General features: G+C 37.7%; 8 protein-coding genes and 2 non-coding genes across 11 annotated transcripts; 1 reads left to right on the top strand and 9 right to left on the bottom strand.

Annotated features, from left to right (window-relative positions):
* The first annotated feature begins 9,163 nt into the window (after window positions 1–9,163).
* LOC107815425 (putative WRKY transcription factor 53) lies at window positions 9,164–11,327 on the top strand. Its single transcript, XM_016641002.2, has 3 exons — window positions 9,164–9,671; window positions 9,773–9,901; window positions 10,505–11,327. Exons 1-3 carry the CDS (start codon window positions 9,316–9,318, stop codon window positions 11,112–11,114), a joined length of 1,095 nt encoding a protein of 364 aa, XP_016496488.1. The 5' UTR covers window positions 9,164–9,315; the 3' UTR covers window positions 11,115–11,327.
* A 1,548-nt stretch (window positions 11,328–12,875) lies between these two features.
* On the bottom strand, window positions 12,876–19,876 carry LOC107815426 (protein SEH1). The gene is made up of 8 exons (XM_016641003.2): window positions 19,471–19,876; window positions 18,152–18,263; window positions 17,483–17,583; window positions 15,273–15,350; window positions 14,583–14,738; window positions 14,133–14,245; window positions 13,529–13,655; window positions 12,876–13,348 (listed from the first exon to the last, which is right to left on the bottom strand). Exons 1-8 carry the CDS (start codon window positions 19,627–19,629, stop codon window positions 13,217–13,219), a joined length of 978 nt encoding a protein of 325 aa, XP_016496489.1. The 5' UTR covers window positions 19,630–19,876; the 3' UTR covers window positions 12,876–13,216.
* LOC142177876 (small nucleolar RNA snoR104) lies at window positions 16,666–16,783 on the bottom strand. The gene has a single exon (XR_012706418.1). It is a non-coding gene; the product is annotated as a small nucleolar RNA snoR104 (small nucleolar RNA).
* Window positions 19,877–28,539: 8,663 nt separating the features above from the next.
* LOC107815422 (uncharacterized) lies at window positions 28,540–29,256 on the bottom strand. Its single transcript, XM_016640999.2, has one exon. The coding sequence runs from the start codon at window positions 29,214–29,216 to the stop codon at window positions 28,719–28,721; it is 498 nt and encodes a 165-aa protein (XP_016496485.1). The 5' UTR covers window positions 29,217–29,256; the 3' UTR covers window positions 28,540–28,718.
* A 36,759-nt stretch (window positions 29,257–66,015) lies between these two features.
* LOC142177855 (small nucleolar RNA R71) lies at window positions 66,016–66,120 on the bottom strand. Its single transcript, XR_012706400.1, has one exon. It is a non-coding gene; the product is annotated as a small nucleolar RNA R71 (small nucleolar RNA).
* Window positions 66,121–76,655: 10,535 nt separating this feature from the next.
* Window positions 76,656–83,243, bottom strand: LOC107782566 (putative GABA transporter 2). The gene is made up of 7 exons (XM_016603448.2): window positions 82,917–83,243; window positions 81,392–81,622; window positions 79,746–79,843; window positions 78,533–78,719; window positions 77,977–78,107; window positions 77,598–77,834; window positions 76,656–77,139 (listed from the first exon to the last, which is right to left on the bottom strand). The coding sequence occupies exons 1-7, from the start codon at window positions 83,002–83,004 to the stop codon at window positions 76,750–76,752; spliced, it is 1,362 nt and encodes a 453-aa protein (XP_016458934.1). The 5' UTR covers window positions 83,005–83,243; the 3' UTR covers window positions 76,656–76,749.
* A 27,207-nt stretch (window positions 83,244–110,450) lies between these two features.
* On the bottom strand, window positions 110,451–113,441 carry LOC107782564 (high mobility group B protein 13). 2 transcript variants are annotated; one of them, XM_016603446.2, is made up of 8 exons: window positions 112,885–113,441; window positions 112,259–112,381; window positions 111,895–112,169; window positions 111,700–111,805; window positions 111,513–111,578; window positions 111,263–111,433; window positions 110,972–111,157; window positions 110,451–110,742 (listed from the first exon to the last, which is right to left on the bottom strand). In XM_016603446.2, exons 1-8 carry the CDS (start codon window positions 113,350–113,352, stop codon window positions 110,623–110,625), a joined length of 1,515 nt encoding a protein of 504 aa, XP_016458932.1. In that variant the 5' UTR covers window positions 113,353–113,441; the 3' UTR covers window positions 110,451–110,622. The 2 variants fall into 2 exon arrangements, with proteins under 2 accessions (XP_016458932.1, XP_016458933.1); XM_016603447.2 differs by having other exon boundaries at window positions 110,972–111,154.
* A 1,981-nt stretch (window positions 113,442–115,422) lies between these two features.
* On the bottom strand, window positions 115,423–119,562 carry LOC107782563 (protein trichome birefringence-like 23). Its single transcript, XM_016603445.2, has 3 exons — window positions 119,017–119,562; window positions 117,913–118,199; window positions 115,423–116,560 (listed from the first exon to the last, which is right to left on the bottom strand). The coding sequence occupies exons 1-3, from the start codon at window positions 119,255–119,257 to the stop codon at window positions 115,787–115,789; spliced, it is 1,302 nt and encodes a 433-aa protein (XP_016458931.1). The 5' UTR covers window positions 119,258–119,562; the 3' UTR covers window positions 115,423–115,786.
* Window positions 119,563–120,810: 1,248 nt separating this feature from the next.
* Window positions 120,811–121,930, bottom strand: LOC107782560 (plant UBX domain-containing protein 7-like). Its single transcript, XM_016603443.2, has one exon. It carries the CDS (start codon window positions 121,928–121,930, stop codon window positions 120,827–120,829), a length of 1,104 nt encoding a protein of 367 aa, XP_016458929.1. The 3' UTR covers window positions 120,811–120,826.
* A 936-nt stretch (window positions 121,931–122,866) lies between these two features.
* LOC107782562 (uncharacterized) lies at window positions 122,867–128,412 on the bottom strand. Its single transcript, XM_016603444.2, has 5 exons — window positions 127,682–128,412; window positions 124,861–127,222; window positions 124,550–124,610; window positions 124,234–124,457; window positions 122,867–123,224 (listed from the first exon to the last, which is right to left on the bottom strand). Exons 1-5 carry the CDS (start codon window positions 127,797–127,799, stop codon window positions 123,155–123,157), a joined length of 2,835 nt encoding a protein of 944 aa, XP_016458930.2. The 5' UTR covers window positions 127,800–128,412; the 3' UTR covers window positions 122,867–123,154.
* Between the last annotated feature and the right edge of the window lie 15,767 nt (window positions 128,413–144,179).

The following is a 144,179-nucleotide window of genomic DNA, read 5'->3' as shown; positions in this document are numbered from 1 at the left end:
CACCCAAACAAGCCCTTAGTTTTTTCAGATAGTGATTGGAGAGTAAGAATAATTCAACTGGACAACAGTCGGTCAAAAAGGCAACTAAACTCCGAACTCATAACACTAAGGTCAAATTTTAGTCTCGTGGAAGCCATCTCGTTGGAGATATTACACTATCTAAATTGGGGAAAAAGGAAAAAAGTTTGACTCTCTGAGCAAAATGGGCAACCAAATGCAACTATTAGAGTAGTTTGGTTAGGATGGAATAGACAAAGATAGCTCACGGGATTAGTTATTCCATTTTTTATATAGGATAGTTAATTTTATTATTTTAATACAAAATGATTTACGAGACTAACTAATACTCATAACGAAACGCGGAATTATCCCTTATTTCATTGACCAAATTCTTGGTCAGCGCCAACTTCAACCAGTGATGGAGCCAAAATTTTGGTTAAGAGGTGTTAAAATATATAAAAGTAAATATATCAGAAAATTAAGGGAATATATATATATATATATATATATATATATATATATATATATTTTTTTTTTTTTTTTTTTTAGCGAAATAAAGTATTTTTTTCCGCCAAAAAATATTATTTGGCATCACTTCCTATAAGGTGGCTCCGCCACTTACTTCAACAGAGTTGAAAGAGGAAATCATAGTACTAGCACTTAAGGTTAATAACATCTAGAAGTTCTTGTCTAGTAGTCTTTGAATTTTCATCCCTTTTTGTCAGTGAGCAATAAACCAAAAAAAATAAAAACTGCATATATAAGAGAAATTATGTGGCACTCATCTCATCTACTGATCTACCCAATAGACAGAAAGGACGCGGAATGAGAGGTTTGAATATATATTCTTGTAATTTTTGTTTGTCTCCCAAAAAATCACATATTTCAAATTTTCAATGTCTGACTTAAAAGACAATTACTTTTATAATTGTGGTAGTCAAATTAGCTCGTGTACACCTCGATCAATTTTACTTCACATCAATATAAATATTAGATAACTTTATCTACTCAGGTTTCGATAAATAAGAAGAAATCACAGTATTTTTACTTGCGCTAATATTTGAGCCCGAGACTGTATGATTATTAACCTACGTTATAACTATTAGACCAAGTCATTGGGTGCACAGTTTTTTTATTATCGAAAACTCAATCATTAACGTCAAAATGGCCAAATCATCTAGAGATAGAAATGGACCCCATTTTTGTGGTTTTGAATTGGTCAGACAATGGACTTTTTTTAAAAAATTTCTAGAATTACAGCGATAAGCAAACAATGCCTCGTGCAAATGTGATGTATGAGAGAGAAATAGAGAATTGAGTCAGATTCCAAAAATAAACGCATTAATTTCTTAATGTTTGCACTGTTATAGATTCAACTCGTTTGGTCAACATAAGTAACATGATTGTAATAGAATTAGAGTTTTTTTCTTGGTAATTAATAGAATTAGAGTTGTTAATGATTGAGGACCTGAACTATTCAATAGTAAAGGGTGGCCTTTGAATAGTGTATTACAGGATTTTTGTTCTCACTGAAAAGCATAGACCTAGGGCTAAAAAAACATCAATTTGGAAACGCAATACATAATATAATTAATAAATAAAATAAGTATGCAAGCAGAGATGTTCTCCAATTATTCGTACCGTTAAAAACTCATTTCGTGGTTTATATTAAACCAAAAAATTTATTCAAGAAATTAAAAATTAAAGTCAAATACATGTTAATTAACAACGTATTAAATGTTAAATATGTAAAAGACATATATCTTTTATTCATTTATTTAGTGTAAACATCGAATATAAGTAAAATTTTACGGATTGTTTTCATTTTGGGATTTTCTCGGACTATATGTCGCCATTGCTACTCAACCTCCTTGCTAGTTCGTACATCTCTATATAATCCTATGTGGATTAGATTGATCGATCGATATCTATTTATTCTATATTATTATAAAAATATGAATACAATATCGGTTTACAAAAATAATCTTATAATATTAAATATAATAACTCTTAATAAAAGGATATAGCCGAAATTCTAGATATTCGCCTTATAATCCAATTAGTTTTAGGACATAATACTACACGTTAGAAATCCTACATGATTACCTTTAAAAATCTTATTAATATAATTACTTTCGGGCATAGACATATAATACTACATATTAGCGTGTATACCTAATACCTTTAGGAACACGTTATGCTTTCTTTTAATATAATTACTTTCGGGATAGACACATATTTTTAGTCATGTAATCCTATTACTTCTAGAATATACTTCTTAAAAAATTTTATTACTTATTTAATTTGAAAACGTATTATAATGTCCTATTACTAATTTAATTTGAGAATGTATAATATTGTCCAAATCGATTTAGAAAAAGGAGATCCTATACTATTATAAAAGCACAAATTCAATATTAATATATCAAAGTAGCCCTAAAATATTAAATGGAAGAACTCACAAGGAAAGGACATAACTGCAATAACCTTTTTTGGACTGCAATAACCTTTTATGCTAATTTTTAATATTTAAAATATTATCTATTAAATTCTTATTAAAATATGTATGAAGGTTTAATAAAATCAATTTCATAAGAATCGTCCGTATTGGCAATACATTACCACTCCATAAAATCAATTTTATCAAGAAAAAATAAAAGTAATATTAAATAGTATGCAAATTGAGGGAAAACAATTCCATAATATATTTTTATATTATATTTAAATTGTTTTCCTACTCAAACAATATAATTTTTTAATCAATTTTTCATGTAATACTGAAAAATACCCAATTATTAAACAACAACTAGGAAAATATTTAAGAATATAAATGTGTGAGAAAGAGAAAAAAATAGTTGGTAAGAGTCAATACCACTAATGATTCTACAAACATAAAGATCTAAAAGTGAAATGTCATATCCATATTTTACTTTTTGAAAATAAAATTTATGGTGGATAAAATTATAATTAAGATTAAATATTCAAAACAAGAGATGAACTAATATTAACATCTGAATCAACATAGAATAAATTATTTTTTATGTTAAAATCAAATAATTATATCTTTTAATTAATTATTTAACAAGAGAATCCAATTTAATTATTTTTTAAATTCATCATATGAGTAAAATTCTTATTCAAGTTTAAAAACAAATCTTAGGATACACAAATTTATTCCATAAAAAGAGTGTTAGAGATTTAAAAGATTAGAACACAAAGTAAAAGGGTTACTATATTATTAAGTATCAAAATGCTATACAAGTGTATGAGGAAGCACAATCAAAGCTAAATCCTTAACAAGAACAAGCTTTCAAGACTATATTATAAAGAGTCGACTCTGGTATAGCAGGATTATTCTTTGTAGATGCCTCCATCGGAATCAAAATAATATTTCTATGTCATGCATTATTTTCAAATATCATATCAAGAGGCATGATATTGTTAGCAATAATAGCAAGTGATGTACCAACAACGATTTTATTTTGAGGCCACCCACTTTAGATTTGATATACCTCTTCAAACAACTTAAATAACTATCAAAGCAGAGCAATGATGCTAAATTTATAAAGAAAGCAAAATTGATAATATGGGATGAAACACTTATGGCTAAGTGTCAAACGATCGAAATAATTGCCCGAAGTTCTAGAGCTATACTGGATATTAATGAACCGTTTGATAAAAAAATTAATGGTTTGGGAGGTGAAATCTGTCAAGTACTACCAGTAGTTCCAAACTAGACAAAACCGGAGACTATAAAAGCTAGCTTGCCAAGGTTATACTTCTGGCCTCAAATGAAAAAGATTCAATTGACAAGAAATATAAAATAAGAACATATCCAGTATTCAGTATCTTCTTGCTTCGTCTTAGAAACGAAGAAGATCATCCAATAAAAGATGATTTGGTTCTTCCTGAATACATGGTTATCAACCCCAATGATAATAGTAGTGCATTTAATAAGAGAAATATTTCTATCATTAGATTAAAACGCAATTTGTGCATATCACATGATAGTATTAAAAAACAATCTTAACTAGCAGAAATAAATATGTTGATCAACTAAATAAAAGGTTGATTGCAAAATTTTATAGTGACAACAAAATATTTTTCAGTTTTTGACTCAGCAGAAAATGATACCGATAATTACTACCAAGAAAAATACTTAAATACTTTAATACCAAATGGCCTTCTACCATATATGTTTGTTGTCAAGTTTATTATTTCTTATGTATGTTAGTGTCACCGTATATATAATAGACTAAGTTAAAATTCATATCCATTATATATAGGTTGATTTTGAAGAAACAAAAATGCATGTCATGCTACTGAAAAAGTTAAATACGCCGAATAGCTTTTGTAATAGCACATAGATGGTATATAGAAGTTTTGACAATAACGTCATACATGCAAAAAATATGATACCAGTCAATGTGCTTCTAAGTATATTCTTATCCCTAAATTCAACTTGGTCTTCCGAAACTAAGGAATATCCTTTTAAATTTGTGTGAAAATAATTTTTAGTATGTTTATATTTTGCAAATATAATAAATAAAGTACAAAGACAAACATCCTAAATATTGAACTATATTTACCGCAATATGTTTTCTTGCATGAACAATTATATGTTGCACTTTCAAGAGGGATATCAAGATCGACAACCAGAGTTCTGGTTAAGGCAGAACAATCAAATCATTAGGAGGAAACATACACACAAAAAAAATATCGTCCATAAAGAAGTGTTCAGTAAGATACCATCACATTAAATACTTTTAAACTATACTTCCTCCGGTCCACTTTAAGGTTAATATGGTTAATTACATTGTTAGTTAATGCTAAAAGGTGAATTCCTTAATATGTGTGAAAGCAACTAAAAAATTACTTAAAGCGGACCAGAGAAAGTAATACATAATTATCTAACTAACATGACAAAATTGATCATTTGTGCAAGTTTTGATGATACCGTTTTATTTTAAATTCATGTATTATGCTAATGCAATAATATTTTTCAGCATTTAGAATATTTTTGTATTATTATACATAAAATTTCTCTAATTAAATAAATTGTATTATCCCTTCATATAAATAAAATTTTAAATCATCACGTGTCATTATTAACGTGCAACTCACGCTCATAGAAACTAGTATTATTAAAAAAGCACGAATACTTTATGCTAAATATTGAACGACTAAAATATTTCGGAAATATTAATTGACTTTTATATCCTTAAATATTTGTATTATTTAAGAATGTAATTGTAAATTATCCAAGGCTGGAATTCTTTTCCAATCTAAACTAAAATTGTAACATCAAAAACCTCACTGCAATGTAAATTTGCGTTGAATTCTTATACCAATCACGCATCCTACTTCCATACAAGTCCCACCTGAATAAGAATACCTGGAACCACCCCTTACTATTATAAAAAGGGGTTTTACTACTTGAAAAAAGGCCTTTTTGTCGTAGATATTATCACAAGTGTATAGCCGGATGGACCTTGTAACGATCCGATCAGTCGTTTTGAGCTATAGTATTTCACTCGGCGGTTTGAAGCCTTGAGTAGCTTCACTTCATGTTTATGACTTGTACGCGTAGTCGGAATCGAATTTCGGGAAGTTCAGAGTTGATTCAGATGGAAAATTCTAATTTCGGAAGTTTTAAATTGGGAGAATTGACTAAGGTTTGACTTTTAAGTAAATGGCCTCGAAATCGGGATTTGAAGGTTTCAATAGGTTCGTATGATGACTTCGAACTTGGGCGTGTGTTCGGGTTGAGTATCGGGTGGCTCGGGAGCATTTCAGCGCTTATTATGGAAAGTTGGCATTTTAAAGGTTTTAGAATTTCATAAGTTTGGTTTGAAGTGGATTTTAATGTTATCGATATCCGTTTGAGGTTACGAGACTTGGAATAAATTCGTATCATAATTTGTGACTTGCACACAAAGTTTGTCGTCATTCCGGAATGTTTAAGTATGAATCGAACGCGTTCGTCGAAGTTTGAATGTTTGAAAGTTTAAAGAAGGTTTCGATCGTCGATTCATGTTTTGATGTTGTTTGGTGTGATTTGAGGCCTTGAGTAAATTCGTGTTATGTTTTGGGACTGTGATTGGACGGGGCCTCGGGTGTGTTTCGGATGTGTTTGGATGGTGTCGCGCTCTTATTTGATGTTTCGAGGTCATTTCTTTGGGCATAAAGGGCACTATATTGAGCAAACGACCTTTGATTTGTGATTAGATTAAACCATTAGACTCGTATCGTAATTACGGAGCCATAACAACAAGAATCGTCGAATTCCTCCCTAGCCGAGTAAGTTCCAAACGGACGGGTACATTATATAATAACTTCATGGCTTTCATATATATTATCATGTATTTATAGTTTGTAGTTGTTTATAAGCATGTCAAAAGCTTTTTTTATTTTATTTTATATTTGCAAACCAAAGATAATTTTCCTAACATGTTGAAATCTTTTAGTTTTATGTGATGTGGAGTAAGTTTTGGAAAAGGATAATATTTGTTTATAGAATATTTCTCATGTCTACCGATGGATAAAAAATGACTAAAATATCCCAGAAACATTGATCGATTTTTATGCCCTTAAGTATTTATATATATAATTTAAGGATGTCGTTGTAAATTATCCAAGGCTGAAATTCTTTTCCAATCTAAACTACACATACATCGCTCTACAAGATATTGCGTATAATTCTTGGGCTACACTTGATATTTGGTTCTCCGGTTTGTATGGTAATTGTTCCACATTATTGATCATAATAAAAAATTTTGATGCAGATATTTCAAAGTGTAAAGCTACATAAGCCTCTTTGTTTACCCGAAAAATAGATAAAGTTCAATTTGTACGTAGTTCTAAGGATACGTAGTATAACTTGGTACAAATCGAAAAAATAAGTAAAGATATATCGAAATTAACTATAAAAAGAATGAATACAAACCCAAATTGAATAGCGAGCGATTGATAAGAGAACAAGATGAATCAATGTCAAAACCCAAAAAGGATAATATTTGCTGGATGTTATGTAAATCTCAGTAAATCTGAATGTGTGAATGAATCAATGTCCCCCTTGTACAAATGATAACCACTCTTAATATAGTGGGGGAATCCTACTTTAGATACAATTAAAAATACATAGTGGGGATCCCATGATAGATTAATTAATTAGATTTTCCTTAATTTAAGCCGTGATTTCCGCCGAGATTCTACCCACAATTGCGGTTATAACGGCTTTTCTGTCTTTTGGCTCGATCTCGATCCCGGCCGCTCTCGATCGTGATCGATCTCTATTCGCTCGACCTCTATCTAGGCTCGATCTCGATCTTGGCCGCTCCCGATCTTGATCGGTCTCTATTTGCTTGCCCTTTATTTTGACCGATCTCTGGGATTCGAACTCAATCCTGGCTAATCTCGATCTTGATCGGTGTTTGGGGCTCGTACTTGACAACCCAACTTCACATCACAGTTTGATATTATAATGACGAACCCCGATCTATCATGCTCCAATCTTGATTAGTCACACGAAGGACAAACTCGATTTTGATCGTATACATTCTCGCCGAGTAAGTTCCAAACCAACAAAAAGTTTAAACTTTCAGACTAACAAGTAGTTTACATCCTTGTTACTACTATATTTGCAGTTTGTAATTGGCTATAATTAAGCATGTAAAAAGCTTTGCCTTTTTTGTTTCTTTTGGCTCTTCCATAACGTCTTTATATGCTAATGAAAGAATCTAACATGGTTCTATTTTGCTTTCTTTTTATTTCTTTATTTCTTAATGCTAAAATCTTTAGTTTATGGGGTTTGGCTATTGGATATAATTGTGATATTGTTGTAGAACGAAGCAAAGTTCTCCAAAGGAATTATTAGTTCTTTTTTTCTTTTTTCTTTTTCGAAATTGAGTAATGATTTGGTTTAGGACTAGGGATGTTCATTTGGATCGGATATCCGAAATCCGAACCGATTCGCTCAATTTTGGATTTCAAATTTCGGATTTCGGATATTTGTATCGGATTTTGGATTGTGTTTACTAAAATTTCGGATATTCGGATTGGTATAATTGTAATCGGATCCGATCCGAAATACGAAATTATTAGGGTATGTATAAATATTAAACTTTAATTTCTGATAGTTAGTACTTCCTTTACATCTTCCTCCAAGTTATTACCTTTACAATTGATTTAGCTATATTGGCACCATAGTACTCTCATAATTGCATAAACATGAATTTTTCTTACTGTATTGCCTCTTTTGCAAAGAAAATATACATATGAGTTTGCAACTTTGAGACAATAATCTGATCCGAAATCCGAAAATCCGATCTGATCCAAACTTTAAAATCCAATCTGATCCGATATTAATTCGGATCGGATTCGAATTACATTTTGTAAAATCCGAATCCGAAATGTGGTAAATTCGATACGATCCGATCCATGCACAACCCTATTTAGGACCATATATATGAATTTGACGGCAATAGCTATTTTTGTCCTATTCTCAATTATAGTGCTTTGATTTAGGGTCATATGTAGGTCGTGTTTTAAATATTCTTTTACTGATAACGCTTACCGTTCAATAAATAATAATTCTTTCTTCAGAAAAGAATTAGACCTTCAGCAATTACATGAGAATTCACAATTATTACACACCAATATAGCATGAGGTAACATAATTCAACTCCTAATTCGTTTAACTCTTATTAGTAATTCAACTTATAATAATGTACTGTCTCATAAAATATCAACATGACAACATTTTCCCTACTTAGAAGTTGAAGATAATAACTCATCTATTTTATGTGGACGTGGAGATTTATGAAAAGAAAGAGAAAAAAAATAAAAGATTGGAGAAAGTGATTTATTTGTTGTTAGTGGATTTTTTGTGGGTGTGTGGGGGTGGGGTGGGGGTGGGGGGGTTATTGGAAGTTTGAATTGGTCAGCATTTGGACCTTGTTCACTAACATTTTTTTCACTTAAAAAAGGATTATGACCAAAGACTGGTCTACTAAGAAAAACTCGTTTTCCACAGTCAACTTTCAAACTATCTTCCATTTCACCATTCCCTTTTTGAGTATATTTTTCCACATTGCCTTTTTCTCACCTTCCCTTTTATATATAAGCTGCTTCTACTCTCTAATTTCATCATCATTTTCCAAAATTTCATGCACCCAACTTCACAAATATTTTCAGAAACTTCTCTTTTCCTTCTTCAGAAACTTCTATATTCACTTCATTTATTTATGTAACTATAAGCACCTGAAATATAACTAGCCATTTATTTCCCCAGCATTATTTCAAGAAAACAAGAAAATGGATTGTGGTTTCAATTGGGAATACAATTCATTGATCAATGAATTAACACAAGGGATGGGACATGCTAAGCAACTAAGAGCATATTTCAGCTCTGCAGCTTCTTCTTGTTCTTCTAATAAAATTCAAGAATTGCATTTGCATATGCAAATGATTCTTTCTTCTTTTGAGAATTCTCTGTCAATTCTCAAATGGACTGGTTCAATAACACAAACCCCACAACTTGTAGTAGCACCACCTATATCAAATGTTGCACTTGAATCTTCTTTTTCTGTTGATGAAAGTCCTAAAACTGTTGACTTGAATGGAAATTTCAAAGAGAATGATCAGGACCTAAGATATGTTTCAAAGAAGAGGTTAGACTTGGATTATATTGTCTTAGAATTTAGTTACAAAATGTGATGATTAGTTCATTTTTTTAAAAGCTAAATTGACTTGGTTTTTATGGTTTTTGCAGAAAACAGTTGCCAACATGGACAGAACAAGTCAGAGTTAGTGCAGAGAATGGATTTGAAGGGCCTACTGATGATGGATATAGTTGGAGAAAGTATGGACAAAAAGACATTCTTGGTGCTAAATATCCCAGGTGATAAGTCAGTTTCTTTATCCAAAGTCATAAAACTCAAAAAAATTACTAAAAAGGGGTACCAACTTTTTTAACATTATAGATTAAAAAATGAAAAATTTAACTCAAAATGTCAAAATTTCTTGTCTTTTAGTAATTCTCTCTTGTTGAGCTGTCAAAACGGACTCGTCCAACTCAACCAACCCACGTGGGTTATGGGATTAAATCTCGGGCCGGCCCTTTACTTAAAAGGGCATTTAAAATGCCAACTCAGCTCAGCCCAGCCTAAAGGGTCGGCGAGCTGACATGGGTCGGTCCTATTAGTCTCATATTTATATGAGTTCCAACTCTACTCAAGTAACGAGTTGAGTTGTCTAGCATGATGGGCCAAAATCATTTTGATGGCTCCAGTCTATTAATAGTGTAAAAATGACATCAAGTAGCCACTCTAAAGTGCTGCTATTTAAGAATTAGTCAGTGCATTCTGAATTTCAGTTTTTCAGTTCAAATTTTCGGGACAAAAATATCCGAAATTGTCATGAAGTTAAGAATTTTAGTTTAAAGTTTCAGAATTTAAGAGAAATAGTGCTCCTTTGTACTAATGACAAGTTTTTATATTTGCAGGAGTTACTACAGATGCACATATCGACTAATGCAAAATTGTTGGGCAACAAAGCAAGTGCAAAGATCTGATGATGACCCTACACTATTTGAAATCACATACAAAGGTTCACATACTTGTAACCAAGCTTTTAACTCTGCACATACAACATCATCAGAGAAACATGAATTCAAGAAACAAGCCAACAATCCAAAAATAGTACAATCGAACCAGATGCTCGCCAACTTACAAGCAAATTTAAGAGTGAATACTAATGACTTGGACAAGAAGGAGACAACATGTTCTTTCCCATTTTCACCTACATTCTCTGGTTTCGTAGACGAAAATCTGCATTTTCAAGTGTCACAAGTTGATGACAATTTGGTAGGAGGTTATTCGCCGTCATTTATCTCTCCCACAACCCCAGAATCAAGCTACTTCTCATTACGAAGCTGCCAAATGAATGGTTCGCAACGAATCCACAGCTTACATAATTCAGAATCAGATCTTCCTGATTTATTCTCTGCCAACACTTCATCAACAAGCTCTCCAATTGTAGGCTTGGAGTTTCCACTTGAACATGTGGAGTTAGATCCAAATTTCCCATTTGATAACTCAGAATTTTTCAGATAAACTCAAACTAGTACTGTCAAAAAGGAATAATAAAGAGGAATAGCTGTGTTTTTCATCACTAAATCAACTCATTAAAGTTGATGATTTCTTCCTTTAGGAAGTAGTAGTATAGAAGTTTTTGTATAAATTAACAAGAAAGCTGGCCAAGGGTAGTAACAAGCTATAGTATTTGTATCAATATAGCTTAGTATTTTTGAACTTCTAGTCATCTAACATCAAGCTACTGAGTGAAACTCAATTACATTCTTGCTGAAGACACTTGAACATTCATCAATTTAATCAAGCTTGGTTTTTTTAACCTTATATTTGCATATAAGAATTGAGTTTGACACCAAGTAGAATAAAATTGTTTAAAGCAACAAGGATAACGAAAGATTTAAAACAGAATGTTTAGATGAGTTTCGTGCAAGATATGAACCCAAAATTTAATAGTACAATGAGTTTAGTGCAAGATTGAACCTATTAATTTAAATTCTGGATCCGCCTCTACAGAAAATGGGTGAAATTCAAAAATAGCCAGATTTACAAATGGTAATTGAAAAATAGTTACAGTTTCAAAAGTAATCGAAATTTAGCCAATTTTCATGTAAAGATAAATCTGAAATTCTAGCATAATATACTGGAATTCCACTGTAATATACTGGAGTTCCAGCATAATATATTGGTCCAGCATAATATGCTTGAAGTTCATACACATGTGCTCCAATCTCCAGTATTATGCTGGAACTTTCCGTGTGTTGAAGTTCCAGCATAATATGCTGGAAGTTCATACACATATGCACCAATCTCCAGTATATTATGCCGGAACTTTCCGTGTTGCAGCAAAATAGTGGCTATTTTGTCAATGACTTTGCAAACGCTGGTTATTTTTCAACTACCAGTCCGAAAACTGGCTAGCCCGTGCTATTTTCACACAGAAAATACATGGCACTTCAGATGGGCAACTACCCAACTTCTGAAGCCCACCAACATTAATTCTTCTCCCTCCCGTTAACAGGCAAATGACCACTCCTTCGTATTCAAAGACAACAGTAAACTAATCGGTCTAAGATTAAAGTCTAGTTGATCAATCAATTGATTAACTAACTGCATATAGCTTTAATTAAGTATCTATTGAGGGAAACTAACAGTTTTGCAGTTGCAGTTGCACTTTGGTGCTCTCTTCTTTCTTGCTTCTTTTCTTTTCTTCTGTCTCTGATTATTTTTTTGGGGGTTAGTTCCGCTTTCATTCACTGTTTTGCATCAATTTTTGGAGATTTCAGAAAAATGGAAACTAAGTATATAGATTGCATAGTGCAGACTGCAGAGTAGCTTAATTTCAACTTGGACATCATTCAGGTGCGACCAGACAAACAAGTAAAAATAGCACGGGCTTTTCAGACTGGTAATTCAAAAATAGTCACCGTTTGTAAAGTCATTGAAAAATAACTACTATTTTGCTGCAACACAGACCGGTCCAGCATAATATACTGGAGATTGGTACACCCGCGTATGAACTTCCAGCATATTATGCTGGAACTCCAACACGTGAAAAGTTTATAATATACTAAAGATTGGAGCACCTGTGTATAAACTTCCAGCATATTATACTGAACCGGTATATTATACTGATACTCCAGTATATTATGCTGGAATATTTTCCGGATTTTGAACAGTGTTTTCGTTCAGATTTATCTTTACATGAAAAGTGACTAAATTTCAATTACTTTTGAAATTGTGGTTATTTTTCAATTACCACTTGTAAATCTGACTATTTTTGAATTTCTCTCGACAAACAAGGCCTATGCTGCCTGCCCAAAAAAGTCAAATTGGATATGAATAATAATAGTAAATCAAAACCTGTATCCCAATTTTCCACACTAAAACAATGGGATAACAAGTTCATGATGTCAGATGAACATAAATTATATTGGGAATTTCCAATATTCCCACTTGCCACAAACCACTTTATAATGCAAGAGTTGAAGCCACAGAATGATATGCTTTACAAAATGATATGCCTGATGGCAAACTGGTAACGTGGATAACCACCAGAGAAACTTTGTGTTTTGCTGGGTTGTTGCCTCTTTGACAAGCTTGAATGTGAAAATCACATAAGCAACCTAGCTAGTGGGCTCTAATACCGCTTGTTCATGCCAAACCCCATTCAAGTCGGACTGCCACAAGCGAACTACATCATCGCTCCCAGTAGTAGCAAGTGTCATCCCGCTCATGTCCCATTCCATCTGCCATACCTGCATGACAAAAAAATCAAATATGGGGTAATAAAATGTGTGAATTAGTCGCTTGCTAGTCAAAGTTTACCCTAGCAAAAAACTCAGAATAGATAACAACAAGTGACTCTACTAAATTGAGGCTAAGACATAATTGATTTACAAGGGAACAGCTAAACTAAAGAGTGTGGCACTAGGTACCTCGCTGTCATGAGTAGAGAGCGTGGCAACCTTCTCCACCGAGAGCCTTCCATTGGGGTCAGGATTTGATCCAACATGCCATATTGCAATTTCCTTGGAAGTAGAAACCGCTATTAACTCGTACGGCCTGAAAAAGGAAGCTTTTAAGTTAGAAAGCGCATCCAACAAACTGAGCAGATAAATTTTTCTTTGCTTTGCAGGACTTTGGAAACCACCCGTGAATTCTAGCACTGAGCAATTTTAAGCCTCAGTCAGCTGTCGAGTTGAGTGTATAGTATTTGCATTTTTTATAACGAACAAAAAGAAGCAGACACTGCACACTCAACTAAACAGTTCTAAGGAAGTCATAATATTCAATTATTACGATACAGTATCTGCATCATATATGCCTTAAATGTGCAGAGACATCTGTCCATGGGTTAAGTACAGTATGTACAATGGAAATCCCTTACTCACCCAGATTAATAGTGGATCGTTCAGGCTAGAAATCTCCTTGGCCAAAAAGGAAAGACTACAGAAACATCTTTTGTAAACTCCCTAATACCACTGCTGACATTCATATATGCTCTATAAATGATTAAAGAGGATGTTTCCAAGAGCGAACCTTCCAATATTTGGTGCCCATGCAACTGTAGAGACTGGATCACCTTTATCTGCAGGTAAAGCTAATTCCGCAACTGGAAGCCATCTCTGATGATCCTGATCGAATTCCCAAACCTGTAGAAATCTATGATATGATAACATTACATATGTCCCACCAGAGACCAAGTACACTAGCAGCTTTTTAAGACCATACTGCATGATAGCAGCTTAAGATTTCAAGAATTGCCTCTTCCGACTTTATGAATGCCCAATAAATACATATAAGTTGCATAACTAGCTTTACTCTTCATAAAAAAAAATAGCTTTACCTTAACTCATAATCAACAAGAATCTGAATGCAATAAATGCACTGCCAAGTTTTAGCTAATGAAGAAAGACTTTGTAAATAGAACCAAATAAGGATTTTAGAACGCAACCCTTAAAGTAACATAAAGAAAGGAACTCATCATACCTTGGAGGAGTTCATGTGTGGCATGTCAGAATTAAAACCCAAAACAAAGCTTGATTGCTGAATTTCTCCTTTTAAAGGATTCCAAGCAATAGAAGCAGATCGGCATGAGACGTTTCCAAATTTAGATACAGATTCAATGACATTCTGAAATTCAGCCTACAGAAAAGAGGACTAAAAGTTAGCCTCTGCAATTTTCAGTAACATACATAATGTGTCATCTACAAGATGTAGTCAAAAGAGCTTAAAAATGCTACCTATATAGGATAACCAGCTCAAGAAGGTAACAGAAATTAAGAATTAAGAAAGTACACCATGAAGAAAAGAGCAAAGACATGGGGAGCTTGCAGAGGATATTATTATAATACACATTACTGTAATGGTTGGTGACCAGCAAACCACACAACGATAGGGCACACCAAGCTTTGGTGCCAAAGAACCACCAGTAGAATTTGGAATTTGTACAATTGCCAAAAATAAGCAGAATAACACTATTCCTCTGATTCGGTTGGAGCTCTCAATCCAAAATTTAACAAAGATCATTTGTTTGAGAGCATGATCAAAACCATGACTCGGAAGAGAATGCTGATATGTGACCAAATAACAACATGAAAGGTGATTGCCGTATTTTTCAGAGTTTGGTTAGAACAAGTTCTTTTCTGGAAAGGAAAGCAGACATAGATGATAATATACCTGTAGCTGCCAGTTCTTCAATTCAAATGGATCTAGGAGCTCAAACACTTTTACTTGGCCATCTGAATATGCGGCAACCTATGGGAAATAAAATAATGATGTGTCACCAAAATGACTCTGTGTATTCATACTCACTAAATGCTATTGACAGAAAACCAAGAGTCACTGGATCAAGCAGATTGATCTCAACATTGCCTATCCAGTGAAATTGAAGAAAAAATGAGAAACATAACATCAGATAAAGGCCCCATAAATGTTTTGCGACTAAAATAAAGCAAGACTACAATGTACATTTATACATTGACCACTCTGCTGTATCACCTTCCTCAATGAGGATCCCTACCTAACACATTTAAGTGGCTTTTATAACACTTTGGCATCTCATATTGTCAATTATAAAAGCAAGCAAACCAAAGAAATTCACTTGTAGCTAAAACGAGTGACAGCAGTTGTACACCAATAGAGCTTTGGTGCACCAGCCAACTGTTTTTCCTCTCCTCTATCATGTATCCAAGCAATATAAGCTTCTTTCTTCAGCTTGTACTTTAGATCTGTGCAAAACCCTTTCTACCTAATACTGAAACTTCAATAAACAGTAGAGTGGGGCTGATCCCTCCCTATAACTGACCTTCAGATTGCTTCTGAATTGTCAAAAGTTGCTATTAGTCACATTCACCTCAGGTATACATGTCATTGAGGTGCATAACTCGTAAAACCATAAGATTACACATAAAACAATTATCAAGTCTAAAAGTAACTATGTTAGACAATTATCCAAAAATAAAAACCAAAAGAGCAAGAGAGAGGGAGAGGAAGTTACAGGCAACCCCCCCTCTCCTCTCTCAGACTGAGGAATGCAAAAGAATTTTAAAAGGAAGCCAGATTTTCTGAAGAATAACATGGAAGACCAGACTCTTTCCTATCGCTCCAAAATAAGTACCTAAGAAGAGCAACAACAACAACATACCCAGTATAATCTCACATAGTGGGGAAGTACCTAAGAAGAGCGCAAGCCAAATTTGCAAATTAGACACAACTTACTTCTTGAAAAACCAGGTTTAATGGAACATATAAAAAGGAAGATATTTGTAATGCTTGAATCTAAACATATGATGAGTTAATCCATGAATTATAGAGTAGAATCCAAAATGCTGATAAATATTAAAACACCAAATGCTTCTCTCACCGAGAAAGAGGAATGCTGGAGTAGTCTTAGAGATCTTTCCTTGGAACATCAAAAAGGAAAGAGAAAAAAACTTGGGAATACTTTTAACTTAGTACCAAGTGATCTTGTTCAAGAGAGCAATTCTTTTTCTTTTTATAAGTATTCTAGACAGTTCTTAGAGCCAAATAACAAAATCCAGTGATGAATTAGTATTAACCTATAGTTGCGTCATGTGCCTCCTGATCAATAGCTTGAAGAACTCTCTCAAGTAACTCAAGCAGATTATGACAGAGTTTTACTGTGGGAAGATTGTATCGGGCAACATCTTACCTCATAGATGCTCCCCTTCTTTCCTTCCAGATGAATTTATTAACTAACACAATCAACTTCACAAGGACTTAGGCACGAAGTAAATTAAAAGACTAATTCACCCTCACACTACCAAAAAAAGTTTCAGTTTTGCGACAAGTAAAATAGATAACAGCAATAATTAACAAATAAAGAAGCAACCTTGGCATTGTAAGTTGTATTATACGGTTAACAGATTAGTAGAGGTGATATCATTTCAAACAACTTAATAAACAAAATTAAGTACCAGTTATGTTGAACAAATTATAGATGCGATATAAGCTTTCTAAGCAATAAAAGAACATTATCATAGCAGATCGCTCTAGGAAGTAACAAGAAATCAACCCCAAACGGAAACTATGAAGCAGCAAAAATCCAGAAGAGAAAAAAAAGAAGACGGAGGAAGTCATCTCAGTCGAGGGCAAGCAAAAAGAACTTTTTAATGTTTTTTCAGAGATACATTAAAGAATAGATTGTTCATGACTATCGCGTAATCTCATCATAAAGCCTCTAAAGCACTATAGACATGAAGGAGAAAGAAGAAGAAATCCATTAAGCAAGTCATACACAACATAGATACCTCCTTTGCTCTAATCATTTGCCCCCCCCCCCAAGCCTTACCCCGCAATTCAAACAGCTACAATCACATTATAATGTCAAATCATAGACATTTACAACCAATCTATTTCCGACTCACCAATTTCAGACTTGTCTTGGAGACTCCAAACTGAACATCCAGAACTTGAGATGAGATTCTGTCAAAGCATTTGCACAGCTTCCACTGAAGTAGCTCTGAATCTAAAGAATAGATACTCATTGTAAGGCTCTGATCAAGTTTTAATAAAACAAAAGCAAAAGCAGGAGAAACTATTGTCAGAAGAAAATTTTGAGAAGTATATTACAGGTAAAACTAGAAATAAAAGATTAAAAAAGAACACAAAAGCGAATCCAGGGTAAGATCAAGATTATAGTTTTACTGCTAGTAGGGGACAAAGATTATTAACAAGAATTTAAGGTAAAGATTTTTCTTCACATTTACTCTTGCAAAAAACAATAGAAAAGAAAGAATAAATACCACAAAGAACCAAAATGATCTGCAATTCGAAATCAAGTTTTATTTTTAGATTTTTTTCTCAATATTTCATAAACATTCGTGGAAGAACAGAGAATAAGTTTTCCTTTGATCCATTTTCCTGTCTCTGGAGATTCACACAAATGAAACCAAAGATTTCACATTGACTATCTCCTTTCATCAGCAAAACATCCCCATGCAAAAAGAGGAGAGGGACAAATAACATAATAGTGTTTACAACTTAGCTTCATGACAATCATTTCATCATCAAGCATAGAAGAAAAATGTGTTTACCTTCAACCACCTCCTCCCACAACAACAAACTTCCATCAGCACAAATGCATGCAACTGCATCTCCATATTCTGGTGGAGCCCAAATAATTTTTACAATGCTGGATTCATGCACCTAAATCAAGATGTAAAAGGTGGAAATGCAAAACCATAGACTTCAGTTCAAGAATTTAAGGCTACTTTATAATCACAATTATTTTTTTGATAGGTAAGCAAAAGAAATTTTTTCTAAGCTTACTGCTCGGTACTACGTCATTGCTGGAGTTGGACAAAACAAAAAGGACTAAGCCAGTTACAGTTCCTCTTCCTTCTGAAGATAGTTTATATAATTCATCGCATTTTCAATTTCATACTCATTCTTTTAAATTACATCAGCGCAAAAGAGTTCTCAATAAAGCTGCCCGACTGAAAAAAGGAATTAACTTTTCACTGATCTGGAATAGTTATTTCTTCCTCTACCTAGTTATCCTCGAAAATTCAACATTTTGCAAAACAGACCACTAACACCCCAACTTGCCGCTTTCTGGCCATAGTTCGATAATACTACTTGTGCAGTTTTTTCTATGTAAACTTCTTAACAAGATTATGGTACTTGATGCCTCCACAAGAAGCACGAGGATGACATGAATCCTCTCTTACTACATTATCACTTCCCTGCAGAGCAGTGGTACTTAATATATCAGTTTTCAACATTCAATTGGTGATCTCCTATACAGTTGCAGATACGATAGCAAGTTGGAGGATTACCCAATCAGAGGCAAGGAAAAAAGAAGTTTTGAATGTCTGCCCCCTTTTGCATTTTACTGGCAACTTAAGAAATAGGAAAAAATTGAAACGAAGTCAAAAGTCCTTTTTTGGTTATAAGAATCCTTATTATCCCATATAGCCGATCCCAATTATCTTGAATTGATGCATAGTTGTTATTGTTCTATTTTTATGCAAAAGTGCAAATTCCTATATGAATCCTCACTATCCCATATAGCCGAATCCAACTAGATTGGAATTGATGCATAGTTGTTATATTATTTTTGTTCAATGTGCAAATTCCTACATGTATAAACAGTTGATTAGATTCTTTTGTGAGGCTTGATGTACATTGCTACAACATTATTTGTAAAGTTAACACCATCATTTTTTTCTTTTCCCAAAAGGGGGTTCAATCTATGTCCAAAGACTTTTCCAAAAAACTTCAAATATGTACTAAGAAAAATCGTCCAAAGAACACAAACATTACGACACAGACACATATGACTGTAAAATGTGAGTAAAAGGACAGATAAACAAATTCATAGGAAAAATGCAGAGTATTTAGATTTTCGAACCTTAAATTTAGAAGAGCAAGTGAAAACAGAAGAAGCAGGGTCAGTAGAATCAAAGATGGACAAATTGCCGTCAGTAGAACCAGCTGCTAATCTCTGACCCGAAAAATTCCAAGCAGTACATGTTGTACCTTTGTCCAGATTTATAATAGGTTTATCCATTATTGCTTCTACAAAAATCTCAAGCTAATCTCAAAGTCTGCAGCTTTGCTGCTTCTAAAACCCTTTTCTGTCTAGGGCTTTTGCTCTGGATCTGTTCCTTCTTTTTGTTATTTGAGACAATTATATAAATCTCCCCTATAGTTTCAAATATTACATAATTTCACTTCATGGTTATGTTTTCTAACAAAACTAATCAAAGTACACTCCGATGTCCCAATTCCCATTTTTTGTGGCATTGGCATACTTCAGATTATTCAAACAAGAATAACATATTTTTATATTTAAAAATACTATAAAGTTAAATTTTTTTATTTTATTTTTAATAAAATAATTTATAATCACACAAATATGTATAATTTACTTTAGATCATAAATTTTAAAAACTAATTAAATTTTAAACTTCGAGTTCAATCAAGCACGGCCACGTTAAATTGGATCAAAAAAGTAATATAAAAAAAGATAAATTTAAAATCCAAATTTGCCCCTCTATGGTTGGAATTGTGTTAAAGTCAGTAGTGGTTGTACTTTCAGTTTGTTGATATCTTTACTGTTATCAAATTGTCTAGTATTTATCATTCACTCTAATGGAGCTTTAGTGTGGACTATGAAATTTTGAATACGGTGGTTAAAATTACAACAACAACAACTCAGTAATAATCTCACTAGTGAGTTCGGGAAGGGTAATAATCTCATTAGTGAGTCCGGGGAGGGTAGAGTGTACACAAACCATACCCCTACCCTGAAAGGGTAGAGAGGCTGTTTCCGGGAGACCCTCGACTCAGAGACAAAAGATATGTAACAACAACAGAAATCAGACAAATAATATCAGTATTGTAAGAAACAACAAATAAGTGAAAGGACAATAATTATGATAATACTAAAATTGAAAATAAAAATAGTGTGATGAAACAAAAACCGTTAGTAGTCCTAGACAAAACACTATCAGACTAGTCGGAACAACGAGGAAAAAACGCTCAATTACCCCCTAACATACAATCCTAATGCTCGACCTCCACACCTCCTTATCCAGGGCCATGTCCTTGGAAATATGAAGTTTGCGTCATGTCGTGCCTGATCACCTCGCCCCAATACTTCTTAGGCCGCCCTCTACCTCTCCTCGTACCTGTCAAAGTCAGCCGTTCACACCTCCTAACCGGGACATCTAGGCTCCTCCTCCGCACGTGCTCGAACCATCTAAGTCTCGCTTCATGCATTTTGTCGTCTATGGGAGCCACGCTCACCCTCTCCTGAATATCTTCATTCCTAATCTTATCCAGCCTAATGTGCCTGCACATCCATCGCAACATCCTCATTTCGGCTACTTTCATTTTCTAGATATGAGAATTCTTGACTCGCCAACACTCAGTCCCATACAACATGGTCGGTCTAACCACCGCTCTATAGAATTTACCTTTAAGTTTCAGTGACACCTTCTTCTCACACAGGACTCCAGACGCTAACCTCCATTTCATCCATCCCACCCCGATACGGTGCGTGACATCCCCGTTGATCTCCCCATCTCCCTGGATAATGGACCTAGGTACTTGAACTCTTTCTCTTAGGGATAACTTGCGAGTCAAGCCTCACATCCACGTCCGCTTCCCCAGACACATCGCTGAACTTACACTTTAAATATTCGAACACGGTGGTTGAAATTCACATGTGAAAATACTTTGGAAAATATCCAAATCTACTCTTTCACTTTGAATATGTTTTAAAATTACCGTACACTCACTCTCGACAAGGTATTAACAGTTATATTATTGAAACACTAAGGAACGATTCGTAGAAAAAATAATAATAAATGGCCTTTTTTTTTTTTTAAAACGTCAAATATTTTATAATAAACTTAATTTGTCAAAATGACTACAAAATTGTGTCTGAAGGGAGTAACATTCTTTTTGTTATTTCGATTTGCTTCATTAAAAGAAAAACACAAGGAATATCCAAATCAATAAACAGGAAATCAGCCACAAATTACGGCATTCATGGCAAAATTCCATATTAAAAAAATAGAATAAAAAAGCAAGGTTTCATCGCCTTAAATTAAAGGAGATTTCTCATGTAGTAGTACACAATAAAGAAGGAAAGTGTCATTGATTTGTACCGATTGAATTAAGGCAACTACCTTATTAAATCATCTTAGTATCATCTCATTATCTATCATTTTAAAAGATGATAATGAGAAAATGAAATTGGCAAACCTAACCGCCATATTTTCCCTCGCAAATGGGGTGTCTTAAAGATAAGTGGATAACCTACCTCTTCACGTCGACAATCACAACCACAGGTTTAATTTGTACACGATATATATTATTAAAGGAATAGAATCTCTCCACTTAACTATAGATTTTGGGTTCTAATCTAATTATAGAAAATTAGTGGAAGAGAGCGTTTTCTTCTTTAATGCTTTTTTTTTACCTTTTCAACTAATATAATGTTAATTAAGTGAGACATTTAAGAAGAAATAATAGGTTATTTTATAGATACTCTTATTCAAAACAAAAAAAATGTGAGCTAACTCGAAGACCTGAGATCTTAGCTTAGTAAGATGGAAGGAAGCTCTTCGAGCTCTCTTGTCACGATCCGAAATTTTCCACCGACGGGATCATGATGACGCATAACATTTCACTTGCTAGACAAGCCAACGTAAAAAAAATCGTTAAACCAATTCTTTATTCCATTCAGTAAATAACAATAATTAACTAAGATGAAATATAATAAGTGCGGAAAATCATAAAACTGTATTAATTACTATCACCCGGATCTGGAGTCACAATTCACGAGCATTCTAGAACTTACTACAAGTAATAGTCTGAAAGAAATACAATTGTTTGAATAAAAGAAAACAGTAGGACATAAAAGATAGACAGGGACTTCAAGGTCTGTGAACGCCGACAGATCTACCTTGAGTCTCCGGACAGCGGACCAGTAGCAAATCTCGATCAACCTGAGCCGGTATCAAAATCTGCATAAAAAGTGCAGAGTGTAGCATCAGTACAACCGACCCCATGTACTGGTAAGTGTCGAGCCTAACATCGGCGAAGTAGTGACGAGGCTAGGACAAGACATCCACATATAACCTGAGCAATATAATCATGCTAGTGGCAACAACGGTAAATAAAAAAATAATGCAGAAATAATATGAAGGGGACATACAATGGGGAATACAACATAAAGAGTGGAATAATGAAAACGCATAATTAAACAGAAAATCTGTAAACGAATTGAGCAATTAAAATAGCAAAGGAAAACTGCACGGCATCACCCTTCGTGCTTTTACTCTCAATCTCGCCAAATAAATAAATAAAACGACATGGCATCACCCTTCGTGCTTTTACTCTCAACCTCACCCAAATAAATAAATAGAACGGCACGACATCACCCTTCGTGCTTTTAAACCTCTCATAATATACACGGCATCACCCTTCGTGCTTTACACTCTTCCTCACAATATAAATAATGCATGCACGGCATCACCCTTCGTGCTTTACACTCCTCCTCACAAATCACAGAATCAATAACAACGGATAGATAAGAGTATCACAAAGAAACCAGTATTTTTCCCATACACAATAGTACAATGTAATCTCAACCTCGAATCAATATTTGAAAGTTACCAAATCTCAGTAAAACCAAATATGAGTCACCCAACATTTCAAATAACCCGCTAAGCATGTGTAGTAGAATTTAAGACTACAAAATAGATAAGAATAGAATTTCACTCGCATGCTATGGCTCGACAACGACGCATAGATGCTCGTCACCTCACATATACATCGTATTTAACAACCAAACACGTAGCAAATGAACACATAATACATATTCCCTCAAGCCAAAGTTAGACACGGCACTTACCTCGCTCCGAAAGCCACTTAATTCCCAATCATAACTTTTTCTTTGGAATTCACCTCTAAACCACTCGTATATATTCAAAAATGACTCAATAATATCAAACATTGCTAAAGGAATCAATTATATTTCACAAATTAAATTTTTAAAATTTCCTCCAAAAAGTCAAAAAAATTGACCCCGGACCCGTTTGGTCAAAATCCGAGGTTCGGATTAAAATTCTTTTACTCATTCACCCCCAAGCCCGAATATGTAATTAGTTTTGGAATCCGACCTCAAATCGAGGTCTAAATCTTCAAATTCTTGAAATTCTTAGTTTCTACTCTAATCCCTAATTCTACTATGAAAATTCCAGATTTTAGGTTGAGTTCTATTAGAATGAAGTAAAAGATCGAAGGAAACGAGTTAAGGAACACTTACCTATGATTTGGGGAAGAAAATATCTTTGAAAAATCGCCCTAGGCCTCCTACTCTTTGGAAAACGAGAAGAAAAATGGTTGGAGTCCGAATTAAATGAACTCACTGCCCAGCGACCTTCGCACCTGCGCATCCGCACGTGCGGATAGGATGTGCGCTTCTGCGGAAAAGGGCTGGGCCAACTGGGGCCGCACCTGCGGACAGAGTTCCGCTTCTGCGGTCCCGCTCCTTCGGAGAAAAGTCCGTATCTGCGAAAACATGAAGTTCAGGCCTGGGTCGCACCTGCGGGGCTATCGCTCGCACCTGCGAGCTCGCACTTGCGACTAAAAGGCTCGCAGGTGCGGGCACACCAGATTTGGTGTACCAGCAGCCTTGTTGAGGTTTGAACTCAACTCGCGTATCGCCTGAATGGCACCCGAGCCCTCGGGGTTCCAAGCCAAACATGCACGCAAGTCTAAAAATATCATATGGACTTACTCTTGCGATCAAATCGCTAAAATAACACCTAAAACTACGAATTTAGCACCAAATCAAATGAAATTCTCAAGAACACTTTAAAATTTCTATCTTCTCAACTGGACGTACGAATCACGTCAAATCAACTCCGTTTCTTACTAAATTTCACAGACAAGTCTTAAATATCATAATAAACCTGAACCGGGCTCTGAAATCAAAAATACGGACCCGATACTAACAATGCCAAATATCAATTAATTCTTAAAAACAAATAATTTTTAAACTTTTAATTTTCATCAAAAAATCATAACTCAAGTTAGGGACCTCCGAATTCGATTCCGGGCATATACCCATGTCCCATAATTCGATACGGACCTACCGGGACCGTCAAAGTACGGATCTGGACCCGTTTACCAAAAATATTGTCCGAAGTCAATTAAAATCAATATTTAAGGCAAAAATTCTTATTTTCATTAGTTTTCAACATAAAAGCTTTTTCGAAAATCTGTCCGAACTATGCACGTAAATCGAGAAGGGTAAAGTGAGATTTTTAAGGCTTAAGAGCACAAATTCTAGTTCTTAAATATAAGATGACCTTTTGGGTCATCACATCTCTTTGCCAACGACTTATGTATTAGTCACATTATATATAAAGCTCGCTAAGCTTCACTCCCCTCTTCCTTTCGCCTATTAGGTGAAAAATATAATTGGTTCAATGAAACGTTGTTTTTCTTGTAGTTAGCCCTTAATGCCTCGTGGAAAGTGCTCCAGTTCTGATATGGTAAAGTAAACCTAAACCACTCGAAATTACTTAGTAAACAACAACAACAACATTAGCGGCGGAGCCACATGCATCGAAGAGGTGTCGACCGACACCCGTTCGTCAGAAAATTACACTGTATAGCTCGATAATTTTTTAAAAAAATATGTATATATACTATATAATGACACCTCTTGACTTCTTGGTGAGTTTGTTTCTTTATATTTTGACTCTCCTTAATAAAAATTTTGGCTCCGCCATTACTCGCTTCATTGTGAGGGACTTTTCTCTTTAATTTTTTCCGCTAATTTTTCTCCTATTTGATCCTTTTTCACGCAAGTTCGTTCTTACATATAAGAAACGGTCACAAGGGTGGTCAACTGACCACCCTTCGTCGAAAAATTGCATTGTGTATATAGGTAAAATATTATGTTTTAGAGGTATGTAACACATATTGAACACCCTTTGTCGGGATTTATTTTTTCACTTCTTTCAAATTTGAATACCCTTGAAAAAAATCCTAGCTTCGCCACTAATAAGAAACACATAATTAGCATATTTTATGGAGGAATTTTCGAAGTTAAAAATCAATGAGATTATAGTTTGCTTAATTACTATTTATAACTACTATTTAATTATTATTAGCTTGTATCACTTGTATTCGGATGTGCAACGAATACAACATGTGTCAAACCGTAGTGTATTTGTTCGTGCAACGAACACAACCAAGGCAAAATACAGAAATACAGAAAAATAGAATGATCTCATTGAGATTTGATGAATTCAAGACTTCCACCTACTAAGCGAATGTTCTAACCAACTGAGCTATAAGAGCTGTTATTTTTTTATTTCAGTTCAAATAATTGATCTCTTGTTTCAGTACTACATGTGAATTTGTATAAAATTCAAATGTAGCTATAAATGATAATTTTTTGAAAGTATAGCTACGAATAATAAATACATTGTATGTGTTTGCTATGTTACGTAAATCATCCTATATCAAAAGCGGTGTGAACTTCCGTAACCAATGGCGGATCTAGAGTGTTGTTACTGGGTTTCTCGGAACCCAATAACTTTTGCATAGACCCTATAGTTCTATTAAGAAATCCTCTAAATATTTATAAATATATAATTGTGAACCCAGTTATTATTGTATATTAATTTGAAATTACGGTAGAAATTCATAAATTTCAAATCCTAAATTCGCCTCCGCCGGCGACTCACACAAAAATTAATGCACAAACTCACTTAAAAACATGCACTTTTCATATTTATCAGATTGCCACATATTATATTTTTGAAGTATGTACAAAACTTTAAAAGTTGTGCGTATATGACCTTTAAAAGTTGAAAACAGCACCACGTCGAAACATTTCAAAAATTGAATCTGGGCCACGCATGCATAGACAGCCTGCATTAAATTCATTGATCAATCCTTTTTAATCTTTACTACTAAAGACTGACATGAAGTTTGAAAAATAAAACTCTGAACTTTCTAGTCTCAGTCCTTCTCATTTGGCCAATCAAAAGCTTCCCTCTTCAGTAAATGCTGCCACCAACCTCACGAGAACTATGGTATCTTCTTCCTAATTAAACCGTTCATTAATTCACGTTCTATCCGTGAATATCTTTTAATTTTTATAGCTATTTTTGTGTAATTATATTATTTACTGACACTTAATCATTTATGTTACCCGAACTCTTTAAAAATAAAACCGTGTGTGTATTAGATCTTCTAAAAATAATGTATTTTGAAAAATTAGATGTGCTATAATATTTTAGAAGAGTTTGAGCGACATAGCTGGTTGCTAAGTTTGATCCATAGCCACGATTTGAAATTAATGACTAATTTTTTGGACTTAGATCCGGACCCAACTAATTATAGATAGTGGCTAAGTCATAAACTCAAAGAAAAAGAAGAGTAAGAATGAACACACTTGGAATTTGAATGAGATTGTTTTTTTCCCCCCTTAAGAACAAGACAATATAGGTAAATAAGGTACATACTATTAATTCATAAGTTCTAAAACAAAAAACATGGATGAGAATTGAGGATGTCATTAATATTCTCTTTCGTAGTTTTTTAGCTGACGCCACAAATATAGACAATACCTCGAGTTTATTGCTTCTTGTTTTCTTCTATTCCACCCACCACAAGATGCCATTAACTTCTTTGTGGTAGCTTAGCATCTTCTACATTTGTTTGATGCATAGTTCTATGGTACTGCAACTTAATTATTCCCAAAACTACAGTTCTAAAGAAAACAATTCTTTAGTCATTTTTTGGTATTTGATTATCAAGAAAACAATTCCAGCGAAAGTTATTTTCCTTCTAAATCACTTCATTTTTACATGTAAATGGTAATAAAACTACCTCGTATAGTGCTTGGTTAGTGTCAAATTTTGGTCACTTACAAATGTTAGAATATTTCCTGTCAATTTTACTTAAATACTGCACGTCTCCACCTCTAACGTAGATAGTTGGAGTCAACTTATATGTACCGTCATCAGTGATGTAAAAGATATCAATCACTTCGAATTTAAGCTAGAATTAAACACCTTTTCCCCAAAACAATCGCGTCGACAAATTTACAAAAATTATCATCTCAAATCGAGATCGCAATCCTCTTTGATTGATTTCATACTATTTATACTACATAATTTTTTTAGTAAGATATATATCACAAATTTTTTTTTTAAAATGTATTATCATCTAGCCCGTAGCCTGAAGACTGAAGACGGCATGTTCGAATCATGTATGCCTAATCAGTTGAGGTGTACTTTTTGCATATGCGTCAGGGATTGAAGTTTGTGGGTTCGAGATTCTAGTTCGTTTATATGTAGGTTCCAAATTAATAATTTATACATATTTAATGAACTTTTTAAGACAAATACATGGTTTAGACTAGAATTACTGGGTTCAGCTAAACCCGCAAATCCTATGCTAGCTCCGCCCCTGACTTTTTGTAATTTTATACAAACCTTACCCTTGGCTCACAATATAGCTTGGAGTCAACAACAACAACATACCCAGTATAATCCCACATAGTGAGGTCATGGGAGGTTAGTGTGTACGCAAATCTTACTCATACTTTGTGGAGATAGAGAAGTGATTTCCAATAGACCCTCGACAATATAGCTTGGAGTCATATATGATAAATATAAAATACTGGCAATGGATGCATGGCAACCCGGTGCACAAGGCACCCAAATTAAAGAAGTATGACGTAGATAGCTAACCTAATGCAAACATTAGTGGGTAGACACCGGAATGCAAACATTGGTTAATATGCAAAAAGGCACCAACACATGTTTGATATGAAACTAAAAATAAATTACTAATTCACAATCTTCAATTGAAGAAAAATGGTGCTAATATGTAAGTCGTACCAAAATGATCAACCAATATTCTTGGAATCATGATGTCACATAGAAGTACTACATTGTATACGCCATTGAAACTTCAAAATTGAGTTTTAAAACTAGCAACAACAATATTCCAAAAGCAGAAACGTATTATTGCACTGCTGAACTTAATTAACCACCCTATACATATTAGTCATTAGTTTCTAACTACTACAATTAATTAATACTAATATCTATATTAAGCACATGAAATACCAATAGAAGCCGCCGTAAATCGTTCAGAACCCGTTCTTCTAACCAACGACTTAATTTCTGGCGAAAGATTATCATATTCAGGACCTTCGGGAATCGTCGTAAGTGCACCAGATTTATCATAAACAACGTAAAATCCATCTCCAATTGACTGTTTATGTCCCGAAAAAAGCGGACTATTGTTCTGCTTTTGTCTGAACAAGGATTTCAGAAGTTTTTGGAAAGATCTAGAGATTTTTGAACTCTTTTTGGAAATGGATTGAGTTTGTTGTTGTTGTTGTTGCGAGTTAGAAGATGGAATAAGAATATGACGATCGGGTAAATGAGGCATAGAGAGACTTCTAGAAGCTATGGCTGAATCGAGTTGGCGTTCGAATGATTTTAATTCGAATGAGTCGTAGAGTGAACTTCCACAATCCCATATGTGAGTTTTGTTTGATGCTGCCATTTTTTGGGGTGAGTTTTTTTCTGGAGTTTTTGCCATTAGTTGGAGTTATTATTATGGAGAGAATAGAGGAAAGATTTTGAGATTTATATATATGGGAAATTGTGTTGAGGGACTTAGGAGGAAATTTCGGTTTTTATGTTGTGGCGAGTAAGATTTTAACGTGTTGGCTTTGACTAAAACGAGTATGGGGTGGGGTGACTTGGGTTGGTTTTGGGGGGGGGGGGGTGTAAAAGAAAATTAGAGGGTCTCATATAGTTGAAGGAGCATTAAATAAGATTGAATGAACGATTTGGGCATTTAAGAAAAAGAAGTCAGATTTCACGGGGTCGGATGAAGATAATAAACATAGGGAAGATCAAGGATTTTAGAAGTTAAAATGAGTTAGATCTATTTAATATGATAAAAATATATTTTAAAATATTAGTCAAAGTTCACATAATTTACGAAAATAATTTATATCGAATATAAATACTATTAGGAAAAGTGGTCAAAATTCCCTATGCTATACGAGATATTCTTATTTTATCCATTGTTTTACTTGAGTTTATTCATATCTTTATCCCTAGCAAAATATCTTGTATTTGCTTGCATTGACGTCCAAATTAGAGTACCGTTAGATGAACAGAAAATAAGAGACAATTTACTAATGTCAAAAGTATGAAATATGAATGAATTCAAATATAAGATATGATAAAATTAAGAAGGTATAGTCGAGAGTCGAATTTGGATTTTTTTTTCTTATTTACTATTAAAAATTTACTATATATATATATATATATATTATAAAATAACAATTACTATAATATTCAAGTTTTTTTAAAACTATTTTTTCATGCGATGTTCTAATATATATTTTATATAATAGCACTTCACTATAATAATCAAAAAAAATCCGGAACAAATAAGATTGTTACCGTAAAGATCTAAATGTACAATGAGTGCAAGAGTTTCTCTTAGGAAAAATTATGTATTTAGAAGAGAGAAAAAGAAGGAAAGAAAAAGGTAAGGCGATTTTTTCCTTACACAGCCAGGACTTTATTTCTTATAAAGAAAGTAGCACTCTAAAAACATGCATGCCTTTTCTTTTTCCCTAGATCTTGAAGCTATTGGATTTTATGTAGCTTTTCTTTTATAATTCACCTTCAAGTAAAAGGAAACTATATACTAATAGTATTTTGAATGCATTATATAGCACATTTATATACATCTATTGAAGTATGGACATTTTGACTCGAACCTATTACTTTGTCAAATATCATTTCTAATATGAATAGCAATTGGACTCCTTTTTTTTTTCTTTCCATTTGACTAGTGCTAAAGAAATATTGTTATTCCTTTCCCCTATATATTTTTTCCACGGTTTCGTTGATCTTAAGCTTATCTCACACGTCGAAGGAAACGAAATTATAAAAATAATAGTGTTGAACTTTGATACAAAGGAAAAGATTAATTTAATGTCAAGATAGCCTAATTATTTGATGACGATTGAGACTAAAGGTAATTAACGTGGCACAAGTGCTTGATTTTAAAAAGGCATTACGAAAGACTAATACTACCAAATCTTCATACAACAATAAATTTATCATTTATGTTTACTACACCCCCCCCCCCCCGTAATATATCTACGAGTAGCGATTCCTCCGATCCTTTTTACTGTCATTTAATATTTTGATACTCTCATTAAAAAAGTACTTAATAATTTTGATCGTAAGAGATATTTTACTAAATTATACACATGTAATACATAAATTATGCATATATTATACATTCACCGGCTATTTAGTTTAAGTGATAGGGTGAGAGGCTATTTGGGTTAATTCTTCATTATATTACTCCTTCCGTTCAGATATCAAGAATAATTAACTTCTTTTTTAAAAAAATTGCCCTTCGAGTAAAGAGTCTCGGAATGTCTATTATATTTCTAATTAACAAATTAATGAGATAGTAAATGTTAATATGGATCTTCATTGTTAATTAATGTTAAAAGGTAGATTCCTTAATAATTAATATATATAAAAATAACCAAAAATTAATTAAAGTGGACCGAAGAGAGTAATAATTAATTATTAAATATCTTTTTGGAATACTAATAAGGGTGGAATTTGAAAGAAAAATTAATGTCTCCTTGATTTCTTAAAGTGTAATTTTGGAAGCAATTTTTTTTTTGGTGATAGATAAAGAAGAGTAGAAAGAATAAGTTTTCAAGGAAAAGTCAAATAGACAAATAGAAAACCACGTTTGGTTTGTATTAATTCGACTTGTGGCATCTTAGCAGTTATTTTTGTCTCGAAGTTAAATTAAGTGATTTGAACACTTGTAATTATAGCACTGTATACGGTCAAAATCGACTCTTGGCTTCGTATGACTAATCGAGATGAGAACATGATGGTCCAAGGATCATCATTATAATATCGAGCCATGACACGAAGTTAGGTTGTCGAGCTCGAGCCCCAGAGACCGATCGAGATCGAGTCAAGGTCGAGCTCGAGACCCAGAGACCGATCAATACCGAGACCGGCCAAGATCGAAATCGAGTCAAGGTCGACCTCGAGACCCAGAGACCGGTCAAAATTGAGATCGGCCAAGAAACAAAAAAGCCGTTATAGCCGTATTTGGGGAGAGAATCTCGGCGAAAATCACGGCTTTAATCAAGGAAAAGCTAATTAATTAATTTATCATGAGATCCTCACTATGTATTTTTAATTATATCCAAAATGGGATTCCCCCACTATATTAAGAGTGGTTATCATTTGTAATAGGGGACATTGATTGATACACACATTCATTCTAAGATATAGAGAAAAGAGAGAAAATACTATCCTTTTTGGCTTTTTATATTTAATCATACTGCTTCTTTCTACTAATCGTACTTCACTCAATTTGGAGGTGATAAAACTTGAAGGCTTAGGCCAACTAGTTCATTCGGTTTGCATCCATTTCTTTTATAACTAATTTCGATAATTATTTACATATCTTTCCCAATTTGTATCAATTTATATCACGTATCCTTAGAACTACGTATAAATTCAACTCTATCTGTTTTTCGGGTAAACAGTTTGGCGCCCACTGTGGGGCTAAGGATAATAGTGGTTATTTGGTAAGAATCTACGTAAAACGTACTATTTTACATTTGCTCTTGGAAGTATCTTTGATTTCAGGTTAAAAATAACGAACTATCAATTAATGGCCCTGCCTATCGACAACGAAGCTGGCCATCAAGATGAGAATAACAACCTGATGCTCGGGGATGAAAGGCCACTCGTTGACCCCGTTGGGACTCGGGCCGTAGATCCAATTGACATTAATTCATATGTGGCCATTAAGGCGAACCAACATTCCGACCCCGAAAATAACATTCATGGCAGAACTCGATCTGCAGTTCGAAAAACCCAAAATGTTGGAGAAGACGGTATCAGCCTGCGCATGATTTTCAAAATGTTGCAAGCTCAACAGGTAGCGATAGCTCAATTGCAGAGCCAAACCCAGGCACCGAGCAGGCCCGAGCCCGGTCCACCCCAAGAAGTCACCCACAGAACGAGGCCAGTTATAGTAAGGTCAAATAAATAAGAATCGGGGACTAACCCCGAAATTATAAAGATGTTCGAGGAACTGACAAAACAGATAGAGTTAGGAGAAAAGAGGATTGAAGTAAATGATAAAAAAGTAGAAACTTATAAATCCAGGGTTGATCAAATCCCTGGGGCACCACCAATATTAAAGGGTTTGGATTCCAAAAAGTTCTTACAAAAGCCCTTCCCCCCGAGCGCAGCTCCCAAACAGATCTCCAAGAAGTTCCGCATGCCCGAAATTTCTAAATATAATAGAATGACTAACCCCAACGAACATGTCACCTCTTACACATGTGCCATTAAAGGGAACGATCTAGAGGACGACGAGATCGAATCCGTATTATTAAAGAAATTCGGGGAAATCCTGTCAAAGGGAGCAATGATATGGTATGATAATTTACCGCCTAACTCTATCAATTCTTTTGCCATGTTGTAGATTCTTTTGTAAAAGTATGCGCCAGAGCCATAAAGGTCGAGACAAGGAAGTCAGACCTTTTCAAGGTAAGGCAAAAAGATAATGAGATGCTAAGAAAGTTCGTATCTCGTTTTCAAATAAAACGAACGGATCTACCATCGGTCACAGATGATTGGATCGTTCAAGCTTTCACCCAAGGACTGAACGAACGAAGCTCAATGGCATCACGGCAGCTGAAGCAGAACTTGATTGAGTATCCGGCTGTTACCTGGGCCGATGTACACAATCGATATCAATCGAAGATTAGAGTCGAGGACGACCAGTTAGGTTATGGGTCCGTTATTAAAAGGGACATTGACCGAGAACCAAGATCGAACAGGGACCGTTATCGCCCGTATAGCGGAGATCGTAGGGGTAGCGTACTAGGACGCAACTCCATACGAGGCGAAAGGAGAAGTGATCGAGGCCAAGGGTCTCTAGGGTTGATGAACAAGAATGGTTTCGACAGGCATACCGGACCTAAGGAAGCACCGCGGTTATCAGAGTATAACTTCAACATTGATGCATCTGCCATCGTGTCGGCTATCAGACACATCAAAGATACTAAATGGCCTCGACCTCTGTAGTTCGATCTAGCCCAGAGAAATTCCAATCAAATGTGCAAGTATCATGGCACCCATGGCCACAGAACGGAAGATTGCATGCAGTTGAGAGAGGAGGTAGCCTGGTTATTCAATGAAGGGCACCTTCGAGACTTTTTAAGTGACTGGGCCAAGAATCATTTCAAAAACAGAGAGTTCAACAGATAAAACGAACAAGAAGAGCCACAACATATTATCCACATGATCATCGAAGGGATCGATGTCCCCCAGGGGCTAGTGCCTAAATGCACTAAGATATCGATTGTAAGAGAGAAGCAATCTCGAGCTCAGGATTACGTACCTAAAGGAACCTTGTTCTTTAATGATAAAGACGCAGAAGGAATCATACAGCCCCATAACGATACACTGGTAATATCTGTACTTATGAATAAAACTCAAGCAAAACATGTGTTAATTGATCCAGGTAGTTTGGCCAACATCATTCGATCGAGGGTCGTAGAGCAACTCGGTCTAGAGGACCAGGTCGTGCCCGTAACCCTGGTACTAAACGGATTCAATATGGCATGTGAAACTACTAGGGGCAAGATAGTTCTGCCAGTAAACGTGGTCGGGACCATCCAAGAAATGAAGTTCCACGTGATCGAGGGCGACATGAGGTATAACGCCCTATTCGGAAGGCCGTGGATCCACAATATGAGAGCAGTACCCTCGACCCTTCACCAGGTTCTAAAATTCCCAATACCATAGGGAATCAAAACAATCTACGGAGAGCAATCTGCCACAAAGGAAATGTTTGCCGTCGATGAAGTAATTCCGATATCAACAAAGGGATCAAATTCGAAGGAAAAATGGGATACCAAATAACAATCACAAACGTCGGCCCCGACCCAACTAGGGAAGCAGAAGACTGACGAAGATGATGATTATGGGATCCTACGATCCTTCGTGGTCCCCAATGATTCCGACGCTACCAAATCAACGGTCGAAGAACTGGAGCAAATCACACTAATCGAATGTCTGCCCGAACGAAAGATATACTTGGGCACGGGGTTAAGTCCCGAGCTCAAGAAAAAGCTTATTCAATTTCTTATAGCTAACATGGATTGTTTCGCTTGGTCCCATCTTGACATGACAGGGATCCCACTGGAAATTACCACTCATAAACTAAGCTTGGATCCGAAATTTCACCCGATGAAGCAAAAAAGAAGGCCCAGTCCGAGGTCAAACATGCCTTCATCAAGGACGAGGTAACCAAACTTCTCAAAATAGGATCCATTCGAGAAGTAAAGTACCCAAAATGGTTAGAAAACGTGGTGGTAGTCCCTAAGAAGGGAAACAAACTTAGAATGTATATAGATCATAAAGACCTAAATAAATCATGCCCCAAGGATTCTTTTCCTTTGCTTAATATCGATCGTATGATCGATGCCACGGCTGACCACGAGATTCTATGTTTTCTCGATGCCTACTCTGGGTACAACCAGATACAAATGAACCCGGAGGATTAAGAAAAGACCTCGTTTATCATTAAGTACGGTACCTACTGTTATAACATAATGCCATTTGGTATAAAAAATGCTGGTGCAACTTATCAACGCCTAGTAAACCGATGTTCGAAGATCAAATAGGAAAATCAATGGAAGTTTATATTGATGACATGTTAGTTAAGTCCCTGCGAGCAGAGGACCATTTAAATCATTTGCAGGAAACTTTCGATATACTGAAGGAATACAATATGAATCTCAACCCCAAAAAGTGTGCATTCGGGGTTGACTCGGGCAAGTTTCTTGGTTTTGATGGTGTCCAATCGAGGGATCGAGATCAACCCCGATAAAATCAAAGCTATAGAGGATATCACGGTAGTGGATAATGTAAAGGCCGTGCAGAGGCTAACGGGACAGATAGCCTCCCTAGGGCGATTCATTTCGAGATCCTCAGATAGGAGCCACTGATTTTTCTCACTACTTAAGAAGAAGAGCAACTTTGCATGGACTCCGGAATGCCAACAAGCCTTGAAGGAACTAAAACAGTATTTATCAAGCCTGTTGGTGCTTCATACCCCGAAAGTGGACGAACAACTTTACCTGTACTTAGCTGTCTCGGAGATAGCGGTAAGTAGAGTCTTGTTTCGAGAAGAATAAGGTACGTAATTCTCTATTTATTATGTCAGTCGGACCTTAGGCGAGGCTGAAACTAGATATCCACACTTAGAAAAATTAGCGCTTGCTTTAATAAGCGCCTCTAGGAAACTAAAATAATATTTCCAATGTCATCCGATATGTGTTGTAATAACTTATCCTCTTCGAATTATTTTACAAAAACCCGAGCTTTTGGGTCGATTGGCCAAATATGCCACAAAAAGCAGTGGGTACGATATTGAGTATCGACCCCGAACAGCCATCAAATCTCAAATCCTGGCGGACTTTGTGGCTGATTTTACGCTAACCTTCGTACCCGATATTGAACAAGAACTGCTGATAAAATCTAGTACATCCTCCGGAGTCTGGACCCTCTTTACGGACGGTGCTTCGAACGCGAAGGGGTCCGGACTAGGCATCGTACTAAAATCACCCACATGTAATGTAGTTAGACAGTCTATCAAAACTACAAAGTTAACTAATAATGAGGTCGAGTATGGGTCCATGATTGTAGGTCTCGAACTAGCTAGAAGCTTGGGAGCGGAGGTCATAGAGGCTAAGAGTGATTCCCTCCTCGTGGTAAACCAAGTTAGCGGGACTTTTAAAATCCGAGAAGACTGAATGCAGAGGTACTTGGATAAACTACAGGTGACCCTACATCGATTTAAGGAATGGACCTTGCAACGTGTACCTCGAGAACAGAACAACGAGGCCGACGCTCTTGCAAATTTAGGTTCATCAGTCGAAGACGACAAACTCAACTCGGGGACTATCGTACAACTCATGAAATCAGTAATCGAAAAAGGTCATGCCGAGATAAACTCCACAAGTTTAACCTGGGATTGGAGAAACAAATACATAGAATACTTAAAGAACGGAAAGCTTCCATCAGATCCTAAGGAATCGAGAGCTCTGCGCACAAAGGCAGCACAATTCACCTTGTTCGAAGACGGAACGCTGTTTAGAAGGACGTTCGATGGACCATTGGCAATATTTTTGGGATCGGGAGATACCGACTACATCCTACGGGAAATTCACGAGGGCACTTGTGAAAATAATTCTAGTGTCGCTTCACTGGTCCTCTAAGTAATCAGAACATGGTATTATTGGACCGATATGGGCAAGGATACAAGGGAGTTCATTCGAAAATGTGACAAATGCCAAAGGTATGCCAAAAGGGAACTACTCCACTCGGTCCTATCCCTATGGCCTTCATGAATTGGGGAATGGACATCGTTGCCCCCCTCCTATCAGCCACATGTAAGGCTCAGTTTATTTTGTTTATGACTGATCATTTCGCTAAATGGGTTAAAGCACAGACTTTCGAGAAAGTCATAGACTTCATTTGGGACCACATCATATATCGATTCGGGATGCCATCCGAGATTGTATGTGACAATGGAAAATAATTCATCGGCATCAAAGTAAGTTAATTCCTCGAGGATCACAAGATCAAAAGGATCCTATCAACACATTATCATCCCAGCGGGAACGGACAAGCCGAATCGACCAACAAAACCATCATCTAAAATCTTAAGAAGAGATTGACCGACGCCAAAGGAAAATGTAGAGAAATACTACTCGAGGTCCTATGGGCATATCGCACAACATCAAAATTCAGTACCGGAGCAACACCGTTCTCGTTGGTTTATGGCGCCGAAACTCTGATCCCGATCGAGGTCGAAAAACCTAGCATCAGATTTCGATATGCAACAGAGGAGTCGAATTACAAGACCATGAATACAATCCTAGAATTGTTGGACGAAAGACGAGAAGTCATTCTCGTCCGATTGGTCGCCCAAAAACAGCGGATCGAAAGGTACTACAATCGAAGAACCAATCTTCGACATTTTAACATCAAGGACTTGGTGCTGAGAAAAGTCACCCTCAACACCCAAAATTCGAATGAAGGGAAACTGGGTCCGAACTGGGAAGGACCGTATCAGGTTCTCGAAATCATCGGAAAAGGATCCTACAAGTTCGGCATGATAAACGGCAAACAACTACCGAGCAACTGGAATGTATCGCACCTAAAACGATACTACTGTTAAGGTACGATTCCTCCCATTTTCATTTATATTTCAAAACTAACCCTTGTAGGTGTTCGACCAGGAGCATCGATGGATTCTTTAACACAAAGCCTTTAGGTCTGAAAGCACGCGTTGCACTCTTTTTTCCTTAGACCAATTTTGTCCTAATAGATTTTCTGGCGAGGTTTTTAATGAGTCAACTATTGATCGTGCTAAACTTAGAACAATTCAACAGTATCTGAGGCCTATTTACAATCAACCTCGAATACTAGGGGGCATTACCCTCGAATATCAAGTTTGATGCGAGGAAGTTACTTCATGGCAGCAGTGTCTAGATAGGAAAAATTTATAAGGGCCAAATGGTCAAACGAACCATGCCCGCGTAGTTTGCTCGAGCCCTGGCACAAAATATGTACGCATGTATAATGATTTATAAAGAGAAGTATTCTTCTTTACCGAACTAAAGAGGGATTTTTATAGGCCATAGCCACCCCACTCGGGGACTGACACTTTGGGCAAGCTCGAAGTAAAATGGGAAAAAAGCCCAAGAGGAAAATCCTAAACTAAAGAGGTTACGGTCGAATTAACACGGATCGAAGACGTCTGAATTCTGTAATAAAATAGGCCTTCGAAATCTTTCATAAACTGGTTAAAAAGGCTACCCCGGTAAAATCATAAAAGGCTTCGATAAATACCGAAGCCTCAATAACTCTAATGAGTACAAAATTATTCGAACCCTCGAACAATTCCTTATTTCATGCCAAGGCATTACATGTTTCGCAAATACAAATGATAAGAAACTCTTTCAAGCCGAAAAGAGGACAAAGCCTTAACCAATCTTTTTACAAAAGCCTAAGGGCTGTATTTTGTCTCGAGTTCGAGATACCATCCTCACTCAGATAAAAAACCTAAGGGTTACCTTACTTCGAGTTCGAGCAAGCACTCACTCAACCGTAAAATCTAAGGGCTATACTAATTCAGTTCCAATCAAATTGTTTAAACCTCGGATCTTAGAATACAACTTCATAATTTTATAAGGCGGAAAGGAAGAAAGTTTTATATACATGTGTCAAAAATTATTTACAAGGGCAGTATTGCCCGATCATGTTTTTCTACAAAAGACCAAAACGGTCTTAAAAGAAACACAAAAATATAAAGGACTTAGTCCTCTCCGGGAGCAGCATCTTCCTTCTCGAGGCCTCTTTCGCCTTCAGATCCGCTCATACTCCCGGTATCGTCACCATCAAAAAAGGCCAACACTCTGGCTTCGGTTTCAAGCTCCTTAGCATTCTCGATCTTGGCTGTAAGATCGAAGCCACGAGCATGGATCTCCTCGATAGTCTCCCTACGACACTGGCATTTAGCATGCTCGGCAACCCAGTTTACTCGAGCTTGAGCAGCCTCGACAGCTTCCTTTGGTCGAACCTGAGTAGCTTCAGCATCGGACCAGTAGATGGCCACCATTGCATCAGTATTAGCCGTGGCTATTTCGACCTCCGATTTGGCCTCTGCAAGTTCTATGGCCAGTCTCTCTCTATCAGAAGTTGCTAAGCCTAACCGAGACTGGAACTCCTTGATTTTCTTGGCTTGCACCAAGGTTTTCTCTTTCAAGATTCAGAGTTGGGTCTCAGCCGAGGCCAGTTGAGCCCGGGCGGCCTCCTTTTCTGAGGCAAGGCGGTCCATATTCTTTTTCCACTCCTCGGCCTCCACTTTCAGTGCGTCCACTTCAACACGAAGCTGCCTGATCACATCGAGCTTTTGCTGGACCTGTGGGACAGAACTATTAGCCATCACACCCGAGTCATTGTCATTAACTTCAAAAATTCTTTTTACCTGCTCGGACAAATCGACTTGTTATTTTTGAGTTGCTTCTAGCTTAGCCCGAAGTCCTTCTGCTTCTCCTTATCTCTGCTCACTGAGAAGCTTCAAGGCATCTCTCTCCTCAGTAAGCCCTCGGATTTCGGCTTCGTACCGGCTTAGCTCCCCTCGGGATCGGAGAAACACCTCGTGATGAAGCACAAAGGCCTACAAAAATAGAAAGAAGGAATTATACAAGGAAAGAAAAATACAAGTATGAAAATTGACAAAGAGAAAATGAACTTACCCGATTCAGGGCCTGTTGAGCTTTGTTGAAAAGACAAGAAACTCCCACCTTGCCCGAGCTCTTCTTCGGAGCCTCCAAGTCACTCAGATCGGTGACATCTTCTACCCCGACAAAATAACCATGGAAAGAAACTTCCTCTCCGTGGGCCCCCTCCCCGTGGCAAGTCTCCACGACTTGAGCATCACGTATCATCGACTGGGAAAATGAAAGAAACGAGGGGGAATCCCCGATCTCTATTACCCAAGTAGGTCTTATGGGGCACCGCCTCCCTCTCGACAAGCTTCAAGCCTGGTTTCTGCATCGGCATCCACTGCCTCTTTAATGGTCCCTTCACCCCGAGGTAAAGTATCTTCGGTTCCCCTCAGCTCGGGAACTTGGGCCGGAGTCTCCTCTTCGACCACATAGAGCCTAGACGGAGCAGTATCGACTCCCACCGGTTCTGAAGTCTTCTAGATATCGGTGCTAGCTCGTGCACGAGCCACCAGCCCAGAATCACCTTCTTCTTCTTCTTCTTCTTCTTCTTCTTCTTCTTCTTCGTCCCTTAGTTTTTGGACCGACTCCATAGTTAGTGGGATTGTGTTCCCCTTGGGTTTACGGCCCGCTATTTTCTTGGGTTTTTGACCTTTAGAGTCTGAGACCCTTTTTCTCTTAATCACTTTCATCGGTTTCGAGATAGGCGGTAAAACTTCTTCATCACCGGAAGAGGGTCTCATAGCCGCATCCTTTCCGAGACCTACAAAAAGAGAAAGTAAGTAAACTCATGCCTGAGAAAATGCTTGAAATATAGGCAAATCGGTAAGCCAATAAGAAGGCCTACCATGAGTACGAGCCTCCCTCCAGCCCTTTGATAAATCGCGCCACGCGCGCTCGGCGTATTTTGACGTCGAAACCAGACTCCTCACCCAGTTCTCGAGGTGGGGAACCACACCCGGCATCCAAGCAACGGCTGTATTGAGAAAAATACGGATAAGAAAGGATGAAGAAGTAAAAACAGCAAACGGAAATTAAAGATGGGATCATACTTACGTTTCATATTCCATTTCTCAAAAAATGGCATGCTCTCGGCCGTGATTAGGTTCGAGGTCTTCACACCGAACGAACCGGCCCATCCAGTCCCGATCTTTGTCTTCATCTATACTCGAGGTGAATGCCTTGGTGGCCTGGCATTGAAGCTTTATCAACCCACCTCGATAGATTCGAGGGTTGTATAATCTTACGAGGTGGTCGAGGGTGAAATAGAGCTCATCGATTTTACTCATGAAGAAACAGAGGAGTATCACGATCCTCCATAAAGAAGGGTGAATTTGGCCGAGGGTCGCCTTGGTATTTCTTGCAGAAATCGACGAAGACTGGATCGAGGGGACCCAACATGAAAGGATAAGTGTAAACACTCAGGTACCCTTCCACGTGGGTAGTGATCGCTTCCTCCGGTGCCGGTATCATAGCCTCTTTATCTTTCCAATTGCAATCTTTTTTCACCAGATCAAGAAGGCTTTGGGATATCGAGCATATATATCTCGATACTGGATTGCATCGACCAGCACCGATGAGGGTTTCTCGACCTTAAAGTCGGAATCAATAACGCACCCTCCCGGAATAAGTTCCTCAAGGCGTGGCTCCACCACTGGTTTCTCGCCGGCCGGTTGAGATGACGAAGCAATCTCTTTCTGCGGAACGATTTTAGATGTTTTTGCCATTTAGTTTTTGTGAACAAAGGAGAATGGAGATTGAAGTATTTTGTGTTTTAAAATGAACAAGCAAAGAAATTTCAAAACTTGGAAATAGGGAGCTCTGGAGAAGGCAAAAAACTATGAAGATAGGAATGAAAAAGATTTGAAAGTAAAAGTTTGGAATGATGAAGAAATGAGCTATTTATTGGTTTCACAACGACGGTTCAAAATTGGTAGTGGCCGACCATCGACTGACGTGCATTTAATGCCTTGGTAACTGGACCGACGAAACGTTTGTCGCATACGTCACAATGAGGCTCGTCGCTGACATCATCATCCAACAAGTCGAAGTTCGAAAATTCATATCGTTTCTCATCATCTTCTTTCCGAGAAATGAGGGGACTATCTGTATACGATCAAAATCGAGTCTGCCCTCCGTATGACTAATCGAGATGGGATAATAATGGTCCAAGGATCATCATTGTAATATCGAGCCATGACACAAAGTTAGGTTGTTGAGCTCGAGCCCTAGAGACCGATCAATATTGAGATCGAGTCAAGGTCGAGCTCGAGACCCAGAGACCGATCAATACCGAGACTGGCCAAGATCGAGATCGAGTCAAGGTCGAGCTCGAGACCCAGAGACCGGTCAAGATTGAGATTGGCCAAGATCGAGATCGAGCCAAGAAACAAAAAGCCGTTATAGCCACATTTGGGGAGAGAATCTTGGCGAAATTTACGGTTTTAATCAAGGAAAAGCTAATTAATTAATCTATCATGGGATCCTTACTATGTATTTTTAATTATATCCAAAATGGGACTCCCCCACTATATTAAGAGTGGTTATCATTTGTAATATGGGACATTGATTGATACACACATTCATTCTGAGATATAGAGAAAAAAGAGCAAATACTATCCTTTTTGACTTTTGATATTTAATCATAGTGCTTCTTTCTACTAATCGTACTTCACTCAATTTGGAGGTGATAAAACTTGAAGGCTTTAGGCCAACTAGTTTATTCGGTTTGCATCCATTTCTTTTATAACTAATTTCTATAATTATTTACATATCTTTCCCAATTTGTATCAATTTATATCACGTATCATTAGAACTACGTATAAATTCAACTCTATCCGTTTTTTTGGATAAACAAGCACATTGCAAGTTTTTTTTTTTGATTTAATGATAGTTAAGTAAAAACTGTTGAGTCACAATTTTGTCTCTTTCTAAATTAATTATGTGGTCCAATAATTAATCCTAAGAAATCCAATGAAAAAGATATAGTCCATGCATGCAAGTCACAAATATTCTAATCATTATCCTTTCAAATTATTAAAACCAGCGTATACCTAATTCAATGATTTAATTTCAACAATTCAATGAATTGATAAATTCCCAACTTTTCTTGTTCTTTTCTCTTTAATGAAATAACATATCTAAGAGAAAGAATAAAATGATGAAGACATGGAATTTGTCTAATATCTGTTAGGGTCAGTTAGGCATATAAAATCAAAAGTAAATCCAATATTTTGTGAAGCTGAGGAAAGTCGGTGTCTATCTCTTAAACATTTGGCAATTAAATTGTATTTCCTTTTACAAATAGGTTATACACTATGATATAAAAGAGGGGAAATGGTAGAGGTAGAGCAGAGAGGTAAAATATTATCCGCACCAAATACGAACAGTGATCCAAAATTCCAAATTAAGTCAAATTTGTGATACTGTGAGGGTCGTTTGGTGGAAATAAGTTATGTAATGATTAATTATTTCGGGATTAGTTATTTCGAAATTAATATTCCGCCCTCCTATGGGGATAAAAAAATACTACGATTCCAGGATAACTAATCCCGAGATTAGTTATACCACATTTATCTCAACCAAACATGAAATAAACTCATCTCAAATTTAATTTCCCTTATCCCTCGTACCAAAGGACCCCTAAAAGATTATATTCTTTTTATTCTTTTGGATCTGTGTGTGGGTTTATAATCATAAACTCTAGATTGCGAATATCTTGATTTTCTATTTAGTCGAGGGTCTATCGGAAACAACTTCTCTATCTTCTCGATGGAGGGGTAAGGTCTGCATATACGTTATCCTCCCCATATCCCACATTATAGAATATACATTGGGTACGTTGTTGTTTTTATTTTTGTTGCATATGGCTAAAAAATCTCTTTCCAATATTAGGAAGTTTCTCTTCTTCATTCATCTATTACAACTACAAACCCACTGAAATCTCACAAAGTGGAGTCTGGTCTTCATCCACTGATTGTATGAAAATATATATTCTAAATGATTTAATAAATCTATGATTTGTCTAATAAAACAAATCGTTGATAAACTAAGCTTGTAGCAAATTTCACATTAAAATACGTAGAATAATAGCAATGATCTGATAAGTAGATGTGACTTTAAAAATAAAATAATGCACGACGTGAGCATAAAACTGGATTTTATTACCAAACTATCTTGCAAAACTTGGGGAACAGACCAATTTTCTTTGCTAGCTGTGGAAGTTGGAAACTCTATGCAATTCTTTGACTGGTTAAAAAACAATTCTAAAACATCGTGACAATATTTATTTAATTAATTAAAACTTTGTTTTTTTTTGAGGTGGTCCTCGTTAATAATACATATTTGTCTCTCATTAATCAATTTAAATACCAGGCCAAATGGGCACATCTCCATTTTTTTAAAGGATAATAATGGTGTTCGAATCAATTTTTGCACTATTTCATTTGATATTTGCTATCTCTTGCTGCCAAACCAACTATCGAATAACTCCATCACCCTTTGTTTTCATTCCCTCGTTTTTTTTTTTTTAATTTTATTTTTCTTTTGAAGACAAATATAAGAATCATCAAATAACAAAGACATGCTCTCCACCACTTTCCTACAGAAGCAAATTATTAGATACAAATGCTAAAGTGGGAGAATATTTCAGGTGAAACTAGAAAACATATGTAATGTTCTACAATTGGAAAAATATATTTTCAAGTCCTTCTCTAATCTATTTGTAAAAACTAATCAGGGTAAATGATAATTAAATCTATATAATTTAAGAATATAATTGTAAATCACCTACGGCTAGAATTCTGTTCCGATTTAAATTATACATATATATATTATTATAAAAGCACGAATGTTTTACGCTAAATGTTGAACGACAAAAATACCCTCAATAAATTGATCGACTTTTATGTCCTTCAAAACATAATTCTATGTTGGATAAAATTGTAACTTAAAACTTGGACTAATATTAATTTGCATCAAATTCTAATCATAATCAAATTTAATCGGACTTAGAAGTAAAGTTTAAAAGGATAGTACGATTTGGAGTTGAGATAAAGTTTAAGAATCATAGAAGAAGATTAATTCTATCAAAATTAATTATTTAATTTTTATAGACCAATTGTAGGTCTTGTTGAAGAGAAAAATATGGGATATCGGTTGTCTGTCGTTCTCTCAAAGTCACAGATAATATCCTTTTTGTTTGTAAGATTTTATAAATATTTTATCTATTATGATGGCAGGCAAGAAAACATTAATTACAGGCGATAAAAATATTACATGAAGTAAGAAACACACATTTATCTCTGCCATTCTAATTATTTGTCTGACTTTGTTTTCCTTTACTTCCATTCAAGTTTATGGAAGATTTTGTACTTCTGATTTAATGTTTTTATTTTGTATGATTTAATTAAAATTGCTATCCGGTAGGCTGTTGCCTAGCTCCTTGATATGTGTACTTTTGATCACGGTCTTATTTTCGCAGTGAAGGAAACAAAGTCAATTCGATCTCGATATTATATTGTTCATGACTCAAAAGATAGAGTAGGTAATTAATTACTTTGTCATCATAAAGGATTTGTAAGGTTTTTCTTTTTGTTCAACATTTTTGGACAAAACTTAGTTTGTGATGCAACATGGCGTATATTGCACTAATCAGTAGTAAACTTTTTAAGAAGTGAAGCTCTTATCTTGTCCAAGCCAATCAAGCAAAAGACAAGGAAAGAATAAAATATTTTGATGCATTGATATCTTAAAGTATGCTAATTATGTGGGAAATAAATCGGTAAATTTCTTTTCTTTGAATCAAAAATAACTGTCATGCTTAACTAATAATATATATTGCTTACGAATCCAGTACTCGGTATTAGTAGCCATCTAATATTCATCAACATTTAGTATATATATGTTGCATGTCAATACAATTTTGATTTCAATGGAAGACTTTTATCGTACGACCTTAAGCGTTGACTAGAATTCATGTGATAGATTCAAAGTGTCATCTTTAAATTTAATAATTAATTATGTGTTCTAAGATCTCGAAAAATACTATTTATCATTCATCAACTTGTGTGCGCAGTCCGTATAATTTTTCAGAAAGTTTTTATGTAAAAAATGGATTAAAATGTGAAATAGAGCTTTAAAACTCAATTGAGTTGACCTTGGTCAATATTTTAAGCAAACAGACTCGGATTAATATTTTGATAGTTTCGGTAGGTCCGTATTGTGATTTGGGACTTGGGCGTATGCCCGGAATCGAATTCCGAGGTCCCTAGCCCGAGATATGAAATTTTGATGAAAAATTAAAAGTTTAAAAGCTTAATGATTTTCAAGAATTTACTAATGTTGAATTTATTGACACCGGGTCCGTATTTGGTTTCGGAGCCCGGTATAGGTCGACTATAATATTTATGACTTGTCTGCCGAATTTGGTGAGAAACAGAGTTGATTTGACGTGATTCAGACGTCTGGTTGTGAAAATATAAGTTTTAAAGTTTCCTTAAAAATTTCATTCGATTTGGGGTTCAATTCGTAGTTCTAGGTGTTATTTTGGCGATTTGATCGCGCGAGCAAGTTCATAGGATATTTTAGGACTTGTGTGCATGTTTGGTTTGGAGTCCCGAGGGCTCGGGTGAGTTTCGGATGCTCAACTGACCATTTTGGACTTAAGGAAGATGGCTGATTTCTAGTGTTTTGTTGCAAAATTTTTACTCATCGCGATCGCGTGAGGTCGTTCGCGATCGCGTAAGTCTGTGAGTTAAAGCATCGCGTTCGCGTGGTGTTTTACGCGTTCGCGTAGAGTAAATTTCTGGGGCAGCAAAGTAGAGCTTCGCGATCACGAGGCTATTCACGCGACCGCGATTAAGAAAAACTGGGCAACCAAAAATGTGCTTCGTGATCGCATAAGGTAAAATTTGGGCAAACATAACTTAAGTTCTGGAAAATGGGATTCGTCCCATTTTTAACCATTTTCCATTTTTGAGCTCGGGTAAGGTGATTCTTTGGCGATTTTTATGAAAAAATATTGGGTTAATTATTTCTTATCCTATATTGATTATAGTTCATGATTCCATACTCATTTATATCATGAATCCGTGAAATTTTGGGAGAAAAATCAGATTTTTATAAAACTTCCAAAAACGAAAATTTAAGATTTGAAGGTCCATTTGATATCGGAATTTTATAATTTTTGTATGATTGGACTCGTCTCGGAATGGGTGTTCGAATTTCATAAATATTTCCGAGATTTGAGATATGGGCCCCACTATCGAATTTTAAAATGAATTTCATATTTTTATCCGAAAAATTAGTAAATTCATATGGAATTAATTCCTATGATTCGTATTGAGTATATCGGATTATTTGTGAATAGATTTGACGCTTTTGGAAATAAATTCAAAAGGAAAAGTTGTGGTCGAATAATTTATTGAAATTTGCAAAGTGAGGTAAGTGTCGTGGTTAACCTTGACTTGAGGGAATAGAACCCTTAAACTATTTGTTATGTGAAATGCATGTGAACGACGTATAGGCGAGGTGACGAGTGTCTATACGTCGTCAAATTAATTGTTTGCATAATTTTTTGAAAAATCATAAATCGTTTTAAATCATGAATTAATTGTTATAATAATTATTTCTCTCCTATTCTTTGTCAAATATTAATTCTTGAATTCCTGCAATAATTGTTACATGTTATTTGGTTTATGTGGCTTAACTGTTATTTGACATTTAGCATATTAAATATTAACTGCCAATTTTCTCCACGATTTTTCATAATTTATTGATAATTGCCATTGTTTGCTCATAGATAAATTTTAATCATTGTATGCCTTGATGCTTAATAGTTTCTCATTGTACGTGGTATTTATTGGAGTAATTTTTATTACATTTATGAGTTGTTTAAAGTTATATTGGGGGAACGGGTTGTACGCCGCAACAGAAATGAAAGTAAATGTATATATATTGGGGGATCGGATCGGGTTGCACGCCGTAACAGACTTATTAAAAAGTCCATATTGGGAGATCGGATTGCACGTCGTAACAGACTTATTAAAAAGTTCATATTGGGGGATCGGATTGCACGCCGCAACAGACTTATTTTAAAAGTCTAATCAGACTTATTAAAAAGTTCATATTGGAGGATCTGATTGCACGCCGCAACAGACTTATTAAAAAGTCCATATTGGGGGATCGGATTGCACGCCGCAATAGACTTATTAAAAAGTCCATATTGGGGGATCGGATTACACGTCACAACAAACTTATTTTAAAAGTCTAAACAGACTTATTTTAAAAGTCTAAACAGACTTATTTAAAAGTCTATATATACTTGATTAAAATAAATATATGGGAGGATTGAAAATGAATATGTTGTGTGAGCGGGTTGCACGCTGCAACGAAAATTGATGAAAATATTAATTGGTTATGACTGCTAAATTGGCTTCAGCTGTTAAAAATGAGTTACCTGATTTATTTATATTATTGTTGTTATTACTATTATTTCGTATAAGTTATTGTAAGTGACCTGCCTTAGCGTCGTCACTATTTCGTCAAGATTAGGCTCAGCACTTATCAGTACATGGGGTCGGTTGTAATGATACTACACTCTGCACTTCTTGTGCAGATTTCGGAGTTGGTCCCAGCGGCGTACCATAGATTTGCTCGGATTTCAGCTACCAGAGGAGACTTGACGTATAGCTACACGACGTCCGCAGTTCTGAAGTCCCCGTCTACTTTACTTTAGCTGTGTGTTTGTTTTCAGACAACTTTATTTTATTCAGACCTTTATTTGTATTATTATAGAAGCTCGTGCACTTGTGACACCAATTCTGGACTATTCAGACGCCGTTATTTTTATGAATTATTCACTACATTTCAGATCATACTTCCGCATTTGTTTCTTTGTTATTAATAAATTTAAAAATTATTTTAAAATAGATAATATTATTCTAACGTTGGCTTGCCTAGCAAGTGAAATGTTAGGCGCCATCACGATCCCGAAGGTGAGAATTTCGGGTCGTGACAGTTGGTATCAGAGCACTAGGTTACATAGGTCTCACGAGTCACGAGCAAACTTAGTAGAGTCTGAAGGATCGGTACGGAGACATTTGTACTTATCTCTCAGAGGCTATGAAGTTTAGGAACAATATCACTTCTTTCTTATTCTGTCGTGCAATTTTATTCTATCATCGATGATTGAATCATTCTACTCTTATTCTCTCGCAGATGGTGAGAACACGTAATACAGCTACCGATGGACAGGGATCAGAACCCCAGTGGCAATTATGGCCAGGGGTAGAGGTCGAGGCCGAGGTCGTGCTAGAGGCCGAGGCAGAGGTAGAGCTCAGTCTAGAGCTCGAGCAGCAGGTCCTGTTGTAGAACCTCAGGTGGACCTTCTGGAGGAGGTTCTAGTTCAGAATGTACCGGTTGGACCAGTTCAAGTCCCGGAAGGATTCATAGCTACTTCAGTGCTTCAGGACGCTTTAGTCCGTTTGGTGAGTCTTATGGAGGGCGTGGCCCAGAATGGTACATTTCTAGTGGCACCAGCCGTCTCACAGGCTGGGGGAGGAGCACAAACTCCCACTACTCCCGCTTCGGAGCAGATGGCTCCCCAGAATCAGTCTCTAGCAGCCTCGCCAGTTGGGGTAGTTCAGCCAGTTGTTGCGGCACAGATCGGTGAAAGTCCCGCTATGTCTTTTGAGGCCTTATTGAGACTGGATAAGTTTACTAAGCTCTTTCCAGTTCACTTCAGTGGTACACCTCCTGAGGACCCACATGATTATCTTGACCGCTGTCATGAGGTGTTGCGGAACATGGGTATAGGTGAGACCAATGGGGTGGATTTTTCTGTATTTCAGATGATGGGTTCCGCCAAGAGGTGGTGGAGAGATTATACCTTAACCAGACCAGTCGGATCGCCTGCACTTACCTGAGAGCAGTTCTCTCAGCTATTTCTGGAGAAGTTCCTTCCTATCACACTGAGAGAGGATTTCTGCAAGCAATTTGAGTGTCTACAGCAGGGCAGTATGACTGTTACTCAGTATAAGTCACGTTTTGTGAATTTGGCCTGTCATGCTCTCCCTTTACTACCTACTGAGGGAGAGAGAGTGAGGAGGTTTATTGAAGGACTCACTCACCCTATCAGGTTTCAGATGGCTAAGGAGACCGGAAGTGAGATTTTGTTTCAGGCGGCTGTTAATGTCACGAGGAGGATCAAGATGGTTCTTGTAGAGGAGATAGGGCAGAGGTCTGATAAGAGGCTTCGTCAGTTTAGTGGTTTCAGTGGTGCCTCGTCTGGAGGTATGGGTAATTTTGGTAGGGGTCATCCTCCCAGACCATTTCATTTAGCACTTCATGCATCTCACGGTGCTTCAGGGAGTCACGGTCCTATTATGCCTTACTTTGGGCAACCAACATTTAGTGTACATTCAGCTCCTATCAGTGCACCACCACTCCAGAGTTACTATAGTGGTTATCCGGCCCATTCGGGTCAACTTCAGCTTCAGCAGCCACGGCGTCAGGATGGGTGTTATTAGTGTAGGAACGTTGGTCACATCAGGAGGTATTGCCCTAGGTTGGCGAGTAACAGATCTCGGCAGGATTCTCGTGCTATCATACCGGCACCGGTTACTTCACCGCCTGCTCAGCCAGCTAGAGGTAGGGGTTAGGCAGCTAGAGGTGGAGGTTAGGCCATTAGAGGTGGAAGTCAGACCGTTAGAGGTGGAGGCCAGCTAATTAGAGGTCGTCCCAGAGATGCAGTTCAGAGTGGTGGGGCCGAGCCTCGATTTTATGCTTTTCCAGCTAGGCCCGAGGCCGAGTCATCTGATGCTGTGATCACACGTATTATTCCAGTTTGCCATAGAGATGCTTCCATTCTATTTGATCCAGGATCTACTTATTCCTATATGTCCTCCTATTTTGCTTCATATTTGGTTGTGCCTTGTGATTCTCTGAGTGCTTCTATGTGTGTATCTGCACTGGTGGGAGACTCTATTCTAGTAGATCATGTCTATCGTTCATGTGTGGTTACTATTGATAGTCTTGAGACTAGTGTGGATATTCTACTTCTTAATATGGTAGCTTTTGACGTCATCTTGGGTATGGATTGGCTGTCACCTTATCATGCTATATTGGATTATCATGCCAAGACAGTGACCCTATCTATGCCGGGGTTACCTTAGTTAGAGTGAAAAGGAACTCTTGGTCATTCTTCCAGCAGGGTTATTTCTTATATGAAAGCTCGGCGTATGGTAGAGAAAGGGTGTCTAGCCTATTTGGCTTATGTTCGCGATCCCATTGCGGATGTTCCTTCTATGGACTCAGTACCTGTTGTTCGTGAATTTCCAGAAGTATTTCCTGCAGATTTGTCGGGGATGCCACCCGACAGAGATATTCACTTCTGTATTGATTTAGCTCCGAGCACTCAGCCCATTTCTATCCCACCATACTGTATGGCCCGGCCAGAGTTGAAAGAATTGAAGGAGTAGTTACAAGACTTGCTTGATCAGGGGTTCATTAGACCCAATATCTCGCCTTGGGGTGCACCAGTATTATTTGTAAAGAAGAAAAATGGTTCTACGCGGATGTGTAACGACCCAGACGGTCGTTTTGGGTATTTTAACCCAGTTTCCCCATTTACTGCTTAATTTATGCTTTATAGTTGTTTTATGACTTACCGGGTTAGTGGGTTCGGGTCCGAAAGGAATTCGGAGTGAAATGAGACACTTAGTCTCATAATTGAAAATTTAACTTAGAAAAGTGGATCGGATATGGACCTATGTGTAAACGGCCTCGGATTTTAATTTTGATGATTCCAATAGCTCCGTATGGTGATTTTGGACTTAGGAGTGTGTCCGGGGGGTTGACTCTTTGATATCGGGGTCGGAATCCGATTCTGAAAAATTTTAATAGGCCCGCTATGTCATTTATGACTTGTGTACAAAATTTGAGGTCAATCGGACGTGATTTGACAGGTTCCAGAGTCATTTGTAGAAATTAGAAATTTCAAAGTTCAATAGGCTTGAATTGGGGTGTAATTCATGGTTTTAGCATTGTTTGAGGTGATTTGAGGATTCAACTAAGTTCGTATGATATTTTAGGACTTGTTGATATATTTGGTTGAGGTCCCGAGGGCCTCAGGTGAGTTTCGGATGGTTAACGGATCAAAAAGTGGACTAAAATAGTTGTTGCAATTTCCTTCTACTGCAAATTCCATCTCCCAGAATCGAGCCCAGATGCGAGCCCAGATCGAGCCCAAGGTCGAGGGCCACAATCGAAGCCATGATCGAGCCCAGGGTCGAGGGCCACGATCGAAGGCACGGTCGAAGACCAGGGCTGAAAACATGATCGAAGGCCAGGGTCGAGGGCCATGATCGAGGTTCAGGATCGAAGCCACTATCGAGGCCCAGGATCGAGGGATAGGATCAAGGACCAGGATCGAGGCCCAGGATCGAGGACCTAGATCGAAGTCCAAGATTGAAGGCCAAGATCAAGGCAGACCCGAGGCTGTCTGGGCAGAATTATAAAAACAGGGACTTCGTCCCATTCGCCATTTTTGACAAATTGGAGCTTGAGGAGAGGCGATTTCTGATAGATTTTCAAGGAAAACTTGAGGTAAGTCCCTTGTAATCATTTCTACTCCATAATATTGTATTATCATCGAATAATCCGACTAGATTACATGATTTTGAGGTGTAAATCGGAGATTGAAACTTAGAAATTTGGAAATAAGATTTGTAGATTTGAGGGTCGAGTTGAGGTCGGATTTTTGTAAAATTAGTATGGGTAGACTCGTGGTTGAATGGGCTTTCATATTTTGTAGCTTTTGTTAGGTTCCGAGACATGGGCCCCACGAGCGATTTTTGAGCTAAAATTCGAATTTTTACGGAAAATTAGTATTTTCTTATGGAATTAATTCCAATAAATTTTATTGACCGAAATGAATTATTTGTGACTAGATTCGAGGCATTCAGAGGCCGAATTGTGAGGCAAAGGCATAGCAGAGTAAAGAATTTTACGTTTTGAGGTAAGTAACCGTTTTAAATCTGGTCCTGAGGGTATGAAACCCCAGATTTTGTGTCATGTGATTATTTTGGAGGTGACGCACATGCTAGGTGACGGGCGTGTGGGCGTGCACCGAGGGGATTGTGACTCGGTCCATCCCGTGGAAACTGTATAGTTAAATAATTTATTGTTAGCTATATGCTCTCTATGTGTTGAAGAAATTTGACTGTAAATCATGTTAGAAATCATGTTTAGGCTACGTTATAGTACTGTTGGGACCTGCTGAGGTCGCGTACTTGTTGAATTATTTGCTAATTGTTGTTTTGTACTCAGCCATGATTTTTCTTGCGTATTATACCTCAGTCTTTCTGGATATTTATTGATACATTATGTTATCTTTGTTTGGGTTGATCTTTGTGATTTCTGAGAGCCCTAGAGACTAGAGAGGTTGAGGACTGAGTAAGGCCGATGGCATGTCGGTGAGGTAAGGATATTATGGCACGTGAGTTGTCCGTGCGGGATATTATATCACGTGAGTTGTCCGTGCAACACGTGAGTTGTCCGTGCAGATTATGGCGCTTGGGCTGTAGGAGCCCCTTCGAAGTCTGTACACACCCCCAGTGAGTGTGGGTACCCATTGAGTGTGAGTGATGAGGGATGAGAGCCGGGTGGTTGAGCTGTTGTGACAAGTTGAGTGATTGTTGCCCTGAGAGGCTGTACTTGCTTTTCATTTGTTGTTGCACTTAGTTGCTATATGTCATTATTGTGAAATACTCTGAAAGATTTTATATCCGGATTACACGAACTTGAACTGTATAAAATTGATTTGACTTAAACTGTTGGATTTGAAAGCATGTCTATTCTTTGCTGGAATTACAGAAAGTGAACTATAACTGTGTAGCTCGTCATTATCTTCAGTTCCTTATTTGATATCTGGGTCGGAATCTAATTCTGAAAATTTTAATAGGTCCGTTATGTCATTTATGACTTATGTGCAAAATTTGAGGTCAATCAGACGTGATTTGACAGGTTCCAGAGTCACTTGTAGAAATTAGAAATTTCTAAGTTCAATAGGCTTAAATTGGGGTATAATTTATGATTTTAGCATTGTTTAAGGTTATTTAAGGATTCAACTAAGTTTGTATGATGTTTTAGGACTTGTTGGTATATTTGGTTGAGGTCCCGAGGGCTTCGGGTGTGTTTCAGATGGTTAACGGATCAAAAAGTGGACTAAAATAGCTACTGCAATTTCCTTATGCTGCAAATTCCATCTCCTAGAATCGAGCCCAGATGCGATCCCAGATCGAGCCCAGGGTCGAGGGCCACGATCGAAGCCATGATCGAGCCCAGGGTCGAGGGCCACGATCGAAGGCAGGGTCGAATACATGATCGAAGGCCAGGGTCGAGGGCCATGATCGAGGATCAGGATCGAAGTCAGGATCGAGGCAGAACCGAGGCTGTCTGGGCAAAATTATAAAAATAGGGACTTCGTCCCATTCACCATTTTTGACAAATTGAAGATTGAAGAGAGGCGAGTTTTGATAGATTTTCAAGGAAAACTTGAGGTAAGTCCCTTGTAATTATTTTTACTCCATAATATTGTATTATTATCGAATAATCCGACTAGATTACATGATTTTGAGATGTAAATCGGAGATTGGAACTTAGAAATTTGAAAATAGGATTTGTAAATTTGAGGGTCGAGTTGAGGTTAGATTTTTATAAAATTGGTATGGGCAGACTCGTGGTTGAATGGGCTTTCAGATTTTGTAACTTTTGTTGGGTTCCGAGATGTGGGCCCCACGGGCGATATTTGAGCTAAAATTTGGATTTTTATGAAAAATTAGTATTTTCTTATGGAATTAATTCCAATAAATTTTATTGACTGAAACGAATTATTTGTGACTAGATTCGAGGCATTCATAGGACAAATTGCGAGGTAAAGGCATAGCAGAGTAACGAATTTTACGTTTTGAGGTAAGTAACAGTTTTAAATCTGGTCCTGAGGGTATGAAACCCCAGATTTTATGTCATGTGATTATTTTGGAGGTGACGCACATGCTAGGTGATGGTCGTGTGGGCGTACACCGAGGGGATTGTGACTCGGTCTGTCCCGTGGAAACTGTATAGTTGAATAATTTATTGTTAGCTATACGCTCTCTATGTGTTGAAGAAATTTGACTATAAATCATGTTAGAAATCATGTTTAGGCTAGGCTATAGTACTGTTGGGATCCGCTGAGGTCGCGTACTTGTTGAATTATTTGCTAATTGTTGTTTTGTACTCAGTCATGGTTTTTCTTGCGTATTATACCTCAGTCTTTCTGGATATTTGTTGATATATTATGTTATCTTTGTTTGGGTTGATCTTTGTGATTTCTGAGAGCCCGAGAGACTAGAGAGGTTGAGGACTGAGTAAGGACGAGGTCTGGTCGGTGAGGTAAGGATATTATGGCACGTGAGTTGTCCATGCAGCACGTGAGTTATCCGTGTAGATTGTGGCGCTTGGGGTGTAGGAGCCCCTCCGGAGTCTGTACACACCCCAAATGAGTGCGGGTACCCATTGAGTGTGAGTGCTGAGGGTTGAGAGCCGAGTGGTTGAGCTGTTGTGACGAATTGAGTGATTGTTGCCATGAGAGGCTATACTTGCTTTTCATTTGTTGTTGCACTTAGTTGTTATCTGTCATTGTTGTGAAATACTTTGAAAGATTTTATATCCGGATTACACGAACTTGAACTGTATAAAACTAATTTGACTTAAGCTGTTGGATTTGAAAGCATGTCTATTCTTTGCTGGAATTACTGAAAGTGAACTATAACTGTGTAGCTTGTCATTATATTCAGTTACTATTGTTACTTGCTGAGTTGGTTATACTCATACTACATCCTGCAATTCATATGTAGATCCAGGTGTTCCCGGACATAACGAGTGTTGATCATTTCACGCAGTTGAGTTTCAGGAGATTTTGAGGTAGCTGCCGTGTTCCGCAGACCTTATCTCTCCTTCTCTATCTCCTTGTTTACTGTATTTGATCTCAGACTTGTATTCATAATTAGATGCTCATGTACTCAATGACACCGAGTTTTGGGAGTGTTGAATTGGAATTTGCTAGATTTTTGGTATTGTATTAAACATTATGTTTTCAAACTTAAAGGAAATTGTGGGTTATTGATGTTGTCATCCTGCCTAGTACTGAGATAGGCGCCATCACAACATGTTAGGATTTTGGGTCGTGAGAGGATGTGTATATATTATCGGCAGTTGAATAAGGCCATATCAAAAACAAATATCCACTGCCAAGAATTGATGACTTATTTGATCAGCTTCAGGGTGTCAAGGTATTTTCGAAGTTTGATTTGAGGTCTGGTTACCATCAATTGAAAATTAGGGCATCAGATGTCCCTAAAACAGCTTTTCGAGCTCGGTATGGACATTACGAATTCCCAGTGATGTCATTTGGGTTGATAAATGCCCTAGCAGCATTTATGGATTTGATGAATCGGGTGTTCAAGCCCTATTTGGATTCTTTTGTGGTTGTATTTATTGATGATATCTTGATTTACTCCAGCAGTCGAGAGGAGCATGAGCAACATATTCAGAGTGTGCTTCATGCTTTGAAGAATAATCAGTTATATGCTAAATTTTCAAAATATGAGTTTTGGCTAGACTCATTTGCCTTTTTGGGGCATGTTGTATCGGCAGAAGGCATAATGGTGGATCCTAAGAAGGTAAAGGCTATTCAGAATTAGCCTAGACCTACTTCAATTACAGAAATCCAGAGTTTCCTGGGTTTGGCAGATTATTATCGTCGGTTCCTGGAAGGGTTTTCATCTATAGCAAGCCCATTGACCAGACTGACCCAGAAAGGTATCCCATTCAGATGGTCAGACGAGTGTGAGTTGAGCTTTCAGAAGCTCAAGACTGCTTTGACTACGACGCTAGTGTTGGTATTACCCACAGGTTCAGGATTATATACGATATATTGTGACGCATATCACATTAGGTTAGGTGCATCATTAATGCATGATGGCATGGTGATTGCATATGCGTCGCGGCAGTTAAAAGTTCAAGAGAAGAATTATCAAGTTCATGACTTAGAATTGGCAGCCATTGTTCATGCGCTGAAGATTTGGAGGCATTATCTCTACGGTGTCTCGTGTGAGGTATTTATTGATCATCGTAGCCTTCAGTATCTGTTCAAACAAAAAGATCTTAATTTGAGGCAGAGTAGATGGTTGGAGTTGTTGAAAGACTATGATATCACTATTTTGTATCACCCCAGAAAGGCCAATGTGGTGGCCGCTGCTTTGAGTAGAAAGACTGTGAGTATGGGCAGTTTTGCGTATATTCCAGTTGGTTAGAGGCCATTAGCTGTAGATGTTCAGACTTTGGGCTAATCAGTTCATGAGGTTAGATGTTTCAGAACCCATTCGGGTTCTAGCTTGCACAGTCGCTCGGTCTTGTTTATATGAGCGCATCAGAGAGAGGCAGTATGATGATCCTCATTTACTTGTCCTTAAGGACACGGTGCGACATGCTGATGCCAGGCAAGTTGCTGTGGGGGAAGATGGAGTTCTACGAATACAGGATCGTATTTGTGTGCCTAATGTTGACGGACTTCGTGAATTAATTCTTGAAGAGGCACACAGTTCCAAGTATTCTATTCATCCAGGTACTGCCAAAATGTATCAAGATTTGTGGCAACATTATTGGTGGAGGAGAATGAAAAAAGATATAGTTGCATATGTAGCTCGGACCTGGTGGTTTGCTTCAGAAGTTAGAAATTCCTGAGTTGAAGTGGGAGCGTATCACTCTGGATTTTGTTATTGGACTCCCACAGACTCAAAGAAAAATTGACGCAGTTTGGGTCATTGTGGACAGGTCGACCAAGTCAGCACATTTCATTCCAGTGGCAGTTACCTATTCTTCAGAAAGGTTAGCTGAAATTTACATTCATGAGATTGTCCGCCTTCACGGTGTGCCCATGTCTATTATTTCAGATCAAGGTACGCAGTTTACCTCACACTTCTGGAGGGTTGTACCGCATGAGTTAGGCACACGGGTTGAGTTGAGTACAACATTTCATCCACAGACAGACGAACAGTCAAAGCGCACCATTCATATATTGGAAGATATGCTTCGCGCTTGTGTTATAGACTTTGGAGGTTCTTGGGATCAGTTCTTGCCACTTGCGGAGTTTACTTATAATAATAGCTACCAATAGAGCATTCAAATGACTCCATATGAGGCATTATACAGAAGACGATGTCATTCTCCAGTTGGCTGGTTTGAACCGGGAGAGGCTCGGTTCTTGGGTACCGACTTGGTACAGTATGCCTTGGATAAGGTCAAGGTTATTCAGGATCGACTTCGCACAGCTCAGTCTAGGCAAAAGAGTTATGCCGACCGTAAAGTTTGTGATATTGCATTCATGGTTGGAGAAAGAATATTACTCCGGGTTTCACCTATGAAAGGTGTAATGAGGTTCGCAAAGAAGGGCAAGTTGAGCCCTAGGTATATTGAACCCTTTAGAATTCTTGAAAGGGTGGGTGAAGTAGCCTACATGCTTGCATTACCACCTAGTTTTCAACGGTTCATCCGGTATTTCATGTGTCTATGCTCCGGAAATATCATGGTGATCCGTCCCATGTATTAAATTTCAGCTCATTCCAATTGGAAAAAGATTTGACTTACGAGGAGGAGCCGGTGGCTATTCTAGCCCGGCAGGTCCGACAGTTAAGGTCTAAAAATTATCCTTCAGTTCAAGTGCAATGGATTGGTCAGCCGGTAGAGGAATCTACCAGGGAGTCTGAGTCGGATATGCGAAGTAAATATTCACAGCTTTTCTCAAGATCACGTACTTTTTCTAACTCCGTTCGAGGACGAACGTTTGTTTTAGAGGTGGAGAATGTGATGACCCAAAGTGTCATCTTTAAATTTAATAATTAATTATGTGTTCTAAGATCTCAAAAAGTATTATTTATCATTCCTCGACCTGTGTGCGCAATTCGTATAATTATCCGAAAACTTTTTATGTGAAAAATGGATTAAAATGTGAAATAGAGCTTTAAAACTCAACTAAGTTTACCTTGGTCAACATTTTGAGCAAACAAACTTGGATCAGTGTTTTGACAGTTCTGGTAGGTCCGTATCATGATTTGAGACTTGGGTGTATGCCCGTAATCGAATTCTGAGGTCCCTAACCCGAGATATGGAATTTTGATAAAAAAAATTAAAAGTTTGAAAGCTTAATGATTTTTAAGAATTTACTGATGTTGGATTTATTGACACCGGCTCCGTATTTTGGTTCTGGAGCCCGGTATAGGTCCACTATAATATTTATGACTTGTCTGCCGAATTTGGTGAGAAACAGAGTTGATATGACGTGATTCGGACGCCCGGTTGTGAAAATATAAGTTTTAAAGCTTCCTTGAATATTTTATTCGATTTGGGGTTCAATTCGTTGTTCTAGGTATTATTTTGGCGATTTGATCGCGCGAGCAATTTCGTATGATGTTTTAGGACTTGTGTGCATGTTTGGTTTGGAGCCCCGAGGGCTCGGGTGAGTTTCGGATGCTCAACGGGCCATTTTGGACTTAAGGAAGATAACCGATTTCTAGTGTTTTATTGCAGAATTTTTACTCATCGCGATCGCGTGAGGTCGTTCGTGATCGCATAAGTCTGTGAGTCAAAGCATCGCGTTCGCGTAGAGTAAATTTCTGGGGCAGCAAAGTAGAGCTTCGCGATCGCGAGGCTATTCACGCGATCGCGATTAAGAAAAATTGGGCAACCAAAAATGTGCTTCGCGATCGCGAAGTATTGTACGCGATCGCATAAGGTAAAATTTGGGCAAACAGAACTTAAGTTCTAGAAAATGGGATTCGTCCCATTTTCAACCATTTTCCATTTTTGAGCTCGGGTAAGGCGATTCTTGAGTGAATTTTACGGAAAAATATTGGGGTAAGTGTTCCTTATCCTATATTGATTATATTTCATGATTCCATACTCATTTATATCATGAATCCGTGAAATTTTGGGAGAAAAATCAGATTTTTATAAAAATTTCCAAAAACGAAAATTTAAGATTTAAGGGTCCATTTGACATCGGAATTTGATAATTTTTGTATGGTTGGACTCGTCTCGGAATGGGTGTTCGGATTTCATAAATGTTTCCGAGATTTGAGATGTGGGCCCCACTGTCGAGTTTTAAAATAAATTTTGGTATTTTTATCCGAAATATTAGTAAATTCATATGGAATTAATTTCTATGATTCGTATTGAGTATATCGAATTGTTTGTGAATAGATTTGACGCTTTTGGAGACAAATTCAAATGGAAAATCTGTGGTCGGATAATTTATTAGAATTTGCGAAGCGAGGTAAGTGTCGTGGTTAACCTTGACTTGAGGGAATAGAACCCTTAAACTATTTGTTATGTGAAATTCATGTGAACGACGTATAGGCGAGGTGACGAGTGTCTATACGTCGTCAAATTAATTATTTGCATAATTTTAAAAAAAATCATAAATCGTTTTAAATCATGAATTAATTGTTATAATAATTGTTTCTCGCCTATTCTTTGTCAAATATTAATTCTTGAATTCCTGCAATAATTGTTATATGCTATTTGATTTATGTGTCTTAATTGTTATTTGACATTTAGCATACTAAATATTAACTGCTTATTTTCTCCACGATTTTTCATAATTAATTAATAATTGTCATTGTTTGCTCATAGATAAATTTTAATTATTGTGTGCCTTGATGCTTAATAGTTTCTCATTGGACGTGGTATTTATTGAAGTAATTTTTATTACATTTATGAGTTGTTTAAAGTTATATTGGGGGAACGGGTTGTACGCCACAACGAAAATGAAAAGGAATATATATATATTGGGGGATCGGGTTGCACGCCGCAACAGACTTATTAAAAAGTTCATATTGGGGATCGGATTGCACACCGCAACAGACTTATTAAAAAGTTCATATTGGGGGATTGTATTGCATGCCGCAACAGACTTATTAAAAAGTCCATATTGGGGGATCGGATTGCACGCCGCAACAGACTTATTAAAAAGTCCATATTAGAGGATCGGATTGCACGCCGCAACACACTTATTAAAAAGTCCAAATTGGGGGATCAGATTGCACGTCACAACAGACTTATTTTAAAAGTCTAAACAGACTTATTTAAAAGTCTATATATACATGATTAAAATAAATATATAGGAGGATTGAAAATGAATATATTTTGTGAGCGGGTTGCACGGTGCAACGGAAATTGATGGAAATAATAATTGGTTATGACTGCTGAATTGGGTTCAACTGTTAAAAATGAGTTTCCTGATTTATTTCTTTTATTGTTGTTATTACTATTATTGCGTACAGGTTATTGTAAGTGACAAGCCTTAGCCTCGTCACTACTTCATCGAGGTTAGGCTCAACACTTACTAGTATATGATGTCGGTTGTACTGATACTACACTTTGCACTTCTTGTGGAGATTTCAGAGTTGGTCCCAGCGACGTACCATAGACTTGCTCGGATTTCAGCTACCAAAGGAGACTTAAGGTATAGCTGCATGACGTCCGTAGTTCTGAAGTCCCTGTCTATTTTACTTTAGCTATGTGTTTGTTTCCAGATAATTTTATTTTATTCAGACCTTTATTTGTATTATTCTAGAAGCTCGTGCACTTGTGACACCAATTCTGAGATGGTATTTAGACACAATTATTTTTATGGATTATTCACTACATTTCAGACCTTACTTCCGTATTTGTTTCTTTGTTATTAATAAATTTAAAAATTATTTTGAAATGGATAATATTATTCTAACGTTGGCTAGCCTAGCAAGTGAAATGTTAGGCGCCATCACGGTCCCGAAGGTAGAAATTTCGGGTCGTGACAATTCAGGAAAAATTTTAACGTTTGATTAAAGTATATTTTGCTTATATTAATTATTGATTGAATATTTACGTGCAATTATTAAATAGACTGAATATCTTCGTGCAATTATTAACGTGCAACGCAGTTCATAGATACTAATCTTAGGGTACGTACGTTGCGCATGTGCCCTACTATCAGTGAGTACAAAACTTTAAAAATTACATAAATATTATTAAATAATATATTTTAGCTACTAAATATAAATTATAATATAGTATAAGTTCCTGAAATAATGTATGTCGATTCTATTTAGTTAACTCGATAAAAGAAGAAATTACGCCATATTTAAATCACCAAATATCATATTTATAACTTTTTCATATGTGCTGAATAAACCGCTAGAGATAAGCACAAGGTGTTGATGTATATTCTATGTTATTCACAATAATATTTCAACTCTTATATAACCTTTACGCTTCTCTAAGAAAATAATTTTGAAAAGGCAAGCTCGAATATTGCAAGCATATAAGAGAAATTATTGAGTTTGAGGACAATTCAAGCCTATCAAACCCATGATGGTTATGAAAAAGCCCTAATTGAAGTAGGGTTCGATTAAAAGTTTGATTAATATTCATTTTTTTTCCTTGTATGGTTTTACTTTAGCATGAAGATGGAGAGTAGTAGAAAGCCGAGTGCCAGAGAATTCAATTCCTTGTAATTTTTGGATTTGCTTCCAACTTACCACAGTTCTGCAATTATTTATTTTCTTAGATTAATTAGCAGAATATATTTGAGGTAAAGAAATTAATTTATAGAAGATTGTAACAATAATCTCTTCTTCTACTCTAAAATTAGGTACTCGAACTTGATATATTACGTTATGTTTCTTATCATAAGAAATTTTAACATATGATATTTAATTAATGAGTATGGTTATGCTGAAAAATTGGAGAAATTATACCTAATAATATCTATTAGAATGAGATTATATTTTTCACACATAATATTATATGATTGAAGAGTAAAAAGGTCGTGTGACTTTAAATTGGCATTTTGAGCTATTATTATTATTTTTTTTTGGTTTTTTTTTTTGTTTTGGTAAATGCATTGAGAAAGAAGCATGGAAATTTTCCTTAAAATACAAAATTTCTCAAATAATATGATGGTGTATTTTTCTTCAAAATCAATATGTTCTACAAAAACTATTTGATTCTACCTTAACCCTTTTATTTTTATTTTTATAAATAATATTTTTTATGTAATAAATTCTTTATTTTTTCTTCTCTGTGGTCATGATTAATATATTAGTTTTTTTGTCTAAATATATTCATATATATATATTTATTATTATTATCAATGTTGGTGACTTACCTCAGTAAAGCCTTCGCTGCCTTCAACTTACTAATAATCTAGTGTGGCAATATAAATAAATGCCATATCTATTTTTCGTTTCTTAGTTTTTCTTTATGTCCTCTTTGACAACTCTTGAAACCAATAGTCAAATAAAAATTAATTTTATTTTTTTTTAATTGATATTTCTCTGTTTGCTTTATATATATATATATATATATATATATATATATATATATATATATATATATATATATATATATATATATATATATATATATATATTAAAAACATGAAAGTCCTTAGCGAAATGTCATTCGCCTTTTTTACCCTTAGAAATTTTATTTCAAATTGGACAAACTTGTAACTTAAATCATTTTTCTATAATTTAGAATTTTAAAATCAACAAACTTTTTATTATTAAATATTTCCTTATTTGAACTATGTACAAACTCCTAATATTTAGGTTTTATGAATTTGTTCCTTATTTGACTTCTATCCTATATATAGTAGTTAAAGTATACACGCGTAATTGAAGTTTACTTTACTAGCACATTAGGACGAGTAAGAATAAGTCTTTAAATAAGTTTATAAACGATATGCTTACGTTCGAAAATAACAATAAATTATAGTCATAATAAATATATACTATTACGTAGCTTAAGTTTATATTTAAATGTTACAATATATACTTATAGAAAATCATAAACCCAATTATAAAATTCGATAAGGAAACATAGATAAGATATTCAAATTTATTGAGATTAATAGCATTAAGTCGTGCTTTAATTTACAAGAAATTTAAGATAGTTTTAAGTATAACTTCCTGCATATTTCTTTAAAATCCTTTTTTATTTGAACAATATCGGAAGTCCTTATATTCAGGATTTTAAAATTACTTGTAATTTTATTTTGTATATTTTATTTATTTATTTGAGTTATTGATATTTAGCTTAAAGTATATATATTCATATGTATATCGCCTCATGTTTTACTCGTCTTTCGTGAATTTCACATATAAAATATATTGATTTATATTAATTCGTGGTGTTTTATGTGTAGGAATCATCCTGAAGCAATTGGAGGAGAAAGATGCGAGATTAGAGTCAAAACGGAGGGAAAATGGGAAATGTTGAATTCCAGCACCATAGGCAGCGCCCCACACCACCTGTGGCGTCGTGGACAGAATGTTCAATTTGCCAGCGCCCCACGCTGCCCTGGACGCTGGTGACGTGAATTTATCTCACTTTGCCCGGGACAAGGTTATTACGGCCCTAGACCTACCCAACACATATAAAAGCAAGACTAAGCCTATTTTTGGAGGAGAGACTTCACTTTGAAGGAAAAGTACACACGAGATACATCGGGGAGCGAGGAAATCTCAGTTTTCTTCATCTTTTCTTAGTATTTTCAATTATCCAACACTTATGAAATTGATTGATATTATCATGAGTGGCTAAAACCCATAGTTCTGGGGTTGTGATTTAGCCATAAATATTGTTGTTTAACGTTGACTTAACCTTAATTATAATTCACCAATATATGGTCGTTTCTTCAATTTTGTGATTAATTGCTTAATTGTCTGGCCAGCAGTTATGCTTGGGAAAGCCATGTTTAGATTAGAGAAGAATTGAAGAGAGCACGATCTTAACTCTGGGGGCGGGGGCGAATTTGTGGTTAGGATAGGAATATACCTAGTCACCGTACTTAATTACATATCGTAATCTTAATGCGTTCTTAATAGATTTATTTTATAGGAATATAGGCGTTAATCTATTTTGAATAGGCGAGTAGTACTTCGGGAGAAGGTTATGAGAGTAATTGTTCGATTAATTAGCAACCATGAGTGAATTGTATGGAAGGGAGAGTTAACTAAAATACAATAGGATTGGCGAATCGATCACAACCCTGGAATATTTATCTCAATTGAATACACAACAACCATTTTGCTGCTTGATAATTTAGTTACTAGTTAGAATTATTATTTAGTATAATCACACTTTTGAACTCGGATTGGCTTGACTAGATAACAATCTTGGTGAATTTAGTGGGTAGTTAATACAAGTCTCTGTGGGTTCGACACTCGACTTATTATCTTATTACTTATACGACCACGTCTATTTGCGTGTGCGTTTTGGAGCAACAAATTTTTGGCGCCGTTACCGGGGACTTTAAAATTGACTACTTTCTAATTTTAGCTTTAATTGTTTATTTCGTCAAGTCTAACGTTACTTAATTGTTGCTCTGCTCTCAAGGACCTTGATTGAATGTGAAGGGTTAGAAGCCAAGACAGACTTCAAGGCTTTGACCCTAAACCTAAGAGAACATTTAATAGGAGGTTGAGGGAAGCAAGGGACACAAATAATCTTTAGGCACTTGTTCAATTTCCTGTGAACATGGCAGAGGAGCAATATATGGCTGTTCAGGAGGTGGCGATATCCAGCATTGCTAATGTTACCTCCAGCATTTTGAAGCCCAGAAACACTGGGCACTTTGAGCTGAAATAGAGCATGATCCAGCTACTACATGCGAATGGACATTTTATGGGTCTTCCACACGAGGATTCACAACAACACATCCTGAATTTCTTGGAGATTAGTGATACTTATATCACTAACGGAGTCACTCTAGACTATGCAAGGCTCACACTTTTCCCGTTCTCTCTATTGGGCGAAGCAAAGCGATGTTTGAAGGCGGAACCAACTAATTTTATTACATCATGGAATAATCTGGCGAGGAAATTTTTGGCAAGGTTCTTCCCTTTAGGTAAAACTGCAAAGATCAAAAGTGAGATAGTCACCTTCAAACAGAAATAGGGGGAGTCTTTATACTCAGCTTGGGAGAGATTCAAGGGGTTGCTGAGAGACTGTCCTCATCACAATCAGACAAATGAAGTGTTAGCTCACACCTTCATAGAAGGGCTATATCCTGAGACAAATATTGTGGTAGATGCTGCAGCTTGAGGTCAAGTGTTGGAGAAAAGCTTCGATGAGATATATGCGTTATTGAATAAATTCTCCAAAAGCAATCCTGATTGGCAAGGAGAAATGGGCAGACACACAGTGCAAAAATCTGCAGGGGTTCTCGAGTTAGATGTCATCTCTGCATTATCAGCACAGATATCCACATTGACCAACCAAGTCAATCAGATGACCTTGGTTATTAACAAGCAACAAGCCCAGCCAGTGCAACAGGTTCAATTATTTTATAAAGTATGTGGAGAAGGTCACACGAGCGACTTATGCCCAATTAATCCAGAGTCTGTATGTGTATGTGGGTAATGCAAATAGGGGACAGACAAACCAGTATGGGAACACTTACAATCCTAGCTGGAGGAACCACCCAAACTTCTCTTGGGGTGGAAACCAAGGTGCTCAGAATCAACACATGCCACAAGCACCTCAACAACAATATAGACCACCTCAGGCTGAACAACATACAAACTCGACGAGTCACCTTGAGGAAATGATGAAGAAATTAATGGCTGACCAGCAGTCCCAAGCAACAGAGATGATGAAGAAATTAATGGTTGACCAGCAGGCCCAAGAAACAACAATGAGAAATTTGGAGCGACAAATGGGACAACTTGCCAATTCCCAAAATACTCGACTAGTTAGGGATTTTCCTAGTGATACCGAACCTAATCCTAAACCTTAAGTCAATGGGGCTACCTTGAGAAATAGAGGAATGTTAGGAGAAGTTCCAAAGAAAAATAAGTATACGGCTAGTCCTAAAGGAGAATTAGTTCCCAAGCCAGTTGAGGAGAATGAGAAAGAGAACAAAGAAACAGATCTAGTAATTATGACAAGGCCACCACCTCCGTTTCCACAATGACTTAGAAGCAAAAAGATGATGCTAAGTACAAGAAATTCTTAGATATTTTGAGCCAAATGCGTGTGAATTTGCCTTTGGTGAAAATTTTGTAGGAAGTGCCTATGTATGCAAGGTATCTCAGAGATATTGTGGCAAACAAGTGGAAACATAGAGAGTTTGAAATAGTTGCACTTACTGAAGAGTGCAGTGCTAGAGTTAAGAGTAAACTTCCTCCTAAGTTGAAGGATCCTTGGAGTTTCACAATTCCTTTGTCTCTTGAAAAATAAGAAGTTGGTAGAGCCTTGTGTGATTTAGGGGCTACTATAAATTTGATGTCATCCTCTTTGTTCAAGCAACTCAGATTGGGGGTGCTTAGACCTACTACAATTACTTTATAGTTAGTAGATATGTCACTAGTTATGCCAAAAGGAATTATTGAGGATGTGTTAGTTCGAGTGGGAAAGTTTATTCTTCCTGCTGATTTTATTTTTCTTGATTACGAGGCAGATGAGAAAGTGCCCATTATTTTGGGGCGACCATTCTTAGCTACTGGTGGAGCGATTATTTATATGAGGGAAGGTAAGTTAAAGATGAGAGTTGGTGATGAGGAAGTCACTTTTAATGTGTACAAGGCACTTAAGCTCCCTAAGCATTATGAAGACTTGTGCATAATTACTATTGTCAAATTGAAGGGGATAAAGCAGAGTTCTTATGTGAATTGTAGTGATCCAGATGGAACAACTGACTTAGAGGAGGTGGTGTTGCAAGCTGAGTGTGTAAAGATGATTGAGCAAAGAGCCAGAAATTAAAGAGGAGATCTTCTGAGAGCGTGAAAAAAGGCTAAACTTCATGGGAGAAAGAAGAAGAGAAAGCACCCAGTCTGAGCAGAGTAGTAGAGTCGTGCCACGACTATAAATAAGGCTCTTGTTGGGAGGCAACTATAACAACCCGGCCGGTCGTTTTGAGAATTAAAGTCCCGTTCGGCGGCATAAGGCCATGAGCAGCTTTATATTATGTGTATTAACTTGCGTGCATGGTTGAATTCAGTTATCGGATGATTCGGAGTGATTCGGGACACTTAGTCCCTAAAACGGAAGCTTAAGTCTTAGAATTTTGACCGTAGTTGAAACTGTGTGAAGACGACTCCAGAATGGAGTTCCAACGGTTCCGTTAGCTCCGTTGGGTGATTTCAGACTTAGGAGCATGTTCGGGCGGTGAATTTGAGGTCTGTAGCTGATTTAGGCTTGAAATGGCGAAAGTCAAATTTTCTGAGATTTTGCCGGAAATGGACTTTTTGATATCGGGGTCGAAATGCGATTCCAAGAGTTGGAATAGCTCAGTTATGTTATTTTGTACTTGCCTGCAAATTTTGACGTCATTCCGGATTGATTTAATAGGTTCCGGCACGGGTTTTAGAAGTTGGAAGATTTGGAAGTTCATAAGTTCGATTCATGGTGCGATTCATAGTTGCGACGTTGTTTGATGTGATTTGAGACCTCGAGCGAGTTCGTGTTAGGTTATGGAACTTATTTGTGTGTTTAGACGGGGTCCCGGAGGCCTCGGGTATATTTCGGATGGGCCACAGGTCATTTCCTCCTATTTTGAACTGCTATTTTCTGTCATCTGATGTTGTTCTTCGCGATCGCGAAGTGCCTTTCGCGTTTGCGTAGTGTTCTGTTGACCCGCCTAATATTTCCTATTCGCGTTCGCGTTCAAACTCTCGCATTTGCGAAGGTATGCCTTTTTCCTTCTTCGCGTTCGCATCCTTCCTTCCGTGTTCGCGTAGTAGAAACCAGGCCCTGAGCGCTGGTGATCATTTACCCTTCGAGTTCACGTGTCCTTTTCGCGTTCACGTAGGTTCTTGTCCCTTGTGCTTCGTGTTCACGTCCCTTTGCTCGCATTTGCAAAGGGGCTTCTGGCAGCCTTCACTTTTCTTCTTCGCGAACACGATCACCCTTCCGCGTTCGCGATGCTTTAAGACTTGGGCAGAATAAATAGTACTCTATTCCGAGGGTTTGCTATTTTCACCATATTTGGAGGTCTAGAGCTCGGTTTTGAGCGATTTTTTGTGAGTTTTTCAAGAAAATCGATTGGGTAAGTGTTCTTCACCTAGAATTTATTATATTACATGATTTCATCTTTATTTTTATCATTTAATTTATGTTTTGAGATGAGGAAAATGGGGATTTTTGAAGAAAACTTTCAAAATGAAAAAAAATCATGATTTGAGGGACGAAATGATATCGGAATTTGATAAATATAGTATGGTTGAACTCGTATTGGAATGAGTATTCGGGTTTTATGAAATTTGTCGGGTTCCGAGGTGCGGGCCCGGGAGTCGACTTTTGGGTAGATTTTTAGATTTTGATAAAGATTGAAGTGTTATGATCCGGAATAGTTTCTTATGAGTTTTATTTTTGCTTTGAAGTTATTGTGATTAGATTTGTGCCATTCGGAGGCCATTTCACTGAGAAGTTCATTTTTGAGTATCGGTCTGTCTTCTTTGAGGTAAGTATCTTACCTAACCTTGTGTGGGGGAACTATCCCTTAGGATTTGAGTCTTCTATGCTAATTGTAGTCCGTGTACGCGAGGTGAAGAGTACGTACTCAGACCTATTTGTGAAAAATTGGCCTTTTAGGGTTCTTAGGCCCTTGTATTCACTGAATATGCAGTGGTTCTTGTTATGATTATGCTTCTTAATTACTAGTTTCACCTCTACCTGCTTAATTAGAATTAATTGCTTCATGATTCACTCTTATTGCTTATTTGATTCATATGTGCCTTAACTGAAATTGTTACCTTTCTATTGCCATGTTATCCTTTCCCTAACTGCTTATCTTTATTTGAAATTATTACTATCTCTTATGTAATTGTTTAGCCTTAATTGAGGTTATGGTTATCTTTCCGCTGCTTCTTCTTAGCTGAATTTGTGGTATCTCTTTCCCAATTTTCCAACCTTAAAAGAAGTTAGATATCCTATATTTTAGTTGACTTGTCCTTATTTGGAATTATTCGACTTGTGTTAGCTCCCTCGTTGTCGAATTGTATATTGTGGACCGTTGTTACATAGTATTTCCTTTCCTGTTAAGCTATTCTTATTATGACTAGCATTCCCGATTGTGGCTACTCCTTGTGAATTAGTTCCTCCGTTTCTTTGAGTTCTGGAATCTCTGAGTTGACTTATTTGTCGTACCATTGTATTATTGTCATTGTTGATGTTGTAGTTGTTATTGTGATGCACGAGGTTTCTGCCGTGTGAGTGTTATTGGGTTGCACGAGGTTTCTGTCGTGCTATTGTTACTATTGATATTTGCACATGCGGCGTGACAAGGCGGGATATATATATATATATATATATATATATATATATATATATATATATATATATATATATATATATATATATATATATATATGTGGGTTGCGCATGTGGCGAGACAAGGTGGGAACATTGTTATGCATGTGTGGCGAGACAAGGTGGGTACTTACTATATTATTGCACACGTGGCGAGACAAGGTGGGCTGTGTCAGGGATTGATCTGTGATGACTTGTGATGGCCTGGGGGCATTCTCGTTGTTGATGTTTGTGTAGTGGTACACTTACCTGTGTGAGTTTTATCTTGTGAAAAGTTGTGAGAAAATATTCTACGTGCTATCCATTTCCTTTCCTATACTTATTAGCTGGCATGAACCATGTTAGGACACTTGCACAAGTATACACGTAGTTGAGTACTCTTATCGGTTAAGAGGTTTTCTGGATATTGCTGAGTATAGATGCACACCCTTGTTACTTGCCTTCTATGTGAGAATGGCTCTATTTGGAACGTGAGTCGTCAGTGCGGTTATGAAGTGTAATGAGGGAACATGATGCCTAGTGTTAGGGTTCAGGTATTGGGACATGTGAGTTGTGAATAGTATGAGGTTCGGTACCTCGTGGAGTTTATTGACTAAAACCTGGTGTGAAAGTGATTGTTTTCATCTAGCTGCTACCTGCCCTTCTTTTAATTATGTTCATCGGATTTAGGCTGCATTTCCGTTCGTTCTTCTGTGTCATTACTATGGTGTTCCGTTGATAGTTGCTGTTTTCCTTTCTTACTGAAATTATCGTATTATTTGCCATTTCGCGCAGTCTTTATGTAGAACTATACTCTATTATTCCTATACTTATACTTGTTTCAGGTTATTTAGTCCAGTAGGTGTCTTGACTGTTTTTCGTCACTACTCCACTGAGGTTAGTCTTGATACTTGCTGGGTACCGCCGTGGTGTACTCATAGTACACTTCTGCACATTTTGTGCAGATCCAGGTATTTCGAAGTCAGTTGATCATTAGCTAGCTGTGCGTACTATTGTTGTGGAGACTCAAGGTAAACCTGCTGCTGCATTCGCAGGTTTCGGAGTCACCTTCTGATTTGTATTCATGTTGTTACTTTATTTCAAACAGTTGTATTTAGAAAATTGTAGCAAACTCTGTAGAGCTTATGACTTGTACTACCGGTTTTGGGAATTGTAAATTTTATAGAGATTTCCATTTCAAATTGTTAGATGTTATTTAATTATTGTTGTTATTTAGTAAATATTAGGATTACCTAGTCCCTAAGACTAGGTGCCATCACGATACCCAACGGAGGAAAAATTAGATCGTGTTTATTTATTTATTTATTATAGTATCAAGTTTTGTGTTGTTTTTGTTTTGCAGAGTAGGGGAAGTCCGAGTACCCGAAGTTGAAGCTGAGGAGCATGTTTGAGCTTAAGTGTGGGGTCGTGCCGATCCTTAATATTGAGGATCATGTCCGAGCTAGGACCGAGAGGGTCTCAGGGAGTATTTCTCATTCTTGTTTTAATATTTTCATGCATCGAGGACTATGCATAAAATAAGTGTGGGGTGGGGAGACTACTTTTTGAAGTGTAATTGTATAAAACTATTTTTTATTAGTTTTTCTTTTAGAAATCATAGTAGACATAGTCTAGGTTCTAAAAAACAAAAAATAGAAAAACGAATCAGAAAAAGCTCGGACTTTTTCCGACGATGGATCTTTTGGATAATTTTCTTGAGGGAATAAATTCCGATTAAAAATACCAAATTTGTTTTTTAGGATAGTTAGGTAGTATCCCTTTATTTTTCTTTGGGCGCCGGTTCTTTTCCAAGGGTGTAGCTCGAGCCAGGTACTTTATTTTTTTTTATTAGGAGTAGGTTAGGAAGAAAATGAGTTGCTCTGAGATACCTAGTGACATGTTTGGTGCTGGCATCTTAGACTATGACATGCGATCTATCTTCTCGTGCATTTAGTTTGAATTGTGATGCCTAAGTAAAGTAAATAACCTATTTTGTGACGCCTTTTCTCAGTTGTTCGACTTGTATGCCTAATAGTGCATTATTGCTTAAATTTTTCAATTATATATGCTTGCTTGACTTGAGAGTTGAACATAACCGTCTTGATTGAGTCATGTGTATTGTATGTATGAGCAATTGTGATTCTCTGTGCTATCCTGTGTAGTTTAGAACTTGCCCCGTGTGTTAATCGAAGCGAATTTTTTAAGTTAGGAGATGCCGTAGGCGTTTCTTGCTTGATCATAGATATGCTTGTCACTTGAAGATAAAAAAATTTCGTTGCTAGACCCTTTGAGCCTATATACCATTTCTTTGGCACCCACATTACAAGTCGTATCCCTATTTTGTTCTTAATTTGAGGTTGTTGAACCTGTACCTCCTAAGGTACTTAGGCGCTAAAAGAAGTAAGGTGAGAGATTGGGGAGTAGCTTTCAAGTGGAACCAGGGAAGGGCCCTTAAGGTGCACTAAAATTGTGAAAACAAGGTCACTATCCGATGAACCCTAATGTATGGAGGGTGTGTAGAAAAGAAAGAAAAAAAGAGAAAAAGAAAAAATTGCAAGAGAAAAAAAAATGATAGTCAAATAATGTAGAAAAACACACATCTCCTAATCATACTAATTCGTACTAGTGGAAATATAAAGGTGCTTAATTGAAAAGAGGGCCATGTTATATATGGTGTATGGCGAGCGAATTGGTTGAGAAGAAGAAGTGCTCGATTTTTTAGTATAGTGTATTAAAGTGCTTAGGAGGGTTAGTCACTATTCCTAAATGTATCCTACCCGTCCCTTAGCCTACATTACAACTTTAAAGTCCTAATTGATCCTAGATTTGGCTAGCTTAGATTAGTAGAGATGTACATTATGGGCAAGCTTATAGTACGACCATGGGATGCACATGAATTCTTTATGAGAGTGTGTGAATTTTGTTCAATTGCGTGATGTCCTGAAATTATGTTCAAAGACATACTTGAATGTGTGGACTATTCTATATTCACTCTTTTGTTTGTTGGTGAGGGCACATGATCTCAAGAAGGATTGGTAATGTTGTAAACTTCTCTTGTTAGGTGAGTGCGCGAGTGAGGGTGCTTAGTGGTAACGAGTCGGCCTTTAAGGTATGGTGGTTATAGATAGGGTGTTTGAATTGATTGAATTGAAATGGATATATTAGGGCATGTTGAAAATGGGAAGAATATGAATTTTGTATATTTATGCTTGATTGTCGGTATCGATCATAGTCAAGGGTAGAGTGTATGGTCAAAAAATTAAAGTATTCCTCTCTAGTTAAGATTTATAAGTAGTTGGGATATAGTTGATAGTCCCATTGCTCGAGGACAAGCAGGAGTCTAAGTGTGAGGTGTTGATATTTAGCTTAAAGTATATATATATATATATCGCCTTATGTTTTACTTGTATTTCGTGGATTTCGGATGTAAAATATATTGATTTATATTAATTCCTGGTATTTTTATGTGTAGGAATCATCTGGAAGCAATTGGAGGCGAAAGGTGCGAGATTAGAGCCAAAACGGAGGAAAAATAGGAAATGTTGAATTTTAGTGCCACGGGCAGTGCCCCACGACACATGTGGCGTCGTGGACAGAATGTTCAATTTGCCAGCGCCAGGACCAGTGCCCCACGCTGCCCTGGATGCTGGTGACGTGAATTTCTCCCACTTTGCACGGGACAAGGTTATTTCGGTCCTAAGCCTACCCAACACATATAAAAGCAAGACTAAGCCTATTTTTGGAGGAGAGATGCCACTTTGAAAGAAAAATACACACGAGATACGTCGGGGAGCGAGGATATCTCAGTTTTCTTCATCTTTTTTTCTTAGTATTTTTAATTATCCAACACTTATGAAATTGATTGATACTATCATGAGTGGCTAAAATCCATAGTTCTGGGGTTGTGATTTAGCCATGAATATTGTTGTTTAACGTTGACTTAACCTTACTTATAATTCACCAATATATTGTTGTTTCTCCAATTCTGTGATTAATTGCTTAATTATCTGGCCAGCAATTAGGTTCTATTTACTATCTATGTTATGCTTAGGAAAGCCATGTTTAGATTAGAGAAGAATTGAAGAGAGCACGATCATATCTCTGGGGCGAGGGCGAATTTGTGGTTAGGATAGGAATATACCTAGTCATCGTGCTTAATTAAATATCGTAATCTTAATGCGTTCTTAATAGATTGATTTCATAAGAATATAAACGTTAATCTATTTTGAATAGGCGAGTAGTACTTCGGGAGAAGGCTACGAGAGCAATTGTTCGATTAATTAGCAACCATGAGTGAATTGTATGGAAGGGAGAGTTAACTAGAACACAACAGGATTGACGAATTGATCACAACCCTGGAATATTTGTCTCTATTGAATACACAACAACCATTTTGCTGCTTGATAATTTAGTTACTAGTTAGAATTATTGTTGAGTATAATCACAGTTTTGAACTCGGATTGGCTCAACTAGATAACAATCTTGGTGAATTTAGTGGGTAGTTAATACTAGTCTCTGTGGGTTCGACACTCGACTTATCATCTTATTACTTGTACGACAACATATACTTGCGTGTGTGTTTTGGAGCAACTGTTATGTAACATAATTATAATACCTTTCATGTTATTTTGTAGGACATTACGAAACATGCGGTTTAAAACAAGGCATATATATATTAAAAGATTTAAGGTTAAATTATTTCTAAATAAGAAAGTATGACATTCTTTTTTGGGACAGACTAGAAAAAAAAATATGACACATAAATTAGGATAGAAAGAGAGAATTTTAAAATCAATAAAAAATGTATCTTGTATGTATCGTTCATTAAATGAACGAGGTAACATAATGATAATTCATTCGGAAAATACAGTTAGGCAAAATAAATAAACTTAATTCTTACCAAAAAAGTATTAGAAATTTATGTTGCAACCTTCACACACAACTACAGTTAAGCAACAAAGATAACCCATAAATATCAGTTTACGATTTCATGAAAAAGCAATACTTATACTATGAGAGACGCAATATCATCAACATTCATAATTGTTTTTTTGGAAATTTACACTCTTTTCCTTTCATTTTAATTTATATCTCAACCATATTTATTTATAATATTTATATTTTTATTAAATATTTGTCTTCATTAATATGGGGTACCCTAAGACTAGTAACTTAAATATTACTGGTATCCTTAATATAACACCCATAGAGCACTTCAACTTTGAATAATAATAATAATAGTAATAATAATAGATTATAGGTCTTCTTTGCCACCTTACGTAATATTTGAATCCTGAACTTTGAATGCTTAATTCTAAAGCAAATCATTAATATAGAAAGAACCAATTAATAAGAAACTCTAAATCTAGTTGAACAAGTCTAGTCTTCAATTTGCTAAAATTAAAAATTATCTCAAGGTAGGTAAAATGACAATCACAATTGTCAGTTTTAAATTAAACAAAATAAAAGGCACGACGACATAAAAATATATTTTCTTCTTCTTGCAATTCAATGGTCATCGCTATAAATTTTCTTGGATGTCACAAGAATGGCTCGCACCTCAACTATTCCATCAGATAATTAGTATCTCCCACCGGCTAAGAATTGGTATCGGTACTCGCCGAGCGTTAGACAGATTAAAAAAATCACCTAGCCCGTTTTTGTCTTTGCTGGAATTTGAACGATAAAGGAAAAGCCCTTCGTCTCTTTTCTCCTTAACAGTTTCCTCAACTTACTATGTTATTAGAAATTACCTTTTTTCCCTACTTAGTCCAATCCAACCTGTAGGTATTGTAGTCATTATGAATATATTTTTCTAAAATTCTGAACTCTAGAAAAGGGGACCAAAGTATTGCTCTTTCCCCAGTATGACTCATCACCCACATAGGAGAAAAATTTCACAAACTTTTAATCTGATACGTAGTATTTCATCATAAGATGTGTATTTCTTGTAGAATTTAATTATAATAATAATAAAAAAAAGGCTTCATATATACTGAGCAATAAACAGTGCATCAAGGTCACATGAAGAGAGAACAGGAAAATCTCTAAGTCAGTAGACACCTTCAAATTTGTCTAGCTGCCATGTGACCAGGAGGTCAAGGGTTCGAGCCGTGGAAAAAACCTCTTGCAAAAATACAAGGTAAGGCTGCGTACAATAGACCGTTGTGGTCCGACCCTTTCCCGGACCCCGCACATAGCGGGAACTTATTGCACCGGGATGCTCTTTTTTAAGAACAATTCTGGTTATGCAAAGACCAGACAGCTACTTCTTGAAATACAGATTCCACATTTCGATAGATATACAACTTCCATACATAGATGTAAGCAGATTAGCATAGAGTTATCATCTAAACAAAGAGGTTAATCAACAATGTCACTAATAAAAAGCTTAAATTTATTGGCATCTAAAACCAATTTCCTTATAGAAGAAAAGGATCCCAGAAGTCCAGCACCAGAGAACACAACCATTATAGAAGTATTTATCCAAAAGGTAACAGATGACTTCTTTGGTTTGAAAGTCATGTTGTAAAGTAGCATTGGAAGAACAAAATCAAGAGGTATAAAACCAATGGCACCTACCACGCCGTTAATGTCACCAAAGAATGGCAACATAGCTGCAAAGAATCCGCAAAGGGCCATGTACAGCGTTCTGAGGATTATCCTTGGGATTAGGTTTCGAGGAGAGAAGACAGCCTTGTTTGCATCTGCCGACTTCTTTTCCATGATTTCATAAGCAACTTGAGAATATACCTGTGATCAAATCAAAAAGAAGTTACCATCACGTAGTCGACAACTTGCTGGCAAAACAACATTTATTTTGCTGGGATTTAAACCTATGTTACACTGATCCTTCATTTGCCTTGACATACTCGTGTTGAACAGCAGAGACGGAGCCATAATTTTTAGCTTATGAGTTCTGAGTTACAATTCTTTTTGTTTATTGGATTCTGAATAGATTATTTGTACATATTAAATAAGTTTTTTAACACAAATATAGAATTTGAGCCAAAGTTATTGGGTTCTTCCAACAGGTGTGAGTACTTCGTGCGGGTCCTTGAAAATACACTAAATATTAGTAGCAAAAAATTTGAGGTACTCGTATCAGATCCTTGCACACATGTACCTGATAGTACCAATAAACGGATCCGTGTAACATAGGTTTAAGCCACTATGTGATACAATTGTGATGCAGCAAATGTATGACTTACCAAACCAATGGCAAAGAGCTGAAGAAGAATAAAGACGACTGCAAGACCTAATACCCATGTTGGTGCCAAGGAAGGTCCTTCATCTGGCATTAAACTCTTGAGAATGTTTGAATTGGCTTTGTTTCCAAATACCCAATATCCGGAAACAGAAGCAGAGTAGAAAGTGACCAAAATTACAGAATAGCATAACATAAGTCCTTTCAACATCTTTCCTGTTGCTGGCGGAGCGAGAGTTGCCTGCATTAATTGGAGTACAAATTAACATATGTCTCTAGCGATGAACATTGGACATCATAAATGGTTTTCATCATTGTTGAATTAAAGGAACTTAGGGAAAAGCAATGAGGAAAAAATGAATGTGAAAGAGCTGTATATTTACCTGTATTTCTGGTAGTATTCCATTCCCAAAAATGGCTGCAATGATGGAGAGAGAAGTGAAAGCACTAAATACCCGTGATAGTTGTGAGGCTTCTAAGGAGTAATCTCTCGGAGGTGCATTTTTTGATTTACCTGCATAATGCAGGAAATATTTTGATAAACTGGACCTACACATAGTAAAGTGACATTCTAATATCAATTAGTAACATTTAATCCACTTTCTCCGCTAACTCTTCTGCTTTCTTTCAGGCCAGGTTTGCATATTTGTATATACACTAATGTAAACAAATTAATTTCTCAACTCTTGTCATTAGGGTATCGGCGAATGATATATAACAAAAACATTACCATGGGCGAAAAAGGTTCGCAGCTAATTAAAAAAGAAATAGGGCTTAATTTTTTCTCTATCATAAAACTGAAAGATCTTAGCTTCTAGTAATCAAGTTTATGCAGGTTGAAGATAATAGGTAACCTTGTGTGTACGGTTCTCAAAATTGTTCAAGAATATTCCAATGACATGAAAATGAACCTGAACCACAAAGAACATAAGAACTTACCGGCATTAATACAAGCGCCAACAACTAGAAAAGTGTAGCCCAAGCTTAGAAACAATGACACCAAGTTGATGTGCCTCAGGGAGTGGAAGGATGGAAATTGAGAGAGAAATATCATTACTACTGTAACCATTGCAATGAAGTGATACAATTTCAGTGGCCCGTGTGGTGAAAGTTCGGAGTACATGATCTTGTACAAGCAAAGAAGAAATAAAATGTTGTTTAATATCTTGAAAAAAACATAAACATAGCAATAGTTAATAACTATGTTAACTGTGCTGTCTTCCTATATAATTTTTAGTATTAAGGACCTGGAGACATATGACCACAAACTGAATAACCTTTGCATTGTCTCACGTCTTTTGATAATGAAATTTCCTCTGTTTATCGGCGAGTGCCAAATTGCTAAAAGATCTAACAAGTCAAGCTCAAAGCAGAGAAAACTGCAAACAGAAATACAAGTACTTCCATTTCCATCCTTTTGTACTCGCACAGTCCTCAGCTATTCTTTTAGTACTTTATTCTACTTCTATCAATATAATACAAAGGTCAATTATCTTACTAAACTTTCCTCCGAGCTGAACTGTGTTACATGAAGTGGAATGAAGGTCTATTAGCCCAAAGATATTATCAGATTGATTCTGTACACAGCAGGAGGACAAGCAACCTAAAAATTCACCATAATGAGTTTATTCTGCACAGGAACAAGAAATGTTGTACATTACCTTAAAATTTTGATCCCAATGATAAAACTGATGCCTCATTTGTCATTAGTTAATTTCTATTAGGGATACCATCTTCTTTTCTTTCAGAAGTTTGAAGAGACAAAGCATTAACTTTCAATGTCTTTTTTGATATTTATCTAGTCAATATGTCACACTTAGCATTTAGAAACTGATGATTTATACAGATGATCAATATGTACTAGTTCCATGTAATTAGCTAATACATGTGATATTTTCTGTAACAATTATGCTACTCTGCTAGTGGATTTTCAATGAATTTCTAATTCTTACTAGTAGTATTTATGCTGGAAAGCGTATAAATTATTGGAGTCTGATTTTGCAAGAGGAATAAGATGAGTGGATAACCGAAAGGAAATTTTCTGAATACAAACATATGTAGATCATGGAAAAACTAACTTGTTGAAGTAAGAAGCTTATTTAACATCAATGAAGAACAGGAAATGAAAATTGGCTGTTCCTGAAGTAAGTACCTGAATGCATTCTCCGGCAAGCAGGATTGCTCCTATGCTAATGCCAGTGTTGACTGCTGTCTGAATGAGTACCACAAAATAAAACATCCATCCAGAGCCTACAATAATACTCCACAACACAAAATTCTTTAGTTTAAAAAGAAGCTTGACTAAAGTGATCAAGTTTGAGTTAGAGCTGTTACATATAAGGCATCATTGATATATCGTACCATTCAATTACTAATAGATTATACGATTTAATCAATCTATGGGCAAAGTAAATGAAATTATTAGCCGTAAGCATGTGTAAAACTCTTAAAGGTAGCCTAAATAGGATAAGAAGATGTTGAGTAATAGTAAATTAAGTAATGCTGTGTTCGTCTACCATTATAGTTTTTAACTTCTTCATGCAAGGTTCAGAACTTTAAGCCATTTATTCCATCCATTATCTTTTTCAGCCTCCTCCAACAAACACCAATTATCTAAATTCACTATTCTCATTAAGTACAAAACCACTTCCCGGTGCACTAAGATCCCGCTATGCGCGGGGTCCGGGGAAAGGTCGGATCACAAGGTTTTATTATATGCAGCCTTACCCTGTATTTCTGCAAGAGGTTGTTTCCACGGCTCGAAGTTGGAAGTACATAAACCACTAACTATAGATTTGTCCTTTTCTACCCAGGTGTGAATCTAACAAAAACCACTAGAATCTGGTGGCTGTAGTCAAAATAGTTAGGCTAAATGTCCTTTTCAAAACCACAACAACCTTTGCATCCACATTGAAGGTCCTTTAGAAGCATCAAAGGCTACTTCCAACATTAAAGGAAATCTATGCTTTTCATTAGCAGAATCAAATCTTCCTTTAACACATGACAGAATAACTTTTTTTCCCAGTAAAAGAGCTTTTTTATTATTTTAAAATGCAAAAGGTTGTAACTTTACATAAAAGACCAACTAATCATCTTTGGATCTCGGTAAATAATTAGTAAATACTCTTATCTGCAACTCAGTGCAGCAACCCCTTTAGAACAGCATCATATTCCAAACTAAAATGCCACACAAACCACAATAGACTTAAATAATGCTACATCATTTGATTAGTTAATAGTTTGGACTTCTATCCTTTAAACAACAAACAACATTCACCTTTTCCTTAATATCTTTTCGGAAGTTCAGTCACATTTTCTCAAGCTACAAAGGAAATCGCTGACAGATTGTAAAATACAACAATAGCAACACCACCACCACAACAACTCAAAAAAAAAAAGAGCACCACCTCAACTAGCAATGACTTAATTCCAAACTAATCAGAGTTACCATATGAAGCATCAGTATCCATTTCATGCTATTTGGGCTCGCCGCATTTCAATATTTACTAACTTTTGATTCTCTAATACAGTCAGACCTCTCTATAACAATATTCTTATATAATAGTTATTCACTAAAAAAGCCGAGTTATTGTCGGAACCGAATATTATATTATGTTATAATATTTTTATATGTCCTCTATAACAACATTTCACTATAGCAGCCAAAAAATTTCGAAACAAACGAGGTTGTTACTGAGAGGTTTGACTGTACTAGCACTGTCAGTACAAAAAATATTTACACAATCATGTAACAAATTAGGTAATTATAAGTGAATCTCTCTATAAGCATTAATTTACCTAAGACATCAGCGGCAAGTTCTCTGAATCGGATATGGCGGCGACCGGACTTTTCACAGTGTTCAAGAACCAATGACATGAGATAGTAAGAGTAAAAAGTGACCAACCCCATCACAGTTAAACAAAAGAAACCCAATCCCCATCCTAGCCCTCTGAATGCATACGGCAATGTCAGTACCGTTGGACCTACTATCGCCGTCGTCAAATGAAATCCTGCATGCCACCATTCCCCTGTTCCCACAAAAAAAGGAGGACTCCATTATAGCATTAGCAGTAAAAACTGTTAAATTCTGTTATAAAAGAGATAGCTTTATGTATTTATTTCAAATTTATAACATGCCCCATTTGTAGATTCTTCAAATATTTTGTTAATGAGGATTTTACCAACAGTTCATCTATAAACTGTTAAAGATTACATTTTTATTTAATACCCTCGGTTTCACATTTTTTTGGTCTCTCCGCCCTTCCAGGGGTGGGTAGGGTAGGGATAAGGCTGACCTACACTGGGTTGTTGTTGTACATAATAGAATTAGTGTTCAACACTTCGACAACATGAAAAATAAAATAAAATTTCGCTTATCGAGAGTCAATTTGACTAAATTTTGAAGCTAAATTGGATAAGTTCAACTCAATATTTTAAAATTAAATTTAGATATTCAAAAAGTATATGAAAAATACTATAAGTTGCAATTTTTTTCATGTTAAGTCTACAACGAAACTTAAAGAAAAAAGACCCCATTATAGCATTAGCAGTAAATACTGTAGAATTGTGTTAGAAAGGAGATACTTTTATTTATTTATCTTCCATTTACAACAAAACCCAGGTGTAGATTCTTTTTCTTTGATCATACAACATGCTAAATTCTGCAGACAGTTCATCTTAAAACTGTTAAAGATTACATTTTTATTAACTCTTAGTCTACAAAAAAGGTAGCCTCGGTGCACTAAGCTCCCGCTATGTGCGGGATCCGGGAAAGGGCCGTACCACAAGGGTCTGTTGTACGCAGCCTTATCCTGCATTTCTGCATGCAGTGACGGAGCCAGAATTTTTATTAAGGGGTGTCAAAATATATAGAAGTAAATATACCAGGAAATTAAGGGGAGTCAATACATAGTATATTTACATATAATTTATTTTTTTACCTAGCTACATAGTGTATTTTTCCCGCAATTTGATACCCCTTCCTATAAGGTGGCTCCGCCACTATCTGCATGCAAGAGGCTGTTTCCATGGCTCGAACCCTGACCTCATGGTCACGTGGAAGAGACTTTACAAGTTACACCAAGGCTCCCCTTCATAATCGGAAAAATAAAAGGGCAGCCGGTGCACTAAGCTTTCGCTATGCGCGTATCCAGGGAAGGGCCGAACCACAAGGATCTATTATATGCATCATTACCCTTTTTACGGCTCGAACACCTGACCTCCATGGAGAGTAAACTTTACCATTTATGTCAAGGCTCCCTTCTATCTTAGTCTACAACAACAACAAAAATGAAGACAAAAGATTTGTTGAGAAAATTTTACCTTTGGATTCTAAAACAAAAGCAGCACCAGCATCATTTGCACGGCGAATTTCAGGAAAAGGGTCATTGCGGAGAGGCTTCGGCGCCATTTTTAGGAGATTCTGTTAACTATAAGCTCATATCATATGTAATTGTGTTTTTGTATATAGAATTTTCTTCTTCTATTTTTCTCCAATTTGTGTACAAAAGAATGATGATGGAAAGAAAGTGGGAATATAGTTGTTGTAAAGAAGGACTCCAAATAAGAGAAATGGTTATATTTTCGGAGAGGTAAGGCACAAATCACAATGATGATACGGCAATAGACAGAGACGTCTGGTTTGTATCTACGAATGAGATGCCTCTGGCGTGGTTTTTATAGGTTTTTGCCATATTTGAGTCGACATTTGATATATTTAGTAAATCCCTACTGAGTACCGGGTACTATTCTAGATTCATCAAATCTAATATGGATATCAAACATCTAGTGAAAATCAAAAATTAAAATTTTATTTTAGTAAGTTTATTGGTTCACATTTCAGTCATGGGAAAAATTATAATGGCGGAATTATTTATGTTTGGAATAATAATGAAGAATATCATATAGTGAATAATAATATAAAAATGTAATATAAAAAATTATCTATTTTAAGAATATTTTAATTTTAATTTTTTTATTGCCAATACGAATATTTTAATTACATAAATTATCGCATCCGTTAGTGTACTTGTTACTCCCTCGTGTCCACTTTATTTGATTTTTTAGTTGTTTTCACATATATTAAAGAATCCATCTTTTAATATTAATTAACAATAAAATTGATCTTATTAACTTTAATTTGTTCATTGAAAATATAACAAATGATCTTAGATTCTTTACTCCAATGACAACTTTGAAAAAAAAAAAAATTCTTTGTTGATATTTGAAAAAATCAAGTATTATGGATCACAAAAAAATAAAAAAATTACTTAAAGTTTACCGAAGAGAGTAGTGTTTAATACTGTCAACCAACATTAATTAGTTATGTGAGGATCATTTTTTCTAATTACTCTCTCAAATTATTTGTGAAGTGTTATTTCCAATTTCCATTTGACTCCTAAACACCAAACAAATTTCGTTTAAGTTAAAAAAAAAACAATAAGTATTTCTGATATTATAAGAACAAAAATCTGCTTTCCCACACGTAATGTTTACTTCTTTCTTCACATCAAATGTGAGGAGCATATGCTATTAAAATCTTGCACGCACCGAAATGATCTAATATGACGCAAAAGCCGACAAACGTATTTATTTCGTTTCTTCCTCTTTTTCTATTCTTTTTGCTATTACTATATAACTACTACTCAAGAACCACCCCACTTAAACGAAGGAAAAAAAAAAGGCCACTTGCAAAATTCAACGGTTTAATAATATATAGAGATAAACATTAAAGAGGAACAGTTCCCTAATACGTAATCCACTGTTCTATCAAGAGTTGGGAGTCTCGATTTTGAATAGTGTGAGGGTATCTATTATTGCCTATCCGTTCTCTTTCATTAGTCTTGTATGATTAATGACAGTCAAATTTCTTTATAACAGTCTCTTTTGTTTAAATATTTTTTGGCTATTATAGTGAAGTGTTATTATAGATGAGATATATTATAACATAATATAAAAATAGGTTTCGAAAAAAATTTGACTTTTATAATGAATAACTGTTGCATAGGGATGCTATTTGTATACGATCGAAATCGAGCTCGTGGTGCATCCTAACCTCCGACATGATAAGTCAGGCTCGAGACATGACAATAAAGGACTGAAGATCGACCCAAGTCCCATCGGGCTATAACCCAGAGACAGGACGCCTGCCTTCGAGAATATCGAGGACATAATCCCGGAATGGGTCCTAGCCCCAAATGATTTTGAAAAAACATTGTCAGCACAGCCAACGGAAGACCAAAATATCCGTGACCGGCCGGTTATTATGGCGGGAATCTCGGCACGTACCGATAAAGAACCGACAGTCAGTGAATCAAAAGATTTTTTTACTTTTTATAGAATTGTACCTAAAGTATGACTCCTCTACTATACAAATGGGGTCTGCTAATCCATAAAGTACGTTGTAACACGCATTCCAAGGCAATATACCATTATTTTTTTCTGTTATTAGTTCTTCTACTTTCGTTCGTCAGTGGTTGTTGTTACGAGCCCAGATCGAGGGCAAATACCTCACTAAGGCTTAAATTGTCTGCCGTGTGTGGTGTGATCTTACTTCATCCTAACTTATTTAATTTGTCTTTATTTACTACTTTGTGTCAAATAAATCCGCGTATCTTTAAAATCACTTACAAATCTAATTGTTATCCAATTTTGAGGATAAACAATTTGGCGTCCACCGTGGGGCTAAGGATAATAGTGGCTATTTGATACAAATTTCTATAACACACACTACTTTACATTGATTCTTTGGAATCTCTCTAATTTCAGGTTAAAGCTCAAAATGTCAAACTCCCAGTCAGCACCTCTACATGTTGGCGATGAGTCCGGTCATCACGGCAAAAATAACAACATAGTGCCCAGTGGCGAGGTACCACATGTTCATCCCATCGGAATTCCGGTCGCTGACCCGATTGACGCTAACTCGCATATGGCCATCGACACAAATCTGCCTACTGACCCCGAGAATAACGTCCGTAGTGAAGCCCGATCAACAGCTCAAAATACACAAGACATTGGAGGGGACGAGATCAATTTATGGGTGATCTTCGAAATATTGTAGGCTCAACAAGCGGTGATAGCACAGTTATAGAACCAAAGTCGTGCGCCGAGCAGAATTGAACCCGATCCATCCTGGGAAATCACCCGCAGAAACGAATCGGTCGCAGAGAGGCCAACTGAAAATGAATCGGGGACCAACCCCGAGATCATAAAGATGCTCGAGGAACTGACAAAATGGGTAGAATCAGGAGAGAAGAAAATCGAAGCTAATGACAAAAAGGTGGAAACCTACAATTCAGGGTCGACCAAATTAGGAGCACTGCCGATATTAAAAGGCCTGGATTCCAAGAAGTTCGTTTAAAAACCTTTTTCTTCGAGCGCGGCTCCGAAGCCGATCCCTAAGAAGTTTCGCATGCCCGATATTCCTAAGTAAACCGGAACGACCGACTCAAATGAGCATGTAACCTCCTATACATGTGCCATCAAAGGGAACGACTTGGAGGATGATGAGATCGAGTATGTCTTGTTGAAAAAGTTCGGGGAGACCCTGCCAAAAGGAGCTTTGATATGGTATCACAACTTACCTCGTAATTCCATTGACTCGTTCGCTATGCTTGCAGATTCCTTCGTAATAGCACATGCTGAGGCTATCAACTTTGAGACCAGGAAGTCAGACCTTTTCAAAGTAAAACAGAAGGATAATGAGATGCTTAGAGAGTTTGTGTCCCGGTTTCAAATGGAACGGATGGACCTGCCTCCGGTCGCTGATGATTGGGCCATTCAGGCTTTCACCCAAGGACTCAACATTCGAAGCTCGTTGGCTTCACATCAGTTGAAGCAAAACTTGGTAGAATATCCAGCCGTCACTTGGGTCGATGTCCATAACTGATATCAAACAAAAATCAGGGTCGAAGATTATCAGCTTGGGGCCCCTTTCGGGTTCGTGTATCCCTTCGAAACCATCAACAGAGTCAAGAGAGACATTGATCGTGAACCGAGATCAAACAGGGATCGGTATTAGCCGTACAATGGAGACCGAAGAAGCAGTAGGTCTGGGTGGAACCCTATGAGAAATAAAAGGAGAAATGACCGAGATCAAAATAACCGGGGACTCATGAGCAAAAACGGCTTCGACAGGCCTGTCGGGCCTAAAGAAGCATCGAGATTATCAGAGTACAACTTTAACGTCGATGTCGCTGCTATCGTATCTGCCATCGAACGCATCAAAGATATCAGATGGCCTTGACCTCTACAATCCGATCCAGCCCAAAGGGATCCTAACCTAATGTGCAAATATCACGGCACGCATGGCCACAAAACAGAAGACTGCCGACAATTAAGAGAGGAGATGGCTTGGCTGTTCAAAGACGGACATCTCCGAGAGTTCCTGAGTGATCGGGCCAAGAATCACTTCAGGAACAGGGATTCTAATAAACAGACCGAGCAGGAGGAACCTCAGCACGTCATTAATATGATCATCGATGGGGTCGACATTTCCTAGGGGGCGATGCTGAAGTGCACTAAAGTATCCATCACAAGGGAAAAACGGACTCGGGATTACGTACCGGAAGGAACCCTGTCTTTCAATGACGAAGACGCTGAGGGGATCGTGCATCCCCACAACGATGCACTAGTAATATCGATACTCATAAATAAATCTCGAGTTCAGCGTGTGTTAATTGATACAGGTAGCTCAGCCAACATCATCAGATCGGGGGTCGTGGAACAACTCGGCCTACAAGATCAGTCCGTACCTGCGGTCCGAGTCCTGAACGGGTTCAACATGGCATGTGAGACCACTAAAGGGGAGATAACATTATCGGTGAACATCGCCGGAACCATTCAGGAAGCCAAGTTCTATGTAATCGAATGAGATATGAGATATAACGCTTTGTTCGGGAGGCCATGGATTCACAACATGAGATCAATACCCTCAACACTGCACCAGGTGCTGAAATTCCCGACACCCGGAGGAATCAAAACAGTTTACCGGGAACAACCGGCCGCCAAGGAAATGTTTGAGGTCTATGAGGTGATCTCGGCATCCACACTCTCGACATCGAAGGGTACGAATCCAGTGGCCAAAGACGAGGCCAAATAGCAATTACCAGTACCAGCCTTGACAGAACCAGAGAAATAAGGGGTAGACGAGGACGACAACTATGGAGTTCCCAGATCTTTCATAGCCCCCGACGATTCCGATGCTACCAAATCAATGGTCGAGGAACTGGAGCAAGTCGTACTAATCGAACACTTGCCCGATTGAAAGGTATACTTGGGCACAGGGTTAAGCCCCGAGCTCAGGAAAAAACTCATTCATATTTTTATAGCTAACAAAGATAATTTTGCTTTGTCCCACATTGATATGACAGGGATCCCGCTGGAAATAACCACTCAGAAGCTAAACCTGGACCCGAAGTTCCACCCGGTCAAGCAGAAGAGGAGACCCCAGTCCGAAGTCAAACATGCTTTCATCAAGGATGAGGTATCTAAACTCCTTAAAATAGGGTTTATTCGGGAGGTTAAATACCCAGATTGGTTAGCAAACGTAGTGGCGGTCCCCAAAAAAGGAAATAAATTAAGAATGTGTGTAGACTATAAAGACTTTAATAAGGCATGTCCCAAGGACTCCTTCCCTCTGCCCAACATCGATCGCATGATCGATGCAACGGCCGTCCATGAGATCCTCAATTTTCTCGACGCCTATTCTGGGTACAACCAAATACGGATGAACCCGGACGATTAGGAAAAAACCTCCTTCATCACTAAGTACGACACCTACTGCTATAACGTGATGCCATTCGGGCTAAAAAATGCTGGTGCCACTTACCAATGCCTAGTAAATCGGATGTTCGAGGAACAAATAGGAAAATCAATGGAGGTTTATATTGACGATAGGTTGGTTAAGTCCCTATGAGAAGAGCACCATTTGAAACATTTGCAGGAAACCTTCAGCATATTGAATAAATATAATATGAAGCTGAATCCGGAGAAGTGTGCATTTGGAGTCAGATTCGATAAATTCCTCGGATCCATAGTATCCAACCGGGGAATCGAGATGAACCCCGATAAGATCAAAGACATCGAGGATATCATTGTTGTGGACAATGTGAAGGTCGTACAAAGATTAACCGGATGCATAGCCGCCTTGAGGCGATTCATCTCGAGGTCTTCCGACAAAAGTCACCAGTTCTTCTCACTATTGAAAAAGAAGAATAACTTCTCGTGGACCCCGATGTGCCAATGGGCCTTGGAGGAGCTCAAGCGATATTTATCGAACCCACCGCTACTCCACACACTGAAGACAGAGGAGCAACTATACCTGTACCTGGCAGTATTAGAGATAGCGGTAAGTGGAGTCCTAGTCCGGAAAGAGAAAGGTACGCAATTTCCAATTTACTATGTTAGCAGGACTTTAGGCGAGGCCAAAACTAGATACCCTTACCTAGAGAAATTGGCGCTCACTTTATTAAGCGCCTCTAGGAAGCTGAAACCATATTTTCAATGTCACCCCATATGTGTTCTGACTACTTACCATTGAGGAATGTAATGCATAAACCTGAGACAGTTGGCCAAATGGGCCATGGAGATCAGCGGGTACGATATTGAATATTGGCCCCGGACCGCCATTAAATCTCAAATTTTGGCAGACTCTATGGCTGATTTTGTTGAACTCGGGGACTTCTTCGGGGATCTGAACCCTCTTTACGGATGGCGCCTCGAAAGCAAAAGGGTCCGGACTTGGCATCGTATTGAAGCCACCAACAGGCAATGTAATTAGATAATCTATTAGGATTGTAAAATTGACTAATAACGAGGCCGAATATGAGGCCATGATTGCAGGTCTCGAACTAGACAAAAGCTTGGGGGAGGAGGTGATCAAAGCTAAGTGCGACTTCTTCCTTGTGGTAAACCAAGTTAATGGGACATTCGAGGTCAGAGAGGAACGAATGCAAAGGTACCTGGATAAGTTGCAGGTAACATTACACTAGTTCAAGGAATGGACTCTACAACACGTACGTCGGGATCACAACACTGAGGCTGATGCCCTTGCTAACTTGGGGTCGTCGGTCGAAGATGATGAGTTCAACTCGGGGGCAGTCGTACAACTCATGAGATCGGTGGTGGAAGAAGGCCACACCGAGATAAACTCAACGAGCCTAACTTGGGACTCGAGAAACAAATATATAGAATATATGAAGACCAGAAAACTACCCTCGGATCCAAAGGAATCAAGCCTGATTTAGTCTGTCCGAAGATGGAACCCTATTCAGAAGAACATTCGATAGCCCGCTCGATATATGTCTAGGACCGGGAGATACCGAGTACGTTTTGAGGGAAATTCACGAAGGCACCTGCGAAAATCAGTCAGGCGTCGAATCATTGGTTTGAAAAATAATTAGAGCCACCTACTATTGGATCAACATGGAAAATGATGCGAAGGAGTTCGTACGAAAATGTGATGAATGTTAAAGGCATGCTCCGATGATTTATCGAGCAGAGAGCTGCTGCACTCTGTCTTGTCACCTTGGCCGTTCATGAAATGGGGGATGGATATTATTGGCCCCCTTCCATGGGCACCCAGTAAGACTCAATTTATATTATTTATAACTGACTATTTTTCTAAGTAGGTGGAAGCCCATGAATATGAGAAGGTCAGGGAGAAGGAAGTCATCGATTTTATTTGGGACAACATCATATGTCGGTTCGGAATGCCGGCCGAGATCATGTGCAACAATGGGAAACAGTTCATCGGCAGCAAAGTAAGCAAGTTTCTCAAAGACCATAAGATCAAAAGGATCCTATCAACACCCTAACACCCTAGTGGGAACGGACAAGCAGAGTCCACAATAAAACCACACTCCAAAACCTCAAAAAGAGGTTGACTGACGCCAAAGGTAAATGGAAGGAAATCCTACCTGAAGTCCTATAGGCATACCGTACGACCTAGAAGTCCAGTACCGGGGCTCACTAGTTTACGGCGCCGAAGCTCTAATATCGATCGAAGTCGGAGAACCGAGTCTCAGGTTCTGATATGCAACAAAAGAATCAAATGATGAAGCCATGAATACGAGCCTGGATCTGATAGATGAAAGGCGCGAAGCCACCCTTGTTCGATTGGCCACCCAAAAATAGTGGATCGATAGGTATTACTATCGAAGAGCCAACCTTCGACATTTCAATGTCGAGGACTTAGTGTTAAGGAAGGTCATGCTAAGCACCCGAAACTTGAATGAAGGAAAGTTGGGGCCGAACTGGGAATGACCTTATCAAATAATCGAGATCACCGGAAAGAGATCATACAAACTCGGAACAATGAATGGTGGGCAACTACCGAACAACTGGAACATAACTCACTTGAAGCGATATTACTGCTAAGGTACGACCCCATTCATTCCTTTTACATATTTGCATTTTGAACTAACACTTGCAGGCGACCGTCGAAGAACGACACAATTTTTTAGGCCTGAAAGCACGCGTTGCACTCTTTTTTTCTTGAACCGGTTTTGTCCCAAATGAGTTTTCCGGCAAGATTTTTAACGAGGCAACAGTAAATCGTGCTAACTTAGAATTGCAGGCCGGCTATGAACCAGTGTCGAAGATCACGACAATAGTATTCGAGGATTCTCTATGATCGGCCTCGAACATTAAATGGCATTGATAAGTTGGGATTTTGACCACTTATTAGCACTCTTTTACTTATGTTTTAGCTCAAAAATGCTTAAAGGTATTCCCAAGAACTAATGAAATATGCTTTCTTGTAGGAATATTGGGAAACGAGCCAAAAAGATAAAAATCAACTCAAGAAGGAGTAAAATTGGACAAGGACCAAAACACACCAAAAAAGAGCAAAGTGCGGACCGTACAATACTGTGTGCGGCCGCAAACTATGAAAAGACACTGTCAAAATTCCTTCACAAAGTGCGGAACGCACAATTATTGTGCGGCCGCAGAAGACAAGGTTCGGAGAGATGGTGTTTTGGGGCCTGAAGAAGTGCGGACCGCACTATTATTGTGCGGCCGCAGAATGCTAAAGTGCGGCCGCACTCATAAATGTGCGGTCCGCAGAAATTATCCAGGTCCAAGTCATATCCAAGAGTACGGCCGCACTCTGAAATGTGCAGTCCGCACAGTCAAAAGAAGTGCGGCTGCATCCCAGAATTATGCGGCCGCGGAAGGTCACCCTGTCAAGTCAGCCTCAAAATGCGGACCGCACACAGAATTGTGCGACTGCACAACCTCCGCAGGGGCAATTTTGTCTGATAATTTTAGTTGGGTATAAATAGATCTTTTTGTCATTTTTAGGTTAAGTTTGAACTCAAGAAAATAGATAGCTGTTTTTCTTACTGTTTTGGGTAACTTTTAATAGCTTATCATTTTAACATTAGATTTTCTTCCCTTAATCATCTATTATGAGTTTTATCTTAGTTTCTTCTTTAATTTCTTCATTTTCTATTAGTAGCTAAACCCTTAGCTAGGGTTGTGACCCAACCCTAGTATGGGTATCTAATGGGTGATTGATTTAGGGTTTATTTATGATTGGGTATACGATATTCAGCCTAGTTCTTGCTTGAATTTAAGAATTGATGGTTGCAAACATTGATTCATGCCTAATTGACTTAATCTCTACTTGAGAAAGAGAGACTAAATCTAGAAAAACTTGACTAACAAGAAATTGGGGTGAACTCGAGAAATTGATAGCCCCAATTAAAGGGTCGAATCTAGAGATAGTAAGACTCGACTTGAGCATCTATCACTTGTTTCGTGAGTTACCCACTTGGACTTGAGAAAGCCAAATTAGGCAAAATCACTGAAACTACCGAGAGGTATAAAGTGAGTAATCGCGTGTGATTTCTATATTGTAACCCGACCAACCAAACATGCCCTAAAGCTCTCAATCCGTTAGGTAACCAACTAGGCAGAAGTTACAGTCCTAGATCTTTTATAACCTGAAAAACAACAATACCAAAAACATTGTCCCTTAGCTTTTCAATTACAAGCATTAACATAAAAATTAGAAGTAGAAAAGAAACAACCGAATATGTGGAAGTGCAATCTTGGGCATGTCATATACTTAGACTAGGTATATACCTAAACCAACATAAAGCTCTCTGTGGAATCGACCTCGACTCGCGTTGGGTATTTATAATTGCATCGACCGCCTCACAATCCCAATTAGTGGTGTGAGTTTAGGTGACATCAATTTTTGGCGCCATTGCCGGGAGCTAAAAACAGATTTAGCTATATATTTGGTTTTGTGTGTGATTTGTCTTCTTTTTCTTCCGGGTTACTAACCTTTTTGTGAATCGATTGTAGGTACAAAAATGGCTCTCAACAATGATCCTCTCGGAAACATGCCTTTGGGGGATGTGGACGTGGAAGATGACCAAGTTGAAGAGGTTCCTCTTGAGCCTCAAGAAAATAGACGAGGCCGACCGCCTCAAGAAAACATTCCCGTTCCATCCCCAAATCCACCAAGAGCGGCTCCACACCGGGTGTTGCCGAATGAAGGGTATGCAAGTGCCATAGTCCCTCCCCGCATTAGGGCGGGCAACTTTCAAATCATAAATGTTATGCTCACATTGCTTGAGCAACGGGGATTCTTCACCGGGGCTCCGAATCAAAATGCGTACAAACACTTGAAAGGATTTGTGGACACTTGCTGGGGGAGTAAACAGACCAACATCTCTGAGGATGCTCTAAGGTTGAGGCTATTTCCCTTCTCTCTACGGGGGAAAGCCTTGGACTGGTTAGAAAGATTGCCAAACTATTCTATCCATACATGGGATGAATTGGCTGAAAAATTCATTGCGAAGTCCTTTTCTCCCGGGCATATGGCTAGCATTCAAACAAGAGTCCAATGAGCCTTTGCACAAGATATGGGAGAGGTACCGCACTATGGTAAAAGAGTGCCCGAATAATGACATGACTGAGGCTATGATTCAACAAACCTTCTACAGGGGGATCAATACACCAATCAATGCGTGGTCAACCAACTTGATGGTGGAAATTTCATGACAACACTATAATCCGAAGCTTCTGAAATCTTAGATGAAATGGCGGATACTTCATCGGCATGGCAAAGTAGAGCAAATGTTCCTCAAGGTGATCCAAATGTTATTCACCTACACAAAGAATTGTATGATCATGGGCAAGCAATTGCCGAGTTGACCACTACAATGAATCAATTGACCAAAGCTCAACATCAATAGGTTCAAGGTCTTAAGAAAGTAAATGCAATGGAAGGTGTCAATATGATAGTGAACAAGCGAAGGCAAAAGGGTCAACAAGTGCAAAACCGTGTGGAACAATTTGTGCAAAATGATACTGGGTTTGACCAAGACGAATCATACAATGAGCAAGAGGAAGAAGTGCAATATGTGAATAACTACCAAGGGCAAAGAAATAACTCTCAGGGTCTGAATCAACAACAATGGCGATCTCAAGGAAATCAAGGAAATTGGAACAATCAAAACTACCAAGGCAATTGGAGTGGTAGTACCAACAATCAAGGTAATTGGAACAATAACAATAATCAAGGCAATTGGAACAATCAAGGCAACCAAGGCAATTGGGGTAGCAACAATCAAGGATATTGGGGAGGCAACAACCAAGGGGGTTGGAACAATAACCAAGGGAATCGGGGGCCGGGATTTCAAAGGCCACCGATGTATCAACAACCAAACAACTCGCCTCCTTATCCGTCTCATGGTTCTAGCTATTCCAATAATGAGATGGGACGAATTGAAAATATGTTCAAATAAATGATGGAGAAAAATGCAGAGTCCGATGCTCAACTAGCCTCTCACAACACTTCAACCCGCAATTTGGAGGTTCAATTAGGGCAAATCTCGCAAGCTTTAAATACTCGTCCTAAGAGGGCACTACCTGGTGACACGGTGGTGAACCCGAAGGGTGGGAATAATACGGGACATGCCATGGCCGTAACCACAAGGAGTGAAAAGGGTGGGGAGGCAATAACATCAAACCAAAGAAGAATTGTAGATGATGATATAGTAATTCAACAAGATGAAATTCCAAGCAATGTGGTTCAAGATAATGAAGAAGTGAGAATTGATATTGATGAAAATGTGGAGGAGACTCAAGAAGAAGTGAACCCATCTAGGGAACACATGATTGACATACCAGAACCGGTAGTGCCAAAGGCCAAGGCACCAATGCCAAGGCCTCCTCCTCTATACCCTCAAAGGCTCGCCAAACAAAATAGTGAGAACTAATTCAAGAAGTTTATTGACATGATGAAGAGCTTATCCATTAATGTGACATTGGTTGAGGCGTTGGAACAAATGCCCGGCTATGCAAAGTTCATGAAGGATTTGGTGACAAAGAAAAGATAAATGAATTGTGAGACTATCAAGATGACACATCAAGTGAGTGCTATTGTACACTCAATGGTTATGAAATTAGAAGATCCCGGCGTTTTCACAATCCCTTGCACTATTGGAAGCGCCGACTATGCCAAAGCTCTATATGATCTAGGGGAGAGTATCAACTTGATGCCCTACTCGGTGTTCAAACTTTGGGAATTGGGCAACCAATACCCACATATATGAGGCTACAAATGACAGATCGTACTATGAAGAAACCATTGGGTATTATTGATGATGTGTTGGTTCGTATTGATAAGTTCATCCTCCTAGCGGACTTTGTGATTCTTGATTGCGAAGTGGACTATGAGGTGCCTATTATCTTGGGTAGAACTTTCCTTGCTACGGGGAAGGCTCTTGTTGATGTGGAAGCCGGTGAGCTCACCTTCCAGGTGGGCGATAAAAATGTGGTTTTCCATGTGTGAAAATCTATGAGGCAACCGAATAGCAACGAAGTTTGTTCGTTCGTGGACTAAGTGACCAAAGTGATTGTTGATGATGCTAGTGCCGTGATGAATGTTGATGACACTTTGAAAGCCGTATTGCTTAATCATGATGATGATGAGAAGGAAGGCTTTGTGGAATGTGTAAATGCATTACAATGAATGGGGTCGTATACTTATGAACCCTGAAAATTGTCCTTAGATATTGAGAACCAGAAGACTCTTCCAACAAAGCCCTCAAATCGAGGAGCCTCCCACTTTGGAGTTAAAGCCACTGCTTCACATCTCAGGTATGAGCTTCTTGGCCCATATTCTACTTTACCTGTTATTCTTTCCTCTTGCTTGACTAACGTGCAGGTAGATTCTACTTTGGCGGTGCTTCAAAAGAGGAAGAAAGCTATAGGATGGACACTGGCGGATATTCGGGGTATACGCCCCGCCTTTTGCATGCACAAGATTATTTTGGAGGAGGATGCCAAACCCTCCATTGAACATCAAAGAATATTAAATGAATCAATGCAAGAGGTGGTGAAGAAGGAGATCATAAAATGGTTGGATGCCGGGGTTGTTTACCCCATTTCCGATAGCTCGTGAAACTCTCTGGTGCAATGTGTCCCAAATAAAGGGGGCATGACTGTGGTAACAAATGACAAGAACGAGTTGATCCCCACAATAACGGTCGCCGGGTGGAAAGTTTGCATGGACTATAGGAAGCTCAACAAAGTCACTCGGATAGATCATTTTCCGCTTCCATTTCTTGATCAAATGCTTGATAGGTTGGCCGGATGAGATTTTTATTGTTTCCTTGATGGATGTTCCGGCTACAATCAAATTCTTATTGCTCCTAAGGACCAAGAGAAGACTATTTTAACTTGTCCCTATGGTACTTTCGCATTCTCGCAGATTCTATTTGGGTTATGCAATGCACCGGTGATTTTTCAACGGTGTATCATGGCCATCTTCACCGACATGGTAGAGGATTTTCTTGAGGTCTTCATGGATGAATTTTCCATGAGCGGGAATTCTTTTGAGTGCTTGGACATCTTGGACAAGGTTTTGGCAAGATGTGAGGAAACAAACTTGGTTTTGAATTGGGAGAAATGTCACTTCATGATCGAGGAAGGCATAGTCCTCGGCCATAAAATTTCAAAGCATGGTATTGAGGTCGACAAGGCCAAAATTAAGGTGATCTCCAAACTCCCTCCCCATACATCCGTAAAGGGAGTGAGGAGCTTCTTGGGTCATGCGGGGTTCTATCACCGATTCATCAAGGACTTTTCTAAGGTGGCAAACCCCTTGTGTAAACTTTTGGAGAAGGATGCCAAGTTCCATTTCAACGAGGATTGTATGAAGGCATTTGAATTGCTCAAGTTCAAGTTGACTACTACTCCTATTATCACCGCACCGGATTGGAGCTTGCCTTTTGAGCTCATGTGTGACGCAAGTGATGTGACGGTCGGAGCAGTTTTAGGGCAATGTATCAACAAAATCTTTTATCCAGTCTACTATGCTAGTAAGACCATGAATGATACCCAAGTCAATTACACAGTGACCGAAAAAGAGCTCATTGCTATTGTCTTTGCTATGGAAAAATTTTTCCCATACTTGATAGAAACAAAGGTGATTGTCCATACCGATCATGCGGCGCTTCAGTACTTAATGAGAAAAAAGGATTCAACGGCAAGGTTAATGCAGTGGGTACTTCTATTGCAAGAGTTTGATCTAGAGATTCAAGACCGCAAGGGTAGTGAAAACCAAGTGGCGGACCACTTATCTCGTTTGGAGGAGGAGGGGAGTCCACATGACGGCCTTGAGATAAATGATTCCTTCCCTGACGAGAAGCTTCAAGCCATTTCAATGATCGGGATGCCATGGTTTGCCGATTTAGCCAATTATCTTGTGAGTGGTATAGTACCGAATGAGTTCTCTTCAGACCAAAGGAAGAAGCTCATACGGGATTGCCTTGACTATTATTGGGATGAGCCGTATCTCTTCTGAATTTGTACCGATGATGTGATTCGACGATGTGTACCGGAGGAGGAACAAGTGGAAATTCTTGAGGCTTGCCACTCTTCACCATATGGTGGTCACCATGGGGGAGCCATAACGACAACAAAAGCGTTGAGCTGTGGATTCTATTGGCCTACTCTTTACAAGGATGCTAGCGATCTCGTCAAGCGTTGTGATGAATGTCAAAGGGCCGGTGGGATTTCAAAGAAAAATGAGATGCCCCTCACCACCATCTTGGAGATTGACATTTTTTATGTGCAGGGAATTGATTTCATGGGTCCGTTTATGAGCTCTTGTGGGAACACTTACATATTGGTAGCTATGGATTATGTGACAAAGTGGGTTGAAGCCGTGGCTTTACCCAATAATGAAGCTCGAAGTATGGTGGCATTTTTGAAAAAGAACATCTTCACGAGATTTGGTACTCCAAGGGCCATTATTAGTGATGGGGGGTCACACTTTTGTAACAAAGCTTTTGATACCTTACTCACAAAGTATGGTGTCACTCACAAAGTGTCGACTCCCTATCATTCTCAAGCAAGTGGGCAAGTCGATGTCTCCAACCGGGAGATCAAGAGTATTTTGTCAAAGACTGTGAATGCCAATCGGACGGATTGGTCAAAGAAACTTGATGATGCTCTTTGGGCTTATAAGACGGCTTACAAAACACTGATTGGTATGTCTCTGTACCGGTTAGTGTTCAGGAAAGCTTGTTACCTTCCAGTGGAACTTGAGCACAAATCTATGTGGGCATTGAAGAAGCTTAATCTTGAATGTGATGTCACCGCCAACTTGAGGGTGGCACAATTGAATGAGCTTGATGAATTCCGGTACCATGCATATTCAAGTTCGTCCTTATATAAGGACAAGATGAAGTACCTCCATGACAAGTACATCCAGAACAAGGAATTCAAAGAAGGTGATCTTGTGTTGTTCAATTCTCGATTACGGATGTTTCCGGGAAAGTTGAAGTCCAAGTGGAGTGGTCTGTTTGAGGTTGTGCATGAAACACCCTTTGGGGAACTAGACTTGAAGAACAAGAATGATGAAGTGTTTAGAGTCAATGGTCACCGGGTGAAACATTATCTTGGCAAAGCTGATGATGGCCACGTTGTAGAGTTAATCCATTTCAAGTGATTGATAGTAACATGCGTCGTGCCGCGACGTTAAATCAGGCGCTTCTTGGGAGGCAACCCATGTTTCTTTTCATTTTTCATTTTCTTTCTTTTTAGATAGGTTTTGTATTGAGCTAACTGGTTTTGAAGTGATTTGCAGGAATGAGTATGCATTGCAGGTACTGTGATTGAAAAATTGGCCAAGTGTTGAAAAAGTGTGGACCGCACATTTATTGTGCGGACCGCACAATTATGATTGCAACCGTAGAGAATACTTGGCGGCCGCACAATTCTTTGTGCGGCCGTACAACTGGAGACCCAAAAATGTGAACTCTCTGAAGTTTTGAGTTGCAGAGAATAGCCAATCTGCGGCCGAACATAAAAATGTGCGGACCACATAAATTTTTGCGGCCGCACGCACTTTTGTGCGGACCGCAGAATCTCAGCACAAGTCCAGGTAAAGAGTGCGGACCGCACTCAAAATTGTGCGGCCGCACTTAGCTCACCTTTTGACTGACTTGGTCAACCTATAAATAGGGCCTCTAAACACTATTCATAACTTTACACACTCTGAAGTCTTGAACCCTAAACAAACACTGTGCATCACAAAATAGATCACACTTCATAATCAATTCATCAAGTTTAGATTTTCACTTGCATCCTTCATCACTGGTATGTTCAATCCATGTTAGATTTTTCCATTTTTCTTAATTTTTGTTCTTGATTAGTTTAGTTATTTTTAGGCCTAAAATAAATTGTCAAATGTTCTTCATATGTAATTAAAACCATGTGGGTAATTTCATGTATGTTCTTTGGGGACTGGGTAGACCATTCATCATGCTTAATTTGCAAATACCATGTCTAAATTGTGCAACCATGGCAAACTTCACTGCCGTGAAATTTTACATTATGCGGCCACACACAAAATTGTGCGGTCTGCCGATCTTTAAATTAGGGAAAAAATGTTGCTTGAAAAGTGCGGACCGCACTCAAAATTGTGCGGTCCGCAGAAAAATTGTGCGACAGCAGAAAAATATGTGCGACCATACTTGGGAACTTTAGAGAACCAGTATTCTCAGCTTGAAATTATGCGGCCGCACTCAAAATTTTGCAGTCCGCACTTCAGGGTGTGCGACCACACTTCAAAATTGTGCGGTTAGCACATGGCAGTCTACGGCCGCAATCAAAATTATGCGGTCCGCACTGTCTCTTCTGTAGACTTTTGTCCTGCAACTATACTGCAAATGTTTAAATTATTTTGAACTCCAACTGACTTATGTACCTTATATTGTAGACAATGGTTCGTTCATAAGGTAGAGGCGATACATCTAAAGGGAGAGGTGAGCCCTCCCAAGGCAGAGGAAAATGCACTCACCCACTGGGAGTGCAATCTAAAGCAATCGCCAAAAAGCCGACCACTGAGAGAGGTAGGGCCACAGAGCCCTCAGAATCTAGTTCATATGCCCCGTCTAGGGAAGCCTCCGAGGGTCATTCAATGGAGGTACAACCTGAGGCCCAGTCCCAACCACCACAGCCCATTGGGAGATATCAATTGCGCAATAAACCCTCGACTACAACAAGTTCTTCTGAGGGTTCCGATGCTGGTAGCCAAGGTGCAGAGCCCTCCTCTACACCTAATCCTCCAGCACCAGTGGCAATAGATGATGATGATGATGGTAGAGGAGGTGATACTCGAGTGGGCGACCTAGAGAGGTCGAAGAAGAAGGAAGCATGAGAGGATCGGTTTGTGAGTTTGACACCCTTCACAACGTTCAGAGAGTGGTGGCCCCAGATATAGCTCACACTTGAGCGACAGTTCTTAATGAAGGATATGGATAAATACAATCCAAATGTCCTTCGACAGTTCCGGGAGTGAAAGGGGTGGATGTGGTTCACCCAAAGTGTCATCGATGCAAATGAGCACTTGGTTCGGGAGTTCTATGCCAATGTGGCTCACATAAAGAAGGGTACCAAAATAACAAAGGTGAGAAACTTGCTATGGGTGATGCAGCTCGCCCTTGGCTAGCTGAGATTTTGGCTGCTTGAGGACCACCACCACCGTGGATCACAGTAGGGGTTCCTATCCTTCGGGCCACCCTAAATTTTGAAGCAAAAGGGTGGCAGACCTTTGTGTGCAGACGTATAGACCTGAGCAGAAATGAGAACAATCTCCCTCTTCCCCGAGAAGTTTTGGTGGCTTCGATTATGGCCGGGTACCCAATCAATGTGGGTGCCATCATGTTGGACAACATGACAATAGCTATCTGAAAAGGTGAAAGCTCCTACCCATATCCCAACACCCTCACAGAATATTTCAACGATGCAAAGGTAGAGCCAAGGACATTTGATACGAAAGTAAGGGCCAAGAAGCCCTTCTCATGGTACCACCTGCAGGGTGCGGACAACCCAAAGTTCAAGGGTAAGGCCATTACCACTGTTGGTCAGTCTGATAAGCCATCGGTGGTGGGTACAGAGTCTGCTGCTGAGCCATCTACAACTCACATACCTCTTACAACAGCCGGGCCTTCCACCGAGACAGCTGACATGCCACCACCTTCATCTTCTAGACCATCAGCCTCAGTACCAGTGTCAGCTTCATCCACTTATCCACTCACTATGCTGAGGGTCTCCCAGACATTGGCGAATCTCAATAACTGGATGCAGACAGCCATTTCTAAGCTGTCTGACATATCCAGCGTTGTTGCAGCTCAGTCTTCTACCCCAGCAGCACCACAGGTTCCTCCGTCAGTAGAGGAAACATTGAAGAAGATACTGGAGAACCAGAAGACCATTATGGATACACTGGTGGCTCATGGGGGAGCTATTGAGGAGTTGGGAAAGCAGGTGAAGAAGATGCGAAAATCCTAGGCTTCAAAGAAATCAGTGGAGAGATTGAGGAAGGAGGTGACGAAGATCGCAGCCGTGAGTGATTTTCCATTTGACCTACTGATGGAGACAGATCCATCAGTACCAGCAGACCCAACAACACCATCATTAGAGGCACCAGCTGGCCAGTCTGATGAGCCAGATCTTGCTGCCCACACTGCTGAGAAGATGCTTCAGATGCTCGCCAACCCTGTTGTTCCCCAGCCAGATGATGATGAGATAAAGTTGGAGGAGCCCGAGGGTGGTGATGCTGACAGTCACCCTAAGGCCACATAGGGAGTTTTATTTACTCTATACCCTCCCTTATTTTGATTTTGCTAAGCATTGAGGACAATGCTTGTTCTTATTCAGGGGGGTGATCAATTTTGGTTTGATTTGATGACATTGGCATGTAATAACTTTAATACTCTTTTTCTTTTATCTTTATTTTCTCTCTTATTATGTATATATTCATCCCTCTTGTATATATTCTATTTTCCTTGGTTTGTATATTCATTTGTCTCACTTTCAGTAGTTTATTTCATAGCTTCTTCATTTTGTTTTCTTAATAGTATAGCTTATTATTTACTTTAATAGCTTCTTTCTGATTTGTTAGCTTCTTTTTATGTTTAAGTGAACAATAAGTCTTTGGTTTTACTTTAATAGCTTCTTTCTGATTTGTTAGCTTCTTTTTACGTTTAAGTGAACAATAAGCCTTTGATTTTCTTTAGGCCACAGTTCTTTCCAAAGGTGAGTTTTGTGTGAACCGGGTGGCTCTTCCTAACAATGGATGGCATGACAAACTTCTTAAGGGATCGAGTCTGTTCTTGATGTTTAGGTAGAAACAATAGTATTAATGAATAAATAAGAGTCAAGCATGCCTCACTTGGTACCAACACACTTAACTACACGCTTATGGTTAAAAATAAGTTTTTGGAAAGAAAAGGATCTAGTTAGTGACCTTGTGACTCTTGTGTTGACTTAGGCAATCATAGGGTGATTTAGTTGAACCATTAGCGATTTTCAATCTTGAATGCGGTTGTGGTAGGCCCTCGACTCTATTCTCTTTAAAAATCTGGTTGTATTTCGTTACAAGTCCAAGTACTCGTACGAATGGTCTATAACTTGCCCCGAATGTGTCTCTAGGCGAAATTCTAAGTTAGTTTGGCTTGAGAGGTGATTGTAGGCTCTCCTTGACCCGTTTTGAAAACTTTCATGGCCCACCAATGATATCATCCTTAGTCAACCTTTTTGAGCCGAAAGCTTCTTTTATTCGATGACCACGTTACAAGCCTTTATCTGTTTTATAATGACCTTCTCTTGGCACCAGAGCTTTCCTTAGCACTCATGAGAAACAAATGGCGAAAAACATAAGTTTGGGGGGGAGACGAGGAGTTTAAAAATGGTACCAAAAAGAGAAAAGAAATGAAGAAGAGGAAAGGCAAAGAAAAAGAAAAAGAAAGAAAGAACAAGAGAAAAACACAAAAAGAAAGTGAATAATGTGAAAGGGTTGAAAATATTCAATAGAAAGCAAAAGTGCAAAGCATGGAGAAAACAAAGAAGGAGAATATGAATAGCATGACCAAGAAAGAGTGATGTCAAGTCTCTCTAGTTCCCCTAAAGAAAAAATTACTCAAAGAGTCGGCAAAATATGAGCCAAAAAGAGAAAATGGAGTGCTAAAGGAAAAATGAACCAATTCCATTCCAATATTTTCCTCCTTAGTCCAAAAGCCTTCATTACATGCCGAAAAATCCCTACGTGATCTCAAGCCGGGTAAGCTTACATTAGTGGTGAGCTACATGAGGGGCAAGCATATGGTACTTAGAGCTGGGCTTGTGACATTCTTTTGAGAGTAATGAGCGAACCTCTCTCGAATCATTGCATTGAGTGTTATATTCTTGAGTGAGATGAGCTTCCAGAGAGTATAGGAGGAGTTTGGGATCCACAATGACCTATATGAAAGTGCGAACTTCCTGGATGAATAAAGTCAACTCTTGATGCTCAAGCGTCACATTAGAGCTATTTGTGCTTTAACATTCAAATTATGGGCTTGTTAATGATTCATGAGTGTGTGGGTAATTGTTGGTCCCAATTGATGTGTGTTTGATTCAACTTAGGACAGCTGTAATAGTTTTTTTTCTAGTGAAGGTGAGAATTACCTTAATTGCTTAAGGACAAGCAAAACCTTAAGTTTGGGGTAGTTGATAAGTTGGGATTTGACCACTTGTTGGCACTTTTTTACTTATGTTTTAGCTCAAAAATGCTTACAGGTATTCCCGAGAACTAATGAAATCTGCTTTCTCGCAGGAATATTGGGAAACGAGCCAAAAAGATAAAAATCAACTCAAGAAGGAGTAAAATTGAACAAGGACCAAAACACAGCAAAAAAGAGCAAAGTGCGGACCGCACAATACTGTGTGCGGCCGCAAACTATGAAAATCCACTGTCAAAATTCCTTCACAAATTGCGGACCGCACAATTATTATACGGCCGCAGAAGACAAGCTTCAGAGAGATGGTGTTTTGGGGCCTGAAGAAGTGCGGACCGCACTATTATTGTGCGGCCGCAGAATGCTAAAGTGCGGCCGCACTCATAAATGTGTGGTCCGCAAAATTTATCCAGGTCTAAGTCATATCCAAGAGTGTGGACGTACTCAGAAATGTGCGGTCCGTACAATCAGAAGAAGTACGACCGCATCCCAGAATTATGCGGCCGCAGAAGGTCACCCTGTCAAGTCAGCCTCAAAATGTTGACTGCACACAGAATTCTGCGGCCGCACAACCTCCGCAGGGAAAATTTTGTCCGATAATTTTAGCTGGGTATAAATAGATCTTTTTGTCATTTTTAGGTTAAGTTTGAACACTAGAAAATAGATAGCCGTTTTTCTTTACTGTTTTGGGTAACTTTGTAATAGTTTATCATTTTAACATTAGATTTTCTTCCCTTAATCATCTATTATGAGTTTTATCTTAGTTTCTTATTTAATTTCTTCGTTTTCTATGAGTAGTTAAACCCTTAGCTAGGATTGTGACCCAACCCTAGTATGGATAATTAATGGGTAATTGATTTAGGGCTTATTTATGATTAGGTATATGATATTTAGCCTAGTTCTTCCTTGAATTTAAGAATTGATGGTTGAAAATATTGATTCATGCCTAATTTACTAAGTCTCTACTTGAGAAAGAGAGACTAAGTCTAGGAAAACTTGGCTAACAAGAAATTGGGGTGAACTCGAGAAATTGATAGCCCCAATTAAAGGGTCGAATCTAGAGATAGTAAGACCCGACTTGAGCATCTATCACTTGTTTCGTGAGATACCCATTTGGACTTGAGAAAGCCAAATTGGGCAAAATCACTCAAACTACCGAGAGGTATAGAGTGAGTAATTCGCGTGTGATTGCTATATTGTATCCCGACCAACTAAACATGCCCTAAAGCTCTCAATCCGTTAGGTAACCAACTAGGCGGAAGTTACAGCCCTAGATCTTTTATAACTTGAAAAACAACAATACCAAAAACATTGTCCCTTAGCTTTTCAATTACAAGCATTAGCATAAAAATTAGAAGTAGAAAAGAAACAACCGAATATGTGGAAGTGCAATATTGGGCAAGTCATATACTTAGACTAGGTATATACCTAATCCAACATAAAACTCTCTATGGAATCGACCCCGATTCGTGTTGGGTATTTATAATTGCATTGACCGCCTCACAATCCCAATTAGTGGTGTGAGTTTGGGTGACATCAGGCATCACCCTCGGATAATGACTTTAGCAAGGAAAGCAATTTTGTGATCGAATGGTCTCGACTCGATCGATAGGATTTACTGTAAGGGCCAAACGGTCAAATGAACCGTGCCCACATAGACTGCTCGAGCCCTGACACAAAGCTTGTACACATGTGTAACCATATATATTACGCACAGAAATAAAAAAAAGTTTCTACCTTGCGGATAAATATCTTGTCCCTTAAATAATTTCTTTTCTTTCTTTTCTCTTAAGGAATTTCCTACATTCGAACCCCTAAAGATATCGAGCCCAAGGGCCGCCTTTATCCGGGTTCAAAGGATCGCTCTCACTCGGGGACTGCCATCTAAAGACAAACTCAAACGGCCCACGCTATCAAAGCACGGGGGCACAAGACCTATTAGGCAGTGCCCGAACATTAAAGGCTACGGTCATCCCCATTCGGGGACTATTATCTTGGGCAAGCCCGGATAATTTGGGGTACAAGCCCATTGGGCAACACCCGAACTAAAAAGGCTACAACTATACTAAAATGGCTCGGAGACATTCGAGACCCGTAACAAAAAACAAGGCCTTCAAAATTTCTAAATCGGTTCAAAAGGCTACCATCGGCAAAATTATCATCTAAAAAGTTCTAAGTGTTTTGGGGAAAGCTTCTAGTCATACCAAGACCCCACAAATCGTAAACAAAATAATATCGAAAGAAAGGCTTGTTCGAACCTCCAGGCAAGATCTAAATATTACATGCTAAGGCATTTCGCTATCTTCACAATCATAAAGAAAAAAGTGAAAAGAAGCAAGCCTAGAAACTGTCGGAGGGAAAAAGATCCTTATATATATAAAAATATCTTTACAAAGGACATACGGCCTCAACAAAAAGCACAAAGGAGCAAAAACAAAGAAAAATTTACAAAGGCCAAACAACCTCAACCAAAAAAAAAATAAAAAGAGTACAAAAACAAAGAAAAGTACACAAAGTACTTAAACGACTTGGCCTCCACTGGAGCCCGCCTCGACATCAGGACCTCGGAGTCTTCTTCATCCTCGGGATATGCCAACTTCTTGGCCTCGGCCTCAAACCCCTTAGCGGCTGCGATCTCGGTTGGCACATCAAAACCCCGAGCGTGAACCTCCTCAAGGGCCTCCCTTCGGGAATGCCACTTCATGTATTTGACCATGTCCCTTAAGCAGTTCTGGGCTGCCTTGACGTCGGCCTTATACTGGGCCACCATCTCTTCGACATCAATTTTGGTCACCTCAACCACCGACTTGGCCATTTTGAGCTCCTTGGCAAGGGTTTCTCGATCGGAGACGGCTGAGCTTAGCTGAGACTGGAGCTCCTTAATTGTTTGGGCCTGCACCTCGGCCTTTTCCTTTGTCGCCCGAAGTTGGACCTCTGCCGAGGTCAACTGCGCCCGAGCAGTCTCTTTTTTCGAGGCCAGGCGGTCCTTCCTGCTTCTCCATTCTTCGGCCTCGACTTTAACTGCATCCATCTCGGCTCGGAGTTGGTCGATCCGATCGATTGTTGGACCTGCGGGTTCCGACCGTTAGTCACCATGTCTAGCGCATCATCATAAACTTCAAATATTTTTACCTGTTCAACCAGGTCGGCGTGTTCCTTCCGAGCCACCTCTAACTCAGCTAGAAGACTCTTAGCCTCTCCTTCACGTTGCTCGCTGAGGAGTTTGTAGGTGTCTCTCTTCTCAATGAGCCCTGAGACTTCGGCTTCTAGCTGGTTCAGCTCGTCTCGATACCAAAGGAAAGTTTCATGATGAAACACCGAGGCCTACAAATACAAAGAAAAATGTTAGGATTATCTATGGATTAGTCTGAATGCAAAAAGAGAAATTGAAGTCATCGAGAGATATCTGAAGTTACCCGATTCAGCGCATGTTGTGCTTCATTGAACAGGCAGGGCGCGTCTACCTCGTTCATCTTGGCTTGGTCTTCCTCGGTCACTAGGCACCGAAGGTAGCTGCCCCCCCTACGAGGGCGGAGAGGACCCGGGCATCCTTCGGAACAGAGATGATGATGGATCACTTCCGGTCAGGATCCATACTCGGAGCTGGGAACCGGTTGATCAGTTTAGGGCTCGAGGAAGACCCGTTTTCTCCCGAAGATGGACTCTTCTTCGGTACCTCTAAGTAACCCAATCTGGTGACGTCCTCTGTGGCGGTGGAGTCCGCGCCATCAAAAAAGCAGCGGAAGGGGTCGTCCGCTCCATGGCCACCTCGTTGGGACGCTCTTTCACCGTTTGGGCCCCGTTATACATGGACTCAGTAAATGAGGGTGATTCGGTGATATCTATCACACCGAGTGCTTTCTTCGGGGCACTGCCCGCATCCCGGGAAGCCTAGGCCCCACCCTCCTCATCGACCTCCTTAGCTTGAGGCAGGTCGATCTCGAGATTCTCTGGTTCGGAGGCCCCTTGCCCTTCGAGCTGCGACGGGATGCGGGCCATCAGGACAAAGGCTTCTTCTTCTTCTTCGGACTCGTCTCTTAGCCGGTAGAGCGAATCCGAAGGTGGTGCTCAGGCACTGATGTTGTCTTTTAGCATGTGCACCAGCCTTCTTCTTGTTTTCTTTTTCTCCGAGCATGGGGAACTGGGAGCCCTCTTTCTTTTATTCTCTTCGGCCTGTCTCGGAGCAGGGGACTCGGTAGGTAAGTCCTCGCTACCGGCTGAAGGCTTCAATTCAGCAACCTTGGATAAACATGCAAAAAGAAGTAAAGGGAGTGAGGACTTAATGATAAAAGAGGAATCCAAATATTACCTACTCAGGAAAGGAGTCTCACCATAGGAACGAGCCTCCCAACGGCCCTTCGAGAGCTTGTGCCATGAGCGCTCGGAGTAGGGCATCTGTGATACAATACCCACAACCCACTCCTTGAGTCGAGGGACAACATTCGGGACCCGAGCGATGGCTGCACTGCCACAAAACACCGATAAGAAAGAAGGGAATAAGTATAAAATCGACTTTCGAAAATAAAATTATACTTATGTGATATATTCCACTTCTCGGGGAATGGCATGCGCTCAGCTGGGATCAGGTCCGAAGTCCTCACTCGGACAAAACGGCCTTGCCAGCCCTGATCCCGGTCTTCATCAATACTCGAGAACGGGGCTTTGCTGGCCTGGCGCGTGAGCTTTATCAGTCCCCCCCGGAAGATTCAGGGACTGTGCAAGCATAGAAGATGGTCGACGGTGAACGAGCACCCATCGATTCTGCTCACGAAGAACCGGAGGAGGATCATGATCCTACAGAGCGAAGGATGAATCTGACCGAGGCATACCTCGTACCTCTTACAGAAATCTATGATAACCTGGTCCATCGAGCCCAATGTAAAGGCATAAGTGTAAACATTTTGGTATCCCTCGACATGGGTGGTAATAGCTTCATCGTCAGGGATCACTATGCCCTTATCGGCCCAATTGTAGCCTTTTCGGACCGTAGGGAGGACTTCTTCAGTGATCGAGCAGATGTATCTCAAGACCTCCTCACACCGGCCTTGTACGGAGGAAGATTTTTCAACCTTGAAATCAGGGTTGACCATGCATCCTCTGGGGATGAACATTTTCAAAAGGGTTTTCGGTACTGGTTCGTCGACGGTAGTACGCGAAACAGTTTCCTCGGCCTTAGTAGCCGGCCGCGGAGTAGAAGGGGTTTCTTTCTGGGGAACTGTTTTGGAAGTCTTTGTCATTTCTTTAAAATGGAGGAAGGATGGAGAAAGAAAGGAAGTTGAAGGATTGTACTTGATGGCTTGAGATGGAGATAAACAAGAGTTCTTGTAAAGGATCTCAGATAACCGGAGTGAAAGCACTAGAAAATATTAAAATCTTAAGGATACGAGGGTAGAAAGTTTGGATGTAAAGTTAAAATGAACAAAGGAAGATGTATTTATAGTATTTCAGCAATGGTTCGCATCTAGGAATGGCCGACCAGCGGCTCATATATGCATTTAATGCCATCAAAACTTGACTGACGAGACGTTTTAGTTGTTTTGTCGTTTCTGTCACGATGTATCGAAGTAAGAATCGGAAGCTCATGTCGTTTCTCGTCGTCTGCTCTCCGAAAAATGAGGTGACTATCCGTATACGGTCGAAATCGAGCTCGTGGTGCATCCTAACATCCGACATGGTAAGCCAGGCTCGAGACATGACAATAAAGGATTGAAGATCGACCCCAAGTCCCACCGAGTTATAACCCGTAGACAGGACGCCTGCCTTCGAGAATATTGAGGCCATGATCCCGGAATCGGTCCTAGCCCCAAACAATTTTGAAGAAACATTGTCAGCATAGCCAACGGAAGACCAAAATATCTGTGACCGACCGGATATTACGGCGGGAATCTCGGCACAAACCGATAAAGAACCGGCAATCACTGGATCAAAAGATTTTTTTACCTTTTATAGAATTGTAACTAAAGTAGGACTCCTTTACTAGTCTGATAATCCATAAAGTACATTGTAACACGAATTGTAACTAAAGTACATTATTTTTTCTGTTATTTGTTCTTCTGCTTTCGTTCATCAGTGTTTGTTGTGTTACGAGCCTAGATCGAGGGCAAATACCTACCACATTAAGGCTTAAATTGTCCTCCTCGTGTGGTTTTGATCTAAACTTCTGCTTTGTGTCAAATAAATCCGCGTATTCTTGAAACCACTTACAAATTTAATTGTTATCCGATTTTGAGGGTGATAGATTGTGATTACCTAATGAAAATAATAATAAATTCTTATTAATTTGTTAAAGTGGACAAGTAAAAATTTATTCTTAATATAGACTAAAAGGGATCCTAGAAAGTACTTCTTAAAGACTTATGAATCTTGTCAGTTGTCTCCCGCTAGTGAGGATCACATTTTTTGGTACCAGCTTGGTGGAAATCATTAAGATAATAATTGTATAAATCATTAAAAAAAACAATCAAAATAAAGAAAAGAAAATTGACCTTAGTCATTTGTCAAGACAGAACCTTGTTTTAAAAAAACTCCGAAGGTCTGAATCAATTTAGTGGCTCTTATGAACATCTAATATTATTGTCATTTTGCAACGGCAATAATTAGTACTGCCAGCAAAGCTAGTTTCACATAATTTTTAAATGAAAAAAAAAAAAGAAATTAATTTTGACTAGAATAATTCCACATTGCATTAATTTATGGAGTTGGATTGTCAAAATTTGGAAGAATATCGGCCACAAAGATTGTATGTTTGATGTGTACTCTTGTTTAGATATTCAAACTTCTATGTAGTGCTCGGACACTTGAAAAAGTTTGGGTGAATACTCAAAATGTCTAAATCTTTAAAGTCATCCATTAGAAGTCAAATGAAAAGGACATTAGCAAAGAGAACAACTAAACAAGAAGGAAAATTGGAATGATACCTAATAACTACTTCAACTAACTAGCAATCATTCTATGTTCAACATGTTATGTTGAACATATTATAGTTATTTCTACCACTTCTAATTGTTGTTCTGCTTTTCTGTAACAGATTTGTTGTACTCTTCCATTTCCTTTTTGTATGCTTCCATTGCTTCAGCTGCTTTGTTATTCCACACTTGTTTTTCTTCTTCACTCACTTCCTACAAATCAAAACAATAGCATACATATCAACCACACACTATAGAAAAATATGTATACTTTGGACTGAGTCAGTCAGTTCAATTTAATTGGTTATAACAAATTTTTATTCTATTCTTCAGGTTACTATATAAGAGGCTTGCTACGAAGAGCTACATGTTATAGGTCAAATTAATCTAATAGCATTAAAATATATACACTGCATGAAACTTAATCTCTCTCCTTATTTACCTTCCATTTCAGTGAAATGAGAGCAGTAATAGTAGAATTGTTGATTCCAGGCCGCTCTTCGACTAGTTTCTTCCTTTCCTCTTTGCTGAAAAGAAAGAATGATCCAGCAGGCTTCTTTGGTTTGTTAGGATCCACAACATTGTCTTCTTTTTGTTTCTTCTTTTGGCGATTTTCTTTTGTTTTCTGCTAATTACCACAACAAAAAACCAAATCAATAAGCTAATTCGAGTTTCATAGCCTAATCAGAAATTGGATCAAGAATGGCTAGAGCAAACAATATATAATAAGAACCTTGATTAAATTTTCCGTCTTTTCTTTCTTTTTGAGCAATTGAAGTGCTTCTTGTTTCTTAAGTTTCATCAATTCCTCCTCTTCCTTCAAATGTTCAGCAGCCTCTTCGTCTTTCTTCTTCTTATAAACTTCCATTTCTTGCTGATATTGCTCCTTTCTCTTCATTGCCATCTGCATATGTAACAACAACATTTCTAAGCTTCTAAAAATAGAAACATTGTTTTCAATTTTCCAAGACAAAGTAAAAGACCTCTTCATAAGGCGCTTTTTGTTTCTCTGTCATGTTCTTCCATTCTTCACCAGTAATTTTTGACACCTATAAATTGTGAAAAACTAAGTTTAGAAATTTAATAATCCCAATAAACAATAATGACAACAACTATGCCTCAATCCCAAGCAAGTAGAGCAGTCGGACAAACAATGAAACTCATCATTACCTCCTTCACATTCTTGTTCTCAACAAGTAGAGCAGCGCGACGCTCATTTGTAAACAGGAAAAATGCTGACAATGGTTGCTTTGGTTTCAAGGGGTCTTTTTCTTTCCTATAAAGATGAATTAACGAGGCGAGTATAAGATTTGAAGTTGGTAAGCACCAAAAATAAATACGACTCAAGAGAAAGGGAACTTTTACTTTTTCTTCTTGTTTTCATTTTCAATTGCTCCTTGTTGGAATTGAATATATTGTTCAAGCAATTCCATAGCTGTTTTCTGTTTCTGCTCTTCATCTAAGAGCCTCATAGCTTCTAATTCGCGCTTCTCCTTTCCGACAATTTTCAAGTAAGCTTCCTTTTCAGCTTGGTATTTTTCCTCATAAGGCTTCTTCTCTTCTGCACTTATAGTTTTCCACTTTGCCCCCAATAAATTTGATATCTCCTTGAACTCAGCATTTGGATTAGCCTTTTTCACCTGAAATAACAAATTCCCACTATAATAAAACCAGGATATTAAAAAAGCACAAAATGCAATGAACATTTGAACTAAGATTGTCGCAATACCTCATTCCATTGGTCTTTGCACCACAATAGGTACGGCGCTGCTGGTCTTTTCTTCGAAGGATCGGCCTTCTTCTTCTCTTTTTTCTCCTCTTTGTCCCTTAGAGATTGCACTATAGGGAAATTCTAATGAAAAATGAAAAATGAAAATAAAGATGTCAGCTTTGAAACAACTAGTAGTTACAAACAAGAATATCTAAGATATAAATCAACTACACCTTAATCCCAAACAACAAAAATGTCAGTGTTGGAACTTCTAGTTACAAACAAGTATTAATGAAAAATAAAATCAACTAGGCCTCAATCCCAAATAATAAAAATGTCAACTTTGGGATTACTAGTTACAAACAAGAATTTAATGAAATAAACCAACTACGCCTCAATCCCAAACAATAAAAATGTCAGCTTTGCGATTGCTAGTTACAAACAAGAATTAATGAAATATAAAATCAACTACACCTCAATCCCTAACAATAAAAATGTCAGCTTTAGGATTACTAGTTACAGACAAGAATTTTTATGAAATATAAAATCAACTGCGTCTCAATCCCAAACGATAAAAATGTCAGCTTTGCTACAAGGAATGCTACAAAGAAGAAATTAGTATAGACAAGATTTAAGAACCATACCAGGGTTGGTTTAAACTCTTTCATTTTCTGCAACTTTTTGAGTTCAATTTGAAGCTTTTCTTGCTCTTTATCCCGAGCTTCGAGCTCTTCCTCCTTCTGCTTCAACATATCCTCTCTAGCTTTCAACATTTCCTCAGTCTGCTCCTTCTCAAGTGTCATCTTTTGAAGTTTTTCTTGCATTTTTAGCAACTCTTTCTCAAAAGAATTTTCATTTTCTGTTTGTTTATTAGCCTTTGAGGCCCCTCTCTTGTTTGTTTTCTTTTCGGATCTTGGCTGTGAGAGGGTTTCAAGATTCTCTTTAACAGAGTCGTCCACTGGCATCGCCAGTGAAGGCGACTGAGTTACAATTGCAGCCAATATATTGGCTTCATTCGATGATGGATTTTTCTGCTTCAGCGCCCTCCTCGACCTCCCCTTCTTTGCGGGGACAAGTTCGGCGACGAGGGCCATCTCAGCAGTGGTAGCCATGGCTAGGATATGGAGGGGGAGGGGGGAGGAGAGGGGGGTTTGAACAATAGGTTGAAGCTAGAAAGAGTAAAAGTTAATGGTATAGGACTACAGGGTGGAGAAAAAGGGGGGTTTATATAGGAAAGTGGGGAGCCAACGGTTAGTTTTTTCAAATTCAAAAGCCACTATGTTTCCAAAGAGCACTTTGAGTTCCAAGGTATTTGAAATTTTTTACCGTTAGTAGAATTGGATTTGGATTGCCACTATCCTTTTAAACAGTCCCTCACTTGGAAAATTTTTTAAAAGCTCATCCAATAGACAACTTAAATCCAAAAAGGGAAAATCAAAATAAGTCCAATTTAATTTTCTTCTTCTTTTGTTTTATTTATTTAATAAAGCAGTGGTGGACCCACAGAAAGTGAGGGATAGTGACTCAAAAGAAAGGGATTTTGGTCGAACTAGATGAAAAATGTAATCTTTAGACTGCAACTCCAATAATGACAATAATTTGGAAGGCCAAATACATAACCCATTAAACTTTGCCCAATTTTTTATTTTGGCACTCTAACTCAATCTTGTTCCATTTTGGCCCTCCAACCACATTTCTTATGTTTTATTTTAACACAAAAATTTTTATCCGACGTAAAAATGCAGCGCGTATACATACTTGCTTGGCCAAATACATAGACAACCCATTGAATTTGGCTCCATTTTTTATTTTGGCACTCTATCTCAACCTTGTTCCGTTTTGGTCCTCCAACTCTATTTCTTATGTTTCATTTTGGCACTCTATCTCAACCTTGTTCCATTACGGGTTCGAAAGTTCGCGGTTTCGAAAATTTAGCGGTTCGGAAGTTTATAAAATTTGTGGGTATTTCAGGATATGCATGCACACACGTTTCACAAAATATAAAATTTATTTCAAAATATATTATTTTTAATTTTTTTTTTACGAAACCGACCAACTTCGATCATTTTTCTTTTTGGCGCAAAAATGTAGGAAACTCTTTTAGTGTTCTGCAAAATTTATTTTTTAAGAAACAAACTGAAATCGGTCGGTTTTCATATAAACAGTAAATGAGGAAGGAAATAATGAAGATAAAATATGGGGGAAGGAAGTTGGGAGATTAAAAATGAGGCCAACAGTAATAAAGTTATTTTATTACTGTTGGAGAAGGAGTTTTTCCATAAACAATCTGCCTCACGCGCCTACCATGTGAGTCAATTCACACTATGTGACTAGTCAGCTTTCGTGTTAAAATGAAACATAAGAAATAAAGTTGGAGGGTCAAAATGGAATAATGTTGAGATAGAGGGGGATTAAATATGGGGCAAACATTTATGTTATTACCGTTGGAGAAGGAAATTTGCCCAAAACAATCTCCCTCACGCGCCTAGGTGAGGCAACTCACTCTGAATCTAGTCCGCTTTTGTGTTAAAGTGAAACATAAGAAATGTGGTTGGAGGGCCAAAATGGAACAAGATTGAGTTAGAGTGTCAAAATGAAAAATTGGGCCAAGTTTAATGAGCTGTCTATGTATTTGGCCAATTTGGAACTTACTATAAGTGATTCAACAAATATTATTTTTTAAATCCGTTTTTTTAATGATGATGGTGTCCTGACCAGCTTACGCGTGCATCGACTATTTCACCGGGTACCTTTTATCTTCCACCAACGTAGGTATCAAATAACTTTGTCTACTAAAGCTTAAACAGATTTGCCCGAACGCGCACCTCGACTACTTCACCGAGTATCTGCTTTCTTCCGCCAGCATAGGTATTGAAAAATTGTCCGCTAAAGCTTAAGCAGATCTGCCAGAATTTGCATTCTTAAGGCCTTTTTTCCCTAGACAAGGCTAACAGAGAGCATATATTGCTCACTTTTCCAGGACCAACCTAAACAGCACTTTACAGTTACAAATTTTAAGATAAAGTGCTAAGAGGGGAGAAGTAGATATGATGAAGTTGGTTAAACTACTAACAATCATTCAAAAGTTTGGAATATCAAATACAAAGTAATTAGTGGAAAACTGCATCAAATTTATCTTAGCTTGTGACTTGCGAATTTTAGAAGTACCAAGTGTACAACACAATCTGTTATTCATCAACATCAAATTCTCATTTGATTCAGATCTCTATAAATATTCCAAATCCACCCCCCCCCCCCAAAAAAAAGTTCCCACTACAGATATCTGAAAAACCATGTATATGAGAATCAAGCAATAACATTATAATTAAGATGACCTTCCCCAATGAAAAAATTATATATAGGCGAACTGAAGCTTAACCCGAGGAACATGGTCGCGAGCAGCACCTATCGTGTGGCTTAAATCTCTAGTATTCACATCACAGAGTAGGGATACACATAGCAACGTCTGTTCTCAGTAAATGCCATCGCGTGAACTGGCCTCTCTATTTGCTCAAGAAACAACTTCCACTTCACAAGTTTATGCCATTAACCATTTAACACCATCTCCATTAGCATATCATTCCAAGCATCTATAGGTCCAGGCAAACACCAATGCAAGCAATCATTGATGATTTTTGCATTCTTATCTTTTGCAAACGGTTGAAAATACCTGTATGGACCTGGATGCCCATCGGGCCTCATTAACGAAAGGGCAGTTACATCGAAAAGCTTTAGATTCAAACCCTTCTCAGAAGCTTTAACTGTAGCTTTTCCAATTTCCTCTATCTCGATTTCATGTAGAATCTTGTTAATCTCGGTCAAATTGAACTCACCTCCCTTCACTGGTTCGGTTCTTTTACAATTTCCGCCACTAAACCACTCACCATTCTCAAAATGGTCTGGTGTCGCGGTCCTGAAAAACATCATGCCTTTGTGATTTGATGAGAGGAGATAGTTGAAAACATTTCCAAGAACTTTACGGTACGCAAAGTCGAAACCAAGCTCGGTTAAGTTCCTTTTGGGACAGTAGTGGCAGCCCACTACTGTATCGTTTTCATAGTAGATTGCAGTTTTGACATACCACTCACCGCTTGCAAATATCATATAATCAAAATTGTTAAACTGATCAGTCCAACTCGCATCAAGTTTGTCCAGATGAAGTTCAATCTCAGATGTGGAAACTCCGTTGTAGTCTTCAAATATAGCTGCTTGTGCAAGAAAGGGGGACCAAATAACTGAAACTGTAAAGTTGTATGAGGGGAATAACCATCTCCTGGATCGGTACTCCTTGTCATGGTATACTTCAATGGCCTGCTCTACCTGAAATATGATCGTCCAATCAGATTAGAAAAGAATAACAGAACAAAAAAAACACAAACCTATAGTTAGAAGAGTGGCAAGTTCACAACAACAGAACCTTCAAATAGTAGCACCACATCCTTCTGTGGATTATACAACTGTAAAAGACAGAAGAATAGCACCTCATAATCACTCAACAACTAGCAAAATTGCAAGCAATTAATCGGGCTCAACCGGCATTAGTGAAACATCCATTACAGCCAAAAGCCACATCCAAGATCGAAAAGTTAAACAGATACTAACATAGTTATATCACACTATAGCTTCTGTGATAAACAGACTTTTTTTATTTATTAAAACGTCATATAAGCAGTCCGATTCTTTTGGCAGATCCAAGATGATACAAACATCTAACAGTTTACATAGGACCCTCCTCACTTCAACTACTCCACTACAAGGTCTTCATAACCGAAGTATATGTGCTGAAACCTGTTACCATGCAACTGGTTGGCTTTTGGTACCCCCAAGTATATCTAACCGTACTTGATAGCTCAGTAATTAACCGGTTACAAGCATTTCCCGACGAAGACGAAAAATGGTGGAAGCAAAGACAAACATGAAGATCAGGGAAGAATTTTAAGGCTCGAACTAAAATTTTAAATTGAAAGAAACCAGCAAAGGAAATACTCTGGTGACACTATAATGGTGATCTAAACATTCAAGCTATCTCCCAGTAACAGGCTAACAGCTTCCGTGCAATATAAAGTTAAACACTTATACTTTAATGTTTGAAACACCTAAATTTTATGAGATAAATGAATACTACCTCCATTCCAAGTTGACTGGCTTTTCTTATTGGGCTGCCACAAATGCTGTCCACTGTTTTTAAAGTAAAAAATCCCAATGGGCCAAAAATAGCAGCCCTGTGCACAAGGCATCCGCGTTCCAATGCATTTTATATTAGTACGAAAAGTTGTACCGGTCCAATTTTTACTTCTGGACAATTTTTCTCTACCCCATTTTTCAACAACAAAAGGGGGAAGGGTACATTTTGGGTGGAACGGAGTGAACATAATTGAGAATACCAAACAAAGGAATGGAGTGGAACATCATAATCCCAAGATCATTCCTTTGTACCGAATGGATAACCAAAATGCCCTACGCAAAAAGCGATGTGCTAACTTATTCAAGTCAATAGAGCAGAATGTATTGTGCCTTCATGGAAAAAGATTTTCCAAGCAACGAGAAGAACAAAAAGATCATTTTGTTACTTGATCAATGCCAATGCTAAATTATGGTGGAAACATGGCGAAAGAACAACTAAAACTTACACAAGCAATTTAGAGCCATTGACAATGGCTGTAACTAGTTACCTTTGAGAGTACGCAAAGAAATGATTGGACATGGTTCCTCGATATTGAATCACCGATCAATGCCCATGTTTTATTACTCACTAACTGAAGAAACTTATGTGGATCAAACCGAGGTAACTCGCAATTACGTGGATTCCACCTCCAGTAAAGATAACCAGTATCAGGCCGGCCATTCGTCATACAATTCTGATGGCTTTCAATAAATTTGCATGTTTCGTTTGTGTAAACAGGACCAGATGGATCAGGAATCCAATCTCCATTGAAAAGGTTACACCTCCCTGCTTGCTCTATAGCACAAAGGAAACAAATCACACTATGTGACAACAGAGACATTTTCCAAAACAAGACACATACTATAAAGGGACAGCAGCTAAAGAATCAGTCAACAGATCTATAACCTACTATGACGTAAAGCAAGATAACTAAATCAAACAAAATGTTCTATTTACTTTGTCAAGTTCAACACTTAGGTAACGATTCCAGTTAAAACAAATCCCCCCTCCCAAAAAAAATAAAAAAATATACAGAGTTCCACACTGAATGAAAAGCAAAGGGTATAACAAAGCATTTATTCTTTGCACATTTTGACTTACTACAACCACAACCATACAAATTATTGCTAATCAACTGCACATCTAATAACCAGAATCATAAAAGGGAAGGGGAAGAAGCAGATGCGCATTCATGATCATAGCTCACTGAATGTGGAATAACAATGCACCCACTACAGTGTAATTAATACAAACATATATTTAAGTTATATACACTGATAGAGTAATGAATGTTTTACACCATATTACTTACAATTATTCTAGGATAATGTTATTACATCGAGTTACTTGCAATTGTTATTTAAACAACATGATGGTGCAACTTGCAAGCATTTTACACCGTTGATGCATAAAAGTTAAACTCAACTTTTAAAGATTATAGCTATAATAGATCCAAAAGTAATTAAATTTCACAGTCTCAATTATGCAACAATTCTTCCTTATGATCATTAAGGAGTTACCTTCTTTATGACATTCTAATATCATATATATATATATATTCAATTTCTATTCACAAATATATAAATCCAGGAATGGGAAAAAGCTCAAATACCTTCAGGAACAATCTGATCTGCAGTTTCAGGCAAACTGAAAGAAACTGGAGGCGATAAAGATTGAGTCTTTTGGACAAAAGGGGTTTCTTGAACTTCAGAAATCACATCAGATCTTGAAAATAAAAGCCTAAAAGCAAGACCCAATAACAAAATCGAAAATCCCAACTTTAAAACAAAGTGATTTTGCTTGTAAAGTGACCTCCACCATGATTTCCAATGAAACAACATTTTCTTCAGCATTCACACTGAGCTCTTCTATTTTCACTATGGGGCGAAGATCTTTAATGAAAATACATAAAGATGTAATCTTTAGCTCAAGATTTCAAAAGGGTATTGAACTTTAGTGCCAATAAGTGAAACAGATATAGGAAATACAGTATTAAATGCAAGTTGAAGGAGCCGACAAAGGTGGACTGTGTGGAGTGTGTAGTAGATTGCAGAAGCACATGATGAAGAAACGTTAAACAATTGAGTTTTGGTTTGGCGTTTGGACAGAAACAGAAGATACAGAACCAGGGAATATTTTAATTCCCATTCTTTATAACTAAATAAGTAACAAAAAAGATTAACCATTTAATCTTTTTTTAGATCATAGGATTCACATTTATTACTCCATTATGTAGAAAATATTGTTAAATATTTAGAATGGAGATTTAAAATTTGAATTTTATGAATTGGAATTTTATCACATCTAATTAAATTTATTGGGTTTGAAATTTATTACTACTATTTAAAGTTACTTATTGAATAATTTAAGCTACCGGTTAGATGAATGTAGTTTATATATAAGATCTACCCTTGTTTAAAATAAATAAATTAAAGTATTCCTCTCAATTGACAATTAAGTATATATTTGCACCCAATAAAGATGTGCAAATTGAGTGATTGGTTTTCTTCAATATAAAGACTTCCTAATTCAAAATGTGAAAAAATAATAATCTGGGACTACATTATGATTAAGATAATTACATTTTAGCTTTATGGTTTATGTCCCTTACCTAATGTGGTAGTACACACTATTTAGATGACTGAATTAGTTTACCAACTAAAGAAAATGATAATTACATGAGTGCAGGTTTTGAACATGACAAACTATCATTAAATTTTACTATTAAGGTTTTGTTTAGTGCCACACCTTCCTCTATAATCCGTGTAAAGAAGAATGTTACCTTTCTATATATGTTAATAAGATGATTAATGACAACCATATAAATATTTATATCTTATTCTAGACTACAAATTTTAAAAAAATTTCTTTTTTAACCTTCGTGTTTTGTCAAACACCATCACATCAATTGGAACGAAAGAAGCAGTATTTTTTAGCATGATATTTTTGGATTTGGATTTAGGGATGATGTAGATCTTTCTCTAACATCTTTCCACACCTATAACTCAGATTCTAGAATTTACACATAGATTCAAATTTCCTTTTTAAGCAGGAACAAAATACAAATTCACTTTGATCCCGGACGTTACTAATACAGTCAAACCTTTCTATAACAACCTTATTTATTCCGATATTTTTTGGTTGCTATAGTAAAGTGCTATTATAGAAGATATATATTATAACATAACATAAAAATCAGTTTCGAGTAAAACTTGACTTATATAGTGAATGGTTGTTATATATGAATGTTGTTATAGAGAGGTCCAACTGAATTAGTAAGTTTGTTCATCGTTCTCCATGAAAAAAAATCTCTTTTTCAATAAATAAGCTCCGAAATATTCTAAAAAAGGATATTGGTAGGAAGCTACATTATCGAAAAAAAATCAAGCTAAGTTACATCATTTATGAAAATCAATGGGAATTCATTCCCAAGTTACAGAAACAATAGAATTATTAAGATCTGACTCCTCAAAAGTTAAGTTACTATCATACTCTAAAAACTTCACTGCCCCTGGGAAAACTTGTCTGAATCGAAATGGCCTTGTCTCTGCTTCTTCAAACTCAACACAACAATAAGACCATAGCAACTTAATTGAATCAGTTTTCAAGAAATTCCTTTGTATTCTACGTCCATCAAAAAGGCGAACCGCAACTCTGCAAATTAAATTGCTATCACCCTTTGGTTCTTCAGGCAAAGGAGGATAAAAAATCTTCATTACTTCTTTGATTTCATTACTCTGTTGTATGCCTTCATCTTCTTTAATTTCATCGCGAGGATTTTTCCTAGATCGTTTATGCAATAAATTAGCATAATATTCTGAGGGGCTAAGATCAATAAAAGATGTAATATCCTCTAGTAAATTTTCAGGCTGAACCATTCCATTCCAAGAACGCATTTTTTGACCTGTTATAGGATCAATTACTAATATAACAGGCAAAGAATTTAATTTATAGTACGTGCAAACTTTTTGGCCTTCCTCAGTATCATCATTTACTTGCCAGAAAATAAAATTCTTTTTTATAATCCGTGCAACATAATCGTTAGCCCAAGTATCTCTGTTTAGCATATGTGACGTGAATTCTTGCATGGATTGCACGTTCACTAACAGCCATTTATTCTGCGTTTTTGCAGTATCAATCGCGTTGTTAAAAGGCCCGTTGTATAGCAAAGCAAAAGGTGGACGATACATAGAAGATAGATTATCGTCTCGTTCCTCTACCCTCCAAACATCTCCAGGACGACTACTCAATATTTTATTCTCTAAGTTGTGTGACGAACCATTACCAATATATGGTACTGCAATATTGTGATCATCGTCGTCGACGTTGTCTCCATCATATTGTCCCCAATAGTCTGCAGCTCCATTTAAGCTAGGATTATCGACAAGTTCATTATTGTAGAAAAGTTGAATTGCTTCCTCAAGATTCCAGCTTGTTGTCTGAAGGAATCGACGGGCAGTATCGGCCGTTTGATCTACGGCTATTTCAAGGAAAGAAGAAACTAACATCTGTTGGTATGATTCCATTCTTTTTTTTTCGTTGTAAAAGAATAGGTAGTAACACTTGTATTTATAATAGTAAGAGACCTACTTTGATTCGAAATAGGAACACTTATTTGATTTTGACTAGGAAAACTATTTTACACGTGAATTAAGAAACTGTTGAAAACTATCTCCTACACAATTTAGGATTACTATTATTTGTAAAACTATAAAATTTATTTAGGAATAAATTAAAGAAAGTAGTAACAACCAAATATTAGACTGTAGTATTTAATCGTAGAATACTACTCCCTGTATTTCAATTTGTGTCTACGTTACTATTTCGGGAGTCTACGGCGTAGGCAACGTGCCCAAGTGTGTCACATGACACCGCTTCGTCAATTTTGTTTACTAAATATATATGTTAGATAATAAGAAAAATAAAAATATTTGGTAAGAATATAAAAATGGCACCGCTTAAAATATAAAAATGATACTGTCTACGAGGTTCATTTTTTACCAGTGCGATTTTTCTTTGCGAAAGCAGATATGCAACAATCACGACTTGTGTTATCGGTCGTCGGGAATCTTCACGAAGCGAATGAATTGCCTTTGTCCAAAGCCTACTAATCCTCTAGATACAAAGAGGAAATCCTCACTACTCAAAAACCCTAGCCGTTTTATGATGGAAAAACCACTACTTAAAGGCCCGTAATTGTGTTATATAGGCTAGCTCCGGGATTTTATGTGGATGAATTATTAATGGACTTGTGAGCTATCTTACATCCATTATGGGTAAACCCGACTCAATAAAATTTTTCAACATAAACAATTTAGGATTACCATTCATGGTTTAATTTCTATAATTATTTATCTTTAATATGCCAAATACCATAATTTCGGCTTACATGCACTAACTAAAAATCATACTGTGATATGCAAAAATATATTTGAAAACACATTAATCCACAGTTCTATCTCTTTGGTGTTGTAGTTACAGAGGAGTCTCCTTAATCAGAAAATAGATTACAAATGCAGGATAATGTTCCCTTCTACAAGATGTTTGTAACATTCAATCTAGCAAACCAGAAGCAAACAGTGTGAAAATCTACATTAAAGAAGATAAATCAATAAATAACTGAATGATCTAAGTTCTGTCACCAAATAAAATGAATTTTTCTACTACAAAAATCTGTGCATATTAGTTACACAGGCTTCAGGTTACATTTCATGTTTACATAAAGAAGAAGAGAAGCTTTATCCTTGCCTTCAACTAACATAATTGCTCTGCAATTGCTTTGGGACTTTCATACCAAATCCATGCTTTACTCTTTCAACCCTGTAAGAAAATCACAAAAACCAGAGAAACATCAGATTAGGTTACTAGAAAATATCCATTAAAACTATACAATATCCTCAAAGATAATATGCAAACAGATTATCGTCCAGCATATTCTCTGTTCAAGAGTAGTCAGAAGGTTTGAATAATTTTTTCAAATACATTTATTAAATTTTGGAAATATGACTGAAGATGTTAAATTTCAAAATCCTTTGCTAGGCATCACATAAACTTCTCTCGGTCAGTTCATCTATGGTTCTAATGGCAACAGTCATGATTGAGATTTGAGAGAAGTCAGATATTCAATACGAAAGATAGAACAGGTAACACTTTAGACTTAATCGACCAACAACCAGTCCTAAACCTCAACCATAAAAGGAATCTAACGATTGTGCCAACTTATGACTTTAAAACTTGAGGTTTATTTTAATCCACCTAATTGTAACAGCATTCTTTTAATGTTGCATGCATATGTTCATATCCTTAGCTTTAGGTGCACAAGCTACCTAGTCATTTAAATGTATGAGCTTCCACTTGGACTACGCGCTCTGATTATAATTGAATAGGTAGAAATTCTGATGTATGTTGTTTAATATCTAAGCAAGAAGTCTAGGTCCTCAGAGAGATGGTCGATTTTAGCTTTTAACTCCAATACAGCAACTAAAATCTGAAAAGTACATCCAACCACAGGCTTGCATTCACTTGGGCAGGCGAGAGTCTCTAGCCCAAAGAAGAATGGGAATACCAAAATATCTGACAAATTTAACCCCCAGTTCTCTTCAACAGCTACAACTTTCTATGAGCTTTTGGCTAACTTTTTTTTTTTAAAGGAGAATATGTGGTGATTAACTTCAATCCGATAGAACACTATAAAATGACCACAATAATCATTAGCCACTAACGATGGAAGAATAAAAGGCACACAATAAAAATTGTCAGTACTACAGTCTTATTCTATGGAACACGTAGAAAGTAGACTCTTTGATATATATGCTATATGGAAACTTACGTTGGGGCAAGTTTGCCTAGGCCATCAAGTTCTTCACCAGTGTGTTCATCAACAACTTTTCCTGAGATCTCTATGGAATAGGACTTATTTCGTGTCATAGGGAGACCTCTGCTCACCAGTAGATCTAAATCTTTCTGATGGAGCTCGCGTCCATTCACGTAAATCCCTGTATTCCCAGCAGCACAATCTTTTGGGATTGGAAAATTAAATTCCTCAATATTTGGCTGCAAGAAAAATTGTGACACTTCATCAATTGGTAATCCACCAAAAAAACGTCCAAGAGATATGTTCTACATCAGACATTATTGAATCCTACCAGAATGACGCCAAGGCAGGGATGGCCCATCACTCCCCAAAAGCCAGCTCGGTAGTCATACCTAGTTCACCATTTAAATAACAGCGTTTGAAGTCAATTTTCAGATGATCTAAGTTTATCATCATATATTAGATGGCAAAATAATATCCACAAGAAAACAATCAAGAAAGCATCACGGTTGTAAATTTCACCATGATTACTACCATCCAGAATTATGAGAAAGCAAACAAGAAAAGGATGAACTAATATGCATTTTTGAAACTAATATAGCATATAATATCTTTTGTCCTTTTCGGTACAGATGCACTTACCAATAATATCCTGGCTGAATGGGCCCCGCTAACTTCTCTGCCTTCTTAACAGCACGATCTGGTATCAGTCTTCCATTGACAAACACATTTGATCTTCCATTCTCTGAACTTTGACTAGACCTTGATAATTCTCCAAAGCTCCTTTTAATAAAACCCATAAAGGACTCGCCTCCCTTGTTGTTTTTTGATAAATTTTCCTCTTTGCTTGATTGATTTGATTCCATAGATACACCTACAAACTCATTTATCGATACATCCATTTCCACTGCCATAGATGTATCTTTAATAGAATTCTGCCTAGAGGTACTTTTATCAAGTATGGTCCTCTCTTGATCAGTGTTTTCCTTCATGTTCCCCTTGCTGTAATTTTCTACCACATCTTTGGGAGAAATACCATAAGTATGGTGCTTTCGAGATGAATCAAGGAGTGGTGGAGGATCATCTTCAAGGGGCATTTCAGCACGATGAGAAACGTCATGTCTAACAATCACCCTCTCTGGGCTTAGCTCATCTTCAGAAAGACTAGATGATGAGGAATGAGCATTATGCCTCTTCTCAGGTTCAGTGGAATTTGATTTCTGACTCCTCGAAGATGACCCGAGCTTAGCATCGGCCAAATGGCAGTTATAGTTAAAGTTATCATAATCATCAGACCAAGGGATCGTCTCCTCATTCCTCAAATTCTCATTTGGCACATCAGCTGAATCAGGAGCAAACTCAGCAGACACTTGTTTAACTTGCGTAGGAATGGATACACCCGACTCATTGCTACCAAGTTCAAATAGAATTATGGAGGAACAGGCTCCACATCTCATTCTCTTCTCACTCTTTCCTGTCATCTTTAGTTTTGTAGGCACCTTCAGCAGCTCAAAGCAGCTACAGCACGTAATGAAAGGGGCACCACCTGCAATAGCTTGATATACACGTCCAACTCTATGGGAAACCACCACTCTTCTAGGATAACGCCGATGACCAAGACCACCATTTTCTGGCTCCAGGTCACTCGGACTTCTTGTAAGCCGCCTTCCTTCATGATAATTCTTATTAAGGGCATAGGAGCCTTCAGATGTATAACCCCCTGGACCATAACCCCCAGAGGTCATGTGGTGATGTAAAATGGGATTAGCAGGGGCGTCTCGTGACCTTCGGCTGCCAAAACCAGAGGGTTGAATCACAGCAGGAAAGTGATAATTTTGGTTCAAGCAAAGTGAACAAGAACATGCAGACTGGTGGAAAAGGGTGTCATGCGGATGTGGTACGAAGAAGTTATCCATTTGATGCCCAGGAAACTGTTTAGGGTACGTTTGGGGAAAAGGCTGATACAGAGTCTGATGGGGAGGCTTTCTGAGCATTTGTTGGTGATGTTCCTTTCTATTTCCAAGAAATTCATGTGAAAAATTGTCTGAAAGATAAGCGTCTGCCATCATTGAACCATGTGGATCCTTATAAGGAACACTTCCTTGATGTCCATATGTGTATGGACGCTCTCGAACATTCTTAGCAGGACCTAGGGGATGTCGGTTAGCACCGTAAGAATCCTGGTTATGCACATCGTGCCTGCTATACGGATCAATGGTTGTTGAAGCCATCCTCGCATCAACAGGAACCCTATCCTTAGGTTTCTCAGAAACATCACAAGTTCGGCTGAGTTGGTCCTTTAAGTTATTGATCTTCCTTAAGAGCTCGGCTCTATCACTCTCCAAGTCCGCAACTCTAGCTACCCCATCCAAATCACCGTTGTACCTCCTATGGTTAACAGAGCCATAGTAAGAACCCATGTCATTTTCTAGTGGCCCGTCACTAGGATACGGAGGAGCACTGAACTTCCCTTGCCTTGTGGCAGCTGCACCATTTGCATAAGATCTTTCGATGTACCGACTGTCCATAGGTGGTCCTGAACCTAGTAACTCCATTGAAGGCCTTACCCTTTTAAACTCATTGCCAACACTGAGACCAACAGATTCAACAGTATTAATCTTTCCCCAATAATTATCCGCCCTAACACCATGATCCATCTTGCCTTTAGAAGTAGAAGTACTACATTCATTGTAACCATAATTGTTCTCTCTTCTAAACCTATCTAACCTCGAACCAATTAAAATTTGTTCACCCTCTCCGGCTTTATCAAAATCATCCAAAACTTCCTTATCATCGGATCCTGAAATCACTCGATTATGTGACACCATTCTTCCATTATGACTTTTCCCTTCTGTCCTCCTTGGTAGAATGTCACTACTTTCCTCATCGAAATCAGAAACAGTATCTAAACTCATGGCAACCTCTCCTTTACCAGCAACTGCTCTACCCTTTTCACCATCTGATATCTCCGACAAGCCATTATCCAAAATCCCCTTATTTTTTGCTGCATTACCATAATAACAAACAAAAATGGAACTTTAGAATCTTAAAAACAAGATTCAATTTGAAACTTATTCTAACATAGCTATGCTAGACATATTACAAAAGTTCTGCTGTATTGAATATGTGAACGACATAAAGAAACATATGCACAGAGGGAAAACGTTGAATCTTGTGAAATGCTCGTCTAAAAGCATAAACTGCTATAGATAGACATTTTTATTTACTTATCTTCAACTCACCCCTTCACATGCGGGCCAGATTCTTTTTCTTAGACGAAACAAGTGAAAGTATTTACAACAACAACAACCACTACTACGCCTCAGTCACAAACAAGTTGGGATCGGCTATATGAACGTTACTCCATTTAAAAGTACTTAGTTCTACTTAAACTATTAGATGAGCAGTTTTACATAATTCAACATTAAGGTATAAACTATAAAAGTAAAAGAGAAAGGAGTACCTCTAAGAACAGTACCACAACCACCACATTGGTAAACAGAAAAGTCATGGAGCTCAGGGAGAAGATTCCCACACTTTGGACAACGAACCAATCGAACATTTGAAGAAGCTTCTGCCATTTTCAAGATTCCTTAAAGAGTAATTAACTCCTTTTGACACCAAAATTCATCCAAAAATGGATCAATAACAAGAACTCAAAATCCCAAAACACCAAGTTAAAAAAGGAAAAAATACCCAAATAAAAGCTTAATTCAAAGAGCAAAATCAAGTCTTGAACTTGTCAAATTTAAGCAGAAATTGCAAAAGGCAATAACATTATCAAACAAGAAATGCAAAGCTCAATACAAAGAGCAAAATCAAACCTTGAACTTGACAAATTTAAGTAGAAATAGCAAAGAGAATAATTTTATCATACAACAAATGCAAGGCTGAAACCAAAGAGCAATATGGGGTTATTGGACTAAACCAATTTTGAGTAAAATGGGCAAAGATGATAACTTTATCACTTGAAGGTACAAAAGAAACACAAGAAAAATAAAGTGTGAAACTTAACAGTACAGTCCAGAAAGAGGGGGGGAAAAAAAGGCAACAATTTCTTGTTGGTTAAAAAAAGAGCTGCAGAATTTGATGTTCCCAAGAAAGAGAAAAGGGAAGGTTTGGATTTGGAGGGAAGAGAAAAGAGAGAATATGTTGATGACCCGTTTCCCGACAATTTCTTGCTTTTCTCAGGTTACATTACATTACAATATTACATAACAACTTCTAGGAAAGAGGGGACCAATATTCCTAGCCTAATATTTGTATAACTATAAGAATTTTGAAATTAATAATTTAAATTACGAAAAAGAGTCAAAAATATGTTTATCATTTAATAAATAGTTTAAAATAACTTTTCGTCTATTTTTTAATTCAAAAATACACACAATGTCATCTTTCGGATTAAAATTACTCCGGAATAATTTGTCGGTCCTTTAATGCACTGGCATCGTTTTATTAAGTTCTTAACCCCAGAGCGGTTAGGGATATTTCTGGATCAAAAAGTGGACAAAGAGTAATATTTATATGATTATACATGTCATAATATTTATGAGGTTACAAAAAAAATTCATTGATTAAAAGGTGTCATTATTTTTTAAACACTTTAATAAAAAATAATGTCAAATAAAATTGAAATGCAGGAAGTATGGGGTAAATTTGTACTTCATTTTCTTTTGTCCTTAGTATATTGGAATTGTTTAAAGGTGTGGATGATATTTCGTTTTCGATATTAAAGTAGCTTTGACAAAGCCAAAGAGAGAGCGATGGGGCTGCTAGCTGTTGTGCATCTTTAGTCAAAATTAGTTTCAAGTATTGCTCGTTCTCGAGCGACTTGGTCTTAAACCAACGGATTCAGGATTTAAACCCTATGAGTTTAGCTTTTAAATTTTTTTAGTATTTAACCCATTATATTTTTAAAGTTATAGGTTTATATATATTATTTTTGCAATTTTGAATAAATTTTTACATGTAAATTTTTACCTCGCGTCAAAAGTTATGGGTTCAACTGAACCCGTCGTTAGTACGCTAGGTCCGCCCCCGCTTACACCGTTTGACAACATCTTCTTTTTTGGTCACTTTCTTTCTTTTTAGTTGCATTCGTTTCAAAAGTTTACTAGAAGCAAATCTTTGTAGATATTAGGATACGGAATAATGTTGTCTTTGAAATTCAGAATCTCTTTCAATTTAACTATATTAGATATATTTAATTTTTGAGATTCCCTAACACAATTAATTTGAATTCGCTTAAGATAAGCTCACTAAAATGTGTAATATTCCATAGCATTTCAAAAATCGACTCGAAAACTCCGATTAAGGATAAGGTAATCTGAATTATCTCACCACAACCTTCAATAGTAAGTTCAATCTCTTTTATGTGTCTCACTAGTAGCAATTCTTGTCTTTTAATATATATGGAGTAACTATTTATCAACTTCCATATCAATTAATAGCCTCAAAAAAGATATCGGACTCCGTGTGAAAAAAAATGTTAGAAATAAAAGAAAATAGAGGTATTATCACTTTTAGTCCGTACCAGAAATTATTTACATTCGGTAGCAAAAAAAATATATGAAATTTGTAAAATTTTTGTATATAACATACAGAATGTATCGGACACCAGGTGTAAAAGAAAAAAATAAAAGAAAATACCTACTCGCCTTACCTATTGCATACCTAAGAGGACATTAGGACAAAGTGAAAATTCTGTACGTGTATATATTATTTTTCACATATTCTTAATATCTGATTTACTCCTTATTTATAATTTCTAGGGATCATATCTAGCTATTTTAATTTATGCCCAAGCTTAGTTTTAAAATACAATCTGATTATCATTTTAAAATCATTAATTTTGAGGAAGAAATTGCAAGAGACAGATTATAATTGATTTGGCATATTAAAGTAACAGTTTAGGTGAAATAGTTGTATTTCTGCACCTGCAAATCATGGTGAGTTGAACAAGAATTTGCCATCCATGATTATTGTAGCGGATGATATAAGCGACGATGACTTTAAGTTATTGAAAAATCAATTATAGTACTATCAGACCAAGAACTAATAAGTTTGAATTTTTTTTGGGTTGACTTAGTAAAATAATCCATAGTAATATTGGTATAGTATATAGTTTTAATTTAAAAACAACAAAAAATAAATACCAACAACCAACGTGGTACCCATAATAATTTATGAACGACCTCAGGTGTAAGTGAGAAGAATATATAGTTTGAAGTTCTGCAATCTTAAATCTTCCTTGAAAATGTTTTTATTTTCTTTTACTTTTAGCTAGCTAATTAATTCTAGTTGTTTGTTTCAACAAGTTTCGTTGTTATAAGTACTTTTTGCAACTACTTGACATGTAAGACAAGTAAGCCTTGAACCTTATCACAGTTCTACTCATTATTAATTCGATTTATGAAATTCTCCTAATTCTTAACTAGAGATATTAGGTTTCATCTCGAGAATGAAGAGATCTTTGACAAGGGAGCAATATAATTATTGAGCTCTACACAATGCGAATATAAATTAGATGAGACATTATATTTAGAACCAAATAATTAATCAATAAAAAGCAATTCAAATAAAGAGTGTGTTGCTCACGTGGGATTTCAAAACTAATAGTTCCAAAAGGTCACAATTGGAATACCAAAAAGTCATATATCCTTTTTTGCCAAACATGAAATCAACTTATTTTAAAAAATATTTTTTAGAAGTAATTTGAGTTTGGCTAAAATCATTTTTGAGCAGTAATTAATGTTTGGCCAAATTTTAAAAAAATATTTTTAAGTATATTTTTCTCAAAAGCGCTTTTCAAAAAAGTATTTTTGGGAATAAGTTATTTTTTTCTGTTTCTCAAAAATTGTTTCGGCTTCTGCTCTAATTAATAGTTCTGGTGTTACCCAATTAAATCAATTTCTCTCTTCTCCGCGTGGATTTTACCAAGTCCGTACTGCTCTTCCAAACGTTAGTTTCTAAATCTTTAGGAGTTAAGTTCTTGATTACTTAAAAGGTAAATATATTTATTAAATAAATATTAATTGATAACTTGTAGGAGTACTATAATTAGTACTTACTTAGTAGTTAAGTAAGAGGATTTCCCACAAAAAAAGAATTTAGTTGTCAGAGACGCCATTTTTGTCCAATGTACACTTTAGTAAAGGGCAGTTTCACGTACCTACGCTCTATTGATCTTGTTCTTATTTTTCTGCAAAGATTCTTAATCATGTGACTGACTCAGAGAATCTTAATCAAACTCATCATCTATGTTATGACTTTAGACTCATCATCTCATTTTTCGACTATATATTTTTGTCCATTGCAGCCAAATATCAAGAATGATCAATAACAAACTCATATTGGAGGAGAAAGATAGAGGAAATGATTCAATCTTGGACTATGTTAAGTCATCTGCTTAATTAGCAGACTTGCAAGTCGTCGTTTCTGATATGAAAGTGAAAGTGGAGTGAAAACAGACCTTAAGCGGGATGCAAAAACGTTTAATTACATTACAAATGTGAATATAAAAGTCAAATTCAATCATTAAAATAAAATTCTTGTAGTCCGATCTTCTTTTTTCTACATTCCCAAAATGGATCCTATCATATATAATCCTCCTTAATAGACGAAATATTCTTACATGATTTTTAACCGGGCCAAGGGCATGCACCAGCTTTAGTCTTCTAGGTTTCATCTTTTATTCTACTTAACCAAGTTACTAACAAAAGTTCTAACTTTATTTCAAGACCTATTGATGTGTGGCTATAATTTCGTATTTTAGTACATTATTTGCCTTGCATTTTATATGTTTTAATGATAAACTGTACTTTAATTGCGCGTAATGAAATCTATTTTATGTGTAGGTGAATTGGAGATGAAAGTAGAGCAAAAGAAATACTTAAAGTCTAAAGTGTGCTCGAAAACAGTTGAAAAAAAGAAAGAAAGAAGTGAGCAGCCTACAAATGAGAAAGCTGGCGAAGCCAGGCCTAAAGGGACGTTAGAGCAGGCTAGGCGAGGGGTAACGCGAGATCCACCAGGCGTTGAAGCTGGCGACGCCAAGTTTGGGGCGAGCTTCAGCTCGCGTGAAGCCTCGCGAGGCCAGGTATGAGGCGCGCACATTCCGAACTTTGAAGGCTTATTTCGTCTCCTGGTTTGACTAGGACTTGGCCTACGCATTTAGGTCTTTTCCTACACATATAAATAGACCTAAAACGCCACTTTTGAAGGACTTTTGGCAATTGGAGATAAGGATAGCTCGTGGAACAACCGTTGGGAGCTAGATTCATTGATTTCTACATCCCTTTATCCTTACTTTGTAATTTAATTATGCAAAATATTTTAGATATTGTTACTATGACTATGAGTAGCTAAACTCCTAATCTAAGGTTTTGATGGAACCTATTGAAGGATGATTTTCTTGTTACGTTAATATAGATTTGTCGTAGTATTTTCTCTATTTGATCAATTATATTATTCTTGTGGTTGATTGAAAGGCCCTCAATCGACTGTACCTATTTAGTGTGTACTACTCGGGAGAGAGTGTATATTTAGGTAGTTGTTGAACAACATCACTCCTAACGTATATGAGGGATCAATACGATAAGGTTTAAAGGTGGGATTAGGGATAACGAAACCTTTGTCCGATCCGAGTGAGCCGTACTTAATGCCAGCTAGCGTAATTCGGGAGAATATATCTAATAAATTATGGTAATTACTCGGGAGAGAGTTACGACAGTCAGAGTGCTCATGATCGATAGAGAAGACTTAGGCAAATTTATAGAAAACGTAGCGGAAAAGATTCCGACAATAGGGAAAATCACAACCTTAGATCATTCCAATTCTTGTCTACAACTGTTAATAGTTAGTTATTAATTGTTGCATTTTCATTACATAATATTTAGTTAGTAAACATCCAAATTGTTACTTAAATATTTTTGAAGATTGATTGCGTGAGTGTGCGAGTCTAGTAGTTGTGTTTGATAGGTTAATTCCCTGTGAGATTCGATTCCGGACTTATTAGCCAGAATATATTTGCAACGACTGCTTAGGCCTTTTTATAAGGCATAGTTGGGCGTGATCAAATTTTGGCGTCGTTGCCGGGGAATTGACGATGTTATTAAGTGCAACTAAAAGAGGTGCTAGAATTCTTAGTGTAGTCAATTTTCTTCATTTTAAACCAAATACACTGAAATTTAACGTTTGTAGTCTTGGGTGTTACATGTGCATGCCTAGGAACTCCTTGAGAACTGGTGAATTTCTCGAAGCATTATCAGATCCTGAGAAAGTTTTCAAGGCACTAAATCGTGCAAACAAGAAAGGCAAACAACAACAAAACCCGACAGACCAAATCGAACCAGACATGGATGACGTAATAGAAAATCCAATCAACAACAGAAACAATGCGAATGAACCAAACAATCAGGGTATGGTGCCTCTTGTACCAGAAGCAGCATTATATGATTGGGCACAACCCACCGCCGATAATCTGGCAACTGCAATTGCAGTCCCTCAGATACAAGCGGAATCATTTCAAATCACAAACAATATGCTACATTTGTTACAGAACAAGGGACTGTCCTCAGGGTTATACATTAAAGACCCTCAGTAGCATCTGAAGAATTTCCTGTCGATATGTGTCATGCAAAGGCAACCTAATGTGACAACGGAAGCAATAAAGCTATTGTTGTTTCCATTCTCGGTGACAGGAGAAGCTCAGACTTCTCTTAATTCTCTCCCCATAAATTCCATCACTACTTGGGAGGAATTAGTCAAGCAATTTTTGAACAAGTTCTACCCACCCAATAAAACTGCCAAACAAATTGATGATATATTGAGCTTCAGGCAGAGACCGACAAAATCACTACAAGAAATGTGGGAGAGGTTCAAGGGTATACCGGTTAAGTGTCCACATCATGGCATTCCATATCAGATGTTAGGGCATAGGTTCTATATGGGACTGGCAGACGGCTTAAAGGCCAATGTTGATGCTTCAGCATGTGGAGCATTTTTGAGCAAAACATTCAGAGAATGCAAGATCCTACTTGATAAGATGGCCCAAAGCTCAGGATGGATGACAAGAGACTCCACGATCACTCCTGTAGTTCACTCAGTGGCTTTGGACCCAAACAACTCCATAGCTGAAAATATGGCCACTCTAATGACGCAAATGAGTATCCTCACCAAAAAGATCGATAAATCAGGCCAGAAGCAGCATGTACACATAGTTGACGCAACTAATGGGGGCTTATGTACATCATGCATTAACCAACCTTATGTATGCTCGTGGAGTGAGGAAGGTGAAAACCAGCACTATCAGGAAGATATGAACTATGTTGCCAACTATGGGGGACAGAGGCAAGGTGGTCAGAATTGGGGACAACAAAATCAACAATATAGACCAACACAACAGCAGTACAATAACAGCAACAATCCTGGAGCTATGCGACCACAGGGTCAAGTGGTGCCTTACCAAAGGCAACAGGGTTACAACCAGCAAAATCAGCAGCTAGCTTATCAACAACAACAGATTGTGAGACAAGATGATGTGTTTGCTGAACTTAAGGGAATGCTGGACAACAACAACAGAATGATGTAACAACTGATTGGGTCCACTGGAAAAATGCAAGAGAGAGTGGACTCACATGAATCAGCGATAAAGGATATTGAGATTCAATTAAGACAGATTTCTATGGCTCTAAACAATCGTCCCCAAGGGACTTTACCTGCAGACACACAAGTCAATCCAAAAGATCAGGGCCCGAAACAGCTTATGGCAGTAAGTCTACGAAATGGTAGAGACCTAGATCTGGAGCAAGAGATTGCTCGCGAAAGCCGACCTACTGAAACACTTGTGCCAGTACCCATTGAGATAGATGATTCAACAGGGTTAACTGAGGTGACGGTACAACATGCACAAGAGAGAACAAGCAAAGAAAAAGAGGTTGCGAAGGATACTGAGGTAGCACAAGAAACGACAGTAGAAGCAGTGCCTGAGCAAGATAAAACTCAAATCACAGGAAAGAAGCGACCTCCAGCACCATTTCTGCAGAGATTGGCCAAATATCAGAAGGACGAGCAATATAAGAAATTCATGGAGATGTTGAAACAAATACAAGTGAACATTCCACTGATTGATGTGTTGCGGGAGATGCCTGGATGCCAAAATGATGAAAGATTTAATGTCTCGCAAATTCGACTTCCAAGACCTGTCCACTGTTACATTGACACAGACCTGTAGTGCAGTCGTGACGAGACCCATAACTGATAAGTTGTCAGACCCAGGGAGTTTCACAATCCCATGCACGATAGGCAGCTATGTTTTTGCTAAATCATTGTGTGATTTAGGGGCAAGCATAAAATTGATGCCCTTGGCTATCTACAAAAGGTTAGGCATTGGAAGATCTAGACCCACGTCCATGTTACTACAGCTAACCGACCGGACAGTGAAGAGGCCCTCTTGTATCCTTGATGATGTATTGGTACAGGTTGTGAAGTTTGTGTTCCCAGCAGATTTTGTCATTCTAGACTGTCGGGTTGACGAGGAGATTCCCATAATTTTGGGAAGACCATTCTTGGCCACTGGGAGAGATTTAATTGACTGTGAAACTGGAGAGCTCAAAATGAGACTAAATGATGAAGAAATAACATTTAACGTGCATCAATCTATGCGGCGACCAAGTGAATTTGCTAACTGCTCTCTAATAAAAGTCGTGGATGTAATTTTGGAGGAGAAAGATGAGACCTTGAACGCTAAAGACCCTCTAGCACCATGTCTCATGAACTTAGATGAAGTAAATGGAGAGGATTTGGCGGAGTGGGTGCTGGCTCTTGAAGGCCAAGGGTTTTGGAAAAGAGAGCTCGAATTTGAGCCTTTGCACTTAGAAGAAAAAAAATTTCCTCCAGCTAAGCCATCGATAGAGGAGCCACCAAAGTTGGAACTGAAGTCGCTACCACCTCACCTCAGGTATGATTTCTTGGGACCTAACTCAACTTTACCTGTTATTGTCTCATCCGGTTTATTAGATGTGCAGAAAGAACAACTTTTGCAGGTATTAAGTGAGTGCAAAACTGCAATTGGTTGGACCATTGCAGACATTAAGGGTATCAGCCCGGCCTTCTGTATGCATAAGATTCTACTGGGAGATGGCCACAAACCTTCTAGAGAACATCAAAGAAGGCTGAACCCCAACATGAAGGAAGTTATGAAAAAGGAGGTGATAAAATGGTTAGATGCGGGGATCATTTTCCCCATCTCCGACAACAACTGGATCAGCCCAGTCCAATGTGTGCCTAAGAAATGTGGGATGATTGTAGTGCAAAACGAGAACAATGAGTTGATATCAACAAGAACAGTCACGGGATGGCGAATTTGTATGGACTACATAAGATTGAACAAGGCCACCCGAAAAGACCACTTTCCCTTGTCGTTCATTAATCAAATGCTAGATAGATTGGCTGGGAAGTCCCACTTTTGCTTTTTGGATAGATACTCGGGGTTTAATCAAATCTCCATTACCCCGGAAGATATAGAGAAAACATCATTCACCTATCCATATGGCGTCTACGCCTTCCGGAGGATGCCGTTCGGCCTATGCAATGCACCCGCCACATTTCAAAGGTACATGATAGCCATCTTCACTGATATGGTAGAGGACATCATGGAGGTCTTTATGGATGATTTCTCGGTGGTGGGAGACTCATTCGATGATTGCCTAAGGAATTTGAAAAGAGTGCTGAAAAGATGTGTCGAGACTAATCTGGTACTCAATTGGGGAAAATGCTATTTCATGGTACAAGAAGGTATAGTCTTGGGGCACTTAGTGTCGAGTAAGGGCATTGAGGTAGATCGTGCAAAGGTTGATGTGATCGAAAAGCTTCCACCACCCACTTCCTTCAAAGCAATAAGAAGTTTTCTTGGACACGTCGGGTTCTATAGACGGTTTATAAAAGATTTTTCCAAAATTGCCAACCCATTGTGTAAATTGCTTGAAAAAGATCACCCTTTTGTGTTTTTTGATGACTGCAGGGTAGCTTTTGAGGAATTGAAGAAGAGGCTGGTGACAACACCTATCATAGTTACACCTAACTGGGAGCAATCATTTGAGCTGATGTGTGACGCAAGAGACTATGTTGTGGGAGTAGTGCTTGGGTGTGATGACCCAAAATGTCATCTTTAAATTTAATAAGTAATTCAGTATTCTAAGACTTTGAAAAGCACTGTTTATCATTCCTCGACTTGCGTGTGCAGTCCGTAAAATTTTTCTGAAAAATTTTATGTGAAAAATGGATTAAAATGTGAAATAGAGCCTTAAAACTCAACTGAGTTGACTTTGGTCAACATTTTGAGCAAATGGATTCGGATCAGTGTTTTGACAGCTCCGTATCGTGATTTAGGACTTGGGCGTATGCCCGAAATTTAATTTGGAGGTCCCTATCTCAAGATATGACCATTTAACGGAAACTAGTAATTTAAAGGCTAAAGATTTTCAAGTTTGACCACGGGGTTGACTTTTTGATATCGGGGTCGGAATCCGATTCTGGAAATTGGAATAGTTCCGTTATGGCATATATGTCTCGTGTGCCAAATTTAAAGTCATTCCGGATTCATTTAACATGTTTTAGCACAAGATTTGTAAATTGAAAAGTTTTAAAACTCAAAAGTCCGAATCAAGGTGTGAATTATAATTTCAGCATCGTTTGACGTGATATGAGACCACGAGTAATTTCGTATGATATTTTAGGACTTGTTGGTCTATTTGGTTGAGGTCCTGAGGGTCTTGGGTGGATTTCGGGTGGTCAAAGGAAATTAATTTTGGCATTTCAAGAACATTCGACGTCGTTTCTTCAAGAATAAGTGGTATCCCATTAAGCAAATGAATTTCAAATTCGGTTTTGGTGGAATCATTAGATCCGCATTGAAATTTTGGAACCATAGCAAAAAGAATCATCGAATTCGGACATCGTATGAGAGAGTTATGCCCATTTTCGTGTCGGGAAGGATTTTTCGTAGCCGCCAGCGCCCAGGGTAGCGTGGGGCGCTAGCCCTGGCACTGGGAATTATTGGTGTTCTGGAAACTGTGCCACAGGCAGCGCCCCACGCTACCTGTGGAGCTCGAAAACGCCAGAAACCCCATAAAACGGGGAGTTTAGCCATTTTACTCATTTTTGAGTTTGGGGAGCTCGGTTTAGGCGATTTTTGGTCGATTTTCACGGGAAAAATTGGGGTAAGTGTTCTTTATCCTATATTGATTATATTTCATGATTCCATACTCATTTACATCATGAATCCATGAATTTATGGAAGAAAAATCAGATTTTTACAAAACCTTCCAAAAATGTAAAACGAAGATTTGAAGGTCAATCCGATGTCGGAATTTGATAATTTTTGTATGGTTGGACTCGTCTCAGAATGGGTGTTCGGATTTTGTAAGTTTTTCCGAGATTTGAGATGTGGGACCCATTGTCAATTTTAAAGTGAATTTCAGATTTTTATCCGGAAAATTAGTAAATTCATATGGAATTAATTCCTACGATTTGTATTGAGTATATCAAATTATTTGTGAATAGATTTGAAGCTTTTGGAGACAAATTTAAAAGGAAAAGCTGTGATCGAGTAATTTATTGGAATTTGCATAGCGAGGTAAGTGTCGTGGTTAACCTTGACTTGAGGGAATAGAACCCTTAAATTATTTGTTATGTGAAATGCATGTGAACGACGTATAGGCGAGGTGACAAGTGTCTATACGTCGTCAAATTAATTATTTGCATAATTATTTGAAAATCATAAATTATTCTAAGACACGAATTAATTGTTATAATAATTATTTCTTTCCTATTCCTTGACAAATATTAATTCTTGAATTCCTGCAATAATTGTTACATGCTATTTGATTTATGTGTATTAATTGCTACTTGACATTTAGCATATTAAATATTAAACTGTCCATTTTCTCCCCAATTTCCATAATAAATTGCTAATTGTCATTGCTTGTTTCATAATTAAATCATAACTATTGAATGCTTGCTGTTTTAAAATTTTATATTAATTATTGCATTTATTGGGATAATTTATTCTATAAGAATTGGTAAATGAATATATTGGAGGAGCGGGTTGCACACTGCAATAGAGTTGATTGAAATGAATATATTGGAGGATCGGGTTGCACGCCGCAACAGACTTGTTTAAAAGTCCATATTGGAGGATCGGGTTGCACGCCGCAACAGACTTGTTTAAAAGTCCATATTGGAGGATCGGGTTGCACGCCGTAACAGACATATAGAGAAGTCAATATTGGGGGATCAGATTGCACACCGCAACAGAGTTATTTAAAAGTCTATATATATACTTGATTGAAATAAATATATGACATACTTGATTAAAAGGAAAATATTGTGAGAGCGGGTTGCACGCTGCAACAGAATTGAATGTGAATATATTGTGAGAGCGGGTTGTACGCTGCAACAGAATTTATGGAAATGATAATTGGTTATAACTGCTGAGTTGGCTTCAACCATTATAAATAAGTTACCTGATTTATTTCTATTATTGATGTTGTTACTAATATTGCGTACAAGTTAATGTAAGTGAACCGCCTTAGCCTCATCACTACTTCGTCGAGGTTAGGCTCAGCACTTACCAGTACATGGGATTGGTTGTACTGATACTACACTCTGCACTTCTTGTGCAGATTTAAGAGTTGGTCCCAGCGGCGTACCATAGACTTGCTCGAATTTCAGCTACTCAGAGGAGACTTGAGGTATAACTGCACGGCGTTCGCAGTTCTGAAGTCCCCGTCTACTGTACCTTAGCTGTGTGTTTATTTCCAGACAGCTTTATTTTATTCAGACCTTTATTTTTATTATTCTAGAAGCTCGTGCACTTGTGACACCAATTCTGGGATGGTATTTAGACGCCGTTAGTTTTATGGATTATTCACTATATTTCAGACCTTACTTCCGCATTTGTTTCTTTATTATTAATAAATTTAAAAATTGTTTAAAAATGGCTAATATTATTTTAACATTGACTTGTCTAGCAAGTGAAATATTAGGCGCCATCACGGTCCGAAGGTGGGAATTTCGGGTCGTGACAGTTGGTATCAGAGCACTAGGTTACATAGGTCTCACGAGTCATGAGCAAGTTTAGTAGAGTCTGAAGGATCGGTACAGAGACGTCTGTACTTATCTCTCAGAGGCTATGAAGTTTAGGAAAAATATCACCTATTTCATTCCTTATCGTGCGACATTGATCTTGCTTGAAACCTATATCTCACATTCCTTTTTATCTACTCGTGTATGACATTGCGCTCTCGGTATCAGTTGTGCGTTGACGGTTCGTGATGCCGCAGATGAACTACGAGGGAGCCAGAGATGCTCAAATATTGCCTCAACGTGTGATTCCGACTGAAGATGCGGACGTATAAGGAGATCACCCAGTGAATAATATGGGGGGTGCAACGTACCTTGGCATCTGGTTGATTTATGCGAGTTGTGAAGGTTAATATTGTGGACCATCAGACGAGGTGAACTATGACTTCGCGCCGAGTGGGGGAGTCCACTATCGATGAATGGATTGCGAGTCATGTGTTACATCAGTTTTGGCCTGAAATGTATATATGTGGTATTAAAAGGTTCTCCCAAAATTTATATGTGTTTAAGGCCCGAGATCTTGTAGAGAATAAGGTTGGGACTTGCGGTATATCCGCCTCCGAAATAATCTTATACTTCAGTACCAAAGGGGTTAGAGAAACACTATTAAATTTACAGAAGGTCTACTCAGTGTGGACGTCACGGTTACGGATTTTGGGGTGCTTCAGAGGCAGTACAGTGGTTGACGAGATTCTTGACTAAGAATTGTCTGTATGGAGCTCTACTTTTGTGATCATTGTATATAAATAAGGGTAAAGTCTAGCCCAAAGAAGAATCGAAGAGTATGTTAAGAAATGGGTCAGCTCAACAGTGTTGAGTCAGCATAACAAAAGAAGAAATTGGCCTTGGGAGAGATAATTCTCAATAGGTGTCTGTGGCAAGCCTATGAAGAGGGCAGACCAGCCAATACAACACCGCCCACTTGGCTCGGTTCTCAGGAATACTTTTGAAAGAGTTTATTTCCCTGACTCTCCGTAATGCATGGCGCATAGGGTTTGAACGATTGCGTCAGGTTACCATGACGGTGTCATAATATGCCATCAGGTTCAATAAGTTAGCCTGTCATATTCTTACTTTGCTTCCTACAGCCAGAGAGCGAGTCCACATAATCATTAAAGGACTCAATTATGATCGTAAAATTTTATATGAATCGGGAGCTACATGCTGATATTTCATTTCCACTAGTGGTAGAAATTGCCAAGATAATAGAACATGTTCGGGGTGAGGAAAAAGGAAACTAAGGAGACCAAGACGTCTCGAGGTTCTAGGGGATTCAATGGATTCTACTCTGCGAGTATAAATCATTAAGGCGGGGGCTCGGGCAGTCGGCTAGCCCAGTTCGCACATAAGATTAATCGAGGTGATCTAGTAAGTTCTTTTAATGCACCACTGACATGAGTTTCCTACAATGGTTATCCCAGTTATCTGGCACAAACTCAATATGAGCAGCCAAACCCGCAAAGGGGTTGTTATGAATACGACGATACTAGGCACATCATGAGAAAAAATTTTCCCAAACTTGGGAGAGGCATATTTCATCAAAGCACTCAGGCTACGTGCCCAATTGCAGTTACTACACCACCCACACGATCAGTTAAGGGTGGAGGACAGGCGGGTAGAAGGCATCCTAGAGATGGAGACCCAGTCGTTGTTCTAATTGTTTTATAGTATGGTGGAGGTCGTTATATCAGATGGTGTCGTTATAGGTACGACCTCGATTTAATATAAAGGAATAATTTCCTTAACTTGATTTGGTTCTAAGTATCAAGACGAGTCCTCATATTGTACTCCACTTATGAGTGAGCTTCGTAATTCTACAATCTACTTATGTGTTTACTCATGTTGGGAGATTCTATGGAGATAACTACGCCTATCATTCCGTGTTGGTTACTAATAAGAGTTGTGAGGCTAAATGTGGCTTTCTGTTACTCATTTCGGTATTTTTGGATAATTAATTACAAATTGTGAATTATATGCCCTACTGGTGTGGGGTTCATTATATGTTGTGATTTTGTTTAACAAAAATTATTTTAAATGAGAGAATGGAAAGTTTCAATTGGCACGATGTGTATATTACTTGTGATTCAGAACTGAGGACGAGATCCTCCTATTTTAATACAAATTGATATGTTTAAACCGGGCTATGAGCTGCAGTGGAAGTTATATAAGGACGAGATCCTTGTAATAAAAAAATTCTTGTGTTTAAATTCTCCCTTGTGAAATTAAATTTGTACTATAGTACTAATAGGGAGTCATGCCTGCTAGGCTTATTTGAGAAATTTTTTATATGAAATTCTCTGTGCATATTTGCCAAATTCGTGTTGTAATATTGAGTTGTAACCTACGAGGTAGGTGCCCGCCCAGGTGGCGTTAAATGTGACTCGTTAATTCGGGTAAATAATTATGAGGTCTTCATGCCTCGCATCTCGTTATTAGTATTGTGAAGGTTTGAAACGAGATTTTTGTTAACATGAAGTTAATTGACGATTCTGTAATTGATTATGAACAACTATTAAGACCAGATTAACCCAGAAAGGTGTCCCATTCAGATGGTCAGACGAGTGTGAGTTGAGCTTTCAGAAGCTCAAGACCGCTTTGACTACGGCGCCAGTGTCGGTATTACCCACAGGTTCAGGATTGTATACGGTATATTGTGACGCATCTCACATTGGGCTTTTGCAGTATTAATGCAAGATGGCAAGGTAATTGCATATGCGACGCGGCAGTTGAAAGTTCATAAGAAGAATTATCCTGTCCATGACTTAGAATTGGTAGCCATTGTTCATGCGCTGAAGATTTGGAGGCATTACCTCTTCGGTGTCTCATGTGAGGTATTTACTGATCATCGCAGCCTTCAATATCTGTTCAAACAAAAAGATCTTAATTTGAGGCAGAGGAGATGGTTGGAGTTGTTGAAAGACTATGATATCACCATTTTGTATCACCCCGGAAAGGCCAATGTGGTGGCCGATGCTTTGAGTAGAAAGGCTGTGAGTATGGGCAGTCTTGCGTATATTCCGGTTTGTGAGAGGCCATTAGCTGCAGATGTTCAGACTTTGGCTAATCAGTTCGTGAGGTTAGATGTTTCAGAACCCAGTCGGGTTCTAGCTTGTACAGTCGCTCGGTCTTCTTTATATGAGCGCATCAGAGAGAGACAGTATGATGATCCTCACTTACTTGTCCTTAAGGACACGGTGCGACACGGTGATGCCAAACGGGTTGCTGTGGGGGAAGATGGAATTTTGCGAATGCAAGGTCATATTTGTGTGCCTAATGTGGATGGGCTTCGTGAATTAATTCTTGAAGAAGCACACAGTTCCAGGTATTCTATTCATCCAGGTACCGCCAAAATGTATCAAGATTTGCGGCAACATTATTGGTGGAGGAGAATGAAAAAGGATATAGTTGCATATGTAGCTCGGTGTCTGAATTGTCAGCAAGTTAAGTACGAGCATCAGAGACCTGGTGGTTTGCTTCAGAAGTTAGAAATTCCTGAGTGGAAGTGGGAGCATATCACTATGGATTTTGTTGTTGGGCTCCCACGAACTTAGAGAAAATTTGGCGCAGTTTGGGTCATTGTGGACAGGTTGACCAAGCCAGCACATTTCATTCCAGTGGCAGTTAACTATTCTTCAGAGAGGTCAGCCGAAATTTACATTCGTGAGATTGTCCGCCTTTACGGGTTGCCCGTGTCTATTATTTCAGATCGAAGTACGTAGTTTACCTCACATATCTGGAGGGTTGTACAACGTGAGTTAGGCACGCGGGTGGAGTTGAGTACATCATTTCATCCACAGACAAACGGATAGTCAGAGCGCACT

This window comes from Nicotiana tabacum, chromosome 23 (genome assembly GCF_000715075.1).
Source record: "Nicotiana tabacum cultivar K326 chromosome 23, ASM71507v2, whole genome shotgun sequence".
NCBI lineage: Eukaryota > Viridiplantae > Streptophyta > Magnoliopsida > Solanales > Solanaceae > Nicotiana > Nicotiana tabacum.
Note: the sequence above shows the minus strand (reverse complement) of the source record. Positions and strands in the feature narration are given on the sequence as shown.

Excerpts from the sequence above, each read along its gene's own strand:
- LOC107815425 (XM_016641002.2), top strand. The coding sequence starts at position 9,316 with ATGGATTGTGGTTTCAATTGGGAATACAATTCATTGATCAATGAATTA. Across the intron at positions 9,672-9,772 it reads AGATATGTTTCAAAGAAGAG|AAAACAGTTGCCAACATGGA; the intron begins GTTAGACTTGGA and ends TGGTTTTTGCAG. Across the intron at positions 9,902-10,504 it reads CTTGGTGCTAAATATCCCAG|GAGTTACTACAGATGCACAT; the intron begins GTGATAAGTCAG and ends TTATATTTGCAG.
- LOC107815426 (XM_016641003.2), bottom strand. The coding sequence starts at position 19,629 with ATGGATAAACCTATTATAAATCTGGACAAAGGTACAACATGTACTGCT. Across the intron at positions 18,264-19,470 it reads CTTGCTCTTCTAAATTTAAG|GTGCATGAATCCAGCATTGT; the intron begins GTTCGAAAATCT and ends ATCTTGATTTAG. Across the intron at positions 13,349-13,528 it reads TCTCTACTCATGACAGCGAG|GTATGGCAGATGGAATGGGA; the intron begins GTACCTAGTGCC and ends TTTGTCATGCAG.
- LOC107815422 (XM_016640999.2), bottom strand. The coding sequence starts at position 29,216 with ATGGCAAAAACTCCAGAAAAAAACTCACCCCAAAAAATGGCAGCATCA.
- LOC107782566 (XM_016603448.2), bottom strand. The coding sequence starts at position 83,004 with ATGGCGCCGAAGCCTCTCCGCAATGACCCTTTTCCTGAAATTCGCCGT. Across the intron at positions 78,108-78,532 it reads TGGCGCTTGTATTAATGCCG|GTAAATCAAAAAATGCACCT; the intron begins GTAAGTTCTTAT and ends TGCATTATGCAG. Across the intron at positions 77,835-77,976 it reads GAATACTACCAGAAATACAG|GCAACTCTCGCTCCGCCAGC; the intron begins GTAAATATACAG and ends CAATTAATGCAG.
- LOC107782564 (XM_016603446.2), bottom strand. The coding sequence starts at position 113,352 with ATGGCTACCACTGCTGAGATGGCCCTCGTCGCCGAACTTGTCCCCGCA. Across the intron at positions 112,382-112,884 it reads AAGAGTTTAAACCAACCCTG|AATTTCCCTATAGTGCAATC; the intron begins GTATGGTTCTTA and ends ATTTTTCATTAG. Across the intron at positions 111,579-111,699 it reads AGAACAAGAATGTGAAGGAG|GTGTCAAAAATTACTGGTGA; the intron begins GTAATGATGAGT and ends CACAATTTATAG.
- LOC107782563 (XM_016603445.2), bottom strand. The coding sequence starts at position 119,257 with ATGCTGAAGAAAATGTTGTTTCATTGGAAATCATGGTGGAGGTCACTT. Across the intron at positions 118,200-119,016 it reads AGATCAGATTGTTCCTGAAG|AGCAAGCAGGGAGGTGTAAC; the intron begins GTATTTGAGCTT and ends TTTGTGCTATAG. Across the intron at positions 116,561-117,912 it reads TTCTTTGCGTACTCTCAAAG|GTAGAGCAGGCCATTGAAGT; the intron begins GTAACTAGTTAC and ends ATCATATTTCAG.
- LOC107782560 (XM_016603443.2), bottom strand. The coding sequence starts at position 121,930 with ATGGAATCATACCAACAGATGTTAGTTTCTTCTTTCCTTGAAATAGCC.
- LOC107782562 (XM_016603444.2), bottom strand. The coding sequence starts at position 127,799 with ATGGCAGAAGCTTCTTCAAATGTTCGATTGGTTCGTTGTCCAAAGTGT. Across the intron at positions 124,458-124,549 it reads CCTGCCTTGGCGTCATTCTG|CCAAATATTGAGGAATTTAA; the intron begins GTAGGATTCAAT and ends TTTTTCTTGCAG. Across the intron at positions 123,225-124,233 it reads CTAGGCAAACTTGCCCCAAC|GGTTGAAAGAGTAAAGCATG; the intron begins GTAAGTTTCCAT and ends ATTTTCTTACAG.